The sequence below is a fragment of the Schistocerca serialis genome, chromosome 6 (assembly GCF_023864345.2).
Source record: "Schistocerca serialis cubense isolate TAMUIC-IGC-003099 chromosome 6, iqSchSeri2.2, whole genome shotgun sequence".
NCBI classification, from domain to species: domain Eukaryota; kingdom Metazoa; phylum Arthropoda; class Insecta; order Orthoptera; family Acrididae; genus Schistocerca; species Schistocerca serialis.
This window is the reverse complement of record NC_064643.1, coordinates 387223295-387367473: the sequence shown is the minus strand read 5'-3', so window position 1 is coordinate 387367473 and position 144179 is coordinate 387223295.

Genomic DNA, 144179 nt, shown 5'->3' with positions numbered 1-144179 from the left:
ATTTTTCCAGGCAGATTGAAATACGCAGTTGTCAATTCTCTTCATAAGAAAGGCGATAAGAGTGACTTAGGCCCTAAATAATTATAGACCAATCTCATTACTGACTTCATTTTCTAAAATATTAGAAAAAGTTATGTATTCAAGAGTAGTCTCACATTTAAGTGAAAATAATTTACTCAGCATGTCACTGTTCAGATTCCTGAAGGGCTACTCGACAGAGAATGCTATCTACACATTTACCCATCAAACAGTACAAGCCCTAAATTAAAAATTATCGACAGTTGGTATTTTTTGTGATCTTGCCAAGGCATTTGACTGTGTGGATCATGTCACACTCTAGAAAAACTCAGGTTTTATGTAATTGAAGGCTATATGCACACCTGGTTTCAATCTTACTTAACAAACAGAAAGCAAAACGTTGTGCTGAATAACACAAATAATGTTAAGAGGGTGGTAAATTCTAGTGAAAGGGGAGTTATCACAAAGGGAGTCCCACAGGGTTCAATTTTGTATCCTCTTCTGTTCCTTATTCATGTGAATGACCTCTCACTTAACGTTCAGCAAGCAGAACTAGTACTTTTTGCAGGTGACACGAGTGTTATAATAAATCCAATTCCAGAAAAAGCAGCTGAAGATATTGTTAAGGATGTCTTTCAAAGAATTACTAAGTGGTTCTCAGAAAATGGACTCTCGCTTAATTTTGTAAAAACTCACTATATCCAGTTCTGCACACCAAACAGAGTCATACCGACAATCGATGTAGCATATGAACAGGGCTCAGTTAACAGGGTAGATTTCTCCAAATTTTTTGGTGTTCACATTGAAGACAACTTGAACTGGAAGAAGCATATTACTAAGCTTTTCAAACAATTAAGTTCAGATTCTTTCGCTCTTTGTATAATCGCTAGTCTTGGTAATAAAAAGGTCAGCCTCCTAATGTGCTTTGCATATTTCCACTCAATAATATCTTATGGAATAGTTTTCTGGGGTAACTCACCATCTAGACATAAAGTATTGATTGCACAAAAGAGAGCAGTGAGAATAATTAGTGGTGTTCACCCAAGGACGTCATATAGGCACCTATTCAAGGAGTTATATATTTTAGCTGTACCATCAGAGTACATATATTCGCAAATGAAGTTCGTTATAAATAATCTATCTCAATTCGCGAAGAATAGTGATTTTCAGAAAAAAGACCTTTCCTATCCGTTATTGAAGCTGTCAGTTGCTCAAAAAGGAGTACACTATTCAGCAACAAAAATCTTTGGTCATTTACCCAACAACATAAAGAGTGTGGCAGGTAGCAAATCAAGTTTTAAATCTAGCTTAAAATCATTTCTTTTGGGCAACTCTTTCTGTTTCATGGACGAGTTTCTGTTTCAGAATTGGTAAAAAAACAGAAAAAAAGAAAATTTGTACCTCTAAATGTAGTTGCATGTGCAGAACTAAAATTTCGGTAATATTAATATTAGCACTATTCATGTGTGTATATATATCTTGTAATCTGACTTGTTCCACATCATATCGATAAAATAATCGTAAAAATGAACTACGGAACATGACATAACTAAACTAAACTAAACTAAACTAGTGAGAATAAGCCAGAGTTGCCAACCTTTCATCGTTACTGGATAGCGTAACTTCAACGAAATTATCGTACCTTTTGTTAAGGGGTCTTACATATCTACGATACAAAATCCGTTTTTGGGTGTCTGTCCTGGAATTTTGTTGTAGGTGGCCTATCTGACAGTTTCCAGAAAGTTAATTTTCATTATTTGGCGTAATTATTGACCAAATTTAAAACCTTAACATGCTATCATAATCTACTCATTATCAGTAAGTTAAGTTTAACACGATAAATATTGCAATTAAAAACTAAGTATTTGTCTTGAAGCTGATGGCGGTTAAAAATTCCAGCTTTGTTCATCCATTACGCGAAAATGATAACACTTAGCGACTTCCAACAAACTTCGCATTTAGCTTCAAACACTTACGACACTTCTTATCGCTGATAACCCCAACAAAAAAAAGGAGTTTCAAATGGTTCAAATTACTCTGAGCACTATGGGACTTAACATCTGAGGTCATCAGTCCCCTAGAACTTAGAACTACTTAAACCAAACTAACCAAAGGAAATCACACACATCCATGCCAGACACAGGATTCGAACCTGCGACCGTAGCAGTCGCTCTGTTCCGGACTGAAGCGCCTAGAACCGCTCGGCCACCTCGGCCGGCAACGATGGAGGAAAAAACGTTCATCGCTTACTACATTTTCGCTGTTCATGTGGTTAAACTTCAGCAGCTGCCATTACGTTTTCATTTTTTACTTCTTTACTACTGAAGCTATCCGTAACACACCTTGGGCAGAGTATCTACGTGTATCACTGAATGCACCTGCAAAATTATATCACTGTACGGTACATAGTTCGTATGAAGTGATAGATACGTAGTAGTGTCAAAAACTGACTTTTGCTTACATTGGCGTGCAGTAAAAGTTCAACACTAGGCGTAACGTATTAGTACTAATGTCATTTGCAACACACTTTTCACATGGTTTCTACATATATTACTGAAAGCACTTGCCGCATAATATCACCGTACAGAAAATAGTTCAGAAGTTATGACGTCAGAAATATTGAGATGTGTCAAAAACACGCTTCTACTTAAATTAGAGGGCAAATTATCTATCCTATAATCATACAGTATTTTATAATGAAAGCATTTAGCAACTTCCAACAAACTTTAAGCACAATTTCAATCCTTTTCTAAACTTTTTCTCATTTACATGCTTATCGTCAAGAATAACGGAATTTTAGCGCTATTGTGTTTGTTGCAGTGCTTTGGGAAGAACTCGTGGTCGGCCTCGGTTGGTTCTTACCACTGGTACCACTTCAAAATAGGCGTATTCACGTTTAAGGTTAACTTCTCCACATTTAATGACATTGATTTTTAATTTTCTTCCTAGGAAATAAGTTATAAAAATTAAATGTTGTTCATTAAGTTATGTAACAATTACTTCGTTATTTGCTTACCTTGGAAGAAGATACAAAAATGGAATGCATCATCATCATCATCCTCTGGGATGTCAGAAACAGAAGAACTGGAAGTGGATGGTCGCGAATATAAATAACTTTTCATCATGCTACTGAGCATATTTTCTGTAGGAACAAAATTTGTGCATGAGCTGCTGCTCCTCACACACTGACTGACAAGAAAACATCCATTTACCGTGGAAGTAATGAAACTCTTCCTATTTTCCACTTATATAAGATTCATCTTACTAAAAAGTCTTTCGCAGTCAGCATTTGAATGTGGAAGGGATAAACACTATAGTGCAAACTCTGTTAGAGTTTCTCTCGCCAAATAAAGTTTTTATGTTGAATGTGTTCCCCCGTTCCCCCCAAAAACGTACACATCTGAACAGCACTTAATATTTTCGTCTATTTTCACGAGAGAAAGTTTCGTCCAGTTGTCATAGATTTGTTGCAGATGCTTATCATCTTCTAGAGAGGCAATTTTGGTATAGGAGGGAGTTTTTTCTCCTTCTTTGTCTGAAAAAGTCCTTTTAGGAGTAAAAAATGCAAGCAATGGCAATAAGTCGTCATCAAAGTTATATCTCTTTTTCAGTTCCGAATAGCCCGTCGGCATGAAAACCATACATCTACGGTAAAAGTATTTCACGGCATCCCGTTCATTACGTATGAGTGGTTTCTGAATTGCCTTCAGAACTTCAACTCTTAAATGCGTTTGACTGTCAGGAAGAAATATTGATCTGTTGTTGGGCTAATGTCAATCAAGTTATTGGTTACGATATACTGCCCGTCCATTTAGAAAAGCAACATTTCCTTGTGCACTTTTATCATCTTTTCATGTAATTCAATAATAAAAATTTTACCACTCTGGATAAACATATTTAAATCTGCGAATTTCGGTAAAATATCGACCAAAAATAAAATAATTTAAAAAGTTGTCATTGAGGGATCGGTGAATTTCTTCTGCCGTAACTAGCCTCTCCTCTGGATATTTACTATAGAATCAAATTAGAGACACAAAGCATTCCACTGTCTTAAAATTCTCACTGCAACGGCCCGCAAAGATAGCCATATTGTTTGTAATGGATGCAACAATTTATGAATTTTGATAGCTAAAAACTTTTGAAGTTCATGCAGCTGTCCCTGTCTCACAGCACTAGCTTTAAAATGGTTGTGAATGTTCCCAGCCAGGTCTTCACGACATTTATAAGCTTCACAGGCACATATGTGAAGCGAGTGACATATACATTTGAGAATAATTAGTCCATAACATTTTTCAGTTAACCGAGTAGCAAAAGAGTTTTCTGACCCCGTCATAGAATTACAATCATCAGCAGAAAATCCTGTAATATTGCTTTCAGGGTTATTGTATTCAGAAAATGGAATCATTAGATTAGAATTAAGGTTTTTACTTCTTGCACCTTCGTTTGCCGTATCATATTCACCCTGCTTAAAAATTTCACAAAGATTTCAAAATTTACTTGCAATTTTGTGTCTTGAACAAAATACCTAACCATCACACACAACGGTTTACCATCTGTTTTAACGTCTGTTGACACATCAGCAAGAGCACTGAATTTGGCATGCTTCAGTTTTTCTGCAAGTTCGTTCTTATAGCTCTCCCCTATTACGTTCTTTACGATGTGGGAACATTTAGTGCTACGCAAATGCACAATATCAGCGATTTTGGAATTAGGAAAGCAACTCTTAACTACGACCTCCAGGCGATCTACGACATTTTAATTTCAGCAATGCAAGCCTGATTACTTAAAGATGCATCAGTTGTACCTGGTTTAACAAATTGTCTGGATTTGGATGACTCCATCTTCACTTGACATGATTTTTACTTTTAGAATGTTTTTCAGCACATTCCAGCTCAGGCATAAAAGTGACTTTACAGATTCTATATCTATCCCTTTCACAGTTCGGTTCAACAGCGCACAACCAATTTTTCAATTAGGATTAGTTTCCCAACTTTTGTCATGTTTGTTTTCGCCTCTTACATTATACACATCCACTGCAGATTTATTGAGAGAACTAGGACCACTATCAAAAATCGTTCAAATGGCTCTGAGCACTATGGGACTTAATATCTGAGGTCATCAGTCCCCTAGAACTTAGAACTACTTAAACCTAACCAACCTAAGGACATAACACACACCCATGCCCGAGGCAGGATTCGAACCTGCGACCGTAGCGGTACCGCGGTTCCAGACTGTAGCGCCTAGAACCGCTCGGTCACACCTGCCGGCGGACCACTATCACTGTCTTCTTTTTCCATTGACACAGTTTTGCACTACTTAACACTTTATAAATCGCTCACTATTCTTATCTGAGCCATCAAATTAACTATAATCGTTTTCACTTACGTATGACCGTAATGAAACTGGGGAATCTCACGGCTTGACAGACAGTCATGTAGGCTGCTTAAAATCGTATTTGTGACATAAATTGTCAAAAATTAAATAAATCATAAAATTTAAAATAAGAAAAAAAGATGAAATATTAACAAAAGTAAGCGTATCAAAAGATCTTACACCAGACGTGTGATCCAAGGGGTGGATCGTATGTTCATGCGCCATCTTAAATCACCGCACATGTAAGGTCAAGATCGTACGATTGGCAACGCTGGAGTACGCATTTGCATTAAACTATAATGGATCTGCACATATATGTGTGTTTATCTGCCAGTAAGAGCTACGAATTATAGTTATTGGCTGTGATTCGACTGCGAATACGCTAGGGACAAGCTACGAGCGGTGTGTTTCTCTATGAAGAGCGGAATCTATACTAAAAGAATGCAGCGATTGTCTTATCATTATTTCTTATCTAGACGCGAAGGATTCGGTTCACGAGAAACTCATTGGTGAGACCGTAAAAGAGTCATTCCGCATTATATCATGATGTTTGAGGCCAACGCCGGCGGAGATCTACCCTCTCTAGGGATAACTCTCCCCAGTATGTGGCGGCAAGTAGCTGCCGGGCGGAGAGGAAGAAACAAATGACAGATAATCTTCACCCTCTACACGGGCACCAACAACAGGCCCGACGGCTTTACTCAAGAACGAGCTTCCTTTGGACGTCAGAGCCAATCAATGTCGCTGCTGAAGAGGAAACATCAGCTTTGGGAGGAGGCAAAAATGCAGCTGGAAGTCCTTCGTAATCTGGAAGGCTCTCAACAGACTAAGAACTTGGGTCTCAAATTCCAAGTACAATCTTGACCTATTGGGGTTACCTCGATAGTAACCAGTGTGTGACTGTGGGAATGTCCAAACGGATGACCACCCCCTGATTTGCTCAAATCTCAGCACAAGCTGTACTGCCCTAGATTTACGGCTAGCTAATGATAAGGCCATCGCTTCAATCGGGAACCGCGTGACCGCTGCGCTCGCAGGTTCGAATCCTGCCTCGGGCATGGATGTGTGCGATGTCCTTCGGTTCATTAGGTTTAAGTAGTTCTAAGTTCTAGGGGACTGGTGACCACAGATGTTAAGTGCTCGGAGCCATTTGATAAGGCCATCTGTAGCTGATTATTGGGCAAGTAATATTTGAACTTTACAGTCCGTTACATTTGAATTATACTGGATTTTAATGTACGGTGTTGTGGACTTGGAAAATAAAATGAATACATCTAGACGTCAAAGACAGCGGACGCCATATGGAATTAGTCTCACTGGGAATTTAAGGCTATTGTTGCTGAAGCCGTTACAGTCTCTCGATGTTAATTTGCATTTTGCATGACATTAATTTTGTCAAATTAATGATATTTTGCTCACAAACGAATGTAATAATTGAGTCAGTACAGCAGTTTATGTTAAAAAGTAAAGAATATTTCTTGCGTCATTCAAAAGTGATTAACTTGATATTATGGTCGGCGGGTACAGCTATAGGACTTTCGGAAAATGATTTTTGGATGATCCCTGGCGAATCTGCAGACACGTTCGGAACGTTGGGAAGAACATGAAACCGCTATTATTTCTATGAATTTCCTACACAACCAGTTAGATATTCACGTTTCATTCTTGTACTTCATTGCTGTCCTACAGGCTGCGAAGGTCCCACAGGTGAAATTAAGGAATCGTTTTAGTTTTCGGGTGACTAAACAATATTTAACAGTTTTACAGCTGAGCGAAGATATCTCTGAGACCATCACTGTGGCTTTAACTATTTACAAGTTTCATTTAAAATTTCTACGACGAGCGATACTGAATACGCTTCATTATTGAAGCTAAACCAAAGTGATGCTAAATAACAAGGTAATCTAAATAAAAACAAAAACCAAAAAGTCAAATTTAAAGTCAAAGATACATTCATATGTGGTTTCACCGCCTCTATTAAAGAACAAAAATCTACATTGATGCATCACATCCTGGGGAAATATTATTTTGGCATCATTGTACAGAGGATTTTCGAATACTATCATCAGACAGATCTCACGATTCGGTACTATACCGACACTGACGTGCTCAGTGCCACTGTTGTTTAAACTGTAGGTAAGATTAAATAATATTATTTCCATGTCATGCTGCTGCTGTTGTGAAGACTTCACATCACCTGCGAGGCAAAAGAATATTTTTTAAGCCTGTATTTTTAACTACATTCTTATTAATCATCATCGACACTAATACTTACATGATAGCTGTCTTGTAGCTTGGAATGTTGTTATGCATATCAACATGTTTGCGCTTTGAGAGTTCTCGCTTGACTGAGTGACTGATTTGTGGGCCGCTGCGAATATATATAATATTAACAGCGGCGTAACCCTTTTCGGGTGTAAAAGACAAGTACACTGGGCTATACATCCAATTCATTACTGTCACTCTGCAAAATGAAGAAGGTCATGACCCTTGTTGCTAAATCCAATAAATGCAGGCCGATGGTACTCTTCGTTAAGTTGTCTGATGGCAGCGAGCGCATGCTGCAACTTATGACCACTGATGCAGCTCTATCGTACATTAACTCAATTTTAAAGGAGAATGATGACGGCGTGACATTGGTATATTCAAGAAATCTGCTTAGCCCACACATGCTGTATATTCTGAAATTAATTATTTCTGAATATGTTTCGAGTATTCAGCTGGAGATCTTTTGTTTGGACGAGGGAAAAGAAGAGGAACTTGCAACTGCATATTATAAAGGGTTATAAAAATGTTCCAGTTTGGAGGTTGTACAGTCCAGAATAGGTAAGCCAATCAAGCAAAATTGAGACAACTGTCCCACCGTCTTTCCAGATTGATGACAACAGTTTGGCAAAACACTGTGTCCTGCAGCGTGAAGTAGTCCGTAACTGCCTATTGCAGATAATCGTCCGACAGGAATCGTCGATCCTTCAAGGCCTTTTAAATAGACCGAAATGACAAACGCAGGGGGGGATCAGGAATGTAGAGCGAGTACTCGAGAGTCTCCTACTTGAGTTGGCATAACTTCAGCATTATGAACGGCAACTCGTGTCGAATCACGACCAGCCTGGAACTTGTTGCATTACTGCACAACGATAGTTTTCGACAAACATGCTGCCTCATACACATGCAATCTGGGATGGGTGTCTACTGGTGTTTGTCCTTCAATCTTTTTGGATCGATCTGGTAATAACATAGCCATAATTCACGTTTCTGCACTTACTGAACGCACGTCGGAAGGACAAGAATGCCACACTAATGCCTTGCCTACATGATGGTGCTTATAATATACGCACATCATAGTTGTGACACTTTGAATATACGCTGCAACAACACCCTCCAATAGAAAGTTTATGATCGCCCCTTACACAAGTTTAAGTGGCTGGAACCTAAAAGTATGTGTGAATAGCATTTAGACATCTATAGGAAAATTACAGAAAGACTTCATAGTTTAAATGCTGTTGAGTATTATTTGCATCAAACACAGCTTATACCACTCATACGTGATAGTTTACACCGATTTAACTGGTTACCTCAAAGTGTCTAAGAGTGATGAAACTTGCTATAAACAGAACGATGTGAACGCACAGTGTCAGGTTGATGGCCCTCCTCCTATTAAAGAGCACTGTGAGTGTTGTAAAAAGGCACCGATAAAAATTATTTCCAGTGTATTATTTTTTTTTCATTCTTAAAGATAGTAATATCTGTATTCACCACAGCTTAGTAAATTGGATGAGCCGGCCGAAGTGGCCGTGCGGTTAAAGGCGCTGCAGTCTGGAACCGCAAGACCGCTACGGTCGCAGGTTCGAATCCTGCCTCGGGCATGGATGTTTGTGATGTCCTTAGGTTAGTTAGGTTTAACTAGTTCTAAGTTCTAGGGGACTAATGACCTCAGCAGTTGAGTCCCATAGTGCTCAGAGCCATTTGAACCATAAATTGGATGGTTTATGGTAACGGAGTAACTATTTCTGTTTAGGAAGCTATCATATCTACTAAGCCAAGGTGACCACGAATGTTGACGAACTCTTAACTCACATTTGACTCCTGAACGCTGTTGCCACTGTTACAGTAGGAAGGAGTGCAACTATTATCTCTCTATAAGATATGTGTGTGGGCGACATGTCTTTCATATGTAAGGTGAGCGGTATGCCTCAACCTTTATCAGGAGCAAGACAAAGCAGGAATTCCCAGGTGTGTAGGATGTTGCGTGTGTGGAAGGTGGTGGCGGCTCATGACCATTACCTGTTGGAGCTTCTCAACATAGGCACAAAGGCAGTTCAAATCAAATGGTTCAAATGGCTCTGAGCACTATGGGACTTAACATCTGAGGTCATCAGTCCCCTAGAACTTAGAACTACTTAAACCTAACTTACCTAAGGACATCACTCGCATCCATGCCCGAGGCAGGATTCGAACCTGCGACCGCAGCGGTCGCGCGGTTTCAGACTGTAGCGCCTAGGACCGCTCGGCCACTATGGCCGGCCCACGATGGCAGTATCGACGACAGTGTCGGCAGCATCGGTGGTAGAGACAACAGCCTGAGACTAACATATGAGCACAGACACTTGGTAAGTAACAATACTTTATGCGATAATTGTTTAACGTGCGTCTTCTTTCAGGAAAGTCATTAACATTGCCCTCCAGTGAGCTGTTACATTTGAAAGATAGGATGGGGATAACGTGTAAAATACGAATAATTGTTTAGGAAATATTTTTATTTATTTATGTATACATATATACTTTGATACAAATTCTTACGGCCATTCATTTCTGCTATGTTTTACAAATAATGTTTTCTGTATACATTAAATTTGGTCTGTACAGCATTCAGCCCTATATTAGACAAATACGCTGGGCTATACAGCCAGTTCATTAGTATCACTCTGCAAAATGAAGAAGGTCTTGATCCTTGTTGAGTATAAAGGTATTCCATCCATAAAGTCAAATTCTATGGACTTTATACTTACAAGGTAACCATATGTAAAGCACTGTATGAAGACAGCCGTTTATACACATTCTAAATGACTCTTATTTACACAATGTGTGCACAAATAGTTGATAAAGTCATAGTATGCAGCTCTAACATACAGAGCCCAGCGACTCAGTCTGTCTGTAGCGCTCATTAACACAAAATAGATATTACGTAAAATAACAACTATGAAGTGCTTCATTTAAATACGTCTCTCATCTGAAGCTAATTTCAGCGCCACTTCTCCATAAATATGTACGGCTGATACCTTACTTCCAACCATATGAACGTCAATAGGTGTATGGGATGGGTTTTATTCGATTATCATATTATCAGGGTAACCTATCACGCTGCACAGACAGTCGTACTCATACAACTTACATTGATCTATAGCACAAAGACCTTGAACGTTCTCTACTTCAAATACTACATCAAAGTCGCTGTCAGGTGCTTCACCTACATTCATGCATTTAGATCCACTAGCAATCAAGTTATATATGTTGGTGAATAGGAATATTCTGGTTGCACTTCACTGAAGCTCGGTGAACTGAGTAATTTCCAGCAGCAGCTGCTGCTGCTGTAGCTGTGGTGGCAGTACAGAATAGTCCAGTAAATGAGGAAGACCACCTCTAGGCTACTGTGGTGTGACAGACTATAGTACGTCAAACACCTGCATGTCCTGGTCCAGCAGTTCCACTGGTACTGTATCAAGGGCAAGTTGCACTGCTGGGAAATTGATAAAAAATTGAAGTATAAACAAATATAATAATAAATGAATAATAACAATAATATTAATAATAACAGATGGACAAATACTTGGTTCCTATTGGTTCAAGGATTTCCTGCCTCTTGGAAATCTTCCTGTTGGTCGAGATTGGTGCAGGGAGGGTGATCTTTAACTTACCTCATACAACTGCCTCAGGTGCATGGGCATGGCAGGAAGTCTGCAGGAATGTAGGGGTAGCGTGTGTAAGGGTGATCTTGGAGTAAAATTCCTATCCATCAGGTGTAACCTGATACCAGAAGTGATCTTGAAATAAGATAACCGACACTACCATCGTCCAAGATAACAACATTATTCACAGGTTGTCATGCATTCGTTCCTTGTATGAAGACGATCATGTACACTGTCGCATGACGATTTGTCCGCTAAATCATCCGATCTTAATCGCACAGAAAATGCCAAGGACTGATGGAGCATGAGATGAAACATAACAGTTAATATCCCCAAAATCTGGTGGGTCTACAGGATCTAATCTTCAATGAATGGTTTCACCTGTATGTGGAATATCTGAAGACTCTTGTGGACTTTCTTTTTCGCCGAATTGAGGGCATGATACAGCATACAGAAGGTGTTACACAGTATTAGCGTGATATCTGCTGAACGACAAATCTTTTTTCAGCGCTGTGCTCGTCATAAAGCTAGGTGTACACTTGAGAGTTTTTCGCTCTGAGAGGTTTTTTAAGCACTATGTGTCGTGTAAGCTTTATCGAGAGTAAGCTCTTTGGCAGTGTGCGAGAGTGCGGCAAGATCTCAGATACTCGCGCTGTCCATGTTTAGAGCTTCTGAATAGATGGCAAACCCATGTTCTAGGGATAACATCTTTGATTCATAATCAAAACGTCTTCGGTTCAGGGTTCGAATCCCGTTGATTGATTATCAGCATTGGCGGCCGAAGACTTCCGGCATAAGAAGTCATCCTCATTCTGCCAACGGCCTTGTCAAAGAGGGAGGAGGAGCGGACAGAGGTTCAGGACACTCTCTTGTCCTCGGGGTGGGAAACTGCCCCTAAGGCGGAAGAATCACCAATGATGAACGTTGAGGATGCAGAAAATGGAAACCACTGCATTAAAGACACGTATCGTGTATCCACTGGACATGTAGCCTCTAAATGAAGAAGTTTCATCATGATCTCTCCATTGGCAAAAAATTCTGGAATAGTCCCCCATTCGAATCTCCGGGAGGGGACTGCCAAGAGGTTACCAAGAGAAAAAGATTGAATAATCAACGATAGGATAGAGTTCTACGAGTTGGAGCGTGGAATGCCAGAAACTTGAACGTGGTGGGGAAACTAGAAAATCTGAAAAGGAAAATGCAAAGGCTCAATCAAGATATAGTAGGGGTCAGTGAAGTGAAGTGGAAAGAAGACAAGGATTTCTGGTTAGATGAGTATAGGCTAATGTCAACAGCAGCAGAAAATGGTATAATGGGAGTAGGACTTGTTATGAATAGGATGGTATGGCAGAGAGTGTGTTAACTGTGAACAGTTCAGTGACAGGGTTGTTCTTATCAGAATCCACAGCATACCAACGCCGACAACAGTAGTTCAGGTATACATGCCGACGTCGCAAGCTGAAGATGAAGAGATAGAGAAAGTTTATGAGGATATTGAAAGGGTAATACAGTATGTAGAGGGGGATGAAAATATAATAGTCATGGGGGACTGGAATTCAGTTGTAGGAGAAGGAGCAGAAGAAATGTTTACAGGGGAATATGGGCTTGGGACAAGGAATGAGACAGAAGAAAGACTAATTGAGTTCTGTAGCAAGTTTCAACGAGTAATAACCAATACTCTGTTCAAGAATCACAAGAGCAAGAGGTATACATGGAAGAGGCTGGATGATACGGGAAGATTTCTGTTAGATTACATAATGGTCAGACAGAGATTCCGCAATCAGATACTGGATTGTAAGGTGTACCCAGGAGCAAACATAGACTCAGATCACGATATAGTAGTGATGACTTAAGATCAAATAAGGCAGAAGGAATATACAACATACCATCAGAATTTATAAGATCAGTGGGGGAAGTGGCAACAAAACGACTGTTCACGTTGGTGTGTGGAATGTGTGAGTCTGTCGACATACCATCTGACTTTCGGTAAAGCATCATCCACACAATTCCGAAGATAGCAAGAGCTGACAAGTGCGACAATTATCGCACAATCAGCTTAACAACTCATGCATCCAAGCTGCTTACAAGAATAATATACAGAAGAATGGAAAAGCAAATTGAGAATGCGCTAGATGTCGGTCAGTTTAGCGTTAGGAAAGGGAAAGGGACGAGAGAGGCCATTCTGACGTGCCGGTTAATAATGGAAGCAAGAGTAAAGAAAAATCAAGACACGTTCATAGCATTTGTCGACATGGAAAAAACGTTCGACAATGTAAATTGTGCAAGATCTTCGAAATTCTGAAAAAGAGTAGGGGTAAGCTATAGGGAGAGACGGGTCATATACAATATGTGCAACAGCCAAGAGGGAATAATAAGAGTGGACAAAAAAACGAAGTGCTCGTATTAAAAAGGGGTAAAGACAAGGATGTAGCCTTTCGCTCCTACTGTTCAATCCGTACTTTGAGGAAGCAATGATGTAAATAAAAGAAAGTTTCAGGAGTGGAATTAAAATTAAAGGTGAAAGGATATCAATGATACGATTCGCTGATGACATTGCTATCCTGAGTGAAAGTGATGAAGAATTACATGATCTGCTGGACGGAATGAACAGTCTAATGAGTACGCAGTATGGTTATTCGAAGAAAGACGAAGGTAATGATAAGCAGTAGAAATGAGAACAGCGAGAAACTTAACATCAGGATTGATGGTCACGAAGTAGATGAAGTGAAGGAATTCTGCTACCTAGGCAGTAAAATAACAAATGACGGACATAGCAAGGAGGAAATCAAAAGAAGAGTAGCAATGGAAAAAAGGGCATTCCTGGCCAAGAGAAGTCTACTAATACCAAATATCAGCCTTAATTTGAGGAAGAAATTTCTGGGAATGTACGTCTTGAGTGGAGCATTGTATGGTTGTGAAACATGTACTGTGGGAAAACCGGAACAGAAGAAGATCGACGTATTTGATATGTGGTTCTACACAGACGAATGTTGAAAATTAGGTGGACTGATGGAATGAGGGGGTTCTGTGCAGAATCGGAGAGGAAAGAAACATGTGGAAAACACTGATAAGGAGAAGGGACAGGATGATTGGACATCCTTTAGGAATGGTCAGTTTCCTTAACGATTAAAGTACTCTGCAGTAAAGCCACTTTATAAAAAGGGAGAAACGGATAATGCAGACAATTTTAGATCTATTTCTATGCCATCAGTATTTTCTAAAGTTATCGATAAGGCTGTGTATGTAAGGATAATTGATCATTTTATACCACACGATTTGCTATCAAATGTAAAGTTCGGCATTAGAAGTCATTTAACAACTGAAAATGCTATATTCTCGTTTCTCTGTGAGGTACTGGATGAGTTAAACGAAAAGTTTCGAAAGCTAGGCATATTTTTTTGATTTATCTAAGGCGTTTGATTGTGTGGATCACAAAATATTGCTCCATAAGTTGGACCATTATGTAATACAGGGAGTTGCTCACAATTGGAACCTCTTACTTTAGCGACAGACAGCAAAAAGTCATTATTCACAATGTTGAGAATGGCTGTGAAATGGAATCTGAGTGGGATACAGTTGGGAGGGGGGGGGGGGGGGGGTGCCCCAGGGATCAGTGTTGGGGCCACTCCTATTCCTTATTCATATAAATTATATGCCCTCTAGCATTATGGGTAACTCTAAAATATTTCTGTTTGCTGATGACACTAGCTTGGTAGCAAAGGATGCTGTGTGCAACATTAGCTCGGTTTCAAACACTGCAGTTCATGACATAAGTTCATGGCTTGCAGAAAATAAACTAACGCTAAATCACAGTAAGACTCAGTTTTTACAGTTTCTAACACATAATTCAACAAAACCGACGTTTTAATTTTACAGAATGGGCATATGCTTAGTGAAATTGAACAGTTCAAATTTCTAGGTGTTCAGATAGACAGTAAACTGTCGTGGAAAGCCCACGTTCAGGATCTTGCTCAAAGACTAAATGCTGCCATTTGTACTATTCGAATGGTATCTGAAGTGAGTGATCGTTCGACACGAAAATTAGTGTACTTTGCTTATTTTTATTCGCTTATATCGTATGGTATTATATTTTGGGGTAACTCTTCCAAACCTAAAAGGATATTTTTGGCTCAAAAACGGGCGGTTCGGCAATAAGTGTTAGAAGTTCATGAACTCCTTGTCGACCCTGTTCACGAGTCTGGGTATTTTGACATTGGCCTATCAATATATATATTCCTTACTGTCATTTCTTGTTAACAATATTAGCTTATTCCCAAGAATAAGCAGCTTTCTCTCAGTTAATACTCTGGAGAAATAAAATCTGCATTTGGATCGGTCTTCCTTAATTCTTACTCAGAATGGTGTGCTGTATACTGGCGCATCCATTTCCAATAAGCTACCGCTCGAATTAAAAAATCTTAGCAGTAATTCAAGCACTTTCAAATTTAAACTGAATAGTTTCCTCATGGGCCACTCCTCCTATTCTGTCGAGAAGTTCCTTGAAAAATTAAGCTGATTCTTGTTGTATTGTTGATTGCGTTTACATAAATTTCTGGACTGGCTTTTTTCGGGTTCATAAACATTTTATTTTTATCTGTTATTACTTTTATGTTGTAATTTCATTTACAGACACGTTCTATAACCTTGGAGATTTGCTCCTCAATTTGGTCCTACGGAACGTGGCGTATAAATAAATCAAAAAATGAGGAAATCAGGGAATGACTTCTATGTTACTAGAGGGAGCTGTAGAGGTCAAAAAGTGTAGAGGAAGGCTGAGATTGGAATATGTCCAGAAAATAATTGAGGACGTAGGTTACAAGTGCTGCTCTGAGATGAAGAGGCTAGCACAGGAGAGGGATTCGTGGCTGGCCGCATCAAACCAGTCGACAACCACCATCTCTCCAGAGCCCCTCGCCATAGCTGTCAGACATGGAAAAGAATACCGACAATGTCGGGAAGGCCGAGAGTACTCGTTTCACAGTTTGTACGCTACCAATTCTTGGTAACATATTTTGCTGTACTCATGTACACATTAAATAAACGTATCCACGGAACTGCGTGTTTTGAGTCATAATATATGACCGTGGCACGTTCCTGAGCGAAGAAATTGTCTGTTTTATTTCCTGAAAGAACAGCGCGACCAGTTAACCTAATTCGAAAGTTCTAGGCTTCAACAATGCTACGCAGAAAATAACACATAAAAACATCATAGGCATGTTATAAAGAATTAATAAACGAAAATGAAAAATATGCCACCAAAGAGACTCGATCGGACGTTAATATGAGAAGATAAGACTCATGCGCTGCGCACTGCGCCACCTGCTTTTTTCTTTTTTCCCCCACAACATCATGATGTTTTTTCTTCATCGGAAACGAAGCTTTGTGCAAAAACTGTAAGATAGCACTCAGATGTCACCACAGGTTTTCTGTAACACACGTATGATTAATTTCTCATATGCAAATTAATAACTGAATTTGTTCTTGGACTTATTGTCCTTTTGATTTAATTCTTTGCTTACAAAAGAACGTTGAAAAGAAAAAGGAATCTTTCAGGAGAGTACTGTGTTCGTCGGATTGTCATGATTGTTTTTCAACTGTTTATTCCTGTATGGTGCACACCTTCTCAGAGCTTGACAGGCAGTTAGAAACGCAGTGCTGGAGGGACGCCAGTGGGACGATAAGAAATGAAATGGTTTCGTGGCACTGTTTTCCGGAGAATCCACCTGGGGTAGTTCGGCCGCCGAGTTGCAAGTCCTTTAAGGCGACGCCACACTGGGCGACGACGACGACGACGATGATGATGGTGGTGAATTAATCATGAGGACAACGAAACGCCCAGTCCCCGAGCGGAGAAAATCTCCGATCTGCCTGAGAATCGAACCCTGCCCTGTTGTATGGTAGGCAGATGCATTGACCACTCTCTCTCTCTCTCTCTCTCTCTTTTTTATAGGGGATGCGAAATTAAGAAGACGCGACGCTAACCATTTTTTTCTATTTCCTGCTTACTTTTTTTTAAAAAAAGTGACAAACTAATTACAATTCCTTTATGCTTTCATTCATTTGCACTGTCTTGATGGAAGATGACTTTCTCCTAGCTAATCCTAGCCTTTTTTCGCGTATCTTTCGTTGCAATTTGTCCAGGAGGTTAGTATAGTATTCTCCAGTAATTGTTTGCCCAGTGGGAAGATAATCTACAAACAGAATCCCCTTCGCATCCCAGAAAATGATGCCATGACCTTTCCTGCCGAAGGAATTGTCTTTGCTCTCGTTGGTGGTGGAGAATCAGCATGTTTCCACTGCTTTGACTGTTGTTTTGTCTTTGGGCTACAGTAGTGCACCCAAGTTTCATCTTCGGTCACAAACCGGCGCAAAAAATCTTGTTAGTTTCTCCTAAAACGGGCCAAACGTTGTTCCGATCTGTCCATTCGCATTCGTTTTTGATGCAGCGTCAAGAGTGGCAGTACCCATCTTGCAGATAATTTTTTCATTTCTAATTCTTCAGTTAAAATGTGATATACCCTTTCAGATGACATCTGACAAGCGTGAGCAATTTCACGCACGTTCAATCGGCGATCCTCCATGACCTTTATGTGCAATTTTGCAATGGTTTCTGGAGTAGTCACACGTCTCTGCCGACCACTGCGTGGATCATCATCTAAGTTCTCCCGACCAAATTTAAATTCATTTGTGCACTTGGCAACAGCTGAATATGAAGAAGCAGAGTCCTCCAGTGTATTCTAGAAAGCGGCTTGAATGTCCTTCGTTTTCATGCCTTTCTTTACGAAGTAATTAATCACTGCTCGAATCTCGATTTTTCCATCTTCGCATATCACTAAGCGGAAACAACAACAGAGCCACGTCACCGCCACAGCTTTCTTCAAACAGCACTGACGTTGCACTTCTTTACAGGCAACAGTTCAATGAATATCACGTGAAAAACTAGTTGCGCTAGTGCTGACCTCTCGTGGTGATTCAGAGAACTTTTCAAAACGCCCCCGTAAGTGAGTTTCAACGTGGTTTACAGTCGGCACACGAGCGATGGGACACAGCATCTCTAAGGTAGGAGATTCTAGCGTACAACCATTTCACGAGTATAGCGTGAATATCAGGAATCCGGTAAAACATCATATATCCGACATCCCTGCGGCCGGAAAAAGATCCTACAAGAACGGGAACAACCACGACTGAAGAGAATCGTTCAACGAGACAGAAGTGCTAGACTTCGGCAAATTGCTGCAGATTTCAATGCTGGGCCATCAGCAACTCTCAGCGTGCGAACCATTCAACGAAACACCATCGATATGGGCTTTCGGAGCCGAAGGCATACTCGTGTACCCTTGATAACTGCACAGCACAAAGCTTTACACCTCGCCTGGGCGCGTCAACACCGACATTGGACTGTTAATGACTGGAAACATGTTGCCTGGCCGGACGAGTCTTCTTTTTCAAATTGTAGCGAGCGGGTGGAGGTGTACGGGTATATAGACAACTTCACGAATCCGTGGACCCTGCATGTCAGGAGGGGACTGTTTTAAGCTGGTGGTGGCTCCATGATGGTGTGGAGCGTATGCAATTGGAGTGATATGGGACCCCTGATACGTTTAGATACGACTCTGACAGGTGACACGTACATAATGATTTTGCCTGATCACCTGCATCCATTCATGCCCATTGTGAATTCAGATGGGTTTGGGTAATTTCAGCAGGACAATGCGACACCCCATACGTCCAAAATTGCTACAGAGTGGCTCCAGGAACACTTTTCAGAGTTAAAACCCTACCACTAGTCACCAAACTCCCCAGATATGCAACGTGCTGTTGAGAAGAGATCTCCACCCTCTCGTACTCTTGCGGATTTATGGACAGCCCTGCAGGATTCATAGTGTCAGTTCCTTCCAGTGGCCGGAGTACCAGTTTATTTGGCTCTTCAGTGTATTATTATATTGGGTGTTGAAGAAAAGGCCTTCGAGAATTTTGTGAGTGGTTCCCTAAGCCAATACAGTTAAAAACGTTCAAACAAATGTATCAGATATCCGTCCTATTTAGACTTTAAAGCTTTGTGGGTATCAAGATGAAATTTGTGTAATTGTTGCTTTACCAGATATGAAAGAAAAGAAAGGTAGCCGATGCTAGAAATATCTTTAATAGATTTACGCATAATATTATCTGGAATGCCAATTTTGGGTCCAATTATGACTATCTTCCATCTCTAACGCTGTCACTGTCGTAAAATTTGATACTGTTGTGGATTTTCCATCAAAAGTCCTACAGTGACATTCTTGCATGCTCCAAAATAATCCCACATCCTAATCCGCTCTCTCATCCAACACGAGCATCTTTATTTACGTCTATTCTTGGTCATTAAAAGTATTAAAAGGGCAGCCGCAGCCCGACGCTCTTCCATTGCAACCTGTTCCTTCACTCCCAGAACTAACACAGAAAAATCTCGCGGAGGGCGATCTGTTACCTTCCACAGACACTCTCACCACCATGCTGCGCGTAAACACTGTCGACAAATGCTATCGCAAGGCCCTTAGAGACTTGCAGAAAGTACTCGTAAGGAACTGTCAGACAGTAAGTATCAGCGAAAATGCAACCCCTAGTACTTCCGCGAGCACTATCTGCGAGCAAAAAACCCCCACGTGTATCTTAGCCTTAATGTTCTTTAATAATGTAAATATACCGAAATCCTCCCCAATGCACTGACAATATGCTTCAAATGCTGTCATTACTTATTTTAAAAGCTGTGTTTATCTTGTCTACACGAGATAAATCTATTCCAGAGTTCTATCTCGTATTTTTAACATATTTTTTTAGTTCCTAATGAAACAGGACGAAGACGTAATTTATCTCCTACTGGGGAGACATCACATTGAAACCGTTTCCGAAGAACACCGTGGAGAATTGCGCGCGTCCGTCAGCAGCACTTATCTACCATCAAGCAAATAGCAGCCTAGGATGGACCCAATCTAAAAACCCATTCCGCGGCGCATCGGGGTAGGACGTGCTCTTGTGGTCGCGGCGCTCGACGGGAAAGAATTGCGACTATCGCACCGGAGGGGCTATTTGCTAGACCCGTGGTCGAGGAACGGCTGCTCCGGGAGCAGAAACCACTATAAAGTACCACCTGGCCTCACAGAACACGCCGACACACACACATACACAGACAGTGACTCCAAAGAGCGATGCCATAATTGACACACGTGCTTCACGAATACAAATTTTTATAAATGACTGGGAACTTAGGTTAAAAAGGGACGATACTAGAAAGCGTGAATCTTATTATACTTGCGCTGAAGATACCAGATGTGGGGAAGATGCTGTTGTCAGTTGGCAAATGCCTGGTGTACAAAACGCATAACAACTTTAGTGCTTCATTTGAATAGTTTGACAGCTGCACAGAGCAATTTTGACTTATACCTTCTGTTGTACTAAACTTTGATGCTACTTGTTCCCGCATTAATGAATTTGAATGTGGTCGCTAATCCTTTATTCAATTACATAAAGAGAATAAGTTCTCGTACGTAATATAAACTAGGAAAGAATACATAATGATGTTCATGTAACATGGTTATTAAAACAAAAATTCTTTATGGAAATGTAGATGGCACCTCTATAAAGTGTAACAAATGCAAAATCTCTAGCAATGAATATTGATTCTCAGATGAAGTGGTGTGAACACACAAAGGTACTTGCACACATAATGTCATCGGTAGGTTATGCCCTTAGAATCCTATCGTAAGTGTGTAACATGCAGTGTCTTTTAGTTACATATTATACATATGTGCACTCAATTCTTAGCTATGGAATTCTTTTTTGGGGAACAAATGCACAAAATATGAACGCAGTTTTCAAACTCCAGAAAAGAGCCATGAGAATAATAATCAAAAATACTAGTCGAGCTCATTGTAAAGATCTGTTCAAAACACCGCGGATTTTAACTGCTCCATGTGAATAAATTTACCAGTCAGTTGAACACATCAAAAATAACATTGATAAATACTGCACAAACAGCTCTGTCCATGACCATGCAACAAGAGATAGACTCAATTTACATTTACTAAGAAAAAATAAACATAAAACTCAAAACAGTATTTTCTACCAAGGAATAAAACTGTACAATAATTTACTAAAAGAGATTAAAGAAACTTCAAAGATACACTTATTTAAAACGGCACCTAAAAAGTACCTGTTATACAATACATTTTATACGTCTAACGATTACTTAGCTAAAACAGAGTAGGGGTTTGATTAAAAAAGTTATACAAATAAATAATTTTAATGATTATGAAATATCCAACATTCCACGTAACACCTTCACTTAATGTTTTTTCCTTCTTTTTTCCTTTCTAGAAATACTTACCCACAAGCTACGCATAGCACAATACTAATATCTCTTCCTCTTTGTGAGCTCAACATCTCACTCATGGAGGGATGCTGACTCAGCTTTTCAGGATAGCAAATGGGAAGTTGCGGTACAGAAAATGGCCCAGAGATCACCAGTGTGTGTGTGTGTGTGTGTGTGTGTGTGTGTGTGTGTGTGTGTGTGTGTGTGTGTGTGTGTAGTGAGTGAAGTGTTATGAAACAATTTTGTATAGTGTATGCAGTGACTCATAGTGAGATATGAGTGAACAGTGTGGCATTACATTATTTAATAACTTCTTTGTAAAAAAAGTATTGTAAACGAGGAGTAAATCTAATATTTGTCTCTAACTAGAATTCTGTAAACATGTGTGTATACGACTTATTTTAAATTGATCTAAATTTGTAAATACTTCGACATGTCCTATATCCTTGTAAAGAGAGATCTACGGATGAATAAAGCTACTACTACTACTACTACTACTACTACTGAATAACCACGTTATTATCTGCAATAGTTAACATTGTAAATTTCGAGGTCTTTTATACGTTCAGTCTTATTCTCTATAAAATCAGATTAAAAACCACATATTACAACTGAAGAAATTGCTTTTTAAAATATATTACTTGGTAAATTAAAGTGGTTGTTGTTGTTGTTCTTGTTGTTGTTGTTTTCGGTCCTGAGCTCTCCATGCTACTCTATCCTGTGCAAGCTTCTTCATCTCCCAGTACTTAATGCAACCTACATCCTTCTGAATCTGCTTAATGTATTCATCTCTTGGTCTCCCTACACGATTTTTACCCTCCACGCTGCCCTCTAATGCTAAATTTGTGATCCCTTGATGCCTCAGAACATGTCCTACCAACTGTACTCTTCTTCTTGTCAAGTTGTGCCACAAACCCCTCTTCTCCCCAATTCTATTCAATACCTCCTTATTAGCTACGTGATCTACCCATCTAATCTTCAGCATTCTTCTGTAGCACCACATTTCGAAAGCTTCTATTCTCTTCCTGTCCAAACTATTTATCGTCCATGTTTCACTTCCATACATGGCTACACTCCATACAAATACTTTAAGAAACGACTTCCTGACACTTAAATCTATACTCGATATTAACAAATTCCTCTTCTTCAGAAACGCTTTCCTTGCCATTGCCAGTCTACATTTTATATCCTCTCTACTTCGACAATCATCAGTTATTTTGCTCCCCAAATAGCAGAACTCCTTTACTACTTTAAGCGTCTCATTTCCTAAATTAATTCCCTCAGCATCACCCGACTTAATTCGACTACATTCCACGATCCTCGTTTTGCTTTTGTTGATGTTCGTCTTATGCCCTCTTTTCAAGACACTGTCCATTCCGTTCAACCGCTCTTCCAAGTGCTTTGCTGTCTCTGACAGAATTACAATGTCATCGGCGAACCTCAAAGTTTTTATTTCTTCTCCATGGATTTTAATACCTACTCCGAATTTTTCTATTGTTTCCTTTACTGCTTGCTCAATATACAGATTGAATAACATCGGGGAGAGGCTACAAGCCTGTCTCACTCCCTTCCAAACTACTGCTTCCCTTTCATGCACCTCGACTCTTATAACTGCCATCTGGTTCCTGTACAAATTGTAAATAACCTTTCGCTCCCTGTATTTTACCCCTGCCACCTTTAGAATTTGAAAGAGAGTATTCCAGTCAACATTGTCAAAAGCTTTCTCTAAGTCTAAGGTTTGCTTTTCCTTAATCTTTCTTCTAAGATAAGGCGTAAGGTCACTATTGCCTCACGTGTTCCAACATTTCTACGAAATCCAAACTGATCTTCCCCGAGGTCGACTTCTACCAGTTTTTCCATTCGTCTGTAAAGAATTCGCGGAAATATTTTGCAGCTGTGACTTATTAAACTGATAGTTCGGTAATTTTCACATCTGTCAACACCTGCTCTCTTTGGGATTGGAATTATTATATTCTTCTTGAAGTCTGAGAGTATTTCGCCTGTCTCATACGTCTTGCTCAGCAGATGGTAGAGTTTTGTCATGACTGGCTCTCCCAAGGCCGTCAGTAGTTCTAATGGAATGTTGTCTACTCCCGGGGCCTTGTTTCGACTCAGGTCTTTCAGTGCTCTGTCAAACTCTTCACGCAGTATCGTACCTCCCATTTCATCTTCATCTACATCCTCTTCCATTTCCATAATATTGTCCTCAAGTACATCGCCCTTGCATAGACCCTCTTTATACTCCTTCCACCTTTCTACTTTCTCTTCTTTGCTTAGAACTGGGTTTCTATTTGAGCTCTTGATATTCATACAAGTGGTTCTCTTTTCTCCAAAGGTCTGTTTAATTTTCCTGTAGGCAGTATCTATCTTACTCCTAGTGAGATAAGCCTCTACCTCCTTACATTTGTCCTCTAGCCATCCCTGCTTAGTCATTTTGCACTTCCTGTCGATCTCATTTTTGAGACGTTTGTAATCCTTTTTGCCTGCTTCATTTACTGCATTTTTTTTAAAGTCACCTAATCTATATTCTTAACTGACCTGTTTTTATTATATTTTTAATATATCTTATGACCACTGACATATTCTTAATTGACCAGTTTCTATTATATTTTAATATATCTTATGAACACTGACATTTCCAAAAAATTTTTTCTATTTTCCCTAAAGGAAATTTCAGATAACTTTCCTAACGAGAACTGGAAAAGTAGATACGAAGAGGTTTATGAAACATTAATGGTCTTTGCGAGACACAAAAACATCAAAAAATTATTCGCACAACTGAAATTAAATTTTGTCAAGAAACAGACAATTCTGTTTTAACGATGTGTCTTCTTAAGTTATGTAACTAACGATTTTTGTAGACACTACTCTTTCTTTGAGCATTTATAAACATCATATTGTTCAATTTCATGTTTTATAAGCTTCAATAAAGTTAGTAGCCTCGAGGCAGATACATTAACCAAAATACGATTTGTGAAAATGAATATACACTGATGAGCCAGAACATCATGGTCACCGACCTACTATCGATATAAACCCGTCCATGTGATAGCACCGTCACCTGGCGAGGAATGACTGCCAGTCAGACACACGCGCCGTGCATGCAGTATCAGCGAGAATGTTCTTCGTGTGTAGAATGGGGAAGGCGCGCGATGTATCTCAGTTTGAACGAGGACAGATTGTGATGGCCTGGAGGCTCTTCACGAGCATTTTGGAAACTGCACGACTTCTCGGACGTGCGAGGAGCGGTGTATCGGGTGTCTACAACACATGGCGAAACCAAGGTGGAACAACGTCCAGATGTCGTGGGATTGGACTGACACCCCTCTGTACAGATATCGGAAGTCGTAGGCTGTGCAGACTGACAAAGCAGGAAAGGTGGCGAATTGTGGCGGAGCTAAAATCAGACTTTAATGCTGGGCGGAGTTTAGTGTGTCTGAACACAAAGTGCACCGAACACTCCTAAGGATGAGGCTCTGTAGCCAACGACCCATGAATGTGATAATGTTAACATCACACCAGCAACTACTACTGAAATGGGATGGGAACATCGGTACTGGAGTTGGCGCAGTGAGAGGGCCTTGCATGAACTGACGAATCCCGGCACCTGCTTCATCATGCCGACGGGAGGGCGCGACTCCGTCGTCTTCCAGGGGAACAATTCCTTGACACTTGTACTGTGGGACTGAGACAAGCTGACGGCGGCTCCATTATGCTCTGGGGAACATTTACGTGGGCACCCTTGGCCCAGTGGAGCTCATGCAAAGTGCCATAACGGCCAAGGAGTATCGTACACTGGGTGTAATTCACGTACACCACTCCATGACGATCATGTTTCCCGACAGAAGTGGCATTTTTCAACAAGATAAGGCGCCATGTCACAACGCCAGGAGTGTGGTGGAGTGATTCCAGGAACCCGATCGAACGCATTTGGGATATGATTGAACGTGGCATCAGGGCTCATCACTCCTCCCCGGAATTTATAACAATTAGGTGACTTGTGTGTGTAGATGTGGTGCCAGCTGCATTCCAGCGACCTACCAAAACCTCATTGCTTCCATCCACGACGCGCATCACTGTTAAGCATGCCATAGATGGACTTACCGGCTATGAGGTAGGTGGTCGTAACGTTCTGGCTGATCAATCTACGCAGTTTTATAGGTTATTACTGAACATCCTTAACACGAATAATTATTTGTTTTCTTTTAAAAGTAATTTTGCCATGTGGTATGCATCGTCTGCCGTGACGTAGCAGTTATAGTTTGTTGGGTGACGATGTGCAGTCACCAGTTGATTCCAACCTACTGCCGCTATTTATCGTTTAACACTTACTTTCATGTAAAATGTATTTAACTGATGTAAATTTCACGTTGCAAACTATCTTAATGTTAAAGTTAGTAACAAAATTTAAGCGCCGGGAGACATATGACGCCAAGCCGATCATAGAACAGCTCTAATTCAAGTCCGTTTGAGAGTTAGCTTTGTTCCGTGCTAGGTTGGTTGGTTGGTTTTGGGGAAGGAGACCAGACAGCGTGGTCATCGGTCTCATCGGATTAGGGAAGGATGGGGAAGGAAGTCGGCCGTGCCCTTTCAGAGGAACCATCCCGGCATTTGCCTGGAGTGATTTAGGGAAATCACGGAAAACCTAAATCAGGATGGCCGGACGCGGGATTGTAGCTTTGTTCAAATGAACACGTATGAAAGATTAGAGTTTATCGACCAGTCGACGCGGTTGTCATTGGAGATCACAAACTCGGATTGGGGAAGGAAGGATAAAGAAATGGGCCGTGCCTTACAGGCTGCGGTCACAATAGCACCGACATCGGTGGATTCTGCCGATGACCCACATGAGCCGAAGGCTGCCGATCTTTCGAAATCAGTACGCCACTACGTGCTCGCCCACTGCAATCAATCTCATCACTCCAATGTACAGACTTCGGTCGAAATCGGTGAAATTCGGTTCAGTTCAGTTCGTTTTCGTCGGTCGAATCAGCCGACGTCCTCATACAAGAAATATGGACTGTGGGAAATATAAGTTTAGTCGAAGAAAGAAGGAGTTTGTACCGTAATAAGAATGAAAAATATCATAATTGGAATATAGTTCGGAATGAATGGATTAAAATCGCAGTTTTATTGGGAACTACAAGTAGCAAAATCTTTATCGGGAATTTTGGGCCTAAATTGGAACCTCAAAAAATAATTTGTTCAAGGTAGAAGGGTAGCGAATTTTATGCTTAAAGTTGCTGAAGTGGATCTATTTTGGATTGTGGTGGATGCGCATTAGCTGCCTGCCAATTATTATTGGTGCTTACCGCCGGCGTTTGTATGCCAACAGGGTTGGCGATTCTGTTATGTGACATGGTTTGCACATGTGGTGTGTGTATGTGTGTGTGTGTGTGTGTGTGTGAGCGTGTGTGTGTGTGTGTGTGTGTGTGGTGTGTATGTTTGCACTTTCCAGTGCTTTACTTGTTCGGATACCTTATTACAAAATTTGTTTGCATTTCACGCATATGCTGAATGATAGTCATTGGAGGTTAATTGACAACCGATATATCTGTTTTGGTGAATTTATTTGAAGTTGGGCAGAGTGTTTTTAATTTTGCTCTTCAGTGTCACCTCATATCATCTTGAATATGTAATAGAACTCAGGGAAGGGTGTACAGTATACGCCACGTTCTTCCAGAGACAGATATATTCCATTCACATGCATTCGGCGTCTTTTTAATAGCAAAAGCCATAATGCAGCACTTGTCTTCAACCACAGCGGTGTCATGGCATCCTACAGCCCAAGGAGATTAAAATAGTTTCTGACCACCAAGACGGAATTGATTCTAAGCTTACCTAACCTTCTGACGAAGGAGATCGGACTCACTGAGACCGCGCTGTCAGCCGATGTTATCGGGCGGCCTCTGGCGACGGCACTGTGGACGCAGCCTTAAGGTGTCAGTAAATGGCTCTGTCGACCGCTGAAGTCGACTTTTGAAAATGGAACCGCTATTCTCTTGAAGGCAGCTCTTCTGTTACCCTTATGAAGCTAAGTGTATGCAGTTCCTGTTTTACCACCCAAGAAAACTCCCTATTTGTTCTGGGCGTCGAAACCAAATCTTGTGTGGCTAGCTCGGAAGCTGACCATGTGTAAATGAATGATTCCAATGTATAGCGCAAAATTCTATCCACAGATCTGACTGAATATCACAAGGCGTTGAGGCCTTTACTTACGTCAGTAAACGGATTAAAGCCAGTTGTCCAGAGATCTGAGCAAGATCATACTGCCGTTCATCCTTTAAATCTTCACACGAACGTGCTAATGACAGATATCGTGACCACGAGATAGAAAATCAGCTGAAATTTCTCGACAGAGTAAAGGTCACTGAACTTGATAGGATGCCTATACGTTGTTACGAAGGCTACGAATAGGTGAAAGAACTTCTTCTATCAGCTCACTGGAGGAGTGAAGCGTTGCTAGAGACCGGAAAAAAGCACAAATCAAACCCATTTACTAGAACGGTTGTCGACTAGACGTACAAAACTATAAGGCCTATTTCCCTGACATTACCATGGTGTAGAATTTTGAGACTCGTGTTTGTGTATTATGCTGGAGCTCGAAACTCTCCTCTGTAAGAATACAGATGGATTCCGCGAACAACGACTGTGTGATATCCAGATCTATCCGTTCACCCACGAAACCCGAAAGCAGTAGAAACCGTTGTGCATGTTGATGCCATGTTCTTTTCTTTCCTGAAGGCACTCTATACAGTTCTGCACAGCCGCCCGGTGAACAAATTACGAGAGTACAGAAAATCGGATCAGTTACATGATTGCACTGAAGCGTTCCTAACAACGACAGATCACAGCATATCAAAGGTCCCATATCACTCCAACTGCATACACCCCACACCATTAAAGAGCCTCCACCAGCTTGAACAGGTCCCCTGCTGACATGAAGGGTCCATAGATTCATAAGGCTGTCTCCATACCCCTACACGTCCATCCGCTCGATACAATTTGAAACGACACTCGTCCGACCAGGCAACATGTTTCCAGTCATCAACAGTCCAATGTCGGTGTTGACGGACGCAGGCGAGGCGTAAAGCTTTGTATCGTGGAGTCATCAAGGATATGCGAGTGGGCCTTCGGCTTCTAAAGCCTATATCGACGATGTTTCGTTGAATAGTTCTCACGCTGACACTTCTTGATGGCCCAGCACTGAAATCTGCATCAATTTGCGGAAGTGTTCCATTTCTGTCATGTTGAACGATTCTTTTCACTCATTGCTTGTACCGTTCTAGCAGGATCTTTTACCGGCCGTAGCGATGTCCCAGATTTGATGTTTTACTGGATTCTTGGTATTCACAGTACACTCGTGAAATGGTCGTATGCGAAAATCCCCACTGAATCGCCACCGACTATAACGCCACGTTCAAACTCAATTAAATCTTGATAACGTGCCATTGTAGCAGCAGTAACCGATCTAACAACTGCGCCAGACACTTGTTGTCTTATATAGGCGTTGCCGACCGCAGCGTCTCTGTATTTGAATACGCATGCCTATACCAGTTTCTTTGGCGCTTCAGTGTAATATAAAGTACAAATTTTTCCCTGCATTGCTACTGCCCATTCACCTTTTACCTGTGCCCCATTTAATGCTCGTGTTCAGCTAATACATACGGAATGACTGGCATCACCATTGTTTGAAGTACCGGAAGAAATTGCTATCTCACAAAGCAATGTGAATACACAACAGTTTATCATTACGTCCCTGCAATGCAGAGGGAATAGGGAATGCTGTATCATCGTAATCGCAGAAATGCGGCAATACAAGTCGTTGCTTCTCGAAGAGATCGGCGACAGCAGCACTACTGGAGCCTCTCGGACTTGCGGAATGTGACTCGAAAACCTTGGACGGCTGACTGTGGTCCGAATACTGCTAAACGAAACTGCCTTATAACTTCACTACGCAACACATGAAGTAATCTCTGTCACTGTTTGCTGAACCAGACGCTAACTTCCAGCCGTGGAGAGAAGTTCAGATAAGTCTAACTATAGCAGCAAGTACAGTGTCCTAACAGCTATCTACTGCAAGAGAGCACAAGACAGAAAGTCCGTTCGCAGTCTGCACAGATCGCGACCGATGTGAACAAGCTGTAAGACAGAAGGCAGCAGACTGACCATGTTTCTCTACTGTGTTTTCTCTAGCAAGTGTCGGTTCGACTCCCCTTTAACATGGGCGACGAATCATATTTCTGGAAGTCTCTTTCTTCCGTGCACCGACCAACCTCGGACTTGATTTTGGTTTTAGCCTCGAAGCTTCTGGAATATGTCCCTACTTCCTCAACGAAATGTGAACCTACCAATCTGCATCAAGTCGGCTACACTTTCTGCGGGAACACGCCGTGCCTACGCGGTCAGCAAGTTAACGGCTAGCGGTGCCCTGGTGGTGGGTCTCAGGTTGTGCGGAATCTGCTTTGGGTCTACTGTCGCTACGGCCAGGCGCCGTGCGCCATCGCGTATCAGGATTCGCGACTCTTAAGCTGCTGCCGCTATACACCACCAAACTTTACAAAGAAGGCTGCCGCGGACCTCAAAAACATCTCAAGAGCTTCCCGAAAGGAAAACGGCTTGTTATGCTCCCATTCTTTCTTACACTGAGCTAGTTCAGCATTGCTTCTGCCCAAACACCCAACAGGCACAAACAGTATGAATTAAACTAAGTGTACTTAGCGATGGCAGTCACACAGATGACCCAATAACGAATTAGAATCTATTTGATATCTCCCTGTAGTTCCTTAATCTAGTAATATTGGAGGGAAAGGCTCCTTGCAAGGCGCAAAATACTGCGACCTTACAATGATATTTATGGAGACTGAAAATCTGTAAGAATCAACGATTTCGCAGACAACGACTGTGTGAAACCCAGATCTATCCGTTCATCCACGAGACCCAGATGTTGTGTTCCTTCGTTTTCAGAAGGCGCCATATGCAGTCCTACACAGCCGCTCAGTGAACAAACCACGAGCGTATAGAAAGTCAGATCCGGTGCATCATTACGCTGAAGCGTTCCTAACTAAGACAGGTCGCAGTACATCATTTTAGAGGAGATAAATCTTCAGATGTAAAAGTAACTGATGGCGTACCCAATGGGAGTGTTATAAGCTCATTACTTTTCGCAGTATACACCCGGGGAGACGACGTCGATTTTGATCGGATGACGGCATTTGCCACATTAAGGATAGTAGAGATACTGATAATACAGGGTGTTTCAAAATGAATATACGGGTTTCAAGGCTTTGTAGCATTTACCACGTTCAACTTACAATTTTAAATAATACACAGAATGAAATAGCAACTCAAACAGTTTTGCCTGTATACCTATCCGCAAAGGGAAGAGTATATAACGACTAAGAGTGACTGAAGAACGTGTTGAACGAGTGAGAGTCTTTCACGCGTAGGCCCAAGAAATAGTCTTGGAAGTCTAGTCGTGAATCAGCACTCTTCAATGGAGTCTGTGTGGACGCTTTCAAGGAGACGTTTACAACTACGTCCTTATCATTTGCATTTGTTACAATTTCTAATACCTACAGACTACGGTTTACGTGCCAACTTAGTAAACAAAATGTTGCTGCATGACAACCAAGATTTTCTGGGTCGTGTCGTCTTCAGTGATGAATCGACATTTCACGTCAGTAGAAGTGTCAACACGCATAATGTGCCCATCTGCTGATCAGATTATCCCCAGGAGACGATACAGTTGCAACGAGACTTCCCTAAATTGAATGTGCCATATTTCCGCAGAAAGTTTATTGGTCTTTCTTTTTCGGTGAAGCTACTGTAATTGGTGTTTCTTATCTTGATGTGCTACAACTATGACCCGTGCCTCAACTGGAAGAAGCTGAACAACACAACTTTATTAGGCAGCAAGATGGTGCGTCGCCTCACTGGCATAACTCATCAGGCGACTAGTTAAACGACGTTGTACCCGATCGATGGATTGGCCGCAAGGGGCCGCATGACAGAGCACGTAGTGCGTGACCTCCACATTCGTACACGATTGGACGCCATGTGATTTTTATCTTTGGGGGATCATAAAGGATGATGTGTATGTGCCTGCGCTGCCAGCTGATCTGTCCAACTTTAGAAACAGTATTATTGCAAAAGTTTCCCGTGCGGGATTAGCCGAGCGGTCTCGGGTGCTGCAGTCATGGACTGTGCGGCTGGTCCCGGCGAGGTTCGAGTCCTCCCTCGGGCATGGGTGTGTGTGTTTGTCCTTAGGATAATTTAGGTTTAGTAGTGTGTAAGCTTATGGACTGATGAGCTTAGCAGATAAGTCCTATAAGATTTCACACACTTTTGAACATTTGAACATTGCAAAAGTTTCACCTGACACATTGATCAAGGTTCGGGAACAACTCTCGTATCGACTCGATGTGTGATCGGTGTTCACAATGATTAATTGTAAGAAAAATTGTTTGTGTTGCTCTTTGATTTGATGTATAATTTATAATTGTAAGGTGAACGTAATACGTGCTTCGAAGCCTTAAAACCGGTACATTGATTTTGAAACGCCCTGTACTTTGAACATCGCCCACAGATACTGTAGTGGCATAGCTACCAGTCTGCCATATATGTCTACCCTTTAATGCAGCCAGGAGGCTTTGTGTGGTCCACATGTGCGAAGCAAGCAGGCAACCATCTCAGAGAGAGGCATTCGTGCTTCATACAGCCAACTCAAGGAGTTTGAAAGGGGTCAAATTGTGGCCTTCCGAGTGGCGGGGTGGTCCTTTTGGAGAATTGCTACACAAGCTGGGTGTGCTGAGTCAGTTTTGCAAGGATGCTGGTATGATTGATCACTTGAACATTCTCACACCCGTAGATGTCCATGCAGCACAGAAGCCTGCCAGTATCGTCGTAAATATAGCAATGGCAGGTCGGACAGCTACCACAGTACAGACAAGGGGCTTGTGAGCCCAGCAGTACAGACAAAAGGACTTGTGAGCCCAGATATGTCCACATGAACTGTTGCGAAACGGTTATTGCCAGTGGGTTATGGGTATCCGTACCTCTAGCTCTCTTCCATTCACGCCACAGCATCGACGTGCGCGGCTCGACTGATGTTATCAGAGTATCTCTTGGAATGGCACGCCGTGATCATCTGCGATGAAAGTAGATTCTGCCTGCACGCAAGTGATGGTCGTTTTAGAGTACGACGTTGACATGGTGAACATTGTCTCGTAGAGTGCATTAGTCCAAGAAACTCTGGTCCGACCGCAGGGCTTATGGTCTGGGGTGCGATAAGCTGCAATTCTCGTTCACCTTTGGAGGAGAAGCTAACCAGTGCTCGGCAAGTGCCGAATGTTATTATAACCGTTCTTTTGCTGTTCTTGAAACAGGAGGGTGATGTGTTGTTACAACAGGATAATGCCAGCCCAAACGCTGCCCATGAAACTCAATGTGCTCTGCAAGACGTGCAGCAACTTCCCTGCCAAGCATGACTCTGGAATTGTGTCCAATCGAGCTTGCGTGGGATGTGATCAGACGGAAAGTCACTCGTATGAGTCGTCAGCCAACAACTCTTGCAGAACTACGAGAACAGGTCGAGCAGGCGTGCGATAACCCGTCCCAGGACAGTATTCGCCATCAGTACGAGCGACTGGATGCCACAGTCAGCTTCTGCATTGCCGCTCGTGGAGGATACACCACGTGCTAATATGGTTGGTTCAGCATGGGTCGATACATCGAACCTCAGAACTACTTGTGCCATCAATCTGTAAATGTAATCATTTCATGTACTTCATATGCATATACTTCATATGCATGTACTTCATATGCACTTCAAATCACTGCACTAAGGTGACTAGACGTTCTCGTTTTCTGGGGACAGTCCTCAGTTTTCATTCTTTGCCCTCAGTTCCTTTAAAACCGATTGAGGACAACAACAATTGTTTGACCTTAATTTTCGAAATTTCCCAAAATAATTGAAACAGGAAGAACAAGCTGAAAATTTTCAACTATAACTCAACTGAACATACTATTACAACCAAATTTGGCATAAAATACTCATTTAATGGCAAGAAAATGGACTAACAAATGTGTGGAAATACTTTCTCCTCACTGTTCAAAATCTTTTTCCTTCTGAACCTGTCACTGTTAACGTGAATTTTTAAAAAAACTTCAAAAGGAGATAAGAAGAAATTATCGTCGAGTGCTGAAATAATAAATTATCGCTGTTCTGTGGATGGCACGGAAAATATTGGTCTTTATGGTACGAAAGGGTGTATGTGTGTGTGTGTTTGTGTATGCGGGGGGGTGGGGGTGTGGGTGGGGGGGGGGGGTGCTGTAGGGCGGGACACGTGGGATGTGCCAAATTTCTGTGATGGTGATGGTTGAATGGTGCTGCCGATGCCGGTTGCAGCATTTCGCAACTGTTCAGGTAAAAACTGTTTAGATAAACATACAATCAATAGCCGCCAAGCGATTGGTGGAACTGCCAGTTGAATTTCTAGCTATTTCGAGCCGACCACGGTGGTGATGAAAGCAATTGCCCGCGGCAGTTCCTCACACCGCGAAATTGCTTACTCTCCACAGTCGTGATGTACACAGTTTCAAGCAACTGCCTGGAACGAGGTGAGCGTGGCAGACGTGCGAGAGTACTTTGTGCTGTGACTACGAACGATGGGAAAGCCCCTGGTGGTCTGACTTTGATGCCAAGGCAGGCACTGATGATTGTGTTCGTCATGATTGTCTAAGACAACATTATTTTGCTATCCGACGCATGTCAACGGAGCTTATAATTATCTGCTTTATGAAATATGTGCTGTCACTGCATAATAGTCATCTTTCAAACGAGACCTGCTTTCCAATACTATGTAGGTTGATGCAGTGGCAGAGAAAGGCATACCTACAAATAAAATTAATATTCTCGGATGTCAAAGCATCAATGTAGCAAACAACGGAAGTAAACTGGATATAAGTCTCTTATAAACAAAAGGTAATGTCGCAACTGATTGAGCCATTCATCATTGCCCAGCACAAATCACTAAGGACAGAAACTTGAAATTTGCAGAGGATGTTGACCTTCTTGGTTACAAATAAGAAAAATCTGTATTTCTGTGTTTTCCGAAATTCAACCCCTAAGGCGGTGAAATAGGGGATGGAATGTTTTTTGAAAATATTTTATTATGAAAGCGTTTTTAGTTGTAAATCTACGAAAATTTTTATTTGGCTTCTCGGTTCGACATAAAAGAATATGTGTTTCACTGTTTTTGGAAACTAAAACCCTATGGGGGTAAAATATAGGATGAACGTTTCGTTGGAAATAATTCATTCGGCAAGAATTTTTAAAGCTAAATCTAGAGATACTTTGTATTTGGCTTCTCTGTTAGAAATTAAAACAAATAAGGAATTAACTTTTTCTGCAGATTCGACCTTTAAGAAGGTGAAACGTTTTACGAAAACATTGCATTGTGTAATAATTTTAAAGCTAAATCTTCGAAAATGAGTGTTTGGATTCCTGGTTAGAAGTGAAAAAATACACGTTTCATTGTTTTTGGAAATTTACTCTCTAAGGGGGTGAAACAGAGCTAGACTGACTCACTGACTGATCATCGCCCAGCCGAAACCGCAAAAGATAGAAAATTAAATTTGGAAAAGGTATGAATCTTATACTGTAGGTATCGTTTAAGAAGGGTTTGTTCGAAATTCCACTCTTAAGGGGGGAGGGGGGGGGGGAAACAGGAGAAGAAAGAGTTTCTGAAACTACGTCGCTGTTAAGGCAGTTTGGAAACCGATACTACGAAAATTATTTTCTCAGTCAGAAGTAAAAAAAAAAAACATGTTTTAGCATTTTAGGAATTTAAACTACTAAGGGGGTAAAATAGTGGGGATAGTTTTCTTGGAAATAAATCGTTATTAAAGAAGCACTAAAAAATTTTTAAAGCTGCATATATGAAGAAAACTGGTATCTCACTTCTCAATTATAAATTTAAAAATTCAGTTTTTCAGTGTTTTTTTGGAAATACTGCCCCCCAAGGAATGAAATTGGGGATTATTTTATGAAATTATCTTATTATGAAGGCATTTTGAAAGGTAAAGCTATGAAACTTAGTGTTTGGCTTGTCTGTTAGAAATAAAAAAAGAAAGTCGACATAAAAGTTTTCTGGGTGCGGTACCGCGTCATAACGTATAAAACTACTGCTGCTGGTAGACCCAGAAGAAGTCCGCTGCAACCGTGGCCGAAACGTTGGTTTTTTTCTTCAGCAGCAGTAGTTTTATAGATTATGACGCGGTACCACACCCAGAGAAATTTTATGTGACTGACTCTGGCAGCGGAAGCTTACGCAATTACATAAAAAAACGCGTTTTATTGCTTTTGGGAAATTCATCCCCTAAGGGAGTGACATACAGGATGAAAATTTCTAATAAAACATTTCGTTATATTAAAAAAATTGTGAAAGTATATCTATGAAAATTAGTGTTTCACTTCTGGGTTGGATATAAGGAAATTTGTGTTAGGGGATGACATTTTCTATGGAAATTTCATCACAAGAACGCAAAAGGCATGATTAACAAAAGCCTTGTACACTAGCTACCAGAAACGCTTTTTGGTCAGTAGTATATTCGTAAAAAACAATGGTTCTGTGGCCTTAATTAACGTGAAAATTTTAGAAGGTATTGCAGTTTGCGAACAACAAAAAAATTCGGTTAAAGAAAAACAAAAACAGACCATGTAGTCTACGCGAGCGAAGCAACAGTTGCCAAGCTAGTCATTTAATAAGGAGTTAGTGATGATGTTATTTACCAACAGTGTTTTTTAACCTTGGTATTGACCGAGTTGTAGAACAACAGATATGTGGAGAGTGAAGATATATTGGGTTTTACCTACAGACTGTAAGACGTGTATATTTCAATTGTCTATTGTCAAACCACAATTAATGAAAGTTGTTTATATTTTATTAATAGGATTAAGTAGGAATAATTAATATTTGTCATGTTGGAAATAATTGTGGTAGCAGGGAACGTCTGCACCAAAGTATTGTTGACAAGAAAGACGGCGCATTGATACATTTTGTAATGGTAGCTGGGATTGTCTGCACCAGAAAGCATTGTTGGCAGGAGCGACCGCACTTTAGCGTTCGCAGGAAGTCAGTAGTAAGCGAGAAGTGAAGCGAGTCGGTAGCGGGTCTGAAGCGAGAGGTAGAGAAGGAGCGGTGTGCCTGCCAGACACTAGCTACGATTTACAAGAGATTATAAACGGATGTACAGAGACATCAGCTAACTATTATCATAAGAGGAACTAATATTATTGAATTAACTTTTTTGAGAAACTCAAGACTACTGAAGGTATGTTTGCGCATTGCTAGTTGTAAGATTATTGTAAAAAGTAAGTCCCATTTGAACGTTTGTAAAATCATTTCATTCAGAATATAATTAACTTTTGCCAGCAATATTGCATTTCTAATTATAATCCATCCATCAACATAAAACTTTGCAAAATTTTATTGTTGTCAAGGATAAGTTTAACTATGAATTACGTAACTTCAGTCAAATTAATCAAAGAATAACGTCAGCTTTGCTATTAAAGAATAACGTCAGCTTTGGTAATAAATACAGCCACTTATTATGAAAGCCCACCAGCAGCTAATAGAGTATAGTAAAACAGAGTAAGTATATTCATGTCGCAGTTCGATGTAGCAGTCAGATGGCGATCCAATAACAGTAAAAAAAAAGTTAAGGAACAGTTTTGGGTTATTGCAGATAACGACAGAGGGCGACGACGACGACAGATTCTATGTTTCGTCGAAATAATCAGAAAATCACTTTTAATAAGCAGCAATTAAATTTGTATGCGATGATTGAGAAGGAGAATAAATTCCAAAGGAAGAGTTCATTTGTTATTATTAAGCAAGAGATAGAAATCCTAAGGGAAGGTTACATAGGTTATTGTAAAAGGGAAGATTATCATTAACAAAAGAGGTATAGAGGAGACGGGAAGGTTTCACTTGGCAACATCCAATCAGTAAGACTCTTTAGTGAATCTACTGTGAAAATGAGTAGACTGAATCTGACAATTGTATGAATAAACTAGTGTTAAGTGGCGCAACACTTATACTAAACTGTATACCTTTAATTCACAGCCCATCGGCAATTCTGTTTGCTCTATTGATTCTGCGTTGAAAAGTGTTCGTTCAGTGTTGAATCCTCTTTGAACAGTGATATATTTTGTTGCGTGTGTTAATTATAGACAATGTCCTGCAGAATAATTACTCGTTAACAAAGCGATAAAAGTGTATAAAATAGTGACAAGAAATTGTTTTCAGGAATAGACAGAAATAATACGTGTGAAAAACGCGGTAGTGAAACGTTAGGTGAACAGACATTCGAGAGCAGTAATAATATGGATTCTTTTGACGAATAATCAACTTCAGAAATGCCAACTGATAATGAGACATTAGTGCAAAATAATTTGTTTTTAAATACAACAGACGCTACACAGTCACAAATTACGCGTAGCAGACATAATAGTTTCAGTAACGAAACCATTATAATGCAGTCAAACAGTGTGACTCCATTACGTGCCGAAACAGATTCAAACGGTACACAGCTACACAATCTGCGTAACGGATACCACAGTTTTATTGACAAAAATTCCGAAACCACGGAAGAGGTGACACGATTACAATCGTCTGAGGACGTTCAAATGAACACAGATGTACAAACTTTAACAACGAATACAGATACACACAGAAGACAATCCGAAACGGATCCAATAATGGCATTTTTGCTACAAATGAGACAAGACATGAATCAAAACTTTAACAGAAGGGCACAAGAATCAGCAGACCTAAAAAACGAAATCAAGGCAGAACGCACACACACAGATCAGAAATTAGACAAAATGTACCAAAATCTAAAACACGAAATCAAAGTAGAAATTCAAGCAGTCGCTGAAAAATCAAACCAAGAATTATACGCCAAGATTCAAGAAATAACAGATAAACAAGAAGAATTCGCGGTAAGAATATGAGAAACAATGACAGATAACTTTTTTAAACAAAACGCTCACATTGATGAACGTTTTAACAATAACACAGAAAACTGTTTGATACATCACCGCAAACTGGTGCGATCGCAGGATAAAGAACGAAAAGAACTATCACAAACAATTAATAAACAGTGACAGGACGACGAAAAGAAAGTGTTTGCTCATGGAAAAACTTACGTGGACAATCACATACACTCGATTTCGGAAGAAATCGGAACCGTTAAGGAGACAAATATTCAAATACAAGAGAGGCTCACGGAAATCCAATCACATACAACTGAGGCGAAAATTTCTACATACACTGAAATCCAGAATATTAGGGATGAATTAACAGAAGAAGTTCTGAAACTAACTGACAAAATGGAACACACAGAAATCAATCAAGACTCAGAAAATTTGAAAGCAGATTTTAAGAAAGTAACCAAAAGTAATAGTAAATTACGAAACGAATTGACAGAAAAGATCAACGAACTCACTACAAGATTAGACCTGTTAGATACTACCAATGACAGTAAATCAGATGACACTGCACCAGTCTCAGTTAAATAGATTTCTAATAGTAAAGATACGCAAATTCCAAACGCGCAACAAACAATCGCAGACCTACAATCACGTAATAATTTATTACATCCGAAAATCAATTATTTACAGCAAAGGATATCTGACACACATGAAACACTGCAAACAATCAATTCCAACGGATCACACACCATTACGACATGTCTCAGATGCACGATACATATAATGTCGGTAGACTTCAGAGAGTAAGAGATCTTAACCAGGCAGAAAGACACACAAATTCATATTCACAACATTACGAAAATAATTACACACAAAGACATGACGGTTTCGACCACAAGCATTTCCTTTCAGTGAGAATGTTTAAAACATTTAAAAACGACAGGACTCAAACACATCCACTGGACTGGATCCAACAATTCAATGCGGCACTCTCACCATCATGGCCAGTTCAACATAAGCTAGAATTTATTATTAGTTTTCTTGAAGGGGAACAAGCGAGAAGAATGCGACCAATTGCTAGACAGTGTTTTTCAGTAGAAGCATTCCAGGAAGCATTTCTAGCAGCATATTGGTCAGATACCACTCAGAGTAGCATTAAAGATCTGCTAATTAGTCTGCCAAATTTCGAGAATTCTACTTTCCCAGCAATCACACAATTTTTCGAGTATATGGTTGAACAAAACCAATACCTCAATGAACCATACAGTCAATCCGCAGTAATACAGCTGTGTATTTCAAAACTCCCCAGAGCATTTAAAGTGTCATTATTAACAGGCCAGCAAAAGGACAGCGTGTACGCATTTAGAGACATATTGCAATTGCTAGAGGTACACCAGGCAGATTATGCGTTTTTTAATAAGAACTTTTCAAGACATAACGCAAACCAGACAAACAATACTAATTTTGAGCAAACACGATTTGGCAATAACAATCATAATAAACGCTTTCGCAGCGAAAATGAAAACTTTAATCGAGAATACACACAGGGATTCAATGAACAGCAGTATAATAACAATGTACGTTACAATTCAAGACAACAGCGAAGCCATCCAAATAACACGACACATATACGACAGGAAATGACGAAACGGTCAAACTCTCACATGACTCATTGCCAAGAAAATGCGACAGGTGCAAACAATTACATGGGTCAACCGCAAAATACACAAAACGAACAAAGACAGCCTTTTCAGAGAAACACGCGTGCCTCGCCGTATAACCACAGTTATGACGACAGAAGGAGAGAAAACGAACACCGACCGCAAAGGACATTCTACAATGATAATTTTTATAGAAATTCAAACAGTGCACAACAACCAAGTTATCGTATGAATGTACCAGACACAATATTTCATCCGCCACCTACCGCTGAGGCACCAAGGGATCACCAGTTTAGTATTGGAGGGCAGTGTGGAGGGTAAAAATCGTAGAGGGAGATCAAGAGATGAATACACTAAGCAGATTCAGAAGGAAGTAGGTTGCAGTAGGTACTGGGAGATGAAGAAACTTGCACAGGATAGGGTAGCATGGAGAGCTGCATCAAATCAGTCTCAGGACTGAAGACCACAACAACAACAACTACCGCTAATAATCAAAACGGTAGAACAGTACAGCTCATAGAAAACACACAACACTCCCCAACAGAAAATGAAATGTCAGAACATTTATGACTAGAGATAGCCTGTGATGAATCTCTAAATGACGACACTATGGATAAGGACAGAGAAAAGATAACGATAGAGTATGCCATTGCATTCGACGACGTGCGAGACACATTGTTACACGAAAAACCGATCATGCAGAAAACTATATGCCACCCAATAATCCAGATAAATTTAAAGTCACAAAATATTTTAGCAATAATTGATTCAGGCTCACCAATGTGCGTAATTAACGAAGACACATTTAACAGATGCAATAGCGATAATGATTATCCAGTATTCCCATTACGCAAAACTAAAGTTAAGGGAGCATTTCCAGGAAAAATCATTGGAGTCAAGAGACAGACACAATTAACGTTTGTTTTTGCAGGGCAAACTTTTCACAGCAATTGTTGGATAGTTCCACATTTAACAACTGATATAATATTAGGAATGAATTTGCTCGTACAGTACAACGCAAAGATTGACTTTAAATCGCCATACCTAACATTACAGAAGGAAGACAGTGAAGTGGTAGTGCGATTTCAAAACCAAGTATCTTTAGTAGAACAAAACTTGCACAGGACCGAGATTATTGCAGATTCTAAAGATAACGATTGTTATCTAACACTATACACGAATACACATAATAACGATATGACAGAGAAACAGGAGTATAATGTATTAGAGACAATTAGACGCAGGGTTGGAGACAGTATAGCAAAAGACGACACAGAGCGCACAGAATTAGAAAATATTCTTGTGCAGAGCGATGACAGGATTTATGTACGAATTTCAGGTGAAACCACACTAGACTTTCAAAGCAAAACACTATCCAATCCCGCATATATACACAGAAGCAGTTAAGAAAGAGTTGCGAGCAATGATTGATCAGGGTATAATTGAACCAGCAGCAAGCCAATATATAAATCCATTACACATCGTTGAAAAGAAGGATGGATCACTCTGTTTAGTTTTAGATTCACTTGAGGTTAATAAAATAATCATTACAGGAACTGACCGACCACAGACGTTAGAAGAGTTACTGCTAAAGTTTCTTGGCACCTCTGTATATACCACCATCAATCTCAAATCAGGATTTGGGAAAATCCAGTTGCATCCAAATTGCCGAAAGTATACGGCATTCCTTTGCTTTGGTGAATGTTACCAATTTTGTAAACTTCCGTTTGGACTAACGATTTCGTCTGCAGCCTTTATACGAGGCATGAATACAATTCTCCCACAGGATCTTAAAAACAAAATTACTACTTGTGTAGATGACATTCTAATCGCAGCAGAAAACTGGGAACAGCACAACCACACCCTTCAACAATTACTGAATACATTCGAGCAGAACAGTGTAACTATAAACCTCCGTAAATCTGAATTTGGAGAAGCCTCAGTAAAATTTCTAGGTCATATCGTTTCACAAACAGGTATTGCGCCAGACTCCGACAAATTGCAAGCATTGAAAGATATCAACGTGCCAACAAATAAGAAGGAACTTCGGAGCTTTTTAGGCCTTATTAATTATTTTAGAAAATTCATTCATTATAAAGCATTAGACACACCGTTGCTATACCAGCTCACGAGTAAAAACACAATTTGGTCATGGAATGAAGACGCTGAAGCTGAATTCGAGAATTTGAAAGAAGCGTTACTAAGGGTGAAAGGTGGCTACACTAAGCCACAGCGCCAGAGATTGTGCCAAGTAGTATTATTCAGCCGCCTCCACTGGCAGTGTTTGTTGAGATGTGGTAGTGGAGAGTGCTTATTGAGAAGCAGCAGTAGGCAGTGCTTGTTGAGATGTTGCAGTAGCGAGTCGTAGTTGAGAAGTTGCGGTAGTGAGCGCTTGTTCAGAATTTGTAGTATTGTTTTGATGGGCTAGACACCAGATGTTATTGGATTGAGGATGCTGTAATGATCAGAGTGTGCTATATGAAGGTAAAAAATTCCGTTTTTTTTTCATTATTTCAATGTCTTAAACAATAATACCTCTTGGTCACAGATTCAGTCAACAAAGCATCTGGCTCGTGTTCTTGTATTAGACTGCATTTCTGGTTTCTATGTGCAATTATAGTATTTCTGTTTTTTTTAATTACTTTAGTATAAATGGTGTTTAAAATATCTGGTCTTATTGAGGAAGAACCGTGCCAGATGCGTACGTTGAATCACACTTCCACATACAGAACAGTTACACTTGTGTTTTGTTGTTTCGTAGGTTTTATAGTTGCTGGGGACTTAATTAATTAATTGTGTTAACGGAAATTTTCTTTCATTCTTTGTTGTTATTCTATGCAGTCAGATTGCGTACTAATACTGGTCAGGGCCAACCGGTGACGAGACTGCGTAACCGGACGTCAGCTACAAAAAATCAAAATTATTTACATTACAAATAGTTAAGCACCCATGCAAGGGCACCTTTGTTATCGCATCCTGATCCAACACAAAACTTTTCCATTGCAACAGATAGTTCAATTACAGCACTAGGAGTACACATTTTCCAGCAAGTAGAGGAGGACGGTAAGACAATCGTTAAGCATATTGCGTTTGCAAGCAGTATACTTTCTCCAGCAGAGCGCAATTACTCTGTAACAGAATTAGAGACGCTACGCGTAGCATGGGCATTTAAGATATTCCGTCGTTATCTATATGGAAGACACACCACAGTATACACCGATCACCGAGCAATGCAGTTTTTATTATCAGCGAAACTTACGCGTGATAGATTAAGCCGTTGGAAATTATATCTACAAGAGTTCGACTTTACTATTGTACACATTCCAGGCACGCAGAATATTGCTGCCGACGAACTATCGAGTTCTATTCAGCATAAACGACCAGAGAAAGAAAATACCTTCTGCCACAACAACCATAGTATTATGTATGTCAAACAAGTAGCTTTCGAAAACTTTATATCATCAGCATTACAGGACACAGAGAGAGAACAGCAGAAAGATGAAACACTAAATGAGATTGTAACGCTTTGGCGAGACAAGAGCAACGCAAAAATCAGACATAATTACGCTATACATCAAAATATTCTGTTTATTCGCTCGTACCCAGACGGCAACAATTGACTTTTATGCATTCCAGAAGGGATCAGAAACAAATTGATATGGTATACGCACCTAAGCTGTGCACATTACGGAGCTAGGAAATGCTTTCTAATTCTTCGACAAAATTGTCACTTCAACAATATGGAAAGACACATTCGCAAAGTTATAGCATCCTGCAAGATATGTCAGAAAGCTAAATCATCTACAGTATCACATATTCCACCACAGCAGCCCATCATACCGGGTAAGTTAAGACACATGACAGCAGTAGATCTTTTCGGTCAAATCCCCAGAACAAGTAAAGGTTGTAGTTATATCCTAGTAGCCGTAGAACTGACATCCAAATTTGTAACATTTTCTCCACTAAGGAAAGCAACAGCTAGATCAGTATCAAGAGCATTTGTAAGAGATTTTCTATCAATAGTAGGACATGTACAGAAGGTAATTTCAGATAACGGACCGCAGTTTAGGTCAGACATATGGAAACAAATGTTAGAGATTACGAACATAACACCAATTTACATATCAAGATATCACAGTTCTTCTAACCCGTCAGAAAGAATAATGAAAGAGATCGGGAAACTTTGTAGAACTTATTGCCACAGAAAGCATACAACATGGGACGAATACATTTCACAGTTTCAGGAAGTAGTAAATGCAATACCTAATGAGTCAACGATGCTCTCACCAACTGTAATACTGGCGAATAAAGACCCAACGAATAAACTTACTGAAATGATTACTTTTTCAAAGAAGCGTAGACTTCGTCATTGTAAGATAACAGACAGGGCATTAGCGAACATTAAACGAGGTGCAGATCGTCGGAAGAGACAGCAGAAGCAGGTAAGTAGATTACGCAAGTACGAGATTGGCGATAAGGTACTAGTTCGTACCCATTATCTGTCACATAAAGGGAAGAAACGATGCAAAAAATTTGAACTTCTGTATGCAGGACCGTACAGAATTCGAAATATTCCGCACGCTAATGTAGTACACATTGAGACACTCAGAACAAAAAAATCGAGAGGAAATCATCATATATCAAACATAAAGAAATCCTTAAAATAGAAATAGCAGTCTTAGAAGCGTTCTCGCAGGACATTTATTTCACATTATGGAAGGTAAGTGAAGCAATTAACAGGACTACTTTAAATATAAATGTATAACACGTACAAATAATTTTCATACAGTAGTAGCAATTAGATGTATTCTTTAACCTGTGCATGCAGCATTGTTGTCACTGTTCACAAAAGTAAACGTATTTTTAATTGTAATATAAGTATTGAATATGGAGAAATGTGGATAAATGCTTTACAGGTCATACCGAGAGCTGACGCTTTTTTTCCAGATGCAGAGAGATGTTGAAGTCATGCCGTGCGCTGACGATTATTAACCATGAATATTTTGTTATAGGTAATACAGAGAGATATTGGTGTCATGCCGTGCGCTGACGATTATTAACAATGAATATTTTATTACTGGCTATGTAAAGAGATGACACGAGGTACAAAGGGGGGAGGAGAATGAAGATGTTAGTATGTAAGGAATATAATTTAGTAATGGTTTATTTTGATAACAGGTGACACAGCGCAGCGCAGCACTACGGATGGAGAAACCACATTAAATTGCTTACTATATGTACTTTGCTATTCGAAAAATTTTTTCTGCATTGGACATGATATCTTTTACATCAGATACATACATAGGAAAAGCAGATCACACTAAATGTCAGCATACCGATTCGCACTCTATGTAAAACACAAATGTTTTCTCTTAAATAACGATCACAATGTGTGCTACACAACTCAAACATAATATATAGTTGACTGACAATATAACTCGTAACTGATGAACACATTACCGATCATACTGAAGACACAGAAAGTGACATATTTTGTCAAAATGTACTTTCATATTTCAAAAACTGTGAATTCACAACCTGTGAAGTAATATAACAGTGTCTTTATGTAATTATTTGTATGAGCACCAGATTATGATTTATTTAGAGTCACAGAAAGTGACATAGTTTGTATAAAGGTACTTGTCTATTTTATTTAAAGTGCTGATGCCTAAATGTACTACTAAATTCCACTTACAGAAATATTTGTTTATGTTATTGACTGTCACGTAATGTAATATGTATTGTACGCTGAATTCACTACAGATGGAAAATGTGTTTTGTATGTAATTGTTTAAAACTATAAACTTTTTCTACAGTCACACAAGGTGACATATTTTGTCCTTCTAAAAGTAAAATAAATAATTTTTATGAGCACAGAGGAAAGAGATGATGTAAAATTTGGCAATAACGGTATCAAATGTATCCGTGAACCTTTTGACAAAATGATTATACCTGTACCTTAATTCCTGTGCATCCCATGGTTATGGAGCACAAACAAAGTGAATAGTGAACCACGTTACTTCAATCTACAATGTTTTCTGTGAGGTGTCGCCATACCAAGATGCACACCACAGTCATGATGTACGACAATAGTTGCTTGCATACCAAGATGCACACCATCACTACTAATGGACAATTGGAGTTGGAAATTGTACCTGATGTAGCTGCGGCAACTCAGGCAATTCGACGGTTAACTTAGTGTTTGGTTACACTACAACTATGGATCAAAGAGACGACGGAATCACATGACGAAACCTGGTGTTGTACTATGTGAGGGAAAGAAACGGACTCTTGAGTGCATTCACAGACAGTTGCCAGTGCCTTGACTATGCTATCCAATTCCTTTTTTCCCTTCCTTGAATATGGTACTAATAGATGCCAATTTTACCAAAAAAAGAAAAAAATATAATGAAACACAAACTATATACTAATTTTTTGCCATCAATTACTGTTAGAAATGTAAATAACTTTTACTACCCGATGTACACTTCCAACTTACTGACTCATATTATTTGTATATTTTGATGTGTACTCTTTTGAATATTCTCTTTGTTAGACATAGGAAAACAAATTCTTATGACAGTATATGTGTGTGCTTTGTTAAAAGAAATATTTTATCATTAACTTACTTATTACTACACATATTTCTATAATCAAATTTTCTCCTCACGTTAAGTCCAAATGACTTAACGACGTAGGAAAATTTTAAGGAAACCCAGTGGAGGGTTATGTAAGACGTGTATATTTCTATTGTCTATTGTCAAACCACAATTTATGAAAGTTGTTTATATTTTATTAATAGGATTAAGTAGGAATAATTAATATTTGTCATGTTGGAAATAATTGTGGTAGCAGGGAACGTCTGTGCCAAATTATTGTTGACAAGAAAGACTACGCATTGAAACATTTTGTAATGGTAGCAGGGATTGTCTGCACCAGAAAGCATTGTTGGCAGGAGAGACCGCACTTTAGCGTTCGTAGGAAGTCAGTAGTAAGCGAGAAGTGAAGCGAGTCGGTAGCGGGTCTGAAGCGAGAGGTAGAGAAGGAGCGGTGTGCCTGCCAGACACTAGCTACGATTTACAAGAGATTATAAACGGATGTACAGAGACATCAGCTAACTATTATCATAAGAGGAACTAATATTATTGAATTAACTTTTTTGAGAAACTCAAGACTACTGAAGGTATGTTTGCGCATTGCTAGTTGTAAGATTATTGTAAAAAGTAAGTCCCATTTGAACGTTTGTAAAATCATTTCATTCAGAATATAATTAACTTTTGCCAGCAATATTGCATTTCTAATTATAATCCATCCCAAAAACCATCAACGTAAAACTTTGCAAAATTTTATTGTTGTCAAGGATAAGTTTAACTATGAATTACGTAACTTCAGTCAAATTAATCAAAGAATAACGTCAGCTTTGCTATTAAAGAATAACGTCAGCTTTGGTAATAAATACAGCCACTTATTATGAAAGCCCACCAGCAGCTAATAGAGTATAGTAAAACAGAGTAAGTATATTCATGTCGCATTTCGATGTAGCAGTCAGATGGCGATCCAGCAACAGTAAAAAAAAAGTTAAGGAACAGTTTTGGGTTATTGCAGATAACGACAGAGGGCGACGACGACGACAGATTCTATGTTTCGTCGAAATAATCAGAAAATCACTTTTAATAAGCAGCAATTAAATTCGTATGCGAAGATTGAGAAAGAGAATAAATTCCAAAGGAAGATTTCATTTGTTATTTTTAAGCAAGAGATAGAAATCCTAAGGGAAGGTTAAAAATAGGTTATAGTAAAAGGGAAGGTCGTTACATAGTATATTTTCTGTTGCCGACATTAATTTTGTGGTACTACTTGTTCGAATTTGTTTCGGTAACTTAAGCGGTTGTCACTTAATGATGGTTCAGAAGCTAAAATTTGCTTGACCTTAACTAAAATAATTGAAAATCGAACTTTATAACACAAAGATAAAACATTAAATCTCTACCTCCTGCAGACAGGAAACAAACATATCAAAACAGAAACGAAAACTAGTAATTCGTGTTACTACTTCACAGATTATATGGTTGTCCTGAAAAAGAACACATGAAGTCTTCCTACATGCAAACAGTTCCATGCATGTGGCAAAAATTACGTGATTTGTGGCACTAGACTCTGAAGAGATGTTCAAGATGAGGCCCTTGCTCAATCAGCACGTGAACCACGGCGTGGTTGGTTGAGACATATCGGAGCTTTTATCAATATTAATTTAAGCCATTAATTCATTCTAGTACTCTTTCTCGGCAACAATACAGGTCTGTTACAGGTCAAATTCATGTCAATCATTATCACAATAGTTTCTGCTATGATTTCTGGTTCTGGATGGTAATCTAAAATTACAATATTTGTCATTTTATTTTTTATCCATTTATGTTTATTCCTGCTGCGGCCACTAACATTTCGATGCCTACCTGAACGCTACACACAGTCTTTCTGTGGCATATTTGTCCATTCTCAGTCGGCCGTCCCTTTTTTGTTACACAAATAGAGCCACAGGTTTTCGTAATGTTCAATCAATTTTCATTAATTTAACCACTGTCTTTGCTACCTGACTACGTATTATCACAACTACTAGCACTACTACTACGACAAGCAGAACTACGACGATAAATATTAGTAGGTCCTATTGTTACTGTTAACACCTTGATTATCCTATACCAACAGCTACTATAAGTGTTACTAATTAAGTTAATGCTAATACCATACTCTTATTGTGATTACCGTTGATAATATCTTAGTCGCCGACCTTAAGAGCGCACTTAATAAGTATGTAATCTTGTATCACTACACATATTTTATTTTCGCTGTAGTTTGAACACACACACACCCACACACCCACACACACACACCCACACCCACCCACCCACCCACCCACACACACACACACACACACACACACACACACACACACACACACACACATACACACACATACTATACTACAGTTAGACTGCATCTGTAGCTGCCTCCAGACCGCCGGCAACAAATCAGAACCCCTGATTTATCTGTACACCGACAACCCTTGATTTTTCTAGGATACACCTGCACCCTCATTCCTACATCGTGGCGTTATTGGGCCAAGCGACCATGGTGGGGTCGGGGTTTCTTCTTGTTTCCCGAACATGTCTACTGGTCCTCTTTGTTTTAGCTGCACTTCGTTTTTTCTGAGACAGATCGGTCGAATTCCTCTTTTACTCTAATTGTGTCAAAATATCATTGCCTCTTAAAACCTGCCTAGAGGCTCTTGTTTGGTCTTGAATTAGGAGACACTCTCATAGACTCTTCACCTACATTTATATGAATCCTCCACAAGCCACAGTACGGTGTGTGGTGGAGGGTACCTTGTACAACTACTAGTCATTTGCTTCCCTGTTCCACTAGCAAATAGAGCGAGGGAAAAACGACTGTCTATATGCCTCTTTATGAGCCCCGATTTCTCGCACGTTACCTTCGTGGTCCTTACGTGAAATATATCTTGGTGGTAATGGAATTGTTCAGCAGTCAGCATCATACGCCGGTTCTCTAATTTTTCTCAGTAGTGTTACTCGAAAGGAACGTCGCCTTCCGTCCGGTGGTTCCCATTTGAGTTTCCGAAGCATCTTCTTAATACTCGTGCGTTGTTCAAACATACCGGTAACGAATGCAGCAGTCCTCCTCTGAATTGCTCCGATTATTTACTCCGACCTGATGCGGATCCATCACACTCGAGGAGTACTCAAGATTAGCTGACACTACCGTCCTACATACGTTCTCCTTTACGAATGAATCAGACTTTCCCAAAATTCTCCCAATAAACCGAAGTCGACCATTCGAAGTCGACCATTCGCCTTCCCTAACACAATCCTTAAAGGCTCGTTCCATTACATATCGCTTTGCAACTGTACGTCCAGGCTTTTAAACGCTGTGAGTGTCTCATGAAGGACAACAGTAATGCTGTAGCCGAACATTATGGGTTTGTTTTCCCTACTTACCCGCACTAACTTATATTTTTCTCCACTTAGAGCTGGCTTACCTTCATCATACCAACTAGAAATTTAGTCTAAGACATCTTGTATCCTCCTGCAGTCACTCTACTTCGACGCCTACCCGTACACCACAGCTTCATCAGCAAACAACCGGAGGTTGCTGCCCACCCTGTGTGTCAGATCTTTTTTTCTTCTGAGTGGTTTGGCCAACCTCTTCATCTTAGATAGCACTTGCAATCTACGTCCTCAGTCTTTTTTTTTTGTCATCAGTCTTCTGACTGGTTTGATGCGGTCCGCCACGAATTCCTCTCCTGTGCTAACCTCTTCATCTCAGAGGAGTAGCACATGATGCAACCTACGTCCTCAATTATTTGCTGGACGTATTCCAGTCTCTGTCTTCCTCTACAGTTTTTCCCTCTACAGCTCCCTCTAGTACCATGGAAGTCATTTCCTTATGCCTTAACAGATGTCCTATCATCCTGTCCCTTCTCCTTATCAGTGTTCTCCACATATTCCTTTCCTCTCTGATTCTGCGTAGAACTTCCTCATTCCTTACCTTATCAGTCTACCTAATTTTCAACATTCGTCTGTAGCACCACATCTCACATGTTTCGATTCTGTTCTGTTCCCGTTTTCCCACAGTCCTTGTTTCACTACCATACAATGCAGGGGTACATTCTCAGAAATTTCTTCCTTAAATTAAGGCTAAAATTTGACATTAGTAGACTTCTCTTGGCCAGGAATGCCCTTTTTGCCATAGCGAGTCTGCTTTTGATGTCCTCATTGATCCGTCCGTCATTACTTATTTTACTGCCTGGGTAGCAGAATTCCTTCACTTCATCTACTTCGTGACCATGAATCCTGATGTTAAGTTTCTCGCTGTTCTCATTTCTGCTACTTCTCATTACCTTCGTCTTTCTTCGATTTACTCTCAATCCATACTGTGTACTCATTAGATTGTTCATTCCGTTCAGCAGATCATGTAATTCTTCTTCACTTTCACTCAGGATAGTAATGTCATCAGCGAATCATATCATTGATATCCTTTCACCTTGAATTTTATTTCCACTCCTGAACCTTTCTTTTATTTCCATCATTTGATCTTAAGTCCTCCAAAGCTCTGTTGAATTCCGATTCTAGTACTGGATCCACTATCTCTTCTGAATCGACTCCCGCCCTCCTTCTGTCACATCGGACAAATCCTCCCCCTCATAGAGGCTTTCAATGTATTCTTTCTACCTACCCGCTCCCTCCTCTGCATTCAACAATGGAATTCCCTTTGCACTCTTAATGCTATCACCCTTGCTTTTAATTATATATTAAAAATGGTAACTGTTGTCGAAAGAATAGATACTATTGATGACCGTGCAGATTGTCTAGAATAAATGATAATTAGTTAAAACCCTCAGCTGCCGACAGGTGTTGTTTATATATCTCGGTGGGGACAGCTGAAAATGTGTGCCCCGTCCGGGTCTCGAACCCGGGATTTCCTGCTTACATGACAGACGCTCTATCCATCTGAGCCACCGAGGACACAGATAACTAGCGCGAATGCAGGGACATATCCTTTCTGTGTCCTCGGTGGCTCAGAAGGATAGAGCGTCTGTCATGTAAGCCGGAGATCCCGGGTTCGAGTCCCGGTCGTGGCACACATTTTCAGCTGTCCCCATCGATGTATATCAATGGCACCTGTCGGTAGCTGAGGGTTTCAACCAATTATCACTTATTCTTTCAAGAACAGTTACTATCTTCATATATATAGTTAAAGGCTAACCAGCCATTGACCTTCGTCTGTGCGAATGCGCACAGGTTGCCCGAAATCTTACGCGAATCGTCGCCTTAGAGTGCACGAGTATGTAGAGTGTGGACAGTTGGAAGTGTGGGTCTCACGGGAAGCGTGCAAGGGACAAGTCCCTGGCCGGCCGAAGTGGCCGTGCGGTTAAAGGCGCTGCAGTCTGAAACCGCGAGACCGCTACGGTCGCAGGTTCGAATCCTGCCTCGGGCATAGATGTTTGTGATGTCCTTAGGTTAGTTAGGTTTAACTAGTTCTAAGTTCTAGGGGACTAATGACCTCAGCAGTTGAGTCCCATAGTGCTCAGAGCCATTTGAACCATTTGACAAGTCCCTGCAGTCGCGCTCTTCATCTGTGTCCTCGGTGGCTCAGATGGCTAGAGCGTCTGCCATGAAAGCAGTAGATCCCGGGTTCGAGTCCCGGTCTGGGCACACATTGTCAACTGTCCCCATCGAGGTATATCAACAACAACACCTGTCGGCTGCTGAGGGTTTTAATTAATTATAATTTATTCTTGCTTTTAATGTCACCGAAGGTTGTTTTGACTTTACTGTATGCTGAGTCTGTCCTTCCGACAGTTGATATACCTCGATGGGGACAGCTGAAAATGTTTGCCTCGTCCGGGTCTCGAACCCGTTTCTTTTTCGATGTCTTCATATTTTTCCTGCAGCCATTTCGTCTTAGCTTCCCTGCGCTTCTTATTTATTTCAATCCTCAGCGACTTGTATTTCTCTATTCCTGAGTTTCCCGGAACATTTCTGTACTTCCTCCTTTCATCGATCAATTGAAGTATTTCTTCTGTTACCCATGGTTTCTTCGCAGTTGCCTTCTTTGCACCTATGTTTTCCTTCCCAACTTCAGTGATGGCCCTTTTTAGAGATGTCCATTCCTCTTGAACTTTACTGCCTACTGAGCTATTCCTTATTGCTGTATTTATAGCCTTAGAGAACTTCAACCGTATCTCGTCATTCCATAGTACTTCTGTATCCCAGTTCTTTGCGTATTGATTATTCCTTACTAATGTCTTAAACTTCAGCCTACTCTTAATCTCTACTATATTGTGATCTCAGTCTATGTCTGCTCCTGGGTTCGCCTTACAATCCAGTATCTGATTTCGGAATCTCTGTCTGATCATGATGTAATCTAACTGAAATCTTCCCGTATCACCCGGCCTTTTCCAAGTATACCTCCTCCTCTTTTGATTATTGAACAGAGTATTCGCTATTACTAGCTGAAAATTGTTACAGAACTCAATTAGTCTTTCTCCTCTCCCATTCCTTGTCCCAAGCCCGTATTCTCCAGCAACCTTTTCTTCTACTCCTTCCTCTACAACTGCACTCCAGTCTCACATGACTATTACATTTTCACATCCCTTTACATACTGTATTACCCTTTCAACATCCTCATACACTTTCTCTATTTCTTCATCTTCAGCTTGCGACGACGGCATGTATACCTGAACTATCGTTGTCGGTGTTGGTTTGCTGTAGATTCTGATAATAACAGCCCTATCGCTGAGCTGTTCACAGAAACACACTCTCTGCCCTGCCTTCCTATTTATAACGAATCCTACTCCCGTTATACCATTTTCTGCTGCTGTTGATTTTACCCTATACTCATCTGACCAGAAATCCTTGTCTTCTTTCCACTTCACTTCACTGACCCCTACTGAATCTAGATTGAGCCTTTGCTTTTCGCTTTTCAGATTTTCTAGTTTCCCCACCACGTTCAAGCTTCAGGCATTCCAAGCCCCAACTTGTAGAACGCTGTCTTATCGTTGATTATTCAATCTTTTTCTCATGGTTACCTCCCACTTGGCAGTCCCCTCCCGGAGATTCGAATGGGGAACTATTCCGGAATCTTTTTCCAATGGAGATATCATCATGACACTTCTTCAGTTAGAGGCCACATGTCCTGTGGATACACGTTACGTGTCTTTAATGCAGTGGATTCCATTGCCTTCTGCATCCTCGTGCCGTTGATCATTGCTGATTCTTCCGCCTTTAGGGGCAGTTTCCCACCCCAAGGACAAGAGAGTGCCCTGAACCTCTGTCCGCTCATCTGCGTCTTTGACAAGGCCGTTGGCAGAATGAGGGGTGACTTCTTATGCCGGAAGTCTTTGGCAGACAATGCTGATTATTAATCAAAATTCAGGCAGTGGCAGGATTCGAACCCGGGACCGAAGACGCCCTGATTGTGAATCAAAGACGCTACCCTCCCTCCTTCTTTTGTTGATCTCATTTTGTTCGTAATTGTTCGTTGTGTATGCTCGGGGCGGACGTCCCATGGCATCTGTTAAAGTTCGTCGTCGATCCGTTCACTCATTTTTTTTTTATTACAGAGGGCAGATAACCCTCTGACCGAACACGCTGAGCTACCGTGCCGGCCCCCTAGACCACCGGTGCAAACAGTAATTATGTATCTAAAAAATAATATCCTTGATGTGGTGTGTCCATTCCGCGTCACAGTTCGTTGCTGTCCTCCTACCAATTATGTCTAGAAATATGTTATATAACCCCTACACGGGAAGGTATCTGTCTCAAAACGTATCAACTGTGGCGTTTCGTTTACTTCACGAAGAAACTGAAACGTTTTCGTTCCGATGCAGCATTTTGGCAGATAACCAGGAAAATAAAACACGTTCGGATTAAAACACCATAGACTAAGAAATATAATATACCTTGATATGTGAGAATCCTGTTGTATATTTTAAGAAAATTGGAAATTGTTGTGAAAACTATGTGAGTGGAGACGAAATTCTAGTACACTGTTATGATATAGGTTACTGGAAAGAAATAATCGACAGAAGGTGAAAAGAATAGTAAAAGGGCTTTTGTTATTGGAGATGCACGATTCTAACCCCAAAACCATAACATTTATAATATTTTCGAAGAATCAGATTGGTAGAATGATGCCTACAAATGAGTAAAAGCCAACTGACTATAATTATATTAAGCTAAATTCAATTAAGGCACAGAATCCTTGGATGACTTCAAACGAGATAGGTATCAGTGGCAAACAGGGGCTCTAGAATTAAGTCCATGTTAGAAGAAGATGTAGACAAAGAAATAGAAGACAAAAACGTATAATTGCAAAAAGCTTTCGATGGTGCTGAGCCACAGACATGCAGTACTTTTTGAAAAAATAACTGCCATTTGACTGTATATTACGGTGTTTTTCTTCTGTACACTTCAGGTGTCGGTTTTAATGCCATTATAGTGTACAATGCTAAATGTTCTTAGACCATTAACACTTAATATTTGAAGCTGGTCCAAAGCAGAACCGACTTCACCAGACATGTCTTTTAATGGTCTAAGAATTTTTAACACTGTACTAGATAATGGCATAAAATCCGAAGTATAGATAGTAATTCAGTAATATACAGTCAAACGGCGGTTTCTTCTGAAACAAAGTACACTACTGGCCATTAAAATTGCTACACCACGAATATGACGTGCTACAGACGCGAAATTTAACCGACAGGAAGAAGATGCTGTGACATGCAAATCATTAGCTTTTCAGAGCATTCACAGAAGGTTGGCGCCGGTGGTAACACCCACAACGTGGTGACATGAGAAAAGTTTCCAATCGATTTCTCATACACGAACAGCAGTTGACCGGCGTTGCCTGGTGAAACGTTGTTGTGATGCCTCGTTTAAGGAGGGGAAATGCATACCATCACGTTTCCGACTTTGAAAAAGGTCGAAGTGTAGATTATCGCGATTGCGGTGCAGCCACGTCTCGATCCCTGAGTCAACAGATGGGGACGTTTGCAAGACAACAACCATCTGCACGAACAGTTCGACGACGTTTGCAGCAGCATGGACTATCAGCTCGGAGAACATGGCTGGGGTTACCCTTGACTCTGCATCACAGACAGGAGCGCCTGCGATGGTGTACTCAACGACGAACCTGGGTGCACAAATGGCAAAACGTCATGTTTTCGGATGAAACCAGGTTCTGTTTACAGCATCATGATGGTCGCATCCGTGTTTGGCAACATCGCGGTGAACGCACCTTGGAAGCGTGTATTCGTTATCGCCATACTGGCGTATCACCCGGCGTGATGGTATGCGGTGCCATTGGTTACACGTCTCAGTTACCTCTTGTTCGCATTGACAGCACTTTGAACAGTGGACGTTACATTTCAGATGTGTTACTTCCCGTGGCTCTACCCTTCATTCGATCCCTGCGAAACCCTATATTTGAGCAGGATAATGCACGACCGCATGTTGCAGGTCCTGTACGGGCCTTTCTTGATACAGAAAATGTTCGACTGCTGCCCTAACCAGCACATTCTCCAGATCTCTCAGCAATTGAAAACGTCTGTTAAATGGTGGCCGAGCAATTGGCTCGTCACAGTACGCCAGTCACTACACTAGATGAGCTGTGGTATCGTGTTGAAGCTGCATGGGCAGCTGTACCTGTACACACCATCCAAGCTCTGTTTGACTCAATGCCCAGGCGTATCAAGGCCGTTATTACGGTCAGAGGTGGTTGTTCTGGGTACTGATTTCTCAGGATCTATGCACCCAAATTGCGTGAAAATGTAATGACATGTCAGTTCTAGTATAATATATTTGTCCAATGAATACCCGTTTATCATCTGCATTTCTTCTTGGTGTAGCAATTTTAATGGCCAGTAGTGTATAACTGTAATTGTAATAGCCATAAGCCACCCATTCATGGGATCTGGAAAGGCGCGCCGGCAGAATGCTTTAATTTTAGTTGAGAATGACCAGAAATTCTCTTTAACCAAGATGAAGGATTGAGTCGTGAAGCCAGTCGATGGAGAGGAAATTGGAGCGTACACTGAAGAGATATTTATGTCTGGCACTGGTCTACAAATCTATTTTCTGTTTCCTTCGGGGTCCGCTTTCTCGTCGGCGTAGGAAGCTCAGACAATCACAGTAGCTAGTAATACGGAATAGAATCTCACTTGCACAGTAAAATTAATTTAGGCAGGCAGCTTGAAGATGGATGCTATCTGTATCTGAGACAGAAAATCAAGTCCTTACAGTCAGTCAGACTGGCAGATGAAAACTGTCTGCTGCGCTGTTACCCTACCCCTAACCCTGCTTATCGCCGGCAGTGGGCTGTTGAACTCGGAAAGGTTGTTTAAATTAAACACGAAAAACAAACAAAATTTCTTGAAGAGAAAAAAAAAGAATTATAAAACGTACGTACGTCACAGTATGGTTAACAACAAGCACACTACGGTCAGCTGACGAATCTCAATGGTGACTACACTGTTGTCAACAAGAACTGCACAAACAATGTGACTGGTGACTCCTATTATGAATAACGAATACTTTTTAAGGTCTGCATCCGGTTATTAACAGTATATGTGTCACAACGTGAAAACCTCATCTTGTACCTAACTGTCACAGGCGTGCTCACCTAAGGAATGCGGCTTCATGTGTTTCCTCACTACACTCATATCATACAGGCACGAAAAATACATCGGTAAGCTAAACTTCACTTTACTACTTCCGTCTAAATTTCAAGAATTTTTAATCCGCGATTGTCCATAATCCGATTCAGCTTACCGTTGTGTGCACCTACAGGTTCAATATGCACACCTGAATTGCTGGCCGCTGTTGTCGATTACTGTATAGCATATTCCACGATATGAAAAGTTGGATGCAAGCACTGTGCGGTAGAGAGCGGCTGTTGTTTACGTGGCTTCGGGTACCCAGCGACACTCCTACAGAGCAAAGCGGTATCGTCCCGGAATGAGCAGGACGGTGCGTCGGTCGATTGCTGTTTGTCCAGAGTCAAGGGCTTTTCAGGAATGGAGTCGTGTTACGAAAGAGCACTGAATTTTATCTCTTTGCTTCAGTTTCGCATCGCTGTAGAGAAAAAGAGTATACGAACAAACTGCCAGTGGGAATGCTGCGCCATTCAGAGTCGTCCTCGATCTCTGTATTACGAATGAAAACTCACAAACAGGTACAGCTCTGAATGGAGGGAGTGTGCACCGAAATCCAGCGACTTGTGACCTCTCTGTCCGGATCCAGAAAACGGCTCAGTGCCACTCCTCTGTAGGACAGATCTGCTGTTACCAGAGTCCGAGGTTACGTTCTTTCTACTTCTACATCTACAAGAAGCGTGTGAAAAGTTCACTGAATGGCCTCAGAAAATAAAATATCTTTACCTGCCTTCGAAGTAATCACCATTAGCTATAACACACTTCTGATATCGGCTGTAAAGCTGCTGGAAGCTGTCATCGAAGGCGTCTTTTGGAATCACTAGAAGCACCGTGATCACGCGTTGTTGGATGTCTGCATCATTAGAGGGGATGAGACCTGACGCCACTAGTACGATCCGGAGACTAAGCGACTGTCAATGGCATGGTGGTCATCGTCTTCTCCACGTCCAAAAAATAATCCAAGATTAAGACTATATTGATCGCCTGTTTCAACAATATGAGCTTGATCCATCATGAATTTCTGCCAGAGGGAGGTGGCGGAGACGATGAACACCGTGCCATTGACTGTAGTTTGGTCTCTGGATCGAATTGCTAGCACCAGGTCTCATCTCCTATATTGATACGGATATCCAAGAACGCGTGACCTCTTCGAGCAATTCCACAAGAAGCGTTTGCTGACAGTTTTCAACAGCTTTGTTGTACATTAATAACGATACACAGCCGTACCTCGTGTACAGGTTCACTCAATGTAACGGAATCAGGCACGACGACACTGTGTTGAGCATTTAAAGCAGCGACGGCAACCACATGGCTGTATTTTCACTTTTTATGAGGCTTTATGCATTACTCTGTTTCGTGTTGTACGTTTTGGTGACTGCATATTACACTCTGATTCACTATTGTGAGGGTAACCGGACCAGCATACTTCAGAGTAGAGAGCCACTGTACAACAGTGCGTTACCGACTTGGCTACAAAGTGGGGTATTATTAAGAACCAGCGGAAAAAGCCTCCTATCGGAGCACTTAAAAAGATTATGTCTGAAGACTGGGGTACCAACTGCCTCTGTCTACGTTCCTCAGTATCTTTAAAAAATTTTCCAAAAATTTTGGCATGCGAACATACTATAGCTCTTTCTAACATGCAACTCATCTCTCACTCCCACAGTCTTTTCTCACCATAATTCGCTTAGACCCCACTACTGCTGTAAGTTGCTCGTAACCAGGCACTCCGACTTGCCCATCCTTACACGCTCACTCATTCCAACTCATTGTTACTATCTCTTGGTGTCTCTCTATTTGTCACTGTCCCCCGTCTCACAGCCACCGTCTCCTTTGCTCTGTCTTACTAATAAAGTCACTGTCTCCCTCTTAATCTTTCTTACTGCTATTTCATTCTGACCCACGGCTGCTATCTATTCTCACTGTCAATATTCCTTTCTTCCTCGTTGTCATTGTCACAGTGTTATCTCTCAATATCATTGGCTCTCACCCATTTCCATTTTATCCTCTTTCTTCCTCTCCCTCTTGCACTATCTTCTTCACTCTTTTCATAGGAGTGTTCTGTCAGTGTCAACTATGTTTCACTGCCACTGTGTCCTTCTCTTTCTCTCACAATGCCATTGCCTCCGCCGGACTTTCTACACAGCAAACACTGTCTAATATCTCTCACTATTTATTACTTTTCCTTCTTTTTCCCAATGCCACTGTCTCCTCTCTCACCGTACAAATGCGCGAATAAGTTCGCACTACAAATTTTTTGGGAAATTTTTAATAGCACTGAGGAAGGTAGAAGGAGGCAGCTGATATCCCACTTTTCAGTCACAGTCTTTTAATAAACAGACACATGTCGCCCTTTTTGTGCTCCGAGAGGAACATTATTTCACTGGTTCCATTCTTTTCCCTCCTACAATAGGGCATATCTATCATAAGAAAGGAACTTTATCGGTCAGTAAAATTTTGATAGCTCTTATGTGAAACAGAAATATTCCAGAACTAAATAATTTTTCACCCTAGACCGGATTTTATGTTCTTCAGTACTAAAATAACGTATGACTCCCAGAACCCTTCTGATGAGAACAGAGACATTTTACAGTATGTTTCTCCCTGCTATGTCACTTTATAAACTACGGTTTCACCTCAAACTGGATTTTACACGCGTATTTTACGCATAGAAGTAGGGTAATTTTGAACTTCAGTACGGCGATTAAGACAATTTTGAGCGTTGTTCGAGATCGAGATCTTAGGAATATGCCTGAAAAATTTCAGCCATTTTCTGCGCATAGCTGCCTTGGAATCCGCTGCTCCGTTTTGGTACCCAGAAAGATAGCGTTCGGCTTTTTGTCAGGAACCGCCCATTGTACTGTATTTCCTGGGGTGGTCATGAATTTGAAATTTGTAAGTGCCATGTGGTGTAGTTATCGTATGAATTGCTGACGCGGTGCACCAAAGAGTAATCAAATGCATTGTGTTACAATGTATTCCACGGACATTCGAGATTCTGTGTCGGAACTCTCTATTCTTTCGTCGTCTTCTTCTGTTATTGTACTTGAAGAGAAAAGAACGATTGTCTGAAATTCATGTTGCTGTAATTGTCTATGTAAGTTTAAAGCGAAGAAAAAATATAGTTGTTCGTAGCCTAAGATTTGTGTACAGGATTCAGTAATGTGTATTCTTCAACCTTGCTTGTCCTGAGTAGACGTGCCCTTATGGGAATATTGACCATTGTTAGGCGCCATACTAGAAAATAACTAGTAATTTTCTTTCAGATCGTCTTCGAGACGTGCCGCCGGTTAGGAAACTAAACTTTCTTTCAGATTCCACGAGCTATGCAGCCACTATGAATAATTTAATATATTTCACTTTCAGATTTTCTCAAGGTGACGAGTTAATATCACAGGCAGAAAGGCGTGGCCACAGGATTCTAGTTCTGGTATAAGATTTCATCTGCAAAAGTTTAGGCTTGTTATCTTACATAGGTATTCGAGACGAAACCACGATCTTGAATTACGGGTTGCATTACTTCACATTGAACTGACATACGAAATACTATCGGGTGCTATAAGCACAAGAGTTTTAACTATGCTTTGGATATACGTACATTGGGGAATATCTGTGATGATTCAAGAGAGAGACAATTAATTATTTATAATCCCGTAGCCACCCTGAGTACTGAGTTAGTGTGTTGACTTCTGATCCGCGTTGGGCTAAATTAAACATACATTACACTGTTCATAGTATTATTAGTTATTTCTCTTTTGTTTTGATGTCACTTTATTAAAAGGTATCAAAGCAGATATAATAAATTAAAATTTTTATAAAATTACATTACACCATGAACTAAATGCTGCCTCCATAAGTCCCTTAAAGCGCATCGTAGACTACAAACAATGGAAAAGAATCAACCGATTTGCTCCGTTTGCCTAAAGTTTGATCCCATAATGTAGGATAGCTATAGTAAGGCGAATCTTCTGCTGGGTATACAAATGGTCCTATCTGTTACCAATAGAATCCAAGATATGAGCCTCGGAGAAATCTAGTTTTTATGCGCGGCGTTTTGGAAGATATGACGTAGCACATGGTGCCGCATGCATACCGGTAACAGAACAATTATTATAGTAAGTTTGTTACCCAAATTACCTATACCTCTGTGAAAATATCTATACATTAGTGCAATAGTCACCAAAACGAAAAATACGAAACACAGAGCAATGTAAAAACACTCAGAAGAAGCATAAGTACAGCCCTGTTCCCGTCGCTGCGTTACAAGTTCGACACAGCGCGTCGTTGCGCTCCTCTTCCATTCCGTTCAGTGAACCCTAGATGAGGCACTGCTACGCACCACTGTTAACGTACAAACTCGAAATAACGCATCGTAGCCCACGGCGCTTGTGTCCGGAGGTGACGATTTTTTCGGGTCGACGGAATCAGGGTGCAAGCGAAGTACATGAAAGTCCATGCGCGTTAGTGATCTGTGGGAGTGAGCACCCAGTGTGTCAGAAACTATCGAGCTGGCCGCGTACAAATACGGCGATTTAGCCCATTTGGCCCATTTGCGCTCAGCTTTCAAGCCGACGGACAGGAGCAGGTGTGACGACATGCCAGGCACGTGATATCAAAGTATTCCACATGCTATGGCGATTAGAACGCCACTCGGTACCAAGAGAGCAAGTATCATTGAACAACCTCTGACAGTTTCTCGATGGGGTTCAGTTTCAACATGTAAGGCCAGGCGAGTGGACTGTGACTGGCCAAGTATCCAAGAGGTAAGAAAATAACGAGAGAACTACTTAATAGAACGTGGATAGATGACGCTAGTAAAAATGCAAGAACAACATGAATGCTATAACGGAACGTGATACTTCATAAATACACCATCTGATCAAAAGTAATCTGACACTCCTATGTAATGCAGAACAAACCACTCGATGTCACGAGAGGCGGACACTTAAGTAGACTAGGAGGTTGGGAGTCCTGTGTTGTCAGTGGAGAAGTGGCAGAATGTGTCGATCAGGAGAACTCAGTGACTTTCAACGTGGACTGTTCATCGGATGTAGCCTGAGTAAGAAATCCATCAGAGACATTTCAACCTTCTAAACCTCCCCAAGTTGAGTACTGGTACTGTTATTGTTGTGAGGAAACGTGAAGGAAAACCACGGCCAAACCAAAACCAGACAGATCTCAAGTAGTCATGGACAGGGACCATCGAGAATTGCGGAGGGTGGGCATATCCGCATCCAATGACGCGTATGGGATAAGGATGACACGGCGCCCGATTGGTACCGTTGGGCCTTCATGGCCTGTTCGGGAGGAGTTTAGTTTAGTTTTAGGTAGTTAAAACTCACATGAAATGTGCGGAAGGGCTCACTCGAGAATGGCAGAGTGCTAACAGCACAGTCCTCCTAGCGCAATAACTGTGCGCAGGAATTAAAAAGAATGAGGTTTAGTGGTGGAGCAGCTCCTCATAATCCACGTATTTCTGTAGTCACTGTTAAGCGACGTTTAAGGTGGTGTAAAGAGCGACGCCTCTGGACCAGTAGTGACTGGAAACGATTGATTTGGGGTGATGGATCAGTTTGTACCCTCCGCCAATCTGAAGGGAGGGTTTGGGTTTGGCGGATGCCTGGAACTTATCTGACATCATATGTAGGGCCAACAGTGAATTGCGGAGGAGGTGGTTTATGTATAGGTAGGGTGTGATCCCCTTAGTGTGCTTAAGAAAATGTTCAATGCAGAAAAATATCTGAAATCCCTGGACTAGCGGGACAGAGCGGTTGAGGTTATATTTGTGGAAAGCGGACAAAATAAGTTACTGTCAATTGCACTCAGCAAATAAACTTTATTTGTTAAAACACACAATAAGTGAGAATTAAAAACTCTCAAGGTTTTAACGAAAGAGCTCCCTTGATTTAATTTCAAACGGTTCAAATGGCTCTGAGCACTATGGGACTTAACATCTGAGGTCATCAGCCCCCTAGAACTTAGAACTACTTAAACCTAACGTAAGGACATCACACACATCCATGCCCGAGGCAGGATTCGGACTTGCGACTGTAGCAGTCGCGCGGTTCCAGACTGAAGCGCCTAGAGCCGCACGGCGGGCGGATTTAATTTAAATCAGCTGAAGGCCACATACGAAAATCCAAGGCCCAAGGCCAAAGCAAGGAATTGAGGTACAGGAGTTCTTCTGGAAGTTTCGCTTCTTTTTTAAAAAAATTTTTCTTCTATAAAAATAGGCTGAATGCCTTAGCTTAAATCTCTCCAATAGAACTCGGCTGAAGGCCACACATTACGGCTTAAGGCTGAAACAAAGATTTTCAATGTTAATTCTAAACAGGCTGAAAACTCGGCTGAAGGCCGCATATCAACAAACAATTTAATGGCTTAAGGCCTAGGAGAAGTGCTTCCAATTTGCAAAGGCTGAAGGCCTTATCTTAAAATATTTCGTGTAAAACTCGACTGAAGGCCTCATACTAAAGAATAACAATCTTATGACTTAAGGGCAAGACAAGATTTGAACTTCTAATTTAAGAGAGATTAAAACTCGGCTGAAGGCCACACATACCATGCAGAAAACAATTTTACGGCTTAAGGCCTAAAAGAACAGCCTTGAAATTTAAAGAAGCTACAACTCGGCTGAAGGCCACACACTGTACTTAAAAATAAAAGGAAATGACTATGTAAAACAGAAGGAGCGGCGCTCAGAAGGTCCAATGGTCGGCTTGGGAAGTAACACTGACGCACTCTTAGGTGAGACAGGCTGCCCGACCGACCAGCTCTTAATCGGAAGGCAACACAACCAAGGGACTGTTCGCGCCCGACCGACAACCTGACCGATTTCCAACGGTCAGATCCAACTGCACAGATAATGGAAAATATCGGTTGATGAAGAGTAAACTGAGATACCAGTAACTTCAAACTGGGCCTCACAAAGATCAAGGCATCAAACATCACTCAAGGCAAGTTTAAAAGAATCCGAAAACACAAGTCACAACTGTCAAGTCACTACCGGAGGCTGCAGATTCTAGGTAAGAAAACACACGACTGGTTATCACACGCGTCATGTGCTGAGAAGACAACAATCCACAAATAACGAACAAATCGTAACAGTTGAGTTGTAAGAACCGGTAACTATTTACTCAACTTGCGGATCCTGCTTGGGAAGAAAGCGAAAAGTCGCACGCACAGCTAGCGCCTCCAGCGCCCGTCGCCAAAAGCCCCGGCCTGGCTTCACGCTGTGGAGACTGCGTCGCTGCTCAGTTCCAACGAACCAACAACGTCCGGCCACATCCCAACTCAGAAAATGGTGTTCGTCCTGAGGATCCAAGACGTCGTCGACTGAGACGACCGGCCGAGCAAACGACCAACAGCAGCCCACCTTCGCCGACAGCGGTCCCGGCGAATACTAACACCATACGGATCAGACTGTTGCTGGCTACCAACTCTTCCCCGACTGATACTGGTGTCGCCGCGCGGAATTAGCCCAGCGGTCTTAGGCGCTGCAGTCATGGACTCTGCGGCTGGTGCCGGCGGAGGTTCGAGTCCTCCTTCGGGCATGGGTGTGTGTGTTTGTCCTTAGGATAATTTAGGTTAAGTAGTGTGTAAGCTTAGGGACTGATGACCTTAGCAGTTAAGTCCCATAAGGTTTCACACACATTTGAACATTTGATACTGGTGTCAGTGCTCAGCAGACCACATGTCGCCATGCGACGACCAGCCGACCGACCGACCAACGGCCTTCCCTCTGCGTCGACCACGGTCCCGACGCGTATTTGCACCGTGCGGACCCGCCTCCTACTGCCTGCCAACACCGTGCCCGACTGCTGCTCGCAACTGAACTGACTTCCTTCGGACGGACGACGTCCGGGAGACACTGGCTCGGACCCAACCATGCAGAGGGAACACAACCGACGTCTCTGCACAGGAGGGAACCGACCCAAATAAACATCGTCGGCGAGACGACCGACCGAACGACCAACCAATGGTCATTCCCGCTGGTACTAGCTGTGCGGACCTCACTGGGGCTCCGTCCCCGACTGCAAAGCTGCTGCGTCCCGACCGCCCTCCTGGTCCAACTCCGACTGAGCTCCCAACTGAACTCCAGACACACGACGACCCAGAAATACTATCGATAGCTGCAGAGATGGTACGACAGTGCACTTATCGATAAGCGTTGCTGATGCCACTCACGGGTACGTATGGCAAGAACTTATTGACGCCAGTAAAAAATGGCTCTGAGCACTATGAGACTTAACATCTGAGGTCATCAGTCCCCTAGAACTTAGAACTACTTAAACCTAACCAACCTAAGGACATCACACACATCCACGCCCGAGGCAGGATTCGAACCTGCGACCGTAGCAGTCGCGCGGTTCCGGACTGAAACGCCTAGAACCGCTCGGCCTACCGCGGCCGGCGACGCCAGTAAATGGAATAAGAAAACGAGGCGGCAGTGCCGTAACAGAAGATGACAAGCAATAAACGGGTTGAACGCGAGCCGCACATGGCTCAATATGAACACATTTTACAGCAGTGTGTTCTAAGCACAACAGAAGAACATTTCGGAGGCGATGATTATTTGTAATGGCATTGCGATGCACCCTGTCATAAAGCAGCGTCAGTGAAGCAATGGCTGCGAATGGCTAATCTGCACGGAGTTCCGATCTGAATGCAATGGAACACCACTGGGACGAGTTAGAACATCTTCTTCGCTTTAGATCTCAGCGTTCAACATCAATTCTCAATCAGGGTCGGCTCTTGAGGAAGAATGGGCTGCCATTCCTTCACAGACATTCAGGAACCTCACCTGAAGTGTCCCCAGCAGAATTCAACCCATCATATAAGCGAAGAACAGTTGCATCCGATATTAGTGTCCACTACATTGGTGTTTGGACACTTTTGATCAGATAGTGTAAGTCTAGAGGAGGCCAGCATCCAGTGGTGCATGTTTCTCCATTATGATTGATAGTGGGGAACCCATAAGAGTCTTTGCAGTTACGGTTTCCACGATTAGTTGAGTTCTGGAGGTACCTCCATCGCCTGGAGCAACCTCCAACCCTGGAGAGAAGCGTGGCCGGCGGCGCCGTATAGATGTGCTGCATATCATCCATATTTCTGTCCACGAAGCGGGAGGAACATTTGGACCTGTCGCCAGTAGCTCGCGAAAGCGGAAAAATATGAGAGCGCGCAGAAAGCGCCATTTTTCCTGCTGAGTAGCCTGAGAGCCGGCTATTATCTCTGGATACACGAGGCTGGCCGCTGCGTAGAGGGCATTCATCAGAGGAGTGCGGCCTGGGAGGCGGGGACTGAGGGGGAGGGGAGGAGGGGGGGATGCGACGCTCCCCTCGGTCGGTGCGTGGCGACAGATTGGACGACAATTTTCTCGTTCCTTAATGGCTTCTGCGCCACCCGCCTTCCGAGCCGACTGCTCCGAACTAGCTCTTCCGGCGGTAGTAACGACTGAAGAACACAGTAAAACCAGACACTGCAAGCTCAGAGCTACGGAGGAATATGTCTCCTGAGTCCGACTGACAAAACATAAAGTAAAATCGTAGACGTAAAATTGCAATGAATCGTTAATGCTGTCATTTTAGACAGACCAAATGTCTTTCAGTAAAGATAATGTATTTTTGTTTCATACTTCTCATTCTTTCAGTAGAGTGAGGATGGAACGGAGAGTGGGTTGTACGTCTCTCAACATGGAGGTCATTACAGACGGAGCGCGAGCTCTGATTATGTCAAGGATGGGGAAGGAAATCAGACGTGCCCTTGCAAAGGAACCATCCCTGCATCTGCCTGGGGCGATTTAGGCAAATCACGGAAAACCTAACTCCGGATGGCCTGACCCACTGTAAAGCCAGGGAATTTTCAGACAAATACCAGGTAACGTTGAGGGTTGAGAATGGAAGCAAGATAGAGTTGAGAATGGAAGCAAGACTGAAGAAAAGTTAACATTCATAGGATCTGTCGACCTGGGAAAAGCCTTCGACAATATAAAATGGCGAACGATATTTGAAATTCTGAGAAAAATACGGATAAGCTCTAGTGAAAGATGGATAATATGCAGCAAGCAGTACGATCAAGAGGTGACGTTAGGGGTGGAAAAGCAAGAATCGCTAGGCGGCTTGAAACCGGTAATGGGACAATAAAAACTGAAGAACAAAATAAAAGGCGACTGGTTTGCAATAATTTCGAAAAAAAAATACTGTCACAAGGAACGACACGTTCACACATAATAAAATACAAAGTAGACCCACGCACCCACCCTCCCACCCACCCACCCACACAAACACACACAATAAATGAAAAATATCTAACCACATATACAACACGAACAAAAGACGAAAGATAGAAACACAGCGACAGTTGCCAATACTACACACTGTAAACACATACATATTGATCATACAATGAAATGTGCAAGTGATGTGTTACAATAAGTGTGAGTGAGAAACGCCAGAAATCAGCCAGCTGGAGTATGGGGACAGAGCAAACACATCTGCAGGACCACACACATGGACTAAAAATATTGGAACTTCACAAAATTTGTGCTACGTAAGTTGTTTCTAATCTGGAAAACATGAAAAAATATAACATATAGCAGTAACATATTGTAACTGCTACGTAATACAGTTATTATACGTATAAAAAGAAACATGTATTACTGGCCAGTGAAGATGCTTCATAAACAAAAGAAGCGAAATGTGTATAGCAAAAAACAAACTGCCTTTCATTTTGTTGCAAATACGGAATATACCTCCTGAAAAAAAATCATTTAATAAAACAGCTGTGTTAAGACGTAGGCTTGAATTAACACTATTTCGGATCCGTGTTTCCAGATGTACAGTCGTGGACAAAACGAGCGAGACCCCTCACCTTTTCGTTATACTGATCTGCACAGCTTTAAAGTCTGCTACACATCATTCAGTTTTACTATATGTTTTTCATCGAACCTCATTATGCTGAATGTTTCTGTACAAACATTTTTTCATAATTGACATGTCTCTCGTGTAGTTGATGAACATTCTGATGCAAGCCATTTTCTGTTTACTCCAATAAATAAAATGTTATTTAGTAACAGTAATCTGTTAATATTTAGGCCTGAATAACATAATTTTCGAATCTAACTCCCTCATCCATGCATTTGCATCATAACTTGAATGAAACATTTGGGTATTAAGTTTCTTCATTGATTCCCACAACAAATTTCTACCAGGTGCATCAAACGGTTTTTCCATAGTGTGTGAATACGATATGTATGTCTCAGTAAAAGTCTTTTCTCAGTGAAAAAGCGTTTGATGCGCCCGTCAGTAATCGTTTTGTGGTTTTCAATGAAGAAACTAGTGATCGCAAAGCGTATGATTCAAGTTCAGTAACAAATGTACAGTCGTGAACAAAACGAGCGAGACCCCTCGCCTTTTCGTTATGCTGATCCGCACACCTTTAAAGTCTGCTACACAGCATAACAGGCAAGGCGACGAAGTGCTATCAACATACTATGCACAGGCGTGAAATTGAAAAACTATTCGAACTTTGTCAGACTGTTTTCAATCATGTGTAAGACTATATTAACGTTGATTAGTGTGTTAATCACAACACGTAAATATAAGATATAAATGAAAGAAGAAACGCTAATTAGTAAGAACTGTACTAATAAAAATGAATTTCAGCTTATCGAGATAACATAACTGTTTTAGTAAGACAAAGTACCCCAGATCGTTACGAATTAGCAAAATACTATGCTCATTCGCCCGCGAAACGGTCTGTGTCAACGTTCAGACCAGTCATACTGGATTACCATTGCTGACCTACCATGAAAGTGTGCAAATTTAGCAATGCATGAAGATTCATAACGAAATTCAGTTAAAAATCGTTCAGTGCACAGTTAAGTCAATTCAGTTATTGACAGAAGCGGGAAAAGTAGGCAGTAACAAGTATGATATTCTACAAGAGTTTCATAATGACATCCACAGGGCGCCAGTGCAGAATAAAGGTAGCAATACAACGTATTGGGGGCGCGAGAATTTCTTAAAATAGCTTTACTGATAGTCTGTCAGCCTCCATCGAGATTAGAACCGAAAACAAACCAGACCTCCCTTGCAGCAGCAAACACCTTTTACTACACTAGCAGATAACCCAGGCAAACAGCCCTCTATTATTACCCCAGACATGAATAAGCCGGCAATTTCGCAATGAAAATGGCAAAAGGATCTGCAGTTTCTGTTACATAGAGATTTCTGGACTGAAAAACATGAATTTTCTACCTTTATGTCACTACTTATGTGAAATAACAAAATACTGTTATTAGCGAGTAAATTTAGAACGATAAATCTGCACCACCCCAGGAAATAAAAGGGGACATAGCTGCCAAACGTATTCTACAATGTTTCGAATTCTCCATTAGACTCGCAACAGCCGGAAAACGTTCATCAGCGGAAGTGTTTTTAAGCTAGCTAGCAATGGGAATGCTCGCACTTCTAAAATGCGGTGGCATTAATACTGGGATCTGAATTACCACGTGTATAGGCAAATGGATTTTATTTGCATTCCTGTAAACGTGTTTTGGATCGAAAGCGTAGCTACGATTAATATGCTGATGTATCGACTCCAACTAGATCATTTCGAATATAGAGTAGGGGGAATTATTTATGCGGCCCTCATCTTCTGTAACTGTCGTAGTAGCTATTTTCGTTGTTAGGACTTCGTCACCTAAACTGGAAAAAATGAAACCCTACTAGTCTCACTTTCTTGACCGTCTATCCGTCTATCCAACCCTTAAAACCTGTTTACCTCGATTATGGGTAGACGTAATAAGCGGAAATGTATCGCACTTCCTACGGTATACAGTCCCTTGGTGGTGTAAAAAAGTGAGCTTCTATGTCAACGCAATCTAAAGATACGGCCGTTTAGGTAAAGAAATTTTACGCGAAAGGTCAAAAAATGGCTCTAAGAACTATGCAACCAAACTGCTTAGGTCATCAGTCCCCTAGACCTAGAACTACTTAAACCTACCTAACCTAAAGACATCACACACATCCGTGCCCGAGGTAGGATTCCAACCTGCGACTGAAGCAGCAGCGTGGTTCGTGACTGAGGCGCCTAGAACCGCTCGGCCACCGCACCCGCCGAAACCCTTTTCACCTCACGTATAATGATAATATATACTGTCTAGTGACGATACACTGTATTCGCCAGCAACTCAGATCGTTTGATCACGGAAGAATTTCATACTAGTTACTGCCTACTTTTTCCGCTTCTGTCAATAACTGAATTGACATAAGTGTGGAACTGAACGATTTTTAACTGAATTTCGTTATGAATCTTCATGCATTGCTAAATTTGCACACTTTCATTGTAGTTCAGCAATGGTAATCCAGTATGACTGGTCTGAACGTTGACACAGGCCGTTTCGCGGGCGAATGAGCATAGTATTTTGCTAATTCGTAACGATCTGGGGTACTTTGTCTTACTAAAACAGTTATGTTATCTCGTTAAGCTGAAATTCATTTTTATTAGTACAGTTCATACTAATTAGCGTTTCTTCTTTCATTTGTATCTTATATTTAAGTGTTGTGATTAACACACTAATCAACGTTAATATAGTCTTACACATGATTGAAAACAGTCTGACAAAGTTCGAATAGTCTTTCAATTTCACGCCTGTGCATAATATGTTGGTAGCACTTCGTTGCCTTGCCTGTTATGCTGTGTAGCAGACTTTAAAGGTGTGCGGATCAGCATAACGAAAAGGCGAGGGGTCTCGCTCATTTTGTTCACGACTGTACATTTGTTACTGAACTTGAATCGTACGCTTTGCGGTAACTAGTTTCGTCATTGAAAACCACAAAACAATTACTGACGGGCGCATCAAACACTTTTTCACTGAGAAAAGACTTTTACTGAGACATACATACCATATTCACACATTATGGAAGACCGTTTGATGCATCTGGCAGACATTTGTTGTGGGAATCAATGAAGAAACTAAGTACCCAAATGTTTCATTCAAGTTGTGATGCAAATGCATGGATGAGGGAGTTAGATTCGAAAATTATGTTATTCAGGCCTAAATATTAACAGATTACTGTTACTAAATAACATTTTATTTATTGGAGTAAACAGAAAATGGCTTACATCAGAATGTTCATCAACTACACGAGAGACATGTCAATTATGAACAAAATGTTTGTATAGAAACATTCAGCATAATGAGGTTCGGTGAAAAACATATAGTAAAACTGAATTTATCCTAAATAGTTAGCCACTTGCCAAAATTCGAATATGAAACAGGTAAATATAAACAGGTTTTAATGCACCTTTGGACTAGTAATGTTACTCTAGTATTCAGTTTGACGAGTGGTTTGAAGCAACTCTCTCTCCCAGTCTAACCTGTGGAAGGCTCTTCATCCCTTCATAGCTACTGCAACCTGCATCCATTTGAACCTCCTTGCTGTAGGCAGCCCTTGGACTTCCTCTGCAAGTTTACCCCCATACTTCCCTCCATAACAAAACTGACTGTTACGTGATGTTATCTTACGAGAAATCAGGACTGCAACAGCCTACAGGCACTGAAATAAATCAATGGTGAAAACTGAAAGTTTTTGTCGGACCAGGGTTTCTGGAATGCATGTCTTAACCGCTTTGGCCGTCGGAACACGATTCCCATTCAACCCAAATCCTCAAACTGTCAAGCAGATGTAGCTCTCTCATCGATTAGTCCTAGTGCGCGTAGCTCTAGAGAAGCGGAGCATCCAGAGTTTCGGTCCGACACAAACTTTCAGCCTTTACCGTTGACTTACTTTAGTGCTTGTAGGCAGGGTCTTAGTGAATGTTACGAGCGGTGGGACTAATGGATAGCAGGCGCTACTTGTGAATGACAGTTTAAGAATTTGGATTAGACGGGAAGCGTGTCCGGATCACCAAGGCAACAGTTCTAGAAAACTGGAGCATATGGGTTCGAGTCCTGGTCCAGAAGAAATTTTCTATCTTCACCACTGATTTACTTCAAGCCTGCGGGCAGTTGAAGTCCCTCTTTCCCATAATACAGCTTCTTAATAGTCGCTGTACCACCAGTGGTATCTGTTCCGTCAACATAAGACATAACACATATCTGTATATATATTTCATGATGCCTGAGAATGCGTCCTATCAGCAGAACACTTTTTAGTTACGTTCTGCCATAACGCTCTTTACTCTTCATTTCAAATCAGTATTTCAACTTACACAATACTTAAACTAACTTGACGCTAAGGAAAAAACTCACACCCATGCCCGATGGAGGACTCGAACCTCCGGCGGGAGGGGCCGCACGAATAGTGACATGGCTCCTCTAACCACTCGGCCACTCCGCGCGGCAATCAGTATTTTCGCATCACTTATCCTATCTACTCATATAATGTTCTATGTACTTCTGGAGTATCACATTTCAAAATCATATTCCAAAAATCTTCTATCCTTTTCTTCTCTGCTCTGTATAGTAAATGCAGACATTACGAGTATTAATTGATCTGCTAATGGAGTTTAAAGCATCTGTTTCCAAGCTCTCTCTACCTGCTGATATCCTTAGTTAGTCTTCTGCTGGTTGATAATGCGAAGTGATAGCCCCACCAATGCCTGATTCGTTAAACACCCCATACTGATGTTTTCGTGCTCTTGAGTACAACTGCTAATAACACCTTAATCCCAATTTCAGTGTCTCATCGCCTATAATAAACAAATGGTAGAAGTTTAACATACTGTCGCAAAAGGTTTGTACACAACTACCTAGCAATGCTCCAGATGAACACTACAAACTGGAACTTATCTCAGAATGACACACTCTTAGCTAGATTCAGTCCAACCAAAATAATTAATACTATGCTGATACATCTACTAATACACTCACTTTTAAGCTCCCTCCTATCTGGAGCTTAAGTCGGCAATGTACCGTGTCACACACATTTAGGCACACTTACAAGATAAATAATCCACATGTGTCAATTTTAACTTGGCACAACTAAATATCTCGAAAAATGCGTATTGTACGAAACAATGTTTCAAATGAATAGTTAATGTTCGAAGGGGACATCTGCCTGTGCTGAAATTTGTCACCCCCTAACTCACCCAACCCTAACATGAGGATCAACTTTTTATTTTCATTTGTGAACCCTCCCCACTTTTTTCACTGTTTCAGGTTCTACGCTAAAAAGTGATTAGGGTTTATCCGAAAAAACTTTTTCCACTTGAGTTAGATGACACTGTAATCTGCGCAAGAATTATGGCAGTTCGTCGGAAGATAAAAAATAAAAAGCAGTCACCCTTACAATGAAATTCGAGGGGACTCATAAAAATCATTCATCCTGATGGTGTGAAATCACAGAAATAGACGCTGAAGCAAACACAAAAGCAGCTTGTTTGCCACACTTATAAATGTCTAAGTGTAAAACTTGTACTGTGCAATCAAATTTCCAAAACTACATTAAATTTTTGATAATAAAATAAACTGTTTAGAACAAAAGTTTACATTTTTGTCGAAAATGTAGTGCAGAATCGATCGAGTCGCTTCTCAACTGCAAAAATTGGAAAAATTGAATTTTGTCGATTACAGTGCCATCTACCATGAGCGGATATAATGTGTTGGGTAAACTCTCGGTATGTTTTTGTGTAGAATACGAATCAGTAATAAAAAAGGAGGCTGTGTTATCAATTGAAATACAAGTTTACCTCCCATGTTAGCTGTGATGGGGTTGTAGAATGGTCAGTTTTAGCATGGACAGATGTCTGATTTGAAAATTTGACTTCCCACCTACAACACATTTTTCACATGATGCGTATTTTTTGAGATATTTAGTTGTTCATGGTTAAAACAACAACCTACATATATGTATCTTTAGTCCAGAATCTCCTCCCAAACCCCTGGATCGATTTCAGCCAAATTTGATGCTGGAACAGCAGACCTCAGGAGTATCAGCACTGTGCACTGTGGGGTTTATAGCCTCCTACATCAAATGAGAGTGGAGGTATGGGCAAAATCGTGTAATTTCCAACCCTTGGTATATAGGCTTCCTTGCATAACAAGCCTTTCAGGCTATCCTACATGTCAGTGGAAAAGAAACAGCTTTCTGGGCCCCAACATGTAGGCTGCTGCGCATTATAGGCATGTTTTGTTGGAGTGGTATCAACCTGCTTTATCGATCTTGTTTGCATGGTGGCCTGTATGTCAGGGGCAAACAATGATTTTCAAGCCCCTGATGTAGCCTGCCCTGCTTGATAGGTGTGTTGTGTGAGTGGTTTTGGCCTGCTTTATTGGACTGTATTGCAGGGGCTACATGTTCTGATGAGCATAGCTGGGGACAGATTGAGGCAGATGGAGGAAGGGATAGACAGAGCAAGGAGCAGGAGGTAATAGACAGGAGATCCAAAAGGCTGGTGAAAGGTGCCAAGGGAAGTGAGTGGTTGGAAAAAGAAGAGAGGGAGGCAGAGATGGAAAGATAGAAGAACAATAGCATGTGGTCAGGGAGAGGAGATGGAGACAAAGAGAGAGAAATGAGTGGGTGTAAAAGAAAGAGAGGGAGATAGGATGAAAATAGAGATGAGGAATAGGATATGGTCAGAGAGAGGGGGTTAAGAAAATGGATAAACTGCAGGGGAAGAAGACAGAGAGAGAGAAAGAGAGAGAGAGAGAGAGAGAGAGAGAGAGAGAGAGGGGGGGGGGGGGAGAGAGAGAGTGGGGAGGAGGATATAGGCGGATGCAGGAGGAAAGATGAGGTGGAGGGAGGAAGAGATGGACATAGAGGAGGGGAGGAGGAGGAGGTGTATTCAATATACGTGTTAAATGTATAAGTGGATGAAGTCGTGGGGAAATATCTAGTATATTTACGACTACTTATAGAATCAACTGTTTTCTCTAGAAAGTGTCGTCATGGGTGAATATATTTGTTACCTCTTACATGACGTGTCGTTGAGATAATGCAAAAATTTTTTTTACAAGAACTAAGTTACCAGAGTATACATAGACACGTCTGACAGAAATTTGTAAAACCACTGCCATATAGAAACTCAGACTCAGAAGTAACTGTAATGTAAAAGGTGTATATTTTGCTACTTCTGGAATATGTTATGGCACGTGATAGCTTTTGCTTGTTCTTCCGAAGCGTATGTGAATCTATCTTTCTTTTGTTACACATGCACGTATTTAAAAAACAAAGAATTTAGTAATTGCAATGTCATCTGTTACAGTAGCTGTTCAAGGCGTTACTTTATGTGTAAGCACTAGTATTCTCCTCTTAAATGGTACGATGATACTTTCAATATATAAGAATGTTTGGGGATGATAACGAAATAAAATCTAATAAACTCTGATCTTGTCTTTTTTAGTTAATGAATTATATTTTAGTGCTCTCGGAATTTTGTAACTGTCTACTTGACTATGATTCCGTATTCACATGATGCGAAACAATGCTTGGATCAATGGATAAATTGCTGGAAGATTCTCTTGTCTCACCTGGTGCTCCTGCTGATTCTGATGATGTCTGGTGTCATGATCATACTTATATACGACGGTTCACAGGAACAAATTAGGATGGCTGCACCTATCTTGTCAAAAGAATTTAATTCGAGAAAATTAAATTAAAATCCCGCCGTCACTCTGATGCACTTTCACTGTAAAATTGCAGAACTGTGTAAGGGTTGGATACGCGAGTGGACTGTGCCAGGATAGTGTGCAGATATGGTTTTAAATTTTCACAATGCTCAATCGCTAAACGGTATATTTACGTAGCGTATAGCCTCTTTATAGAGAGTTCACTTCCAAATAAAGCTCTATTTGGCCCTCGCAAGAAAACTCTATACAGATCCTTCCTTTGTACATGAAATAGCTGATAACAGTCATTACTTGTAACAATAGTTCTTAGAATAGACATAACTCATTCTTTTCTCAATCTAAACCAAGCATGTAGCTGTCCATTACACGAGCACGGCAGAACCACATTATTCTCGTGTTTCATGGTGAAACTCTTTCAGATTCTTCGCTTCTCAATGTATTGTTAGTCTTGACTATCAGTTGACACCTAAGTTAGTTACTCGATAAATATTCTGATTTGAAAATCCTGTTTCTTGATCATTTATTGTTTCTTAATTTCCCTTCTTACGATTGCTCTCCTTCGCTGCATTTTTAGAACAAAACCTCTAGTCGAAAACAACTCGATGACCCCATGCTAAAATAGTAATGGAGTAGTTTTCTGGAATCTTCTATATTCCGCCCGTCTCCACACAACTGCATCCTCTGTCTCGATACAAAGATTCTCTTTTTCGCTGAAAATTGTCCAACGTCTACCACAACGAAAACCAATTCTCCTTCTGTGAAATTATTACTTTTCGATTAATCAGCAACAGGTTCATACCCATAAAACTGTACACTACAGAGTTCCAAATAAGACTAAATCCTATCAGTTGTCATAACTTCTCTCAATTGCAACTTACGTTAAAATTTTTTTATCACAGATGAGATTTTTTCCCTATTGAACAAAGAGTTTTTACTTCTAGATAACACACACATATTAGATATATCATATCTGCAAAACGGTACAACGAGTACATACAACACATTATCTTTTATTCTCGTTCAGGGATGAAATAAATAAAAGAAATTAAAAATGAATAACCGACTTCAAATTTTAGTATACATTTTAGCTAAACATTAAACTAGTGTTACGTTGATTTGTGATAAAGCAAGTGCCAAACATATGCTCGTTTCTGAGTCACAAAAATAGAGAGTTACAAAAATGCAGTGAATTCAACAATGGTAAATTCCTAAAAACATTTTCATTTACCATTCCCAGATCAAGTATTCAATCTGAGGTGTGCTTTGATTGGTCATAGACATGACACCGTAGCTGGGCAAGTAGGACTAGGAAGGAGTGGGGATTAATCGCTCTTCTCAGGCACCTCTGAGACCTCTCATTTATCGATCGATCATTGTCTACATTCATCCATGACTGTCTCTCATGAATTTTAAAATTTTCCCTGCAAACTGAATGTCCGAACAAATTTCGTTGCTTAATGCATTGAAAGATATTTCGACTGAGCACCCGCCGGTCATCTTCCGGTGAACCATCGATGACTGAAGGAGACTTGCTCCGTTGCCCCCTTATAGCGCGCTGAGCGTACTCCGCGCATGCGTCAAAATTCAAATTGACAGATGGAGCACACTTCCGGACGGCAAAGTGTCTCTGACTGTCTGCCGTCCTGTCTCCTCACTGTCTGTCACTATGACTGCCTCTTTTCTCCCACTCTGTTACACAGGGTGCCGAATTTTCTGTCGTATCGTCTTTGCCATTTGTGGGCTCAACTTGCTGTCTCACCCAATGAACGATCTACGATGCGTAACCACACTTACCAGTCTTCCAGTGTTATAGCAGAAATTGTATAACCTGGGAACTCCCGCTTTCAGGTGTTTGTTGTGGTACTTCCCAGCACTGGCTGCTGGCTCTCTAGCGGATTGCACACAATTAAGAATTGCTTCCTTTGTCTGCATTTGTGAGTTGTGAAGAAAGCTATGACCTAACAAAAGAACCACTCGTTCTTAACGAGGAATGCTTGTGCTTTGTTCACTTGCTTCCAGGCATTTGGGACTCGTCAGCATCCCTCTGCTATCAATTAGCCTCAGTCTTTAACTTTCAAAATGAAGCAAACACTTCAATTAAACTGTAGCTGTCTGATGTTTGTGATTGACTCTCTATGTCCACGTTAGAGCGTAAATGGAGCCATCTTGTGATGAGCATCTAGTTGCAAAGGATTACAATTGCTTATCTTCCAAGTTTCACTTCCATGTAAGGATACTCTCAAACAAATACTTTCTACTGCTTTCTATAGGGTGTTCTAGTTATCTGATGACTGCACGCGCGGGGTTCTGTTTGCCGGTCACCGCGGCCACGAAGGCTGGTAAAATGTGCCCACTGCGTGATTCGAAGAATGAAACAAACATGACGAGTGTAACATTGAAGTCTGCGAACTCAACGACGGCAAGACCGAATTATTTAATTTCACAACGAGGGTTTATTTACAATTCGTATGTGCGTACAGAGTCTATTCGTATTATCCGGAGACTGTTTGAAGATTTCAGGTGTTCGAATTCCGAGTCCTGATGCATTGACAAATTAGTCAATAAATTTCGTGAAACGGAAAGTGTTCATGACAAGAAGCTTTAATAACGACATACAATACTTACAAAAGCTCATCTCGATATCATTGCATGCCACCTGGAAAAGTCCTCTGAAAAATCCTTTGAACGTCTTTCACAACAAACGCAAATTCCTTGTATCTCTGTACAAAGAAATGCTAATTTACTTAGGCTGAGGCCATATAACTTAAACACGATAATCCTGCACACAGTGTATGGTTTTGAAAAAGTTGGATGACGGTGAAATTGTTTCCCACCTCATTCTGTTTTCAGACAAGGCTTGGTTCCATTTAGACGGGCGTATTAATTCCCAAAACTGTCGACATTTGAGCGCCATTACACATATTCCATTTCATGAGGCACCCATTCACTATCAGAAAATAGGAGTGTGGTGTGCTATTAGTGGTGTCAGGCTAATAGGCTCAATCTTTTTAATGACACAGTTAACAGTGAACGATAAGTCCTAAACATTTTGCAACCTTTTTTAATGGAGTTAGTGAAAGATAGTGAAGCTTCGCTTTTACACCAGGGTTCAGTGAGGGCTCATATGGCCAATGATTCTTTGCACGCAGTTCACGATCTGTTCCATGAATCAACCATTAGCAACAATATCTGGGTCGCTCGAAGTCCAGATTTAACCCCGTGCGATTGCTGTTTCTCGGGAGTACTAAAGGATGATGCGTACACAACAAATCCGCACACGTTACAGGAAACCAGGGATAATATCCGTGATTAAATTAATGAAATTTCTCAATGAGAATTGTATGGTGTGATAAATAATTTAATTTCTGGAGTAGATGTCAGAAATGCGTGGAAAACAATGGAAAGCAGTTCCAGCATCTACTGGCACGACACGGGCGAGTACAAAATTTATTTGTATATATTCCAAATTTAGTACTGCGTTACTAGACAGGCGACACGGCACCTGATTCGCAGGGACACGGAGCGCTCACTGCTCTCCACTACTAGGTGAACCGATTTTTAGATTGGAGATAGGTGAGGGTATGTAACTTTCGGTAGGACAGTGCCTATTACAGAACTGCGGTCTTCAAATAAACTTTTGAGTTGATGACTACATTTTTTCCCTTTAACATCAGTCTTCTTTAACTAGTGAGTAGTGATGTAACATTCCCGTTACGTTTGTTGTGTTGACAGCTCTGCGTCACCATTTGCAGCATGTAATTTTCGTCTGATGATGACTATTGGTCGGTGGAAACCGTTTACGGCATTTAAGGCATTCCGAAATCCCGAGTGTACCGTAACAAAATAAAAGAACGAAACCAATCGATCTTTTAATCCCCCTGTAGAGACAGACAGCTTTTCCAAAGTCTTTCGGTTGATATGGTACATTTCTCCATATATTCATACCTTGTGCTAATATTTTCATCTTTACATGCCTGATACATAAAACATTCTAGTTAATATTTTTTACCAATTCTAACCTTTGTCTGCTCCTGGAATTTATCTCTTCTCTTACTCTTGCCGATGCCAGTTTAAGAATTATGGTTGCCATAGTAATCGTTCCATTAAACTGTCCTTTCTTTAAGTGAATTTTTGTCGCCTGGTGTGCCACTGGAAACAGCAGTGTTTATGTTTTGAGAAATTTACTTTTGTTTACTTTCAAAGTGGCTTATCAGTCAGTACTTGATAGTCTTATGAATATAATTATAGGTGTAAGATTCTTGAAATTTGAAGTTTTCTCCAGATAAACAATGTAAGAAAACAAAACAAGTAACAATTAATGTAGTACAGTGAACATAATTGGATGACATTGTATGGACGAATAAATATATTGATGTCAAACGGCTACTGAAAATGCGTATGTACTTCTGGGATGAGAAACGGAAAATACAATTATACAGCAGGTGCAAATTTTTTAAATTACTTTAAACCATATTTGACCTACACTGCGTGCTTCTTGTGTCCTTGCCTAGTGAATGATTGCTAACAAAAATATATTGAATTTCCAGATTACATACTGTACTGACAAGGGAACTTCCCCATCGCACCCCCCTCAGATTTAGTCGTAAGTTGACACAGTGGATAGGCCTTGAAAAACTGAACACACATCAATCGAGAAAACAGGAAGACGTTGTGTGGAACTATGAAAAAATGAGCAAAATATATAAACTGAGTAGTCCATGTGCAAGATAAGCAACATCAAGGATAACACAAACACAAGAGCGTCGTGGTCCCGTGGTAAGTGTGAGTAGCTGCGGAACGAGAGGTCCTTGGTTCAAGTCATCCCTCGAGTGAAAAGTTTAATTTTTTATTTTCAGTTTATGTGACAAATTATTATGTTTTCATCAGTGTTTTGGGAGTGATTATCACATCCACAAGAAAACCTAAATCGGGCAAGGTAGAAGAATCTTTTTACCCATTCGCCAAGTGTACAAGTTGGGTGGGTCGACAACAAATTCCTGTCATGTGACACACATGCCGTCACCAGTATCGTATACAATATATCAGACGTGTTTTTCTGTGGCGGAATTGGTTGACCTATGACATTGCGATCAAATGTTTTCGGTTCCCATTGGAGAGGCACGTCCTTTCGTCTACTAATCGCACGGTTTTGCGGTGCGGTCGCAAAACACAGACACTAAACTTATTACAGTGAACAGTGACGTCAATGAACGAACGGACAGATCATAACTTTGCGAAAATAAAGAAATAAAATTTTTCACTCATGGGAAGATTTGAACCAACGACCTCTCGCTCCTTAGCTGCTCACGCCAACCACGAGACCACAGTGCTACTGTTGTTACGCTCTCCTTGATGTTGGTTATGTTGGACATGGACTACTCTTTTTGTATATTTTGCTTATTTTTTCATAGTTCCACACAACTTCTTCCTGTTTTTTCGATTGATGTGTGTTCAGTTTTTCAAGGCCTATCCACTGTGCCAACTTATAACCAAATCTGAGGGGGGTGCGATGGGGAGGTTCCCTTGTGAGTGTCATTTTTATGTGGACTGATTGATATATCAAAATGAATATGATCTTCCTTAGTGTGCTTCCTTAATGCATGAGAGTGTGTGATATTAAATGAATACCACTTGTTTGAATTTTTAATTCGGTTGTCTCATAGCTGTACTTAGAGGATAAATTCATAATGAAGAACATTCACAATTTTGTATTTTTTATTTATAATTATTAAGTTAATTGGTGTTGTCATGCTATCCTGCTGGAATTGTGTTCACATCTCAGCATTTTCCTACAGATTCTCTCCTCTATCTTTTCAGGTGTCTTTGATGTAGGAAGTGGGTCTCGTTAGCGCCATTACAGTACGGTAGGCAATGCTTTACGGCAAGTTATCTAAGATCTAATCGCTTAGAGCATTTCATTGCAATGTACCCTTTGGAGATTTTCAATACTAAGCGCCCAGCAGACCAAAAGGCTTTGTCGGAATGTATTCAGTTTTCATTTTTCATTTGTGCTCGCTGAAGCTTCTTAGCAATATTTTTCAAATACAGTGTAACGGTGTAGTGCATATTCCAGTAGCCACGCAAAAGCTATTATCTTCCTCGGAAATTTCTTTGACTAAATTTGAGTCAGGGGTTGCTTTTTACCTGTGAGACTGTACCGTTACTTTAATTACTGCTACCGCGGGATCTCTCGTTAGCTGTAGTAACGCTTTTGCGTTTTACTCCAGCGCAATTCGCTTCAATTGTCCTTGTTCCTCAGTCGTTAGTCTCTAAAGTCACTGCACTGTATACCAAGTATTTTTTGCCTACAACTGAACGTCAGAGGGAAGTTCTCCGCTCGAATCCGTGTGGAATGTATGGAGATGACAAGTCCGCACGCGGTCTGAACGCTCAAGATGCTTTGTGTTCGTACGGGCACAGAGCAGCTGCAGCGCCATCCACACTGTGCCATTATCAAATTAACAAAAGCTCTGTTGCCGAAGTACCGGTTGCAGGAAATCCACACAGCTGCGGTTTAATCCTAACAACAAGAACTTGCTTCTGTGCTGATATTGTTTCACTTCTGACGCCTAAAGCACTGAGAAAAAACTTACGAGACGCTGCTAGTTATCAGAAACGACGCTTGTGGACTTCAGGTCACACTTTTTAAAATTTTCTTACATTCACTTTCTGCTAAACAGGTCATACACGTCTAACGACAAGGACGGAACATAAGCTTGCGGTATGAATCTGAAAAAACTCAGACGTACCGGCTGATAAAAAAGTTAGTTTAAATTTGAAAACTGAATAAATCACGGAATAATGTAGATAGAGAGGTACAAATTGACACACATGCTTGGAATGACAGGGGTTTTATTAGAACCAAAAAAATACAAAAGTTCAAAAAATGTCCGACAGATGTCGCTTCATCTGATCAGAATAGCAATAGTTAGCATAACAAAGAAATACAAAGCAAAGATGATGTTCTTTACAGGAAATGCTCAATATGTGCACCATCATTCCTCAACAATAGCTGTAGTCGAGGAATAATGTTGTGAACAGCACTGTAAAGCATGTCCGGAGTTATGGTGAGGCATTGGTGTCGGATGTTGTCTTTCAGCAACCCTAGAGATGTCGGTCGATCACGATACACTTGCGACTTCAGGTAACCCCAAAGCCAATAATCGCACGGACTGAGGTCTGGGGACCTGTGAGGCCAAGCATGACGAAAGTGGCGGCTGAGCACACGATCATCACCAAACGATGCGCGCAAGAGATCTTTCACGCGTCTAGCAATATGGGGTGGAGCGCCATCCTGCATAAACATTGTACGTTCCAGCAAGTGTTTATCAGCCAGGCTGGGAATGATGCGATTCTGTAACATATCGCCGTACCTCTCACCAGTCACGGTAGCAGTTTTGCTGTCCAGCGCCATCTGTCGGACATTTTGTGAACTTTGTTTTTTTAGGTTCTAATAAAACCCCATGTCATTCCAAGCATGTGTGTCAATTTTTACCTTTCTATCTACATTATTCCGTGGTTTATTAAATTTTCAAATTTATACTGACTTTTTGATCACCCGGTATATGACAAATTACTCAGACCTACACAGCGATAATCTTTGACACCTACGAGCATGTAAGACACAGGGCAAGCCGCAGATAGTTGTCTATTTTTCACGTTAAACCACCACATTTTAAAGAAAAGAAAGCTGGTCAACTGCTTATTCCGTCTCTTCTTGGTAGAACAACTCGGTTATGAATGTAAAACAATACTATATATGTTCTATAAGATTAATTTATTAAGAAAACCGGTTTTCGGCTTACAAGGCCGTCCTCAGACATCTTAAGTAACATAAACCAATACGTAGTCCTCCACGGCGAGTGTTCATCAGATACCAGTGTCTCATTAGGAGAGCCCCAGGAAAGTGTGCTAAGACCACTGTTATTTTCTATATACATAAATTATCTGGCGAACAGGGTAAGCAACGGCCAGTGGCTGTTTGCTGGAAATGCTATGGTGTTCGGGCAGGTGTCGTTGTTGAATGACTAGAAGGATACGAGATGATTTCTACAAAATTTCTGGTTGGTGTGATGAACGGCAGCTAGCTCTAAATGTTGAAAGATGTAAGTTAATTTAGATGATTATCGAGAACTAACTCTTAATGTTGGAGTACAGCATTAGCAGTGTGCTGCTTTCCAAATTCATGTCAGTTAAATTCCTAGGTGTAACGTTGCAAAGCAACATCAAATGGAATCAGCGTGTAAGGATTGTAGTAGGTAGGCGAATGGTCGATTTCGGTTAAGTGGGAGAATTTTAGGAAAGGGTGGTTCATCTGTTAAGGACACCAGTGCGACACATTGTTGAGTACAGTTCGAGTGTATGGGATCCAAACCAGGCCGGAATGAAGGAAGATAGCGAAGTAATTCAGAGGCGGGCTGCTAGGTTGGTTACCGGTAGGTTCGAATAACACACAGCTATTACAGAGATGCTTCGGGAACTCAGATGGGAATCACAGGAGGGAAGGTGATGTTCTTTTCGACGAGCACTATTGATAACATTTGGAAAACCAGCATTTGAGGCTGACTGGAGAACGATTCTCCTGCCTCCAACTACATTTCGCTCAAGGACCACGAAAATAAGATTAGAGATATGAGGGTTCGTACGGAGGATGGAAATGACTAGCAGTGGTACAGGGTACCTTCCGTCACTCACAGTACGGTGGCTTGCGAAGAATGTATTGCGAGCTAACATTCCTTAGGTGTTCGGGCTCACATGCGGTTCCTCTTTGTCGAAATGTCTTGGCTCAAACTCGTCTAGGGATTGAACCGCATGTATCGCATTACACGTCCTAACATAGACACTTGTGACCTTTTGGTTAAATTGTCTGGCTGATGGCAAGTTTGCAAAATACAGAGTTAATATAACGTATAACAACAGTAATAATAATGTCGGTGATGGCTCTCGATCTTCCACCATAATCGAGTCCATTAACATGAGGTGGCATATATGAGGTAGCCAAGGAGGTGGAAACGTGGGTTCTCCTATTCCAAGACTGCTTGGTAGCTACAACAGGAAAACATAATTAATTAGCAGGAGTACAAAATAAGAAAGTATTTATTACTTAACTTTGGTGTAGTCCATGCTCAGTTGGTTGACAGTTATAGAAGACGCGACTAGACTAAGCGTCTGTAGAATGACATAATTTACAAGTCAGAAATTTTGCAGTTACGAATTAATCTCTTGTAATCTTGAATGTCGAATCCGGTGAATTTGAAGACTAGCTTGGAACGGAGCGACAAAGACTTGATGGCAGCAATGACTGAGCTGCAGACGATGACTAACATCGGCCGCTGCAGTCTGGAACCGCGAGACTGCTACGGTCGCAGGTTCGAATCCTGCCTCGGGCATGGATGTTTGTGATGTCCTTAGGTTAGTTAGGTTTAACTAGTTCTAAGTTCTAGGGGACTAATGACCTCAGCAGTTGAGTCCCATAGTGCTCAGAGCCATTTGAACTAACATCGGCGCTGGCTGACTACTGAGCGCGGCTACGAACTGTATGCTGGCACAACTGCACTACTCTCCTGCTGCACGTGAAGTGGACTAGCGGTGCCTCGCGGCGAGCATAAGTACTGCGACTGGCTGTGTACTCTTTGGCTAACACAGCCGTTCTTCTGTTCCGTTTATCGAGAGAATCGCATCCGGCGGATCGATCTCTCAGGCGGAGGTGCGGTCGTATGACTGACGACATCACAATCTGGAAGTAAATTAACGACGCATAAATGGTTTTGGCCACACAGTTGCGATTTTGTTAGAATTTTGTTTATTCAGAAAGCAAGCTAATAGCGAAAGTCGTCGTATTTAGAGTTACCGTTACACTCGAGCGCATATCCATTTGACACAGTTCGATCATTCACAATCTCACCGCGAATTACAAGTTCGATACTCCACCTCGTTAACTATGCGAAAAGTTAAGAGTTCACACCAGGCGCGCGGCTTCTCACCGCTCAGAGACTAAGTTCCGCGATACCACAAAACGCGACATTTCCTAAGTCGTTTCACTTCTTAGCTGGCTAAAGGTCGACTGTCCGCTTTTCGCGTCTCAGTCCGAACTGTATCCCTTGGTGTCTCCGTACTCTTTGGTGTCTGGACCAGAACTGTCCCTTTCGCGTCTGCACCAGCACTGTCCACTTTGGTGTCTCCAGCCGCACTGTCACTCTGCCCGTCCCCGGCCGCGTTTTCCGCGCGCCGAATATCCTCACTCAACTGACTAGTGCAGTTCCCTTCCTTGAAGCCGTCCATCTGATTGGCTACACCTTATTCTACATTACTTTACATTTAACATATTTAAATAATCAAAGCTTCACCACTTTCACGTTCTAAATAAAGTAACAATAATATTCATTACATAATAAACATTAAATTCTTTTACATAAAACCAATACAATTTCCTTCTTAGCTTTGAATGCTACGGCCTGTAGCCTTGCACCAGTGTGCTTTCTGGTAAATAAATAAAGAACAAAAGTAACTATTATGCACCAAACTTTACTACAAATGTTCAGTTACCTAATGATTCAATAAGGTGTCATGCTGTCATCGTTCAATGTGTTCTGTGTCGAGGAAATGATGATCTGATGCTTAACTGAAAATACCGATAATTTAAATTTACTATATATTTTAAACAAATAAAGTTACAGAGTTGATATTTACAACTTTTGTCATTTTAAAGATGCGCTTGTATATGAAATGTCGATCGTTAAGATCGACCAAAGCGTTCAGATTTTAGCATTCAGGTCTTTGTTACAAAACTTGTTAATTTTACTTTATCAGTAAATCCTAAATTATTATAGATATGATCATTATTCAAGTTTTATTGAGATTGTTGTGTCTAGACAAGACAGCCTAGACACAATGAGAGGAAGCCGAAAGGCACGCGCTAAGCTAAAGCAGGATGGCGTGAGGTCTGAAACAGGATACGTAATGAATGCTATAAAGAAAAGTACGTAGCTTCTGGAATACTTAACTTTAATCCATCCTTTTGGTACATCTGGAGATTGTGGCGATACAAGTGAGACTCTTTAGATACATGCAATGTTACTAATGGCGCCTTGCTAGGTCGTAGCCATTGACTTAGCTGAAGGCTATTCTAACTACCTGCTCTGCAAATGAGCGAGGCTTCGTCAGTGTGCATCGCTGGCTACGTCGTTCGTACAACTGGGGCGAGTGCTAGCCCGTATCTCGAGACCTGCCTTGTGGTGGCGCTCGGTCTGCGATCCCTGACAGTGGCGACACGCGGGTCCGACATGTACTAATGGACCGCGGCCGATTTAAAGCTACCACCTAGCAAGTGTGGTGTCTGGCGGTGGCACCACAGAGATCATCATGAAATTTTATAGAGGATGGCAGATTAAAATTACTGTGGCTTCATTCCCTGCACTTCTACTGAATTAAATAGTTTTCATAAATGTTTCCCTCTATAGCCGATCTTAGGTCCGCCGTGTTTAACACTGCTACGTCTCCTTGGCCACAAAAGGCTTCTACTAGGTTTCCCTATGACATCGGCTCTCGTCTATCTCACTCGCACACTACGGCGCTTAGGCCTCAATAGCCAATAGACGCCTGTGAGTTTTCCCATCTCGTGGTGAATCTGCGCCCTTTGTGGCATGCGGTCCTGGACGACAGCATTCGTTTCACAATTCGTGCAGGCTGACCCTTTGGGCCATATACTTAAACGAGAGCGAAATGCTCGTTAACTCAGGGTATGTATATGTAGAACTGATTGGTGAATATCATCAACAAAGGAGTTACAATATTTGTAAACAACATTGGAAAAGATGTTACTTGTGACTGTGGTGTGGTAAAGTAGGTAAGAACTTAAAAGGTGGATAGTAAATCAGTATGAAGGGAGCGATCCAGTAAAAGCATTTAACACTAAACTCGAAAAACAGTGCCTACGCAGTAATTTAATTAAAATTGTTATTAGGCATTTTTTAGAGTACAGTGTTAATGTGCCTATATAATAGTTTACTTTAATTATAATTTCTGTGTAAGCACTGGTTTTGGAGTTTGGTTTTAATGTTCTCTTGGTTTACACCATTTATATTTATTTACTGTCCAACTTTTAACTTTTTAACTGCTTTACGACTCTACTCTCAAAGACGACATTTGCTCTGTGTTCATGCCTCACTGGAGATGAGTAACGCCTTTTCCATCGTTGTTTACAAATATTGTAACTTCTTTGACAGCAACAGACACTAGTCAGTTACAGTCTGACAATGGCCTGGTAAGCCACAAATCGATTCACTCACTAAATTAATCCTGCTGAACATAAACAATACTCTGTTTTTTATGTATGAGATGAAAGCTGTAATTTGATCCTAGCTTATATAAGGACCGTTATTATTTCCATAGACCACACTCTGTTATACAAGGATAGGCGCCTAACTGTCACTTCAATTCACTTAGAGATTTTTGTAATCTGTTTTCATCTAAACGAACAGCGACCAGGGACTCATGAATCAAACAGCAATGTGTTCTCGCACATCGCTCATCATGTAGCATGGTATTTACGTGGAGTGGGGTTTGGGTGAGGGGTTGTGCACACGTGGAGCTCAGTTGAACAGTTATTTTATTTATCATAAAAAATCTCAATTAGCAGAACAGAAATCTTTTACTGTAAAATTAATATAATTCATAAGATGCATATTTTACCATCAGCCGTGTTATTTATGCATCAACCGGTTTCGGTCCTAGACCATCATCAGCGGATATAAGTTTGAAAACAGTTGAAGTGAATACAGTTCTCACGTCATCATTAGACTGTGGATACACCTCAAGTGTTATAATATGTAATAAATTCCATGACAGAAAAAAGCGGGTAATGCTTAAGGTTTTGAATAAAATAGCTGATGGTCAATCATGCATTTCGTGAATTAGTTGACGGCTGTTAACAGTCAGGTAACGAAAATTCTTTAGCACAAAATAATTTAAATAGAGATAAAATAATCAAACAAAAAATAATCTTTTGACAGCAACAGAACAAGGTTAAATATAAAACAAATTCAGTCTGGACATAAACCGGCCATCAGGAGACAACATTAAAATGTTTGGCACTCTGCCACAGTCAAAAATGACAAGAAAAACTACCGATGTCGCAGAATGCGTAACTTATTTAGGATCAATAACAGGCTGTAGCTACACTTTGCTCTACTACACCTACCGATACTTGAGAACTAAGACCTCATCTACCTACAACACTACCAAACTACTCACACTAATGTCTTAGTAAATTCTTATGTAATACACCTACATGGCAATTAATTACGTATATGATACATTAGACAATAATAAAACAACTCCTAGTGAACAGGAGTGAACCACAGGTTCAGTCAAAAGAATTAAACAGACAGTCAACTCTTAAAAGCACTGATTCAAACTCGTGGAGAAAAATACTCGATTTTTACTTAATTTGCATAATCACACCTACGGCGTGCACCGACACAGTTGTATTTGCCTTTTTCGCCTTTTTTCTGCCAACACACACTGCCACAGCCCGAATTCGATAAATAATAACAAGCCGTTACTCAGCGCTCACAGACTCCCATTCAGCGAGTCATTTTACAAGTGACTACATTCAAAGTAAGTTGGCATATAACACCCGTGCATTTCTGCAATTGAAAAGCCAACATGCTGCCATCAAAAGTTGAAAAAGCAACTAGGTCGTGCTCCTTATAACCAACAGAGGCTATTCCTCCACCTCCTCTGGAATTTCTGTGCGTCTGGCCGAGTAAAGACAGCAATCACTCCAGTATGTTATCCGCACGGTAGCCCGTTCCCTGTTACCTGTCGTCTCACACGAGTTCTTGAGGACGCTCAGACTCGGCTCTGCACAAGAATCGCTGCTTCGTGTCACTCCAGAAACGGACACTGCCACCGTCTCTGCCAGCTCGTACGCCGTACACTTCCAGACTTTGCTTCGCTGCCCGCCTCCAAAGACAGCCCGATCCTCCAGTCTCGGCCGCCGCCGCAGCCCTCCGTGTCCCAAGCTGATTGCCGACGGAGCGTCGCAGCCACCGACCATGTAGACAGCACTGGCTTCGGGGATATGTTGACGGTTCCGAACGCTGCACCTGACCACAGAACATCAAAATATAAGAACTGCAAGGCTTATGTTACGATGTGGCAACCGAATGACAACATCGCTCCAAGTGGTCTGACAGAGAACTCTGAATACGAGGAAATATGGCGCGAAAATCCGTATTGTCAATCCGAAATACGCGATTTAGATGACAATGGTTTTCATTTATTCTTTATGGGTGAGCTTCGTAGTCAAAGAGCAACAAGTGTGTCCGGAAAGCCAAAGGCTATTGTGACCTTGCAAAGTAATATATTCGAGAAATCTCAGTCAAAAACTAAGATGAACTTTTCGGAAAGGCGTTTCGGGGTCACACAAAATATTGTAAATCACGTCGTGGTCGCCTTTTGTTTGTAAAAGTATTAACCTGTAAAACCCAGTATTGCTCTTTCGAGCATGTGACCATTATCAAGTGGAAATAATAGTGCTGTAGAACGTGTAATAATATAAAAATCATCTGACATGGTATGACACAGAAACTTATTTCGTCGCATTGTGTCCCTAATTATGACATGCTGTGAATATTGCACTCTTTGAATTGCAGAGTGAATATGTTACCCCCACTATGCTTTATTTCTGCATACATCGACAATACTGTGCGGAGTAAATGATTCCATATTTCTTTTTATTTCATATAAAACAGGAGTTGGTTCCGTTGCATAGTCTTGTGTGAGATCACGTATGTTTGTTCCTGCTTACAAATCCCTGTGTGTTGCTGGTACATTCTTCGTATTCTATGTTATTTTAGTTCGCATCTGTTCTTCGTAATTTCTCGCATTTAATGGAGAACCCCACGTTAGCAGCTTTTGACAGATTTGCTGTTCAAGTGTATTATGTCTTGTCACGAGTAAGTATGTCCGCTTTGAATGATGTTGCTTCTCACCTGTGATTATCCTTTGTATTCTTGCTGACTAAAGCAATCTTCCTCGCAAAGGCTAAGTGCAACAGTAGTTACCCAAACGTGTTCACACGATTTAACGGTAATGAGTGCTCCACAGTCAATCTCTTACCCGCATACAAATTTAAAAGCAAGTAATACACAGTCTTGTGCTTCCGTCATTGGGTCTGCTAGTAAATTCTGTACAACTATGGTTTACTAAACGCAGTAGCATTCAATAGGGTGGAAGTATGTTGACACTATACTAGACAACCCCATATAAAAATATTGACTTCGCAGGAAAATATTTTTGCTGCCTAATGGTACCTAGCACAATAACAGTGTTCATTTGTAGCACTGGCAAGGAAAAAGGGTCTACTCATTAATACTTCAAAGCATACCCCGTGGGGAGAAGCAACACCATTCAAACCACAAATTCATACTCATTCCGTAACAAGATATAATAAACTTGAGTGTCAATCTATCAAAAACTGCTAACATGGAATTATCCCTTAAATGCAAGAAAGTAGGAAAAACGGTGCGGACCTAAATAAAGCAGAATATGAACAATTTACTTACAACACATTTAAAATTATCAGTTCACTTACGGATTCCTAGGCAGGAATGTCAACAGCACACTATGCGACGAAACCAACTTCTGTTTCATACGAAACAAAAACAAATATGGAATCATTTACTCCACCAAAGATTACGGTTGTGAGCAAATGTCATGCAGAATACAAGCAGCGTATTCACAATGCAATTCAAAGAGTACAATACACACACGAAGTTGTAGTCAGGAACACAATACTATAAAATCAGCTTGTGTTTTGAACGAAACCAAAAGAAATACGTAAGACTTAAAATCACCCAATAAAAACCGAGGTGATAGACTGATAAAGTAGCAGAGTTTCAAATGGCAGCAAACCAAGGTCGTGTCAGCAGAAGTCCCTTAATGAGTTTCACCCCCATGCTTGGCAGCGGTGGTGCTCTCGTCTATTATATGCATGAAGGTAAAAAAGGAAGGGAGATGGCACTACAGATTAACGCTGTACGTTGTTTTGAAGCCAAAGGGGGCGCCATTCTAAGTAACCCAAAACATTAGCCGACTACTGTTTAAGAATGCTTCTTATTATATATGTCGTGTGCGTACGATAACTGTCTGAAATATTAAAAACTATAGAGCTTACATGAACAAAAAAGTGCTAGTAAGATAATTTAGAGCGTTTTTCTGTTCTTGAACGCATATTTGCTCTAGTAATACGACACAGTCAGAGTGACGTCACGGGGAAGTATGACCGCGGTGAACTATGGGGGTGTGAATGGGGTGAACCTAATGTTTTGAGCTAGTTAAAATGACGGACACCGGATTCAAGTTTGTACCGTAATGTCACGGCCCCTCTTTTTCTATCTACATGGTTATATGATCCGCTGCGTACACCCTCTCGCGGCACGAGCGCGACACTCTTCTTGAAAGTAATCTTTAGAGGCGGGGCAATCGAGCGTGACTTTCGACATGTCACAGCTAATAACCTAGATACAGGCATCAAATCTGCCATTTGTTTGTTTGCACTATGTTATTTTTTGGCGCCAGAAGAGCGGTTGAAACAAATTCACTGATATAGATCTTTTGTAGACCTAACAAGAATCCACAGTAAAAGTACACTGAGAATAGCAATTTTTGTGCCGTTGTAGCGGTCGTTGAATGGTCTGCCACGCGGAAGTTTACGCTACTCTCCAAGAAAACTTCTGCAGCCGAGGCAACAGCAATTTGATGTTTACACTAATCTCCACGGAATCCTGTGTCGTCGAAACCAAAGGTACGTCTTCATGTGTGTGCTATTCTTTGGAGGAGGCAACTAAAGTGCTGTGGCACCACTGTCTACTTAGATCAAGTTTGTCGAACGGAATCCTGCTTTTAACTTATAGTGTATTACTTGTAAGATAACTACATAATCGAATCGTTAGTAATGCATAAACCATTTTCAGGAAGAAAATGCCGTGAAGCAATGAAGATCTGGTTGACATGAACTTGCGGGAAACATCACTAAAAAGCATCAAGAAAAGCACAACTTTACGCAGACGCTGCTCAACTCGTCCCGCCTTCCGTAATACCATCAAAAGATTTCGCAACACTGGAAGTTTCACTCCAAGAGAACGTACATGCGGGAGACTGCAGTAGATGTGGTGAGTGCGTTATGGCCCAAATTATTTCACTGATTAGGCTGTCAAAGAGTCAAGTGATTATCCTAATACTTCCCCCTTATCTGTTTCACAATTTCCCTTATGTAAAAAACGGCAGGAAATTAAAATTATGGCAGGAAATTCAAAAAAATAGCAAAATTGTACTACTATATCCCCCCCCCCCCCCAACCGTACTCCTACGACATAGGGATGTTGTCCTAAATCCAAACTGGCTGGAAATTCAAAAATGCAAGGTGATACATTGTCGTGCTGGAATTCAGGACGCCAATCTTTGCTTAAGGCCTGGCCAGACAGAATGCGGCCTGGCCGTCCGGCCTGTGGCCTTGAACCGCAGCCGGCAGGCCGCACTGTTGAATCGCTCGTTATTGTATGGTGGCAGTCACACTGAGTGCGGCTTTGACGCACCGGCAGCCGGACTGCCGCACCGGCCGCCGCCGGGTTGTCACAGATTACAGATTCGCCGCAAGCCGGAGCGGCTGCTTGCCTCTGTTGGAGCATTCAACTGTTCTGCTGTCACACTAGAAGCAGCGGCTTAAGGCGGTTTATGTCTTGCAGCTCGTAGTGTATGCACACAGTAAGACTTGTAGCGGAGGTGAGAGAATACGACTTTTTGTATGATACACGCGATCCTGATTTGGAGGTAGAATACATTTGTCCTCGATATACTCTTGATAGGAAGCTAAATAGTGTTGTCACTGTGACGTCCATAACTTCCAATATCAACTACTGTAAACTCGGTAGTATGGATCAACGATCGCCAGGAGAACTAGCGAAAAGAACTGTTTGTAACAGAACTGGAATCCACTATCCTTCGGGCATTTTAACCTGATAGCGTTTCCGTCTATGCTTCCAAGGCAGTTCGGAAACCCCCAGTTCTATAAATCCTTCTTCAGGGTTCTTCCACACCTCTGTTGTAGTAGTAAAATACATGGGCTGTAGAACAGTCCATATTGCCTGGCACACTTGTTTCACGATATCTGAGACTGTTGAACGTCCTAACCGAAAAGAAAAAGCTATGCTCTGGTGACTGTCGCCTGTAGTCAAGTATCTGGAAAAGATTAAAATCAATTATGCCGATAGAACCAATAGATAAGTTAACGACCGAAGATATGTTTGTTTAAATTCAATGACAATGTTATGAATACAATGAAACAAAACAATCTATTAAGTAGAAAGTTCTCTCTAGTGGGACATACGGAACTAGATGTTACTATCGTTTGCTGTATTCGTAAACACTGCAGATAAATTTATCACTCCACTCGTAACTACGTTGTGGGATAGCACTTTCTTCCGCCGAACCTTTCATATGATACAGCAAAACTGAAATGGAATAATTTATATGACTTCTATTTCAAGCACAAAGAGGCCACAAACGGTAAAACTTACCTCAAACAAACGGCTTGTCTGTGACTTGTATCAATTGGCTTTCTCCATTCGTTGTGCACTTGTCGGTGCTACCTTTTTGTCAGGCGGTGCATTTCCTCGAAACATTCTCGCGACATACGAAAATATTTGAAGAACCTATCTTCGTCAGACTCTAGATCAATACACAGACGGTGGTATTCTCCTAAGCTTTCTCTCTTGCTATCAATGTCGTGCACCCAACATCTCCTCTTCTTGGTGCCATTTCGTATCGCTAGTGCAAGCTACTCATTTCTGCAATTAAAAATAAAAAAAAAGAACTTGCACAAAGATAACGTGTCCCGCGTGAAGATTCCAAATCGTCTAACGCAAGACAATCGCGCTACGCATGCAAGCTTAATAATGGGTTTCGGCCCTTTTCACAGTGTAACAGCTGACGCATCAAGAGTCGCTGCGGCCGGCCGTTGCCTGTGTGGCGTACCTGGCCGCTGACGGGCCCGGCCCACCGCTGCGCCGTCCGTCGCAGCGGCAGGCCGGATTCTGTCTGGCCTGGCCTTTACTGGCCGTCTCTATGGCTCAAAATCCAAGATGTCTGATATGGAAACCTAGCTCTGTGATGTCAGAATCCAAGATGGTGATCTAAGATGCCCCCTAGTCTGGAATATTGACCATATAACATCAGAACCCAAGACCTGGAATACTGACGCCGGCTCTATGATGTCAGATTACCCCTTGAAAGGAAGGATGTTTGTTTGTTCCCCTCAGATCTGGGCCTGTCTAGTTTGACATCATAGTTTAAACAATTAAGTTAGCAGTTTAGATGCCTTAAGTTTCATCCCACTCAGTATGCTGCTGCAGCCTCACAGTCTGGCATACAATCAGCCAGGAGTCACGCCACTGTCAGCCAATAACAGCCGACCGTGTTTGCAGCGAGCCATGAAGGGCCATGAGCACAGACTACCACTCGCCCCGAATCACCAGTGATAGCTTCGTGCACAGAGACGCCACACATGTACTGTTGATTGACCTGCCTAATACGAAACTGACGGTAGAAGTCCTGACCTCTGCCATTAGCATGCTGTTTGTAACAGCGCTGAAGCCACAGCCCATGAAAAATCGGAAGCCTGCATTCTCCCACTAAACAATCCCCCTTCACACCAGTTACTATGAGTTCAAAATGGTGAGAAGATCCACTTATCAAAAGATTGAAACGATGACAAATACTACCGATTCGATAACTTAACATGAAGTACGTTGTAAAAGCTTCAATTGCCGATGCTAGTATGATGTTGTGACTGCACTGCAGACACAGCCGACATGGCCGATGTTAAAATGGTGGGAAACTAAAAAAATGCAGGAAACACACTTGTGCTTTAATTCAAGTGACAGGGAGATAAAATTCACGTAAGCTGAAAATAACCTATAACCCTCACATACGTTCGGCTTGGAAACTGAAAATTAGAACATGCACATTCGCCCTCCTGATTGTGAACAGTTGTGCACTGGCGTTGAAGCAACACTAACATAGCCGGCCACCCCTGTATTGCTATAAACTCATCGTTCTTATATGCAGCTCCATGTATCAAGCACGTTTGAGAATGAAACACACTTATACAGGGTTGTTACAAATGATTGAAGCGATTTCACAGCTCTACAATAACTTTATTATTTGAGATATTTTCACAATCCTTTGCACACGCATACAAAAACTCAAAAAGTTTTTTTAGGCATTCACAAATGTTCGATATGTGCCCCTTTAGTGATTCGGTAGACATCAAGCTGATAATCAAGTTCCTCCCACACTCGGCGCAGCATGTCCCTATCAATGAGTTCGAAAGCATCGTTGATGCGAGCTCGCAGTTCTGACACATTGTGTCTGTTCACTTCACCATTAAGAAAAAATGTTGCTTCATCACTGAAAACAAGTTTCGCACTGAACGCATCCTCTTCCATGAGCTGCTGCGACCGCGCCGAAAATTCAAAGCGTTTGACTTTGTCATCAGGTGTCAGGGCTTGTAGCAATTGTAAACGGTAAGGCTTCTGCTTTAGCCTTTTCCGTAAGATATTCCAAACCGTCGGCTATGGTACGTTTAGCTCCCTGCTTGCTTTATTCCTCGACTTCCGCCGGCTACGCGTGAAACTTGCCCGCACGCGTTCAAACGTATCTTCGCTCACTGCAGGCCGACCCGTTGATTTCCCCTTACAGAGGCATCCAGAAGCTTTAAACTGCGCATACCATCGCCAAATGGAGTTAGCAGTTGGTGGGTCTTTGTTGAACTTCGTCCTGAAGTATCGTTGCACTGTTATGACTGACTGATGTGAGTGCATTTCAAGCACGACATACGCTTTCTCGGCTCCTGTCGCCATTTTGTCTCACTGCGCTCTCGAGCGCTCTGGCGGCAGAAACCTGAAGTGCGGCTTCAGCCGAACAAAACTTTATGAGTTTTTCTACGTATCTGTAGTGTGTCGTGACCATATGTCAATGAATGGAGCTACAGTGAATTTATGAAATCGCTTCAATCATTTGTAATAGCCCTGTACTTATTACCAAGTAGAACTGTCACCGTCAAAAACGCGATAAAAATAGACGATGCAAAAACAACGACATTTTACGGGAGTAATAGCCTGTACCCTTCTTAGGTATGACATTTCACCAATATCAGACGGTAGACCGCAACACATCCTGTCGACATGGTGCAAAGACTGTAGGCGAATGGAACTCCCAGCCATTCGTCTAATGGAGGAGGAGGATGAAGCTGCCAGCACAGTGGAGCTACGAATCACGCGGTTCGGCCTGGAGAGCTGGCCGCCAGTGGCTGTCAGACTCTCACACCCAGCCGGCCATAATTATGAACTGCTCTCATATGCGGTTGGAATTGAGTGGTACTTTTATTAGCAATGCGCGATATACAGCACAATATTGATCATATTGGCGTCTTCTATGCTATTCCCTATACAGTACACAACAGCACCCCACTCCGCATCTGTTGTGAAGACATCGAAACAATTTCGGAAATATCAAATATAGTACTGAACTCAATGAACATTTGTACTTACAGAAATATAAAACGCCTCTACAAGTGAACTCTTACGCTTTTAAAACGAATGTTGTACCGACAACACTGAATTTTGCTGATTACAGAGCTGAAATCAAAGAAATTACAGTTGGGACAGCATACTATTAGCTAGGAACTCGTTAATTCAGTCATGAATTCTACATTAATATTCTGAATTTTTCTCCATGTTGCGACATGCACGAAGCAGACAGAACATCACCAACGCCATAAGTGTTTTATGTTGTGCATACGTGAGCCAACATTTGCAGCAGATTTCTTATGGTGGTGCCTTCTGGGTGTGAAAGTGGTGATGAAGGTTTAACATCAAGATTTAACATCAAAGGAAAATCAACGGAGCAGAACTTCATCTCCGCTGTCAGCGGTCCCAAGCTCGGGGCCCCGGCTAGCAAGTGACGGGGAAGGAGAAGGGGGAGGAGTAACAACCTCGCTGAAAAACCTGGGTCCATCTGGCGCCGGATGGTAGTACCCTGTGAGGGCGCCTGCCTAGGGTTACAGGTGAAACCCAGCCAACGGTCTTGATGGCGGAAGATGAAGTCTGATTTAATTCCCAACTGTGGAGAGAACGGAAGAATCTAGTAGAGCAGGGCCGGTCAGAAATTCTGCACGCGTGCGGTGCTCCTGCACATGTGCAACTTCCGGGTCATAGCGTGCACGCCGCAGCCGTCAGCGTTCATGTAGTGCATGTTTCTACGCACAGATGTCGCTTTATCCACTTGCTGGGATACTCTGTACCGGCGCATTCTAGTGCTCTTTCCACAGCTTGCAAGCCAACCATGGGAAAGTATTTCGCGTATTAAACATTTAAAATACTGTAACAGTCTACTCATTGAGACGTCTACTTTTATGTTAACAGTTTAACCCAGTAAGACAAGTAATATAGTTAACAACCGTGGGTTTTTATTAAGGCAGCTTGACTGACGGCACGTAAATATGCGTAATGTTTTTGATCTAGTATTTAAGAAAGAGAGCACCTTGCGACTTCCAACGAACCTTATTCATGATTTCAAATAACATTAAACTAATGCAAGGTTTCCTATAACTAATTCTCGGTGCCCTCAGTTACTCCCACATAATTTCTGTCTCACTGACCTCTGAACAGAATGATAACCGCAGACCTCTCGATGATCACCCGCTATTTCAATACCACTATTGCCACATCTTTCATCAGTTCCGTCTGAAACCTGCATAATAACCGACAATTAGATGAATGTTGCGTTTTATCGACTTCAGCTGAGCGTACCCCTTCACACATTAAAAAAAAAAAACCCTAAATGTAAGTATACATTGGAACAATCGGTTTAATGACCAACTTTCCTGATAATAATGTAACATGGAGCAGAATGAGGCAATAATGCACAGTTAGTAAACAATAATTTTCAATTATGAAAGGAATAAATCCAAACACGTTTATCACTGGTCATGAGAAATGATAATCGAGTTGATGTATCTCACCCATTTTCTTAAGGACATTTAATTTTGCTTGCCGTTCTTCACTGTTGAGTACACTACACTCGTCTTTGTGATATGTATTGTAGTGTCTTTCAATTGAAAACTTACGCTGGCCGCCTATTATTCGGCGGCATAGCAAACACTGTGAGTTTTCACCAACGGCTACAAAAAATAATTGCAGTTCCCAGTAATTTTTAAACGACTGAGAACATAGATCTCCCGTCCTTTGCTTTTCCACAGTACCTGCCTTTTCTCGGTACTTGTCTGTTAAGGTTGCGGTTACCAGGGGTAAACGAGACTGGGTATGTTGCGCTCTTGCTTGTAGCACATAAACATGGAAGTGGAGCCGCCACTGTTCATTTAGGACACATGTCTAATAACAGATGTCGCTGTCGCTCGCTGTCCCACACGTGCGCACATGTGCAGCACTCCCGCACGTCTGCACACTGTGCAGCGTTTGGCCGGCCCTGTAGTCGTGTACCACTAAGAACAAAACAAACTCCGGACTAACAATCCGATCTCATCTTGGAATTAAACTCCCTACTTTGTATGTAATACAGTTTCAATTGTAATATGGAAAGTCCGCAAATGGAATGCATTACTCCAGGCGGTAACCCGAGAGAGAAATCCAACATTGCGCCACTCACTGCACTGGATGTACCAACAACTGCAATCAGAAGGTTGAATCGGAGCAAGCTTGGAATCCTTCTAAAGTAAATTGAAAAAGAATATATTTCTAGACACCTTAAATGCAAATTCTCTAATCAAGATCGGTAAACAAAACAAACTAGAACGCTTTTAGAGGAAAACAAAATTCAAATTTTAGCAGATCAAGAAACAAGGTTCCTAGATAAGAATGCAGTAGATACTTGTAACTACAGAATCGTCAAAGGCAAACCAGAAATCCAAATTATGAATCAGATGGCATTATTAGATACAGCTTTCTATGTTCACAAAAGTATAATGGGAAATGTAACAGCATTTAAATCCACCTCAGAGAGAATATCTTTCCTATCAGTTAAATGCGAAAACAAGATATACACGCTTGTTGATTGCCATGCACCAGTAAGTGAATCTTTTAGAAACAGAAATATCTAAAATTTCAAAGATGAACACCGTATTACTTTTAGAGTACTTAAGTGCACAAATAGGCAGAGAAAAGAATTTAAAAATGTAGTAGGACATTACTCAGCTTGTAAGTAGCCTGTTTCTATGTTAACTGCGCTATAGACTGTGTTAATATCGCAGACCTCGGCAGCAGATTCTGTCGTTGGGCGGACTAGCAGTTAGCGAGTGGACAGGGATGTGCATGGGCATGATTTTCTTAGTGGAGAATCTTGCTAAGACATGCACTGTAAAGTGAGATGAAATGATGCATTTATAAAAAAATACCCAAGGAAATGTATGATGATGGATGTTTGGTTGATAATGTTTGGGCATTTGAATTATCGACAGCTATATAATTTTTGAAACTGGATGTCACACGAATAAGGTAAAATTTTCTAAATTCATTGTTTGTTCTTCAACAAGATCTTTCTTTCGCTAACCATATGCCTCTTAGTAGGTAGGGTCTATAGAAGTTAGGATCTATTTTTTTAGATGGCTGTTGTTGCTACTTCCTGTGATTGCTGTATTTCGTGTTATGAAGATTTTCTGTGAGGTAAGTGACTTACGAAAAAGAATGGGGTTTGCACTGTCGGGATTCGTGACTGAAATGTGTTTACGCAGTTAACAGAATAGGAGGTACTTTCATATTTATTTAATTTCATATTTTTTGTATTTGCATTATTGTTAGGATTTCTTGCATTTCAGGGCCATTCTTTTGTGTTGATTATTGGAAGTCATGTTGTCAATGTACAGCAGTCAGATTGCGTTGGGCTTGTATATGGTGGGTAATAAGTGAACAGGTCAGTGTTTAATAAAAATAATTAAAGAGGTAGTTTTAAGCTCATTGAAGAACCAACGCAAATGGTAGGAGGCTAATCAGTTTGTGTCAAAGCTCTCATCTGAAACTAAGGTCAACCTTCCTTAGGGAACTCCCAAGAGAAGCTAAACTATGGATATCTCCCAACCCAATGTTAGGAGAATTTCAGTTAGATCATGTGGCTATTTCGCAAAGAAGTACATTGGAATTATGAATGTGAGAGTATTAAGGAATGATGAATTTGATTTTGATCATTACCTCTGTAAAATTAAAATCAAACTCCTACCCAATTAAGAAAAAGAAAGTCACAAAGGATAATAAAATATAAGACAGGCACACTTACTACAACAAAAGAATCAGTTACAAACTATCAAGAGGAAATTAAAGTGGCTAAAAATGGCAACTGGCAATAAATATCAAAAGCTATTAATAATACTGCACAGAAAACATTTGGGTCTATAAAAAATAAAAGAAAAACACGATGGAATGAAACATACGAAGGAGTAATAGCAGCGAGGGCTAAAAAATTGGAAAAGTGGAAATGCTCAAAAAAAATTGAAGATTATGATCGATTTAAACAACAAAGAAAGGAAACAGCCAGGTTAATCAGAAATACCAAACGGTCCTTTGAACTGGAGAAACCTCTGGAAACAAACAAAAACTGTGTAAAAAATAATACCCATTTCTTTTATCAAACTTTTAAGAACGAATTATAGGGGTACCAAACTCCAAATGCCTGTTTAAAAAATGTAAATGGAAAAATTGGTTTAAACAATACTGAAAATTGTGAAATACTAGCAAGATATTTTCATCAGCTTCTGAACTGTCCTGAACAAATTCATAAATTGGAATTCTCAGATACTAATGCAAACTTTAAAGAAGATGTACAACCAACCATAGAACAATTTGAAGAAGTTATCAAAACCCTCAAAAACAACAAAGCTAGTGGAGAAGATTCTATTACAGCTGAACTTTTGAAGTGGTCCTTGCCGAATGTGGCACAGGAGCTAAATTTAGTCTTTGATGAAATCTGGAAAACAGAAGGAAATCCCAGAGGAACGGAAAGTTGCCTTGATACATACACTCCACAAAAAAGGTAATAAACAGGATGTGGACAACTAAAGAGGAATCTCTTTACTGGCAGTAGCGTATAAAGCATTTCTCAAGATTTTATTAGGCAGAATAGAAATACTAGACAGTTATTTAGGTGAATATCAAGGTGATTTTAGGAAAGGGAGGTCATACTAGCAGCAAATATTTAGTCTCAAGTCAATAATTCGCCACAGATTACTTAGTTCAAAGGACATTGTATTGAAGTTTGTGCATTTGATAAAGTCTTTCCATTCTGTTGACGGAGAAACTATAGAAGAAATAATTCGAGAATCTGGCGTATCCTCAATTCTTTTTAATAGTGTGTTAGAGAAAACAATAAGAATTTGGAACGAAAAACTTATTGAACTCAACATCTATCCTACAAGGTTAGGAAGAGGAAGCAAAAAGATTGACATCAACTGTCTTGCATTTGCAGATGATTTTGCTATTCTTTCGGAAAATGTGACATCTGCTACAACAAAAATAAATCTTCTGGAAGAAGCAGCCAGCAGAGCTGGCTTAAAAATTTCTGCAGAAAAAACAAAATTTGTAACAAACGTTAATGATGCTTCAAAGTTCCTGAAAACAGATATGGCCAAATAGAGAGGGTAAAAAATTCATATATCTATGGGAGATAATCCAAGAAAATACTTTGGAAAAATCTGCAATAGCAGAAAGATTGCATAAAGTGGAGAGAGCATAAAGTATCACCAAAGACCTCTATAATAAAAAGTTTCTATCCAAAAATGCAAAAAATAGGCATTACAACACACTAGTGAAGTCAGAATGCCTAGATACAAGTGACTGTCTGACATTACACTGTAATGTAGATAAATTAGAAGTACTAGAAGGGCGGATTATAAGAAAAATATTAAGACCACGAAATACAGCGGAAGATTGGAAATTACAGAGTGATGTTGAATATACCAAAATATAGAAAAAATCTCAAATGTAGTGAGAAGAAGAAGACGTATGTTTTTTGAACATTTATTTCGAATGGAAGACAGACATTAACTTATAAGATTTTCAAATATTTGTGGGTAGGAAGTTTACAATAAACTTGGTCAATGAAGTAAAAAAGGATTTAGAAAGAAACAATATAAAAACAGAAGATATAAACAACAGAATAGCCTTTCGGGAAAAAGTATTGAAAATGGAGGGATTTCAAGGCAGGGTAAAAAAGACTGGTTCCACATGGTCTGAAGACGGAAAGAAGAAACATAGCGAACAGATGAAAGCATCCTGGAAGAAAAGAACAAAGAACGAAGAATTGAAATTGGAATGTGGTCCTTAGATGGCGTATTCGCAGTAAAAAAAAAAATAAATAAATAAATAAAAGAGAGAGAGAGAGAGAGAGAGCAGTAATTCATAGGTATATCTACCGACGTCTGGGTTTTGTGGACGAACAGAGCTGAGTTCCACACATGTTCTTCTTCTGTTTCCAGAAAGAACATAAAGTTTTCCAAACTTGGACACCGTACTAGCGATAGCGATATTGACCTTTGGCTGTGTGCGTCAACTCGATGTTGCTTCACGCAGTGCATTTCACATACCTACTATTACCTTGAACTCACAGAGCGCTGACATATGGTAGTACTATCCATTGAATTATCACAGTGAAGTGTCCGCATTTTTACCACAGACTCGAAACCGCTCAACATGGAAGTTTAACATTCCATAGAGATTTGCGACGAATAGTGCAATATTTGAAGCGGTCGATCTTTTCGTTCTTCTTGAGTGGTATGTATGAATATAGGCACGAATCGAAGGGTGCCTTACTTTCAGCTACCGTATCTAGTTTCAACTACTTTTCAAGGTCACCCAACTATTCACTTCCCCTGCACGTAGATCATTATAAATAGGAACTTTTTTAGAATTTTTGGCAGACAATATGGTAACAGATGTTCTTGTACAATATCTTTATTAGTTTCTACATTACGTTTATTCATAGAAAGCAATCCTTCTTTATTTTTTGTTTCTCATAGTTTTAATAATATTCTACTTAATTTTTAACATATAAATTAAATCTAGACATGAATCATGTATTTCTTTCTCCAGCAACTAATTTGAAAAGTAAAGAAAAGGTACATTCTCGATTTCTAATCCACAACTAATTCTTTGTCCTTAAATCATCTCTTTTATGGCTTTAACAACTACCTCTGTTCCTTCTTACAGTTCTTCTGGGAGAGAGCATTTGGGAATTTTAATTTTTATTCTTATTTTCTGGATAACAATGTTGTTAAAACGCTAAACATCTTCTCCAGATCTTCTGCTACACATTGTTGTTGACCGTCCATGAGGAAGTTGAAGCTTATAACTTCTGCAAACGAGTGCCCACTAAATGTTGTTATTGTGTTGGTTTTAAACTCTGCGAACGGCTGTTCTGTTGCTAGGTGCACAACATCTCGTATGACACATAAAGATACAATATTATCATCCACTTCAGGCAGATCCAAATGTGATTAGAGCTTTATAAAGAGAATTTTCATGTGTTCTTTAATGTAGTGTACACGCTCGAGCTCATAATTTTCGGCTAGTACTCCGACGTATGGCCATTTGCTGTTGCTATTAACAGTAAATGTTGATATATTCTCCACTTGTATCAGTGTTTCTCCATCACTGTCTTTAAACTGATTTGTAAGCCTTACCTGTACATCTGGATGGCTTCTTCTTTTTCTAATAGCAACTTATATTCCTCCTTTATGCATATTTTCGTCATATACTGTAGTTTTCGCTATTCAGCTTCGATCTTTCCCATTTCTGGTTCTGTTCTTCGTGCGCAAAACCCATTAACTGCATTTAAAGCAGTAATTTTCTTAATGGAACATGGTTTAAGCCTATGTGATACATTACTTCTTTCTCTTAGGACTTGTGGGACGATATTATTCGTGGCAACCATACCTAATTCGGATAGATCTATTCTGGAGGAATTGTGGAGAACAGTGAACTGGATTGTGAGAGTATGTTTCTCCTGCTTTAATGTAGCTCTTCTGTGTAATACATATATCGTCTTTCTTGGAGTCCGAGTTAAGAATGTCTACCAGTTTACAGGTAGATAATAAATATCGTATGCAGAGAAAACGTAGTTTTGAGACTTCTCACTCTCTGCTCCTACCTCCCCTTCCCTTTGCGGAAGTGTGGCCCACCTGACTCACGATCCCAGTTCACGAGGTGAATGTGATGATGAAAGGGATGTGTGGAAGCACCCATGTATTTTAGGCAGATGATTTCCAGCTATAGACACAATTACCGCAGCCTGGTGGCGGGACATTACTTTCCGACACCTGCGGGCGCGCGATTATAGCGGCCGGACACGCATGATCTGCTCATACACGGTCGGGCCGGCCACACAAAGGCGGCACAACAAAGCGCCGGCCAGCGGTCGTAAACAGGCTGGGACCTGGCCCTCTGGTTGCATCACAATGGCTGCCCGCTGCCCGCTGCCGGGTCATCTACGTCTCCCGCCGCTGCTGCTTTAATGCAGGATGGTCGGACCTGCGATCGCCCGCCAAAGTGGCGGATCTGCCGCATAAAGGCCACGCCGTTTACAGATCGGCTCATTGTATCGCGGCGCCCTTTTCATAAATCATTATCTACGCTTCGTCAAGTCTGCTCCAGTTGACGTGACGTTACTGGCACGGTATTACCTTTACAGTGTGTTCAGATGCGGTGGAGGAAGGCGGATATTGTGGCCAGAAATATCTATCTCCTCGAGGACCAGGACATTTAACAATGGCTTCCAATGAACAACATGCTCAGTCAGTACTAGGCAGCAGGCTGCTCAAGAGATTTGATGCCAGTGCAGGAACTTGCTACGGGGATAGATGCAAACAATGTTGAGACCATGAGCGGTCAGGGTACATATAGTTGGAGCTATGAACAGTGGCGGTCGAGTTTTCGCTTGTTGGTTGGTTGATTGATTCGGGGGATGGAACCAAAGAGCGAGGTCATCGGTCCAATCGGATTAGGGAAGGCTCGGGAAGCATGTCGGCCGTGCCCTCTCAAAAGAGCCATCCCGGCATTCGCCTGAAATGATTTGGGGAAATCACGGAAAACCTAAAATAGGACGCGGGTTTGAACCGTCGTCCTCCGGAATACGAGGCCAGTGTGCTAACGACTGCATCTCGCTCAGTTTACGCTTGTTCTGCGCACCTACGTCACGTGTTCTCCGACAACCAGTGAACGTTAAGTTCTGTTCTGAGCGCTCTGCTGTGAATGTCGTAGCCAATGCGAGCATTAAACATAATCTTAGCGAGTTATTTAGCGATTTTTTATTTAATTGTTGCGAGTTGTCATCGCTGATGGTGGTGGTAAGCGAAAAATTCTATACGGGAAAGCGAGAGACTTAGTTTGCAGGATACAAGTTTTCTTCAAGAGCAAAGCACCGCAACAGTCGCTTGGAAACAGCAACAACGCAATCCCTGTCCTTGGCTCGACCTCCGCCAACCGCCATTTTTCGTGATTCGGTCTATAGGAAATTCGTAATCTATTAACAATGGACGGAATGGACTAAAAAGTCAGAAAGATCCTCGCTGTTACTTCTCTTTCCTGGACGTTGTTGTCAGAGACGCAGTTCAGAACCTCCGTTTCCTTTCATTTACCTAAACAGCTTATAGCAAACGCCGAGATGGTTTATTGCAAAGGCACTACCGACTTCCTTCCTTTCCCTTCCGTAACACGAGCTGACTATGAAGCAAGTTCTTGGAATTAATACGGAAATGTTTATACATTTCAAGCTCTTCTAAGACATTCATTTTATGGACCCTGTCAATTTCTCAAATTTGAAATATATAAAATTCAACGCAATGTATGCCCAAGTTTTTATATAGGTCAGACGGGGAGAGCATTTAAGACCCATTTCCTTGAGCACTTGCTCAACAAAGATGGTGGAAATTCAGATTACGTAACTTTCGCAAAACATCTTAAAATTGAAAACACTTCTCCCGTCATCCTTACTTCATAGAGAGATTTTGGGTATACGCGATGTTGACAAGGACTACAAAATGATTCTCTTAAAACAGCATTTCTGCTGTAACTATAATGACTTGCTGAATGATCAGCTCGCACAGGAAAATAGACTGTTTTTAATTGTAAAGCATCTCTTTCAAAATGATCTAAATTAATCTGTTTTGTGATAAACTACTGTTATAGTAGATAGCAAATTAGCAGCTGGCTTGTGCATATATTTTTAAGTGGCTCCTTCCGAGCATTCTTTGTTGATTCTGTCCAACATGCTCTTCCTTTTCTTCTTCTTCGCCCTGTTTCAATGTACTGCTGGATACAGGCCCATCCATATGTTTCCACTGTCTTCGATTTTGAGCCACCAGGTACCATCGTGTTTCAGCGACCAGCTTCATGTCATCAAGCCATCTCTTTTGGGCTTTTGGGGTCTTGAACGTCTGAGTGTCAACCTCATGGGCAGGATCCGATTAGAGGAAATTAGAAGGAAAACAAAGGCAACAGACGTTCTAGAAACTTGAAGTGGCAATGGGCCCAACACGTAGGTCGACAAGATTACAACAAATGGACCCCTAGACCGTGGGACCACACGAGGTCCCCTTGTTTTGATCTTATCGAACTACGTGCCCAACCCATTGCCAGTTCACGCTCGCAAGTCTCTCTAGGACGTCTGTTACCTTCGTTCTCCTTCTAAGGTCCTCTGATCGAATCCTGTTCATGAGGCTGACACCTAGCACAAGTCGCTCCAAGGCTCTTTGTGTGCGCTTAAGTTTAGGAGTGGGTTTTAACTGGTAGTATGCGCGTATTGTAGATCTTAGCATTCAGGTTATTTGGGACATCTGCATCTACATTGATACTCCGCAAGCCACCGTACGGTGCGTGGCGGAGTGTACCCTGTACCAGTACTAGTCATTTCCTTTCCTGTTTCACTCGCAAATAGAGCGAGGGAAAAACGGCTATCCATAAGCCTCCATATGAGACCTAATTTCTCGTACCTAATCTTCGTGGTTCTTACGCACAATGTATGTTGGTTGCAGTAGAATCATTCGGCATTCAGCTCCAAACGCTGGTTCTCTAAATTTTCTCAATTGTATTTCCCGAAAAGAATGCCGCCTTCCCTCCAGGAATTCCCATTTGAGTTCCCGAACCATCTCCGTAACACTTACGTGTTGTTCGAACGAATTTACCAGGCCGCCTCTGAATAACTTCGATGTCCTCCTTCAATCCGTCCTGGTACGGACCCCAAACACTCGATCAGTATTCGAGAATGGGTCGCACCAGCGTCCTATATGCGGTCTCCTTTACAGATCAACAACACTTTCCTAAAATTCTCCCAATAAAGTGAAGTCGACCATTCGCCTTCCCTACCACAGTCCTCACATAGTCGTCCCATTTTATATCGCTTTCCAACGTTATGCACATATGTTTAAACGACGGGAGTGTCTCCAGCGTACACTACTAATGCTGTATCCGAAAATTACAGGTTTGTTTTTCCTGTTCGCATTAACTTACATTTTACCACATTTAGAACCAGCTGGCGCTCATCACTCTAACTACAAATTTTGTCTGAGTCATCTTGTATCTTCCTACAGTCACTCAGCTTAGACACTTTACGGTACACCACAGCATCATTAGCAAACAACCGCAGATTGCTTCCCACCCCGTCCGCCAAATCACTTATTTATGTAGAGAATAGAAGCGGCCCTAACACACGTCCCTGGGGCGCACCTGACGATACTCTTGTCTCCGAGGAACACTCGCTGTCGACAACAACATACCGGATTCTGTTACTTAAAAAGTCTTCCAGCCACTCACATATCTGTGAAGTTATTCCACATGCTCGTACTTCGTTAACAGCCTGCAATGGGGCACAGTTTCAAATGCGTTCCGGAAATCTAGATATCGAATCTGCCTGTTGCCCTTCATCCATTGTTCGCAGTGTATCATTTGAGAAAAGGGCAAGCTGAGTTTCGCACGAGTGACGCTTTTTAAAACCATGTTGATTTGTGGACATAGGCTTCTTAGTCTCAAGAAAATTTATTGTATTCGAACTGAGAATACGTTCAAGGGTTCTGCAGCAAACCGAGTTAGGGATATTTGTCAGCAATTTTGTTGGTCCATTCTTTTACCCTTCTTATATAGAGGAGTCATCTGCCCAATTTTCCAGTCGCTTGGGACTTTATGCTGGGCGAGAGATTTGTGATAAATGCAAGCTAGATTAGGGGCCAGTGCCGTAGAGTACACTTTGTAAAACCAAATTGCGATTCCAAGTAACTTACCTGCTTTCGGACGTAGTGACTTACTTGCTTTCAAATTTTTCAATTGTTTCTCTACGCCAGGGATGCCTTTTACTGCGTCGTCCATACGGGAGTCTGTCAGATGGTCAAATAACGGCATGTTTATACTATTCTCCAGCGTAAACGATAACTTGAACGTGAAATTCAAAACTTCGGCTTTTGTTTTGCTATCTTCAACTGCCACACAAGGCTGGTCAAGATCCGTGTTGATCAGAAGAAACCTTAGTTTCTGGAACGCTACCCAGCTCAGTCCTATTCTGCGAGGAATTTCTGCATTTTGGTTGTTTTCGCCGTAATTTAATTTTGTTGCCAGGGTAGCTGTATTCATGAACAGCATCTATAGACTAGTTTCCGAATGTGACTGGTTTTCTGGGCTTACTATATTTGTTCTTTTGACGATTATTTTCAAACCAATCTTTGCAAAGGCAAGTTTCAGTTCTTAGATCATACTATTTACTTCTTCCAGATACACACATACGAGCACCACATCACTGTCGAGTGTCACTCGTGGAAACAAATGCGGACCAAACGTAAACATCAAGAGTCAAACTCGTGGGAAGAAAATTCAGGCCAACTTTTTTTCCTTATGTGTCAGATATGCCTGTATTCAGTACGTACATTATCCAAAAAACAATACACTGTCAGAGGGAGGAAACATATGTTGATTACCCAACAAATATAACAAAGGTAGTTTTAAAAAATGTCCAATGCCAGACTACGAAAAGTGCGGAAAACCATCACTAGGTGAAACCCGTATTCGACTCTAAATACAATACTGGGCCCATGTCCCAAAACACACCGATCCGACGCCTAAAATAGAGCAAATAAGGATGTGCAACGTTTGTATGGAACGCGAAGTACAAAGCGAAACGACGTGGGAACGCATGGAGAGTAAAGTGGCCTTACATCTACCACAATGCTTTCCAAACTACCATGCCGTGCAAGACTACTAAATTTTAGAACTGTAGATATTTTCCTATTAGAAATTCGTTCTATGGGAGCATTTCTTCTTGTAATTACATTTTTTGTTGACAATATCTAAATTTAGGCGTAGTATTATTATACAGGTTGTTTATAAATGAATATCGGGGTTTTAATGCTTTATAATATTTATTACATTAAACTTATAGTTATAAATGATACGTTAAATGAAAGAGCAACTCAAACAGTTTTACCTACAACCTTATAAATGTTCAGTGTGGGCACCATTTGTCACACGGCACACATCAAGTCCTTAGCCGAGTTCTTCCCAAACGTTGATAATGTGTTTTCAGTGATTGTAGCAACAGCTGCTTCTATCCGGTTTCTTAATTCAGGGAGGTCTGCTGGTAGCGGAGGCACATACACACGATCCTTAATGAAGCCCCAAAGGAAAAAATCGCATGGCGTTAGGTCGGGTGAACGTGGAGGCCATGCAAAGCAAGCCCTGTCATTGAGCCCCTTGCGGCCTATCCAGCGCTTGGGCTATAGACTTGATGTGTGCCCTATGACAAATGGTGCTCACATTGAATATTTATAAGGTTCTTGGTAAAACTGTTTGAGTTCCTCTTTCATTTGACATATCATTTATAACTGTAAGTTTAATGTAATAAATATTATAAAGCGTTAAAACCCCGATATTCATTTACAAACAACGTGTATTGCTTCTGAAGAAGTCACACCTGAAGACACCCACGAAGATTATGAGTTCTATTCATTTATTGTTTGTGTGTCAAAAATATATATTTATATTTCGAAGTATTGTTTGGAATATTATATTACAAAAATATGTATAAAAAGGAACAAGAATTAAATTAATGCTGAGATCCACAAGAGCAGTATCACGCGATACAAACGTGTAGCTACATAACAGGTATCCGCATGTCGGCTTGTACTGCGACTGTCTCGCGCGTCACGATGGACCGTTCCGCACACGTCGTCTCCAATCACTTGCGCACAGGTTTAGTCGAACTAAATGGTGCGGCAAGGGGTTAAATCTTTACATGAACCCCACTGATGTGCTTAAAAACTGGCTTCATAAGTCAGCCCAGAAAATAACATTACAACACTCTTTTTAAAGAATTTTTTTTTAGACTTTTTATCAACGGAACAGTAGGATGAAGCGGCACTTGACGTTATTAGCACTTTTGCTATTATTTGTTCGTCCCGAAATCCCTTCGGCATTTTAGGAGCTTCCCGTGGAGCACAGAACATCTGACACACAACAGCTCTAGTGATTGTCATATGTTGCAGCAGTTATATCTCAGGTGGGGCACAGAGGAATCATATTGGCACTTCTTTGGAGGTAGCCATTACCTTTTGACATATCAGTGAAATTTTTACATCGGAACTAAAAATTACACAACAGATTCTATGTAGAGGTAGATAAGCATAAAAGTACGTTGAGATTCAGTTAGTTATTCTCAAATAATAATAATAATAATAATAATAATAATAATAATAATAAATCTAAATACACTGAATTTTACATTCAAACACAGACTCTCACTCTCAATCAAATATATGGTAGTAGCATTTAATTCGAGCGAAGGAATTCAGTTGTCTTACGGAAGAAGTGTAAGTTATATCAAAATAACCATAACACTCAGGGTTTCTAATTTATGTTTATTGCTACCTTTTTTTCATTTTCGCGTACAGATGGTTCAATATAACTGTAACAGTTTAAACATTCTCAAGTTTACCCTCACTCTAGTTACATTGATGCACGTCAGTTCTCTCAAAGCCGAAAGATAACTTACCTATCTAAATAACTGAATAAATATTATTTTGATTTTACACAGAGTGTCCCAGAAGGAATGGTCAATATTCACGGATGTGACAGGAACGATCATTTGAAGCAAAAAGTCCAGTAAACGTGGACTCTGAAATGCATACGTTAAGAACTATGAGCACTTGTTCAGTAGAAGAGATGTGTTTCACAGTTACAAGTGTTCATAGTTCTTAAGGTATGCACTTTAGAGCCCACGTTTACTAGGTATTGTTTCCTTGTCTTGGTCCATACTACCACCTCTTAAAATATGGAAAGCAGATGTCTGAAGTAAAAGATACTTGTTTCACAGTATCGAATGCGACTTAGTGCTCATAGCTCTTAAGGTACGCGTTTTATAGCCTGTAACGCCGGAAATGCATATCCTCCTATTTCCATCTATTGTACTATAATTTTTTTCCTTGTTTTGTTACCTCAAGATATGACATTTCTGTGTCTTTATATATTGTAATTGTTTTACTATTTGTATATATATATTTATGCATTTATGTCGATGTATAATTGGTTTGTTTTGTAAATATTATTTGTATTTTTACGCTGGGTCTTGCCTAGGGAAAACTATGCTATCGAACGAATACATCGATAGGTCGTGTGGAGAACCAAGTGTTTAGGATCTTTGGTAGTGTGAACTCGGCCGCGTGGAGCGCGGGCAGAGGGAGTCTGGCTGGAGTAGTGCGGTTTAGCAGGCGTGACGCTCCCGCGAGTTGCCGCGCTTTCGGGGTTTGGCAGCATGTAATTGCGCTCGACTTGCTATGATAGTTTCTGACACGGTGTCGCGGACGGGAAGCATTAGCTGGCGCACATCAAGAGCCCGTTTCGCCTGGTGACCGTGTCGAGAAGGAGGCGCGCCAACATCCAGCTTCTGCAACAGCGACGGTCGACAATGAGTGACTGTCGCCAACTCCTCGATCGACGGCTTCAAACCCTCAATCAACCAACAAGGAAGACTGGAAGCACGTGAAGTTTTAGAACTGTATGGCAGACCTCAGCTTTTAAAATTGTTGCATCGCAAAATTACAGCAACGTTGCATGAACTTTTGTTGCTCATTGTCCCAATGGCATTACCAAGCAGGGTCCGTCCCTTTTCCGGAATGAACCCGAGTGTCGTTGAAATTCATACGCCAGCATTAAAGTAATATCATTCCATTTCACTGCTTTAATTTCAAAGTTCAGTTAAGGTATTCATAGCTGGCTACAATATTTACATTACACAAGCACAAATTAAGAGTGCGAGTTTTGTTAGCATATTTTAGCTTACCTGTGACTGCAGCTCAGCTTGGTACGTACTAAATGTTACTACTGTTAATTGTCCAGAATCATTTAATTCAAGTTCAAAGTTAAATCCCTTATTTCTAAATTGCGTAGATTCAAGTAGCTTTTGAAGTGATTGTTGAGGTAGCCGAAGACTAACCTTATTTTACTGAATTTCATAGTGCTTCAGAGTCAAATCTCACTATTAATTTCAGTCACTAAATTAACTTTCAGTTTTCCGGTTTTATTAATTCTTTTGCTAAATTAAGTCAGAGTGTCGCGAAATCTATTACTTCTGACAAACTTTGAATTTTCACACAACACGTGTCAACCTCCAGTTGCCAAGCTTTTAGTGCTAATTATATGTGCAATAACCTTTCTTTTTCAGTTATTATAGTAGTTGTCCATAGGACTGGCGACCGTAATTTTCCCCAAATCTCAAATATCTAATTAACGCCAATTAATTGTTAACGTGACGACCGCACATTTACTTTCTTTATTAATTTTACCCTTTTCTCAAAATTAATTTCCAGCAGTTTCATTTGCATTTTTCCTTTCATTTAGATGTAACCCTTTCCTCCCTCTTTACCGACAGATTAACTTCGATGACAATTGCTTTCCCCAAATTTCCATTAGGTACACGCGGTTTAATTTTTCACTGTCATTAAGGTCGATAAGTGAGGGGGAGGTTACACGTGGCGACCTGGTGACAGGACAATCTTCAGATTTGAGGTTGTTCTGGACACGAATTATGTATTGTGAAAATCTCGTAACAAACAGGCCGTTACGTCAGCGAGAATAAGTAGTGGGAGTAATCCTAATTATATTTGAGATTTGGCATTTATATTGAAAATTATTAAAATGAGTGAAGGCAACAATTACCAAAATTTGGCAGACTTGGATACGGAACAAGCGGTCGAACAGTGGGAAACACGCACCGCGGTACCCATTGTTCAGGAGCAGGCGGCTAGCATGAAAGACGCGACCGCCGGAACGCAACAAAGAGCAGAAATTGAATTCCAAACTTTAGAAAATGTTTCGGAATCGGAAGTGATGAACAAATCTGAACCCCTTGATGACGAATACGGAGGGACAATTAATAATGCACCCGCTACGGAAGTAAAACCGCTGGTTTCCGGGAATTTAGCTGATTTATTGAATGTTTTGATTAACGAAATCAAGGCTCAGTCTATCAAGATAGAAACTCAATCGGCAGAAATTAAAGCTCAGGCTGCCCAGCAAGAAGCTCAGTCTGCCAAGCAAGAAGCTCAGTCTGAAAAAATTGAACGGAAGCTAGACAATCAGAACAAAACTATTAATGTTGTTAACAACAATGTTGGAGTTGTTAACACAAAAGTTGATAAAATCAAAGAAGATACTGTTGTAATTAATACCGAAATCGGTAATCTTAAACAGGAAATTGCGAGCATAAATACTCGTTTTGATTCCGAAATTAGCAGAATAGAGGAAAGTGTAGGAGAAGCAGTTGCTCCGATCATCGAGAATAAGGTGACGGAACAAATTCAATTAGTGAAAAAAGAGGATCGACAGAAAGTGGAAACTTTAAAGGCTTTAGTATCCGAAGTAGATACTAAAGTGAGGAAGCAGGCTAATACCTGCGAAGAGAAAAAGAGGGAAGTGGAAACGCTTGCGACAACCACTTGCTAAGTAATTACGAGAGTGTCGGAATTAGAAAAGAAACTTGACGAAAAACAGAGCTATGTGCCAATCTGTGCACATAGTTCGGCATTGTTGCCGAAAGAGGAGGGGTTCGACCCCTTGAAAAAAGGCGGTATACACGCGACGGATTTCATTAAAAATTATGAAAGAGTTTTACCCAGATCATGGACTAATGAGAGAAAAATTAATGCGGTTATTGACGTGTTGGCTGGTGATGCCAAGCGTTGGGGCTTAAACCTCACCATCACGAACCTGACTTTTGACGAGTTTAAAAATTTGTTTCTGGCTGAAACCTGGTCAGAGCAAAAACAACAAAGTGTCTGGCGCGAATTTGTCGTATTGAGGCCTTTCGACGCGAATTCGCGTGGCTCGATGAAGGAGTTTTTTGAGGGCTGGATCCGCAAGTTGGAATATTTGCGTGATCGCCGCACGGAATCCGAAATAGTCCGGGAACTCTACAGGAAGCTTCCAGATGTTACAAAACGCTACGTAGGAAGCAATTACAGGGCAATCAATGATTTCCTGGAAAGAGTTGAGGACGAGGACAATTGGCGCAATAATCGCGACAGTGGTAGAGGCCGTGGTAACATCAACGGGTACCACAACAAGCAAAACAACCACAACGATAACCATGGGAATAATGCATACCGCAACCATGGCAGCAATAACAATAGTGGTTCGGACCGTAATAACAATCGGTACAATGCAAATAATAACAGGAATGACGGAAACCAGTATCATACTAACGTGATGCGGGCTTCACAGAATAGTAATAACGCCAGAGGGTGTTATGAGCCGCCTCAGCAGCATCCGGGGAGCAGATCTGCTGGGCCGAGACAGGGAAACCATTAGCCGCGCCGGTGAGGGGCTGACCGGGCGTGGAGAAATTTTGGCGGCCCAATAACAGGAGAAAACCCAGATGTCGTCGTTATGAACGTTCCGTATGGAATAATCAACGCCGGGAGAGTGTGCCAGTGTTAGGAGAAAGGAGTGCGCCCACAAGTAGTAGATCAGCTGTAGACACGGCAGTAGAAAATACGTTCACTGTCAGTGAGAACAATTTAAGTAGTGTTCTGGAAATCGATTATAAAGTGGCAGCTGTAACACCCACAGCGGAACTGGAGATTGAGTTTAAGAATGATTCGAATTGTTGAGAGAAGATCAGATGTCGGATAACACGTCCGTCATCGAGCGAGGGGATGCAGAGAGGGATGAGGTCTGGTTAAGGCAGTTCGCTCGCTTATACGACGAACTAAGAGATTATAGGGGCCTGTACGGGAGAAGTAATTATGGGGAGCGCGGGCAGGATTTGCCGCGTCTCGTCCCACAGGAAGATAGTATTTGTGAAGTGATAGAAAGTTCTGGCCCTAACCGGCATACTTTACCAGAAATAGTTGATGTTAATGGGGAGAACGAGCAAGATTCATCGTGTTTCGTCCCGCAGGAGTTGGATGTTGAAGTAGTAACGGAAAGTTCTGGCCCTAACCGGCAGACCTTACCGAAAGTTATAGTGGTAGAAGTAGCCGACCCATCCGACGCAAACCTCCAGTTTAAACATTGCGAGAGTATTGAGGAGAAAGATTACGAAAATTTTAGTGATAACCTGACACGATTGGTAGAAAAGCACGTAGATTACAGCGTGTATGAGGTTAGAGCTGACGTTATACGATCAGACGGTAGCAGCGTGGGTTGCGCAGATCCAGAGGAAGTAATTGCAGATACTACTGGGCACATTCCTCCAGGTAGATTGGCAGATGAGATCAATCTGACCAAAGAGGAATTAACGAAGGTGACAATTAGTGAATTGATTGCAAAGCAACACTCACTAGTTGACGAGTTACAGGAGAAGGTTTCGGTATTGGAGGCGAAGCTACAGACTAAGCCTCAGGACAAACGTGTTGAAATTAAAACTGTATGTGAACAGAGGCTGAAAAAGCCGCCAGATATGCCGGATTTACGATCAAAGCCGGATGGTTTTTTCTGGAATGACCTGGATATAGACGAGGATTTATTGTGGGGAAATAAAGAAACAGTCGAGGATAAGTGTAGACAGATAGTAGTGTCTGTTGATATGCACGGCCTACTATAGTAAAAAATAATCAAACAATAGCTGAGGTAGATATAATAACAAAGATGCACAAACTCGGCGTTACTGAGTCATCAACGCCGCTAAGCTGGCAAGTGTAGCATAGGTAGTGGCCCATCATGAGACTGTTAGTGGTCTGTTATCTCTTTGGCCCTTTACTGCCAGAGTTTCGGCGTGCAGTCCTTTACTACCACCTGGCCTTTAAAGCCAGCTCCGCCAGTGCGTGATAAGCGCTGTGCAGTGCCCTGGGAAGATTTCCTCGGAACTGCTGACGCGAGCTATCGCCCCCCTCATGTTGCTACCCCAGCTGGTTCCTTTATCACCCGTCCATGACTACCAGTTAATGGCGACGCGTTCCTTGATGGATAAACGCCGTGCTCCAGTGATCGGATCCCTGCGTGTGAACGATTTTGGGCGGTACCTCTTGGGGAATTAGTCGCGTACTCAAAACATCTTCGACTCTCAACCATTCCACAAGGCTACATATGACACAAAGGAGTGATACAAAGCACAATTTCCCGGGAATAATTTATATGCTGTATCGATTAATGTTTAGCGGTCTTCAACACGAAACATATCACTTATCAGCGGGATTTTTCCTCTAGTTTAACACTTGTATTTTAGATGCTGCTATTTTCTCTTCTCTCTCTTTTCCTCCCGCCATCCCCCCTCCTCTCACCAGAAAGACGTACGGGACCAGGTGAGTGTGTCCATTTTGCCCTCTTGACAGGTAGGGTACCATGTTACGAAGGGATACCTCTGTCTGGAACAAACGTTAAGGCAAGCAATGATGCGCATCTCATGTGTTGCAATGTGTTGTGTTTGGAAATAAAAATCATTCGTCTATCAGTAGAATAATAATCTGTAGAATAATAACATACCAGGTAGACTATTAAATACAGTATTGGCAAAATTTTCTCGATTACAAAGCTTTTAAATTTCAGTCGAATATTTATTTCTAGGTACATGACCATGTTATACCTTGGAACGTATTTTCACATTCGGAAGAGCTTTAATTTTCCGGAGTAATTTTTTTTTTTTTAAATTCAGAATAAGTCTGCAGAAAACAAAAAGTGAATGCCATCATTTAAAAATGGAATAAGAAACTTGTTAAACGTCTATTACGGAACTGCTACAGACGAAAGTCTGAAAAGTGTACCAAAATACAACACTCTCCGTATTGTAAGTTCTTAATTTCTTATAAAATGGTCATAATGTGGGTGAAGCAAGCGCTAAATGTGCACTCCAGTTCTGTCTCCACGTTAAAAGTATTGCTTTATCTAAATACGAAGATCAATGAACACTTTGCGTGGCTTTCCGATCGAGGACTAGTTAAAGTTTGTATTTTTTTTCAGTGGCTCGTGGTTTTAGGTCATTTTTGTCGTCTGAGAAGCACGAGATTGACAAACACTGATAATGTGACCTAGTTTCCTACAATGGAAACAATTATGGAGTAGGCAGGAGGGGAAAAAACCTTGTTGTAAGAAGGTAACGAGCGTCGGGAACGATGTGACACTGAATTGTAGCTACAGTTATTTGATGAAGCTACTGCATCTAAACCACGATGTTTCTTTTTTCGCTTCACGAACGTGCACATCCGTGAACTCTGTTACTTACAAGAAATAGCCTTCACTTTGGTCTGCTTCCTTGCTGGCCATGCGGGTTGTTTGTGCGTCTGGGCCGTGCGTGAGACGGAAACTTCCGAGTCTGTTTGGCCAGTACGTGAATTCTCATTCTGCAGTTTCAAGGACTTCTTCCAAGAAAGAATCTGACTGCTACCTTGCTGCGCGGGATTAGCCAAGCGGTCTAGGACGCTGCAGTCATGGACTGTGCGGCTGGTCCCGGCGGAGATTCGAGTCCTCCCTCGAGCGTGAGTGTGTGTATTTGTCCTTAGGATAATTTAGGTTAAATAGTGTGTAAGCTTAGGGACTGATGGCCTTAGCAGTTAAGTCCCATAAGATTTCACACACATTTGGCCTTTTTTTTTTTTTTTTTTTTTTTTTTTTTTTTTTTTTTTTTTTTTTTTTTTTTTGACTGCGGCCTTCTTTGTCTGGCGCATATCGAATAACCCAGTCCACGGTTACAGAATCTACGTACGGGATCTTACCCTGTTTATTAGCGTACATAAAACTGCACTGACGACTCTATCCGGTCGCGTTATGACTTAGTTTGTGCTTAGCGACGGCGATACAGTTCTAGCCTGGACAAGACAGTATGCAGTTTGCGTTTGTAATACTCTGAGAGCAGTTTACAAATCCCATCAAACTACCAACTGTGAAATTTTACAAGGTGACCCAATTTCCTGAAAAGGCACGTCGCTTCCATGAGACAACCAAGACAGAAAAAGGATTTCTGCAGATCGAGATCGTTTACCATGAAAAAGTTACATAACGATGTCATCGCAAGTACATTTCCCAGTTATCAGCTCCATCTGCATGTATGTTCCGTAAGCCACCTTGCGGTGTGTGGCGGAGGTTACCACTGGCACTTGCCCCCTTTCTTATTCCAGTCGAAAATAGTTCGCGGGAAGAACGATTGCTGATAAGCTTTCGTGTAGATTCAAATCTCTCTAATTTTATTTTCACGGTCTTTTCGCTATATGTACGAAGGAGGAAACAATATATTTGTTGAGTCTTCGAGGAACGTATGCTCTAGGTACTTCAACAGTAAACCACACCCTGATGCAGAAAGCCGCTCTTGCAACGTCTGCCACTAGAGTTGGTTGATCATCTCTGTGACGCTTTCACGCTTACTGAATGAATCTGTAACGAAACGTGCTGCTCTTCTTTGTATCTTCTCTGTCGAACCTATTTTGGAATGACAAGAACAGTGGCACTGTAGGCTTTGCCACGACAGCTCCTGTCAACGCTGAAATCTGATGTTGTTGCATGACCGTCTGCTGCTAATGTCATTCCTCTTGAGCCAGTATCTGTTGTTGCTGGGATTTCAAGAGTTGTAGTAATGCAGCGTCCAACTTGTAAAAGTGTGGGTTCACACAGTTTCATCTCCGTTGTTGCTTTGTGGTGCTCGGCTGTTATATTAAGCACAATACACTGGTTTAACAAGTACAGTACTCGAAAACAAGTTCAGGTGTAGTCGACTACGAACTGTGTGTGATCATCTGAGCGACACAGTAAATCTCGCCGAGTCCAATTTCATAGGAGGGGTCGTCGTAGAAATAACAGCTGGACTACAGCACCTGGTTGCAGAAATAACTGTCGGATCAAAACGTCTGATCATCGAGCGAGGATAACTCGCAATTTTTTTAAGTGCTACCCTCCACTGATGCTGGACTTCCAGCGTAAGGGAAGATTATGGTTCAATTTTGGCTTTGTTTAGGCTGAGCACAGACTTGGGCTCGTGGTCCATAATCCCCATACAGTGATAGTTTCTGCGATTAGTTTGTAGTTTTATTGAGGTGCCTCCACAATTGCCGAGGCACTTCTTTTACCCAGTGCCATTGTTCTGGAGGGACTAAGCCGGTGTATTCCAGGTGTCTGGTGGTTGGGCACTGCGTGTCGATTTTCTACAGTGGAGTTTGGGTTTTAATCCTGATTTGGTCGCAGATCGGTGGCAAATGGAATTCTTGGTGTAAGTCGTTGATTCAGGCCCATCTGAGGGCATAAAGTACGAATCTTTAAACACCTCTTCTATATCACCAGTAGTGGCTTAAGATTCGTGGTGCTAGTGATTCCCCAGCCGGCCGAAGTGGCCGTGCGGTTAAAGGCGCTGCAGTCTGGAACCGCAAGACCGCTACGGTCGCAGGTTCGAATCCTGCCTCGGGCATGGATGTTTGTGATGTCCTTAGGTTAGTTAGGTTTAACTAGTTCTAAGTTCTAGGGGACTAATGACCTCAGCAGTTGAGTCCCATAGTGCTCAGAGCCATTTGAACCATTTTTTTTTATTCCCCAAGCTGAGTAGCCATGGAGTAATATGGATTGGATAGTTGCCTTATATAGTATAAACTTTGTATGTATGTTCTTTTGCATGTTGGCCAGTACGGGCTGCAGCTGGTGCAGGAAAAGTAATAACTGCACTCTCTTAGAATGGATGTGAAGTTTGAAAAGTAATTTGCTGTCCGACCTTACTACCAGATATTTAACTCTGTTGGGGCAGGAGATTTCGTGATTACAGAGAGTAAGTTTTCCACGCAGGTGGGACGCCGGCGAGTGAATATGATCGCTCTGGTTTCTTCGGCATTGAGTTTAATTTGGTTCGTCGCTGCCCATTCTTCGCCTGTGATTCGTCTGCTGATTATCAGCAGGGCGGTGTCGCCCGCAAACTGGGCGAGGATGACTTTGAGAAGCACTGGCAAATCGTTTACATGTACGATAAAGAGAGTCGACGACAGGACCGTTCCTTATGGGAGACCTTCCTGGAGTAGCTTCTAACTTGACCGTAGTCCATCAATATTGAATGTTATCCGTCGGTTTTGTAAAAAGCTGCTAATCAGTCTAAGGCAGTAGTCTTCAATGATCTGAAGATCTTCAAGAAAGAGCTAACCTTGCCATACCCTGTCTATAGCTTTTCTATGTCTAAAAATATCGCTGCATTACAGTTAGGCACGTTGAGATTGTAGGCGATGTATTCTGTTAGCCGTAGGAATAGGAGTTCTGCAGCCAGCGAAGGTTGGAAAGCCGGGTGAAGGTCGTAATCAGTGCAGGACAAGCCATTCCAAGTTTTTGACAGTGTTGGTAAAATACTGACAGATCTGTAGTCAGCTGGTTGACTTGAGTCTTTGTTAGGTTTTGGAAATTGGACGACGCTGGAAACCTTCCACGGTCCTGGGAAATAGCCAAGCCTCAAACAACTGTTGTAGATCCTCGTCAGTAGCTCAAGAGATTTACGAGGAATCTGTCTGAGTTGTAATTTGTAATACTGTCCGGACGACGGGCAGATAGTGTTCCCGCGTTTCTGATTAACGCCGCTGATGATGGAACTGTGCAAACCCGGTCACCAATTGACGATAATGTTAGTGAACGTTTTCAGCTGCACTTAGTTCTGTTTTTCTTATTTGAACTGAAGATAGCTGCAAATTGACATTAGAACCGGAAATTGTTGAAGTAAAGGCTGTAATTGCTGTTCGTTAATCATGACTTTCTCCAAACCGACAAATATGTTGTACTCATTTCAAGCTGACCTATACGCATATGGGTTAAGTCCATATCGTGTACCTATAGGTACCATTCCTGGATGTCGGATCGATGCGTAGATACAGTGCAGTTTTTCTGTAAGAAATTTGGGTCGGTCCAGCTATTTCATTACAGCACTGTAAACCGTCTCCCAGCCCCTATCCGAAGCGACGGAATGAATGACAGGGTGCACGGACAGACGTACCGGTGTAGCAGGCCGCAGCTGCGGATTCCTGTAGAGTGTAAGGCATGCACCGACACCTGGTTCTGTTAATTAAAGTCGGCGCCGGGCCCCGGGCCCTGTCCGGTTGAATTCCAGCTCTCACCCCCGCTTCCACCTTCTGGAACTGCAGTCCAGGCGTCTGTGGCGCTCGTCGAGCTGTCCTCGGTAACGCGGCAAAAGACCGTGCGACGTATTGGGGAACGCAATTACTGTCGGAATGCCGAGAGATAGTCTCCGTTTACGTGTGAAGCCAGATTACCTCCCTGTATGCACTGAAATTATGAAACAGCGACCGTACAGCCAAGTTTACGACGAGTCTTACTCATACTTCTTGATGAAAGCATTAATCGGTAAACCTGATTACACAACGGTTATAAAATAATACGAGGTGAGGTTGTGAAATAACGGACTATTGCTGTTAAACATTTTATTTCGAAACGTACATATGTCGTTAAAGTCATGATCAATATGCTCCCCTGCTTTATCCCTACAACGCTCCATGTGAAATTCCCATTGATGGGAACAGTGCCCCAAGTCTTACTCTGTGAGCTCCTTCATCACGTGTGCCGCTTTTTCTTTCACTGCTTCAACGGACTGAGATCTTGCTCCTTTTAATGCAGATCTGACCTTGGGGAATAGATAAGTCACTTGGTGTTAGGTCAGGTGAAAAAAGTGGGCCGGCCGGTGTGGCCGTGCGGTTCTAGGCGCTTCAGTCTGGATCCGCGTGACCGCTACGGTCGTAGGTTCGAATCCTGCCTCGGGCATGGATGTGTGTGATGTCCTTAGGTTAGTTAGGTTTAAGTAGTTCTAAGTTCTAGGGGACTGATGACCACAGATGTTAAGTCCCATAGTGCTCAGAGCAATTTGAACCATTTTTTTTTTTAATAAAGTGGGTGATTTAACACAGGGATGCTGTACTTCGCTAGAAACCTCGTAACGCACAATGCCTTAAGAGACGGTGTGTTGTCTTGATGCAGAACCCATGACTTGCCCTTCTTATTTTCTCAGGGCGTTGAGCAAAGCTTTGATGTGATAATGTGATTAATAGTTTGACCTTCAGGAATCCAGTGAACATACACAGTTCCATGAATATCGAGGGGAAACAGTGATCTCCGCTTTAAATTTTGATTTGCTCATTCGCTCTCGGTGAAATTGGGCCCTTCCAGTGCATGGATTGGCTCTTAGTTTCTAGATCATAAGTGAGAAACCAAGATTCGTCACGTACTATTATCACTCCTTCCAAGAAATTAGGATTATTTTAAAGGTATTCAAAGTGTCAATATAAACATTTTCACGAGCTTCTTATTGTTCAGTTGTGAGAATTTTCGGCACACTTTTCTTGTGCTAAACTGGTTATGTAAAATTGGCCTTACGCTTTCTTTTTCAAATCCCACACTTCCAGCGATCGATCGAATACTCAATCGTTGGTCATATCTAATCAGATTATCTACTTTTTCTTTATTTTCATCCGGTTTTTAACATTGAAGCTCGCCCCGGGTGTGAGCTATCTTCAGCGTCTTACAGGCCACCTTGAAAACGCTTGAACCACGCAAAAACTTGCGTACGTGATAAACAGTCTTTGCTATACACTTCTTTTAGCTAAAAATGGGTTTCAGTAGTAGTTTTTCCAAGTTTGATGTGAAAATTCAAGGCAGTTCGTTGCTCTGTTATAGCACTTATAATTTTTCCGGCAAAACAAAATAACAGTTCTCATACAAACAAGGGCTTCGCGCTTACAGCTATTCGTCGATCATCTGTGGTGCATGCGCACTTACTTTGTGACAGCATCAGTCCCGTTATTTTATAACCACACCTCATATGCCGGAGAACTGAAAGAAATACCATCAATTGAAGACATAAAGTCTGAAAATGAGTCCATGATCATATTTTTGGCACTTTATCTTACAGGTCCGTCTTGATCACATAAATTTTATCATTTCACTATGATCGGTTTCGGCTACTGCCATCTTCAGATCATAAAATATTCTGATGTAGTATCAACGTCAAACTAAACATGTAGGTACATAGTAAGTGCTTAAGAAATACCGTAGAGTTTTTGTAAACTGACAAGTTTGTGAGTTGTGTACTGTTCTAGTATCACAAATTGTTAGATTATGTCCTGATTTACGAAGCTATGTTCTGTTGCATGAATGTTCATGAACTCATAATCTATTTGTAATCGCTGCCTAACAACGAAGGAAGCAAAAGAATGACGGTAGCACAAATTTACAGAAAATCCGCGCAACATGAAATAGTTATGCATGGCTTGTATAACTGAACATCAGTGCCTCATCACTCTTAAGAGCTTCTTAAAATTAAGGAGTGTAAATGTGGTAACCTTGCAGCTAAACACGGTACTATAGGATGATTTCCTTTGAACGCAGTCGCAATACTTATATTTGAAAATGGTCTAGCGTTGAAAATACCTCACTGAAGTACTTGAACACTCATGTGCTTTAATGGCAAAAGTCTGCAAGTACTATTTCATTATCTAAAGGCCTCTCTACCACGTTCAGCACAAATTATTGCATGAATACGTCGGTAATACAAAAAAAAATGGCTCTGAACACTATGCGACTCAACTTCTGAGGTCATCAGTCGCCTAAAACTTAGAACTAATTAAACCTAACTAACCTAAGGACATCACACACATACATGCCCGAGGCAGGATTCGAACCTGCGACCGTAGCGGTCACGCGGTTCCAGACTGAAGCGCCTTTAACCGCACGGCCACACCGGCCGGCCGTCGATAATACATATGATAATACATATTATAAAAATATGGCGTAGCAAATCAGTGTCCCCGTGTCATTGGCGAGACTCACCTTATGACTGGAAAACTGTATCTGCGGAGAGCAGGATTTTTATTACTAATTCGTGGCAGAAACTGAGTGAATCATTTATCTGTATCGAAGATACTTGAATTCACAAAGAAGGATGTTGGCAGCAAGTGTATCCAAGACGGCGTGGTATAACATGTAGTTCAAGATTACTAACAAACAATTAAATAAACGACTGGAGAAAGCATAAATGAGTTATCACAAATCTGAATTGACACACTGTATTAAGCTCAAAATAATCAAACAGTAGAGATACACAACGTGGACTTCACAGTATTATGTGAACAAGAATCGAATTTCTAGCAGTCACGGTAATAAGACGTCTTCTATCACGCCTTTCAGTAATGCATTAATTAAATTCAAATGCAGAAGGGAATGTCGAAATGGAGTGCAGAGAGCATTAGACTGAATAATTACAACACGGTCGTGTAATCAGCTTCCGATTTGTAAAAACTAATGAAGCTCTTAGCCACCGTAACACCATTCGACTAAATACGAGGTCACACTCGCAGTTCATCACCAATGAAAACGTGATGTGATAGCAATTTAGAGGTGAAAATATCAAAATCTACCGACTGAAAGGTCTTACACGTTGCATATTAATAGCCACTGCAGATAACTGTAACAGTTTTACCAAATACCAACTGCAGTCGCCACCTCAGATCAGCTTACACCTCTTTGCCGCAGCGTCCAGAACACAAGTATGGGTTTCAACGGAGTCGACAGCATGGCCAAGTTAACGCCTGCTTGACTGCAGCCGCGCGGAACGCGGCGAAAGTGAAGTTTCAGGAGTGTTTCATAAAGATACAGCTCAGAGAGCTTGCTTGGCCTATCGATATCGATTACAGGCTATCTCGCGAAATGTATGCAAAAATTATTTCGCTGTCTGGACGAAACAAAACTGCGTGTGTAATGAAAGTTTTGTTTAACGCTCAACTTTCAAGTTCACTTCGTCAAGTAATCGTATCCTACGCTCAAGTGTGACCATAAACTTAAAAAAAGAAAGGAGAAGATAAAAAAAGGGACATTACTTTTGTAGAGCCTATAAAAATGTTCTGTGGCTCTCGTCTCTGCCAACATCTTATCAGCCAGAGGTCATTACTGCGTAGCTTTGCTACATTGTGATGTGGTGGATACCGTGTTTCCGGCTGTGACTAAGATCCAGACACACTCAAAATAGAAAGAGAAAGGACGGATATCGTTAGATGTGGTATACATGTACAAACAAATGATTACAATTTAAAAAAAAAGACTGGGTTTTATTCAAGAGAAAGAGCTTCACAAATTGAGCAAGTCAGTAACGAGTTGGTCCTACTCTGACTCTTATGCAAGTAGTTATTCGGTTGGGCATTGATTTATAGAGTTGTTAGATGTCCTGAGGGATATCGAGCCAAATTCTGTCAGATTGGTGCGTTAGATGGCCAATAGCGCGAGCTGGTTGGACGGCCCTCCCGTAAAGCTCCAAACCCTCTCCATTGGCGAGAGATCCGGCGACCTTGCTGATCAAGGTACAGTTTGGCCATCTAACGCGCTAATCGGGCAGAATTTGGCACGATATCACTCAGGACATCTAACAACTCTATAAATCAATGCCCAACCGAATAACTGCTTGCATAAGGGCCAGAGGTGGACCAACGCGTTATTGACTTGCTTAATTTGTGAAGCTCTTTCTCTTGAATAAATCGTCCAGTCTATCTGAAATTGTACAAATTTATTTACCTGTACATGTACATCGCCTCTACCGATTTCCGTCCCATTTGATTAATTCCTACGTGGTGTGCAGACTAATCAACAAATATTTGTTTCACGTACAACGTGAAATGCCTTATCTTCGTGCAGTAATCGCTCCTGGATATCTGATGATGGATAAATTTAGAAACGCGTCATATAAGCAATAAAGTCATTCCTTGCTTGATGTCTGACTTTTACCATTGCGACCCAGTCAGCCTGTATGCAGAATTGCTGATTGTTTTAGTTTCAAGTTTGCTGTCGGATAACAAATGACAAAAGAAATATTTTTTTCTAGTGATACACTTACAAATTAAAAATTTTCGTTTTTTTTCCATTACTTGTACCTACAAATCTTACTACTTTGCAAATTTCATCATTTTAGATTCACGGGAAGTAAACTATAGGTTTTGGTGAGTGAGTCTGCGAGTGTCAAGATATATGACATAAATGGCCGCATCTTTGGACTGCATTGGCTTAGAAGCTGACGTTTATTATACAGCCAATGGACGATAGATCTTAGTATGTGAGATAAATTTCAACTTGGTACGTCTACTCGTTCCTGAGAAAAAGGGGTCCTAACAGACGGATGAACAGACAGAATCAGATGAGAAATGACAAAAATTTTTTGTTTGTTTGATATAATTACAAATTTACAATTTTCGGATTCCTTTGGTTGTCCTGTGAAACATTCCTTTTTGCCAAATTTCATGATTGTAAGCCATCGGGAAATACCTTATAGGTTTTGATGAGTGAGTTTGCGGGTATTAAAATGAGTGCAATAAATGGCCATATATCTCGATTGTAGTGAATTAGAAGCTTGAATGTCTTACACCGCCATGGGACCATAGACCTTAGTATGTGAAATAAATTTCAACTTGACACGTCTACTCGTTCCAAAGAAAAGGGGTTTTTCACAGTCGGACAGACAGACGGTCAATAAGGCGACACTGTAAGGGATCCATTTTTACCGACTGAAACACGGAACCCTAAAATAAATTGTGCAACTGAGAAGAAAAAATTAACGAAGAATTTTAAGTAACAATACAAATGCAAAAAGTCTCGCAGCGAATATCTCAGAAATAGAAATAATATCCTAAACTTTTTGTCGTAAGAGGGAAGAGGTGTGTGGAATTATTAGGAAATCAGGAATGAACTCTGTTCATCCTCGCTACAAAGACGTGGTGAATTAAGAAGCCTTCTTTTCTTACTACGAAACGTCTGTAATTTTTTCAGTCTCCTGACTGGTTTGATGCGGCCCGCCACGAATTCCTTTCCTGTGCTAACCTCTTCATCTCAGAGTAGCACTTGCAACCTACGTCCCCAATTATTTGCTTGACGTATTCCAATCTCTGTCTTCCTCTACAGTTTTTGCCCTCTACAGCTCGCTCTAGTACCATGGAAGTCATTCCCTCATGTCTTAGCAGATGTCCTATCATCGTGTCCCTTCTCCTTATCAGTGTTTTCCACATATTCCTTTCCTCTCCGATTCTGCGTCGAACCTCCTCATTCCGTACCTTATCAGTCCACCTAATTTTCAACATTCGTCTATAGCACCACATCTCAAATGCTTCGATTCTCTTCTGTTCCGGTTTTCCCACAGTCCATGTTTCACTACCATACACTGCTGTACTCCAGACGTACATCCTCAGAAATTTCTTCCTCAAATTAAGGCCAGTATTTGATATTAGTAGACTTCTCTTGGCCAGAAATGCCTTTTTTGCCATAGCGAGTCTGCTTTTGATGTCCTCCTTGCTCCGTCCGTCATTGGTTATTTTACTGCCTAGGTAGCAGAATTCCTTGACTTCACTGACTTCGTGACCATCAATCCTGATGTTAAGTTTCTCGCTGTTCTCATTTCTACTACTTCTCATTACCTTCGTCTTTCTCCGATTTACTCTCAAACCATACTGTGTACTCATTAGACTGTTCATTCCGTTCAGCAGATCATTTAATTCTTCTTCACTTTCACTCAGGATAGCAATGTCATCAGCGAATCGTATCATTGATATCCTTTCACCTTGTATTTTAATTCCACTCCTGAACCTTTCTTTTATTTCCATCATTGCTTCCTCGATGTACAGATTGAAGAGTAGGGGCGAAAGGCTACAGTCTTGTCTTACACCCTTCTTAATACGAGCACTTCGTTCTTGATCGTCCACTCTTATTATTCCCTCTTGGTTGTTGTACATATTGTATATGACCCGTCTCTCCCTATAGCTTACCCCTACTTTTTTCAGAATCTCGAACAGCTTGCACCATTTTATATTGTCGAACGCTTTTTCCAGGTCGACAAATCCTATGAAAGTGTCTTGATTTTTCTTTAACCTTTCTTCCATTATTAGCTGTAACGTCAGAATTGCCTCTCTCGTCCCTTTACTTTTCCTAAAGCCAAACTGATCGTCACCTAGCGCATTCTCAATTTTCTATTCTATTCTTCTGTATATTATTCTTGTAAGCAGCATCGATGCATGAGATGTTAAGCTGATTGTGCGAAAATTCTCGCACTTGTCAGCTTTTGCCGTCTTCGGAATTGTGTGGATGATGCTTTTCCGAAAGTCAGATGGTATATCGCCAGACTCATATATTCTACAAACCAACGTGAATAGTCGTTTTGTTGCCACTTCGCCCAATGATTTTAGAAATTCTGATGGAATGTTATCTATCCCTTTTGCCTTATTTGACCGTAAGTCCTCCAAAGCTCTTTTAAATTCCGATTTTAATACTGGATTCCCTATCTCTTCTAAATCGACTCCTGTTTCTTCGTCTATGACATCAGACAAATCTTCACCCTCATAGAGGCTTTCAATGTATTCTTTACACCTATCTGCTCTCTCCTTTGCATTTAACAGTAGAATTCCCGTTGCACTCTTAATGTTACCACCGTTGCTTTCAATGTCACCAAAGGTTGTTTTGACTTTCCTCTATGCTGAGTCTGTCATTCCGACAATCATATCTTTTTCGATGGCTTCACATGTTTCCTGCAGCCATTTCGTCTTAGCTTCCCTGCACTTCCTATTTATTTCATTCCTCAGCGACTTGTATTTCTGTATTCCTGATTTTCCCGGAACATGTTTGTACTTCCTCCTTTCATCAATCAGCTGAAGTATTTCTTCTGTTACCCACGGTTTCTTCGCAGCTACCTTCTTTGTACCTATGTTTTCCTTCCCAACTTCTGTGATGGCCCTTTTTAGAGATGTCCATTCCTCTTCAACTGTACTGCCTACTGCGCTATTCCTTATTGCTGTATCTATAGCGTTAGAGAACTTCAAACGTATCTCGTCATTCCTTAGTACTTCCGTATCCCACGTCTTTGCGTATTGATTCTTCCTGACTAATGTCTTGAACTTCAGCCTACTCTTCATTACTACTATATTGTGGTCTGAGTCTATATCTGCTCCTTGGTACGCCTTACAATCCAGTATCTGATTTCGGAATCTCTGTCTGACCATGATGTAATTTAATTGAAATCTTCCCGTATCTCCCGGCCTTTTCCAAGTATACCTCCTCCTCTTGTGATTCTTGAACAGGGTATTCGCTATTACTAGCTGAAACTTGTTACAGAACTCAATTAGTCTTTCTCCTCTTTCATTCCTTGTCCCAAGCCCATATTCTCCTGTAACCTTTTCTTCTACTCCTTCCCCTACAACTGCATTCCAGTCTCACATGACTATTAGATTTTCACATCCCTTTACATACTGTATTACCCTTTCAACATCCTTATACACTTTCTCTATCTGTTCATCTTCAGCTTGCGACGTCGGCATGTATACCTGAACTATCGTTGTCGGTGTTGGTCGGCTGCCGATTCTGATTAGAACAACCCGGTCACTGAACTGTTCACAGTAACACACCCTCTGCCCTACCTTCCTATTCATAACGAATCCTACACCTGTTATACTATTTTCTGCTGCTGTTGATATTACCCGATACTCATCTGACCAGAAATCCTTGTCTCCCTGCCGCCCGAAGTGGCCGTGCGGTTAAAGGCGCTGCAGTCTGGAACCGCAAGACCGCTACGGTCGCAGGTTCGAATCCTGCCTCGGGCATGGATGTTTGTGATGTCCTTAGGTTAGTTAGGTTTAACTAATTCTAAGTTCTATGGGACTAATGGCCTCAGCAGTTGAGTCCCATAGTGCTCAGAGCCATTTGAACCTTGTCTTCCTTCCACTTCACTTCACTGACCCCTACTATATCTAGATTGAGCCTTTGCATTTCCCTTTTCAGATTTTCTAGCTTCCCTACCACGTTCAAGCTTCTGACATTCCACGCCCCGACTCGTAGAACGTTATCCTTTCGTTGATTATTCAATCTTTTTCTCATGGTAACCTCCCCCTTGGCAGTCCCCTCCCGGAGATCCGAATGGGGGACTATTCCGGAATCTTTTGCCAATGGAGAGATCGTCATGACACTTCTTCAATTACAGGCCACATGTCCTGTGAACACACGTTACGTGTCTTTAATGCAGTGGTTTCCATTGCCTTCTGCATCCTCATGCCGTTGATCATTGCTGATTCTTCCGCCTTTAGGGGCAATTTCCCACACCTAGGAGAAGAGAGTGCCCTGAACCTCTATCCGCTCCTCCGCCCTCTTTGACAAGGCCGTTGGCAGAATGAGGCTAACTTCTTATGCCGGAAGTCATCCGCCGCCAATGTTCATTACTTATCAAAATTTGGGCAGTGGCGGGGATCGAACCCGGGACCAAAGACGTTTTGATTATGAATCAAAGACGCTACCCCTTTTTTTTTTTTTTTTTTTTTTTTTTTTTTTTTTTTTTTTTTTCCATCTCATTTTGTTCGCTTTTGTTCGTTGCATCTGCTCGGGGCGGTCGTCGTAAGACATCCATTTACGTTCGTTATTGTTCGATTGACTCAGTTTTTTTATTACAGAGGGCACATAACCCTCTGACCGAACACGCTGAGCTACCGTGCCGGCTTAAAAACTCAGTTTTTTTATTACAGAGGGCAGCTAACCCTCTGACCGAACACGCTGAGCTACCGTGCCGGCTAAAATTTTCACTCGAGGGAAGACTCGAACCAAGGACCTCTCGTTCCGCAGCTGCTCACGCTAACCACGGGACCACGGAGCTCCTATAAAAAGTTGTATGGTGTGAGATTCGATCCGGCGACCTTCGAATTACAACCCCGAGCGCTTACCACTGCGCCACGACGCTGTATCCCTAGACCACGGGTACGCACTGTATTTATGGGAACAACAAAGAAAGTGAAGACAACTTCAGAATAGGAGATAAATTCCAGAAGAAAGGCAGCACTGCCTACAGCAGACATTGACATACTGATAGTAGGTGAAGAAACCCTGTCGGAAATCTCAAGGCAGCTGAAAAGTTTACTTTACTTCCAATTTTAGGAATGCAAGCCAACTCTATTGAAAAGTATTCTCATTCGAAATGTTGTTTATCATTTTTATGGTCATACTGATTAGGAGAATTGCGCGTTGCATATGTGACAGTTTCAGTTTTATTAGGTGCGTCTTTCAAGTTCTCTGACGACATAAAACAACAGAAAATGAAAAAACGTCTAGTTTCTAACTGCAAACGCAGAAAACTGTTGCATGAAAAGTCGTTGGAAAGCGATTACTTATCTGCACTTTCTTCCGAGTGCTTTCAGGTAAATTTCTCTCGCTTAATCCATTACTCACGCAGTATTTCCGGATTGTTATTCTCTGTGTCCTGGCTATTTGCAGGGCTCTCCTTTAGTGACATTCATTAATAGCTCCCAGACTTTTATTTTCCTTTAGAATTAAGGTGAAAATATTTCGAATCAGTATTCGCTTTGCCTCAGATAAACTTTTCTCGTCATATTTCCAATTCAAAGGAGATTATTTTTTGATTTTATCGGACTTTTTGCAAGAAAACTCTGCCTTGTGTTCTTAAGGTGTTAGGATCATTACTTCCACATTACTTCTGCTAAATGATATATTAAAGATGTACACTATTTGAAAACAGATGATTTTTCACTTTTTCAACCTCCAACTAATCTCAGTAAATTGGTTATTGTATTGGTCACGTATACATCTCACTGTTACTTACTAAGTGTCAAATTGTGTACAAAACTAATTCCTTTTACTAGTGAATGTATTACTTTTCCCGCCTTCTGTTGGTTGGAACAGCGACCAATGCACTTTAGAAATAATGTATGTTTTAGTCTACAGTCGCAATTTTCTATTCATTATTTTACCTACTGGCTACCAGTTTCAGTGCGCAGTACCATCCTTAGGCCATCCCCTGGCACGCAGTCATCACGCTCGTTTCCCAAGTAGGTGTGTCAATGGCCTGAGGATGATATTGTATGCCGAAACCAGTAGCCAGTAGGAAAAAAAAAAAAAAAATTGTGACTGTATACTGAAACATATAAATTATTTTTGTAGTGAGTATATGATGACTTCTTACATGTGTTTTGCATTTGTATTTACATAAATTTTTAAGTTATGCATTAATTTATTAACGGACTATTAGAGGTATGAAGTGAAATTAATATGAAACAGTTTTATTATATTATTTCGTTCTTCAGATGCTATGCGCTTAGGGTATTAGAATGCTTTTAGGGGTCCTCATTGTCTCTTTTCGGGTGACAAAGTAAAATACAGGTCACTGCTCATACTAAGGTTATATAAATGGATGATCCTATATTTTTCAAAAGTTTCTTACAGCTGTGAGCTGTCGTCAATGACAGACTTCATAGTGAATGCTAGGGATACCATCAGTGCAATAAACAAGATAAGCAATGGGTAAGTACAGCAGATGGTAACATGTCACTGTTTTGTTAGTGGGAAGTTCGTTTGTTTGAGAAGGCCCGCTACACTTTCTGATGGGACTGCAGAAAAGGAAAGTTACGTTATGAGTTGTATCTTAAAAACTTTAAAATTTAAGATTATTCAAAATTATATTCTGATTTATATAGTCAAAAGCTTCAATATTCTGTTACATTTCTCTCGTATATTTATATGGGTGTATGCTTGGTTCTCTTTTACGCTGAATTTAAATTACGAGAAATGGGGGCTATTTTTATTCCTATATAACTGTGCATTACTCTGCACCCTAATTATCCTTTTAAGCGGGGCATAATGTTTTGTAGCTTTAATTGCTTCGCTTTTGAGCAATGTTGGTTTTAAAACTAATTATATTGTAACACTCACAGATCGTCATTGCACCATCCATAGTGGTTCCTGAGCGACATTTTTGTTCCAGGACATACCCACAAGTGTAAATAGATTGTCTTGCCTTGGTCTACAATTCATGCCAAAAGTTACCAAATACACATTGCTGCCATCTGTTCCACAGGCGTAAGCATTTAAGTACTGGCACTACTATTGCAGCATTTAATTTTTGGAGAATATTTTCTGCTGAAAGTAGACACATTGAAAGCAGTATTCGTTTCTATTATCCTAGAGTTTTCAGAATTTTAGGTAAATTGAGCCCGAATGTAGCTGTGGCAACAGTTCGCCCGAAATAAACAGGGTACGCCTTATTCCGGCGATGTAAGCAGGACAGTCCATCAGTTTCACCTGCTCTTCTTCGAACGCGATGGTCCCTAGGTATTTGGAGGTAAAGAAAATATCTAATAACAAACTGTTAGCAACGTTTGGAAATTATGCCGTTGTCTTAAAAAATTTACCCGTACCATAAGACATTAATAAAAATATTATTCGTCAGGAAGCACCATATGTTAATTGTGTCGTTTACCGTGGTTCATCTTCCAACGCTCAATACCCTAATTTCGGCGTTGTTCGCGGCTCTCTTTCTTCTTCTCCTTTAAAGCGTTGGACACTGGGACCTGATGCAACACCTGTGTTGTCCCCATTTCTTACTCGGCCATCCTAATCTTTTTTTCACTGAAGAATGAAGCTATTTTGGAACATAAATCCGTTCACCTTGGCTCGTCCATTTATTGCAGTATGGATAGACTATCTCAGAATACTACGCACTTCGTGTGCGCCTCTCTCGTTCTTTACTGAGTCTAGCCGTGAGACTCCTTACAAGTGATCAAGAACTCTCATTTCGGCTGCTGAAACTCTACTCCCATCTTTAGATGCCACTTTCACGAGGTCCGGTAGTACTGTCAAAATTATGTAAAACTTTGTCTTTCCAAGTTTCATTTTTCCTTGTTAACTTAAATGTTTCGCACATGCAACCAAATATTTCATTTCTGTAATTAATTCCCATTCACTTATATATGATGGATATCACACTAAATTAAAGTGACACATCTGTCCAATAATTTTGGACTTAACAGGTGATTTTCCCACTATAGCCATGACTTCCATTTTCTTCTGCAAATATGATCAAAGTAAAATTCATAGTTGTGTTATAGAACTCAAACGTTCCACTTTTGTAAAAGCACTTCGTTATTAGCAAAGATCACTTGGTCTTCAATGAACATATAAATTTCGGGCCCTCCGTATCCTCTCTAATGTCAAAATTTTCCAATTGATCTTTTTTGTGTACAATAGCTTCGTCAAGGGAGAGGTTAGATATGATCGGTAGCCTTGTCGTATCACCTTACTTACTCAACTGTCATTTGATAGTAGATATCAAGCAGTTGGACTATATCCCATAGTTTATCTCGTCTTAAGTTGTCGAAAGCTTTTAAGTTATCCGAGGAAATGATGTGAAGCTATCAACTGAATTCTAGTCATCTCTCTATTATCGCTTTACTATAAAGACATTATCAATATAGAATATTCTCTCCCTAAAACTCTCTGAAAAGTTTCAATATTTTTTGTTATCAGTAGTTTGTGGGGAATAACAGAAACATGGAAACAATGTCATTGACTTCTGCACGTAAGCCAAAATGCAATTATTTTGCGATGGATGAGATGAGCACGTATATAGAAAGCACTAACGCGAAACTCACTTCGCCCTTTTCACGCACGATATCCTGCGAAAAATAGATGAAAAGCCACGAACAGATTCGATATTCCTGGTTCTGACACAGTGTCACTGTTCAAACTGTTAAGGAAGGTCAGAGCATAGAAATAGGTTCTCAGATATGCGAATGGCTTTAAGACTACCAAAATAAGAGAACCTTCAAAAATAAAAGAACACTCGACAGTGAGTTTATACAAAAGGAATTGCTCTCGTCAGGTATGCCCCGAGGAATTTTGATAAGACTGCTCTTGTTCTCTGTATGCATATGCGATCAGACAGTACAGCGTACGGAAAAGAGTCACCGTTGAGTGACTGTACGATGATGCAGGATAACTTGGACAGAATTTCTATTTGGTGTGACGAATGGCAAAAAGTATTCGAAGTTCAGAAGAACGCGAAATCCCGAAGATTGGCTAAAATTTACAGACGCGCGAAATTTGGCACAGACTTCAACGCGAGATGCCTTTAATAGGTTCCACAACGAAACATTGTCTCGAAATTTGGTAGAAAATCCGAAGAAATTCTGGTCGTATGTAAAGTACACAAGCGGCAAGACGCAGTCAATACCTTCGCTGCGCAGGGCCGGTGGTACTGTTACCGACGACTGTGCTGCTAAAGCGGAGTTACTGAACGCAGTTTTCCGAAATTCCTTCACCAGGGAAGACGAATGGAATATTCCAGAATTTTAAACACGAACAGCTGCTAGCATGAATTTCTTAGAAGTAGATACCTTAGGGGTTGCGAAGCAACTCAAATCGCTTGATACGGGCAAGTCTTCAGGTCCAGAGTGTATATCGATTAGGTTCCTTTCAGATTACGCTGATACAATAGCTCCCTACTTAGCAATCATATACAACCGCTCTCTCACCGACAGATCTGTACCTACAGATTGGAAAATTGCGCAGGTCGCACCAGTGTTTAAGAAGGGTAGTAGGAGTAATCCATCGAACTACAGACCTATATCATTGACGTCGGTTTGCAGTAGGGTTTTGGAGCATATACTGTATTCAAACATAATGAATCACCTCGAAGGGAACGATCTATTGATACGTAATCAGCATGGTTTCAGAAAAAAATCGCTCATGTGCAACGCAGCTAGCTCTTTGTTCGCACGAAGTAGTGGCCGCTATCGACAGGGGATCTCAAGTTGATTCCGTATTTCTAGATTTCCGGAAAGCTTTTGACACCGTTCCTCACAAGTGACTTCTAATCAAGCTGCGGGCCTGTGGGGTATCGTCTCAGTTGTGCGACTGGATTCGTGATTTCCTGTCAGGAAGGTCGCAGTTCGTAGTAATAGACGGCAAATCATCGAGTAAAACTGAAGTGATATCAGATGTTCCCCAGGGAAGCGTCCTGGAACCTCTGCTGTTCCTGATCTATATAAATAACCTGGGTGACAATCTGAGCAATTCTCTTAGGTTGTTCGCAGATGATGCTGTAATTTACCGTCTAGTAAGGTCATCCGAAGACCAGTATCAGTTGCAAAGCGATTTAGAAAAGATTGCTGTATGGTGTGGCAGGTGGTAGTTGACTCTAAAAAACGAAAAGTGTGAGGTGATCCACATGAGTTCCAAAAGAAATCTGTTGGAATTCGACTACTCGATAAATAGTACAATTCTCAAGGCTGTCAATTCAACTAAGTACCTCGGTGTTAAAATTACGAACAACTTCAGTTGGAAAGACCACATAGAAAATATTGTGGGGAAGGCGAGCCAAAGGTTGTGTTTCATTGGCAGGACACTTAGAAGATGCAACAAGTCCACTAAAGAGACAGCTTACACTACACTCGTTCGTCCTCTGTTAGAATATTGCTGCGTAGTGTGGGATCCTTACCTTGACGGAGGACATCGAAAGGGTGCAAAAAAGGGCAGCTCGTTTTGTATTATCACGTAATAGGGGAGATACGCGAGTTGGGATAGAAGTCATTAAAGCAAAGACGTTTTTCGTCGCGGCGAGATCTATTTACGAAATTTCAGTCACCAACTTTCTCTTCCGAATGCGAAAATATTTTGTTGAGCCCAACCTACATAGGTAGGAATGATCATCAAAATAAAATAAGAGAAATCAGAGCTCGAACAGAAAGGTTTAGGTGTTCGTTTTTCCCGCGCGCTGTTCGGGAGTGGAATGGTAGAGAGATAGTATGATTGTGGTTCGATGAACCCTCTGCCAAGCACTTAAATGTGAATTGCAGAGAAATCATGTAGATATAGATGTGAAAAATGTAAGTTAATGCAGGCGCCTAGGAAAAACACTGCTTTAATATTCGAATAGAGTATTAGTGACATGCTGTTTGTCACCGTCACGGCGAAACGTTGTGAAGCAATATGCACTTGTGCGGCCCATTCTTGAGTACTGCTCCGTGTTTGGGATCCACACTAGATCGTATTAAAGGAAGGCATCGAGGCACTTCAGAGGCCTGCTGATAGATTTGTTAACGATAGGGTAGATCTACTCGAGAGTATTTCGTAGAAACTTTGTGAACCCAAATGGGAATACCTTGAAGAAGAACGCTACTGATAAATTCAAAACATTACTACAGCTGCAGAGTTTACGCCAGGATGCTCCACATGCTGGACAAGAAGTTAAATTATTGAAAAACTTTAGAGAATCGATGTTTACACCTGAATGCAGAACTATTCTGCTGCCGCTAACATATATTTCACGAAAAGACCCCATAGACAACATAAGAGAAATCAAGGTTCGTGCAGAAGCACGCAAATATTTTTGTTTTTCCTCGCTCATTAGCTACTGAAACAGTGAATGACAGACAGCGGTACGAGGAGCCCTCCGTCATGCCCTGTATGGTGGATTTCAGAGTGTGGTTGTACACTATGTGACCAAAAGTATCCGGACACCTGGCTGAAAATGACTTACAAGTTCGTAGAGCCCTCCATCGGTAATGCTGGAATACAGTGTGGTCTTGCCCCCCCCCCCCCCCTTAGCCTTGATGACAGCTTTCACACTCGCAGGCATACGTTCAATCAGGTGCTGGAAGGTTTCTTGGGGAATGACAGCCCATTCTTCACGGACTGCTGCACTGAGGAGAGGCATCTATATCGGTAGGTGAGCCCTGGCACACAGTCGGCGTTTCAAAACATCGCAAAGGTGTTCTATAGGATTCAGGTCAGGACTCTGTGCAGGACAGTCCATTACAGGGATGTTACTGTCGTGTAACAACTCTGCCACAGGCCGTGCATTCTGAACATGTGCTCGATAGTGTTGAAAGATGCAATTGCCATTCCTGAATTGCTCTTTAACAGTGAGAAGCAAGAAGGTGGTTAAAAGATCAATGTAGGCCTGTGCTGTGATAGTGCCACGCGAAACAACAAGGTGTGCAAGCCCACTCCATGAAAAACACGACCACACCATAACACCACCACCTCCGAATTTTACTGTTTGCACTACACACGCTGGCAGATGACGTTCACCTGGCATTCGCCATACCCACACCCTGCCATCGGATCGCAGCATTGTGTATTGTGATTCGTCACTCTACACAACGTTTTTCCACAGTTCAATCGTCTAATGTTTACGCTCCCTACACCAAGCGAGGCGTCGCTTGGCATTTACCGGCGTGATGTGTGGCTTATGAGCATCCGCTCGACCATGAAATCCAAGTTTTCGCACCTCCCGTACAACTGTCGTAGTACTTGCAGTAGACCCTGATGCAGTTTGGAATTCCTGTGTGATGGTGTGGATAGATGGCTGCCTTTTACACATTACGACCGTCTTCAACTGTCGGCGCTCTTTGTCAGTCAACAGACGAGGTCGGCCTGCACGCTTTTGTGCTGTACGTGTTCCTTCACGCTTCCACTTCACTATTACATTGGAAACAGTGAACCTATGGATGTTTAGGACCGTGAAAATCTCGCGTACAGACGTATGACACAAGTGACGTCCAATCACCTGACCACGTTCGAAGTTCCGCGGAGCGCCCCATTCTGCTCTCTCACGATGTCTAACGGCTACTGAAGTCGCTGATGTGGGGTGCCTAGCTGTAGGTGGCAACACAGTGCACCTAATATGAAAAACGTGTGTTTTTGGGGATGTCCGGATACTTTTGATCACATAGTGTAGATGTAGATGTAGAATTTGGTTACTCAATTTTAGTACTGTGAGCTCGTGATAAGTCTTTTTCCCAAAATAATATTAAGTAAAACACGATAGGCAACAAAAGAAGGAGAAGCTTTACCGCCGCTTCCATTGCTAAAAGAAATTATTCTATTGTGACTCAAAAGAAAGAGGTTTCTGTACTGCTAAGGAATCGTATTGCCGTGATGTGTTAGTATGGGACTGCCTTTGGTCTTTTACTAGTGTCCTTTCATCAAAGTGGGTCAGATTAATGGCAGTGGTGGTGGAGCACAAGTGTGATCTTGCTCTTCACTGGAAGGTTGCTCTCTCTTAGTGACACTGGCACTTAATGACAAAAATGCTTTTCATCTTTTCCTACGGTTTCTTCACTTTTGATAGGGGGACGTATATCCCTCCTACCACTACGGCTAATTAGGCTTTTCTATATGACCGTGTACCTAAAGCTCTTAATCTGTGGGAAAAAGGCTTCAAATCCGAAGAATAATGCAAAACCGAGAAAAGTAGATGAAGTTATAACCGAATCGACACTGCTCACTATTTTAGCAATGACGGTTAGAAACAAAGTTCGGTTAACTTTATACATATTAATTACGTAAACTAATTTTTAATTAACAATAGTTTGAGGAAAATCTGGAAAAAAAATTTTCAAAGTATGCCATTAATGAAAAGAACCAATGGTCGCCAGTTCCTAATCGGAACAAGAATAATTAAATTGAAACTGAACTTTATACTAGTAAGCAATCTTCTGTAAGAATAGTTATTGGCGTCATTACGTAGGAACAGTACCTAACGCACACTTTCAAGTACTTCACACCAAACATGTCACAGTAGTCAAGTAATAATCAAATAGCAAGCACATACAACATATTATATTAGTTTTCAAAGATGAATTAAAGTAAGATTGTTTACTGGCCGTGGACAGAAACTTTTTGTTACGTTACTCACCGTAATACTGACAGTCGTAATTATAGCAAGCAGAAAGATTGTCTGAACTCACTCATTGGTAAGGACTGTCATTTACCTAGCAGTTACTCTGACATTCCTTTGCAATAAAAGTTATGAATTATGCCACAAGCTATGAATTAGAAACTGACAATTTACTCTATTTTTAGGAAAAGAATGAATACTGGCTTTTGCATCATTCCACTTCTGACATTATTCATATTACAGTCAGATATTTAATTATTACGTAATTGTCCGAAAGTTGGAAAAATTATGTTTTTATAATCTACTAAATTAATGTTCACTTCATTTTCAGTTCATTTTCTGATTATCTTGGTTCAAATGTGTGTGAAATCTTATGGGACTTAACCTAAATTATCCTAAGGACAAACACACACACCCATGCCCGAGGGAGGACTCGAACCTCCGCCGGGACCAGCCGCACAGTCCATGACTGCAGCGCCTTAAACCGCTCGGATAATCCCGCGCGGCTATCTCGGTTCATACAAAAGGGATAGAATAGATAGTACTTAGATGATGACTTAGGAAAATTGTTTACTTGACAATATGCACGACAATAATTTTATTTAAACAATAAAATTCCAACTACGCTGGTCAGCCTATTGCACTTCTATTTATAAAAAAATCTAGATCTTACTTCACTTTATGATGCCGTTGGTTTGTCGAGTGGCTTCATTTAGCGGTAAAATAGGGCACAGGTTGATCTTGCCATACCATAGACCATAACAAGGGACCACAGTACTCTTGATGTTCTGTGAATTACTCTTGCTGCATTTGTGCTGTGCCCAATAAATGCCTTAGGTTGCCCATAATAAACATCCGCCAAACCGACCATTCCAGTTTTCACTGCTCCGCACTTCGGAAACATACATTTTGTCTCTGCACTTTTGCATAGCTACGCCGGCGAATACACACAACCAACGACACCAACCGTGTCCTCGCGACTCCGAACTGCTACTACATTTTTGGCGTGCTCGCACGTCCAGCGATAGTGCATTTACAATTTACTACACTCTTTGACAATACCTTTTCCTGACTAGGCCAGAGCCGGCTGCAGCGGCCGAGCGGTTCTAGGCGCTTCAGTCCGGAAACAAGCAGCTGCAGCGGTCGCAGGTTCGAAGCCTGCCTCGTGCATGGATGTGTGTGATGTCCTTAGGTTAGTTAGGTTTAAGTAGTTCTAAGTCTAGGGGACTGACGACTTCAGATGTTAAGTCTCATAGCGCTTGGAGCCATTCGATTTGGAGTTGATATGACGATGCCGAAACAACGACTTAAGAAACAATATGACCAAGGGAAGGAACAAGTCCAAACAGATGTGGACTCAAACGCGGTGTGCTTTGAAGTCGATACCACTAAACAGAACAATATTTTTTGCGTCATCACTCTTTTGATGTAGTCTCCGAATACTATCACGGAAGTTATTTCCTAATGTATTAACACATATCCTATCATCCTGTCCCTCATTCTTGTCAGTGTTTTCCTTATGTTCCTTTCCTCTCCTTTCTGCGAGAAACCACCTTATTCCTTACCTTATCAGTTCATCTAATTTTCAATATTCGTCTGTACCACCACGTCTCAAATGCTTCGATTCTCTTCTGTTCTGGTTTTCCCACAATCCACGTTGCACTACCATATCCTTGTTTCATTGCCATACAATGCTGTGCTCCAAACGCACATTGTAAGAAAATTTTTCTCAAATTAAGGCCGATGTTTGATACTGGCAGAGTTCTCTTGGCCAGGAACACCTGTTTTCCTGTGTTAATCTCCTCTTTATGTCCTCGTTGGCTGGCCGGGTTGGCCGAGCGGTTCTAGGCGCTACAGTCTGGAACCGCGCGACCGCTACGGTCGCAGGTTCGAATCCTGCTTCGGGCATGGATGTGTGTGATGTCCTTAGGTTAGTTAGGTTTAGGTAGTTCTAAGTTCTAGGGGACTGATGACCTCAGAAGTTAAGTCCCATAGTGCTCAGAGCCATTTGAATCCTCGTTGTTTCGACCAGTAGGTGTTAGTTTGCTTCCAAGGTAGTAGAATTTTATAACTTGGCGGTCCCCAATTTTGATGTTAAGTTTAACATTAGTCACATATCTGATTCTCCTCATTACATTCACCTTTCTTCAGTTTACTCTCAATCAATGTTCTGTACTCATTAGACTGTCAATTCAACCCACACGTCCTGCAGTCCTTCTTCACTTACAATGTCATCAGCGTTCTGATTTTTAATGCCATTCTTGAACCTTTATTTTAGTTCCATCTGTTATTGCTTCCTCGACTTGGTGAATGAACAGAAGAGGCGATAGACTGCATCGCTGTCTTACACCCAATTTAATCCGAGCACTTTGTCTTCCACTCTTATTGTTTCCCCTTGTTTCTTGTACATATCGTATATTACTTACTTTTACTGTTGTGTAGTCCCATTTTTTTCAGAATTTCGAACAAATTGTAGCATTTCATAATGTAGAACGCTTTTCATAGATAGTCAGATCCTGTGAAGATGTCTTGACTTTTATGAAGTTTTTCTTCAAGTATCAGCCCCAACATCAGAACAGTGTGTCTATTGCCCTTACGTTTCTAAAACCCAAACTGATCAAGATATAACAGATACTCAGTTTTCCTTTGCATACTTCTGTATATTATTATTCTCATCAACTTGATGAGAGATCCGTTAAGTCCACTGTGCGACAGTTCTCGCACTTAGCAGCCCTTGCTAAATTCTAAATTGTGTGGAAGATACTTCTGATGGTATGTCTGATGTATGTCTCCAGGTTCATAGACACTACACACCAAGCTGAATAGACGAGTGGATGCGAATGTCTCCCCCCCCACACCCCCCACACCCAATGATTCTGCCGTATCTGATTGCAAATTTTTTAAAACCCTATTAAATTGTAAAACTTGGTCCCCTATGTTTTCTATATATTCTCCAATTTCTTCTTCTCTGATGTCATCAGACAAGTCCTCCCCCTCATAGTGGCTTTCAGAATACCGTTTCCACCCGTCTGCTCTCTCCTCATTCTTTGACAATAAAATTTCTATAGCATCCTTATTGTTGACGTCGTTGCTTTTAAT